This window comes from Loxodonta africana, chromosome 16, assembly GCF_030014295.1.
Source record: "Loxodonta africana isolate mLoxAfr1 chromosome 16, mLoxAfr1.hap2, whole genome shotgun sequence".
NCBI lineage: Eukaryota > Metazoa > Chordata > Mammalia > Proboscidea > Elephantidae > Loxodonta > Loxodonta africana.
Genome location: NC_087357.1, coordinates 76,684,755 through 76,827,984, shown reverse-complemented (window position 1 = coordinate 76,827,984; position 143,230 = coordinate 76,684,755). Strand labels below are relative to the sequence as shown.

The 143,230-nt window shown below is 47.1% G+C and overlaps 2 protein-coding genes across 7 annotated transcripts; one reads left to right on the top strand and one right to left on the bottom strand.

Moving 5' to 3' along the window:
• Positions 1-52,650: 52,650 nt before the first annotated feature.
• Positions 52,651-60,864, bottom strand: RPS24 (ribosomal protein S24). Of its 3 annotated transcripts, XM_010589266.3 has the most exons (6): positions 60,800-60,864; positions 57,632-57,697; positions 57,334-57,543; positions 55,532-55,642; positions 53,125-53,146; positions 52,651-52,729 (listed from the first exon to the last, which is right to left on the bottom strand). In XM_010589266.3, the coding sequence occupies exons 1-5, from the start codon at positions 60,800-60,802 to the stop codon at positions 53,144-53,146; spliced, it is 393 nt and encodes a 130-aa protein (XP_010587568.1). In that variant the 5' UTR covers positions 60,803-60,864; the 3' UTR covers positions 52,651-52,729; positions 53,125-53,143. The 3 variants fall into 3 exon arrangements, with proteins under 3 accessions (XP_010587568.1, XP_010587566.1, XP_064125840.1); XM_010589264.3 differs by lacking the exon at positions 53,125-53,146; XM_064269770.1 differs by lacking the exon at positions 52,651-52,729 and having other exon boundaries at positions 53,125-54,957.
• A 4,891-nt stretch (positions 60,865-65,755) lies between these two features.
• On the top strand, positions 65,756-138,227 carry POLR3A (RNA polymerase III subunit A). 4 transcript variants are annotated; one of them, XM_064269767.1, is made up of 32 exons: positions 65,756-65,936; positions 71,599-71,734; positions 71,994-72,131; positions 72,604-72,775; positions 73,042-73,196; positions 80,658-80,897; positions 81,541-81,703; positions 82,063-82,199; positions 84,611-84,714; positions 85,533-85,674; positions 92,892-93,032; positions 97,449-97,518; positions 98,610-98,737; positions 98,924-99,062; positions 100,925-101,089; positions 104,276-104,448; positions 105,720-105,831; positions 106,655-106,773; positions 108,361-108,498; positions 110,685-110,855; positions 111,713-111,826; positions 115,697-115,783; positions 115,863-115,945; positions 116,522-116,692; positions 124,279-124,372; positions 124,563-124,655; positions 128,161-128,325; positions 128,820-128,984; positions 129,220-129,351; positions 130,695-130,827; positions 133,630-133,784; positions 133,881-138,200. In XM_064269767.1, the coding sequence occupies exons 1-31, from the start codon at positions 65,893-65,895 to the stop codon at positions 133,776-133,778; spliced, it is 4,173 nt and encodes a 1,390-aa protein (XP_064125837.1). In that variant the 5' UTR covers positions 65,756-65,892; the 3' UTR covers positions 133,779-133,784; positions 133,881-138,200. The 4 variants fall into 4 exon arrangements, with proteins under 4 accessions (XP_064125837.1, XP_023402903.2, XP_064125838.1 ...); XM_023547135.2 differs by having other exon boundaries at positions 133,630-138,201; XM_064269768.1 differs by lacking the exons at positions 130,695-130,827; positions 133,630-133,784; positions 133,881-138,200 and having other exon boundaries at positions 128,161-128,339; positions 129,220-129,330.
• Positions 138,228-143,230: the final 5,003 nt, after the last annotated feature.

Here is a 143,230-nt window from a genome sequence, read left to right as displayed (position 1 = left end):
AAAATTAATGGACTCAGTCTCTGTGTCTCAATTCAAATTCCCCAAAGAACAGCTGGTCCAGCTTGAGTCATATGCCCACCCCCACTCTTGCCTGGCTATGAACGGCTTCCTACTTATTGAAACTGTCTCCTTCTTAGCTTCTGGGACTCAAACAATACTTTCTCATCCCTCTCTGACTGCACCTTCTCTGGCTACTCTCCTGGTTCTAACTTTCTGTTGGAGCACTTTAAGTCGGGTAGCAACTCTACTTACACACTGTCCTGAATTTGGGTAATTAGTCTTTTAGACGGCTCCAGTCTGATCCAGTGGCATAGTGGTTAAGCGCTACAGCTGCTAACCAAAAGGTCAGCAGGTCGAATCCACCGGATGCTCTGTGGAAACTCCATGGGGCAGTTTTACTCTGTCTTATAGGGTCTCTATCAGTCGGAATTGACTCGACGGCAACTGGTTTATTCTAATCCTCCTCTGGCCACTCCCGTCTCTCCCTGAAGCGAGGAGTCCGTGGGCCCAAGGAGACATACCCGCTCAGACTCCGTGGTCCTCATCTAGAGCTGTACAGTCCAACAGAACTTTCTGCAATGATAGAATGTTCTGTATTTCCACTAATGGTAGGCATTAGCTACATGTGGCAACTGAACCCTTGAAATAAGACTAGTACCACTGAGGAACTGAATTTTTGACTCCCATTTGGTCTCCCTGCCCTGCCTGGATTCTTCTCTAATGCCACCCTGACCCAACAGCCGTTCTTGACTCTCTGCCCCCTCCCCCACTATGAAATATCAAATGATCCTCTATCACCCTGATGTAGGAAATAATACCGGAATCATTATTCCCTGTTCTTGAGCATGGACAGTGTGACACAGCTGGAGTTGGGCTCACAAGAGCTCACAAGGACTCACAAGGACACATCAACTGGGCTCTGAGATAAAGACAGTAGACAGAATAATCTTGGAAAGTGTCTTTTAGGGAACCTTTCACATAAGCCAGAACACAAAAGAATTTCCACTCTTATTTTCTATCTTTGGAAACCTTGGTGGCGTAGTGGTTAAGTGCTACGGCTGCTAACCAAAGTGTCGGCAGTTCAAATCCGCCAGGCGCTCCTTGGAAACTCTATGGGGCAGTTCTACTCTGTCCTATAGGGTCGCTATGAGTTGGAATCGACTCGACGGCACTGGGTTTGGTTTGGTTTTTTGATTTTCTATCAATATTTAGTGAATAGAAATTTGTTAGACCAGTGGAGACCCTCCTGCCTATCATTACTGAAACCTGTACCAATGATCATTAAGAAAGACAATTCAAAATGTCAAGTCACAGTTTCTAGCCAATCTGTGAAAAGGTAAAGCTTTCAATGGTTTTGCCCATTTGTAATGTTAATACATACTGATGACTCTGTAACCTTCCTTGGACCGGGGCAGACATGGCTGTGGCAGCATGCTTGTCCGTTTTCCCATTCTTGTTTATTCTGTAATGTTCCTTGGACTCGGGCTTTCGGGGGAGAGTCCCAGCATGGAAAGACCCTCACTGTGCGTCCTTGCAGATAATCCAAAGAACTGACACGTAGCCCTTTCCAGATTCATGAGTTTATTCAGGGAAACTTACTGACACAGGCAAGCAGCTGCTCTCCAGTGGCAGTTGGCTGGAGTATTTTCCACAACCACCTAGCAAGGAACCCAAGCTTATATACCATTCCAGCTGGGACCAAGGCTCATTGATTTCTCCCATGTCCTTGGGCAGCCAGTGTTCCCAGGGACTTCACATCCAGGCCCAGATGTTTTCCTTCTTGCTGCTAAGGCATTCCTCAGTTTTGGCCTCTGGCCCAGTCATGCCACTCCCGGCCTTGTACCTTAGCCTGAGTCCATCCTGAGTTCACCCCCAGCATGCTTCAGGGAAGAGCAAAGCTGATTCAATTAGGGAGGGGATGCATACAGCTGAATAGCATTACCGTGCACGGGCCGACGTGGCCGTGAAATGTGCTTGTCCATTTTCCCATTCTTGCTTACTCTAATATTTCCTCAGACTTGGGCAGACGTTAGCTTTGGCAACATGCTTGTCCACTTCTCAACTTTTGTCTTTTTGAATATATGCCAAATAAAACGTTCTTTTCGCTTTACTAAACTCTGTGATGTTTCTTCCCCTACAACACTTAATGACGTAGTCATCAAGGATTTCTGAAGCTACGAATCCAGTCGAACTCGAGGAGACCTGGACTGTGGAGCAGAAGCTAACAAAAAGAAAAGTCCTATTTTCTGGACCCCTGCCTTCCCATTCCCATGTCCCTTCAACTCCGACAGGGTGAGTGCTGTCGGAAAACAAGCCTTCGCTTATTCTTTTTTGTTTTCTTTCTCATGTTTTCTTAAGCTTCATTCCGCATATTTGTTTGAAAAGCTGGTTGGTTGATTAAGGAGACTCTTAGATTTTTGCTTGATCGTTTGGCTAAGAGTTCTTCTGGTCTCAGGATGATGTAGGTCTCTGGTTCATGTGGCCCTTTCTGTCTCTTGGGTTCTTAGTTGTCGTGTGACCTTGGTGTTCTTCATTTTCCCTTGCTCCAGGTGGGTTGAGACCAATTGATGCATCTTAGATGGCCGCTTGTTAGCATTTAGGACCCCAGACGCCACATTTCAAGGTGGGGTGCAGAATGTTTTCATAATAGAATTATTTTGCCAATTGACTTAGAAGTCCCCTCAAACCATGTTCCCCAGACCCCCGCCCCTGCTCCGCTGACCTTTGAAGCATTCATTTTATCCCGGAAACCTCTTTGCTTTTAGTCCAGTCCAATTGGGCTGACCCTTGGTGTACTTTTTAAGTAGACCAATTTATGTCAAAGTTTCTCGAAGTAGCTACTAAAAGCCTGAATCATAAGATGGACACAAGACGCAGGTTTTCTGAACGGGGAAAGAACTGAGGTTTTAAGACAACCTTAAAAAAACCAACAATTCTTAGCCATTGCCTTTAATGTGATACAAGAGAGAAACTTAGACAAAATGCTGCAGACCAGAAGCAAGCTCTTAGAACAGAAGCAGGCAGAAAGATCACAGAAACGCACTAAACGATACCGCACAAAACAAGGATAGGGAAATCCTATTTTCTTAAAGTGTATATAGCAATTTTTGGTAAGATCGACTCAATTCAACAGAAAAAACAGCTTCTAGATAATACTTATTAACTTGCCAGAGCTTCAGAGGGAGGAATATTAGACTTTTTGACAAAACCTGAGCATCAAGCTTAAGTTCTCCAAAGAGAAAGAAAGGTCAACACAAATGGAAGGTCATTTTCCCAAAATGGTCACTGAAATGCCAACTTACTTCCGGTAATGAACCCCTAAACAGCGTCTCAGGAGCTGGGGGGGAATCCAAGCTCATTTATCAAAGATATTAAGCTTTAAGGTTCAAGCTTTTGGTTTCCTTTTTTTGATCTTAGCTCATCCTGCTGGCTAGAGACCCATTCTCTTATTTTAGACCTTAAATATAGTAGTTCTTTCAATTGGAAATGACTTTAAAGCTACTGATGGTTTTAATTTTAACTTTGTGATTCTTCATTGAGAAACTATCTCATAAAAAAGGTACAGAACTACCACTTCTCCCTTCAAATTTCATAACACAGGTCAGGAGCTGCTACCTCCCCCTGAGAATTTGGCAAAACAGGTCAGGACCTGCCAGCTCCCCCTGCAAACCTGGCAAAACAGAGCACTGTTTTCCCGATTTTCTCTGAGTTCCCAAAAAGGTCCAAATTTGTGGCTTATGGTGATCCAGAACTCTTTGAAAATAGAATTACCTCTTTAATGTTTCAAATGCCCGAATCTGGACCTAAACTGCAGTTTACCTGAAGAGTTACCTGTATTAGTATTTTTGTTTATGTTTTTGCCTAATATTAGACAGTAAATGCACAATATTATGTCATAATTTTATTATTATTTCTTTATTGTTAACTTGGTTCAGACTTTATATTTTTAAATCTAGCATCACCAAGGCCAGCAATTTGACTGGATAATTCAAATTACCTATGAAGTTATTTCTATTACTATTCAGGTATTTAGAGACTTAATAATTTTGGTGTATTCTTAGTATATCCTGACTACAGTATTATGTCTCAAGATTATGTGTTACATCTGAATTTCTTTTAAAATATGGTTGCATTTAAAAATATTTTTATGTAAAGTTTTTTTTAACTGATTTTATTTCACCTTTACGTTATGCTTATAATTAATTTCTATCAGTTCGTTCGCTATTTAAGCGTATTGTTTAAAATCATGGCCATATTAAGTTTTGTCATCTGCAGATAAGTTTTTACTGTGCTTATTTTCTGAAAACATTTGACCAGAATATCTCAACAAAAAAGATGGACTATATCGAACTTGCAAAAAAGACTGTGACTAGACTCAATCAAGATTTCCAGAACTCTATGCAGAACCTGGAAACCCTGGTGACGTAGTGGGTAAGTGCTACGGCTGCTAACCAAGAGGTCGGCAGTTCAAATCCGCCAGGTGCTCCTTGGAAACTCTATGGGGCAGTTCTGCTCTGTCCTATAGGGTCGCTATGAGTCGGAATGGACTTGACGGCAGTGGGTTTGTTTGGTTCTGGTGTGCAGAAGCTGATGGTGTGGCCGACCGCAGCCAATCCAGAAGTTAACTACATGAGACTGAGTAAAGTAAAGGACACTGTGGGTTTTATGTGAGAATCCCGCTGATGTTTTAAGGTCTTTCTTTCTGGAAACAAGAAATGCTTTAAGGTCCTACTTTCTGGATATAAGAAACCATTTTCCTCTTTTCTCCTAAATTATCTAACTAATGGGTTTAGTTATTTTAACTCTTGAATTAGAATTTCCTGTTGGTAAACTTAGCAAAGTTGTAAACATCATAACGAGAGAAGTATCTGAATTTTGAGCTATGATTTTACAAATTAGAATAGCATTAGATTTCCTATTAATTCTCACAAGGAATTGTTTGTGCCTTAATACATAAATGTTGCTATGTTTAAATTAGTATGCAGTCTGAGGTTTTGCAGAACGTAGGTGTTGCTGAGGTACGTGAAAAGCAGTTACTGATGCTCCTTAAACATAAACACCTCACAAGATTTGTTCCCTTGGTTCAAAGACCTCAGAGTCAGGGTTTGATTGGTTACTTCAGACAATCAGCCTAGTACTATTGTTAGTGTTTCCATTCTACCACCTGATTTGCTGTATGGTGCCTGAGATCTTAAAAACCAGATGATGCCCAATTACCAATTGTTGAACATTTTTGATTAAAGATTCTATAACCAGATCCAAAGAAGGGAACCATGAGAGAGTGTATAATTCTCCTGGAATCCAGATTTCTGGCCTTCATAGAGGTTGGAGCAACCTACACAGGCCATCATCTTTGAGTGTCCTTTTAAACCTTGAGGTTTGAGGGAAAAAAACTGATCTTCTGAAACCACTTTGAGTCAAACAATTGTTCAGATAAACTTGCAAGACCATTTTGCTCTGGGCATTGTGCTTTTTTTTTTTTTTTTTTTTGAAGAATTCAGTCTGTTTTGAGAAACTGACTCCAAAGATTAGACTGAGCTGTTATGTTTAGGGTAAATCAGTAAATAGAGTTATGTTTACGGTACATCAGTAATCGGTTTAATCAGTCTTCAAGACAATGTTGTATGAAATACCTGTCTAATGTTTATAATCAAACTCTCACCCTCTTGCTATACAGAAAATTATGCATCTCAAAGAAATCAGGTTCTCAGAGGAGATTGACCTCATGGCTCATACTCCATTTTGTCTTAGATTCTACTGCTTTTGAGAAAGTGACTCTTGACTGTTAAGAGGTAAACCAAAGAGGAGCAGCTTGCCCTTGGGAAGAACACTTCGTACGTTTTAAGCAAATTAACTGGAAACCTCCAACAAGAGAAGTCCATCTGGTATTACTTTGCTAATCATGTATTCTTTAATAGAAACTTGTTTGTCACATGTAAATTTTTCTATGCCTGTTTTCTCTAGACAAACTTGGTGTGCTCTATGGATATATGTTTTTGTGTGGTAGAGCCAACTATACTAGTTTAGATGATCCCTTTCCAACTGATAGTGAATTTATGTGGACAATCTCTTATTTAGATTCCTGGCGAATGCAAGGGCAATGTACATTGGGAACTTTAGCGTTATCTTTAGATACTCATAGTAAATATTAGAAAGATAACGTTAATTTGTTACCCTTTGTAAAATGAGAGTCAGAAGAAAGCCCATTGCTCCAACACTCAGGGTATGGTTGGTAACTTTAATTCCTACTTACGGTATATTTAAATTAGAGAAATCTTTAAGAAATTTATCAATCACTATGGGGCAAATAAGAAAGTTGCTAGTGGGATGGAAACACAACAGTGATCTCTGACCTCACTAAGCCAAGGTGACATGAGATAACAAAAAGCCTTGGATTTTATTGGTCAAAGAAAAGTGTAGTCTGCTGTAACAAATACCTCTTGTTACATTTAGATGAAAAACACAGGAGAAGCAGAACAGGATATACATAACATTGGATAGCAGGCTACTGGGTTACATACTGTAACACCCTTACAAACACCACATTTATTAGCATTACTACAAGTAATATTCTTAGTCTACATCCTGATAGTAGTAAACAAAAAAAAAAAAGTAGACATAATAAAATTTTTCCTCTATTGTCTTACACGCTTAAAAGGCAAAAGAAGGCCTCGAGCTAAAATGTTGATGTACATCGAAAGTCTGCTCACTTTGGCAATGCGGTTGATGAGAACATCACTCTTAAGATCCTGGTGTAGAACCAGATGGTATCCGGTGGAAAACTAGCACCGTGGGCTTAAAGAACTTGCCATGGTCACCATCTAGGAGCTCGACTAAGTCCAGGTATTGATCATCGATGTGTTATCTCCAATCTCCGATCAAAAGGAGGGAATGATGTAGGAAATAATATTGGAATCATTATTCCCTGTCCTTGAGCAAGGAGAGTGTGACCCAGCTGGAGGTGGCCTCACAAGGCTCCCAAGGACACATCAACCAGGCCTTGAGATAAAGACAATAGATAGAATATGGCAAATATCTTTAGGGAACCTTTCACGTAAGCCAGAACACAAAAGAATCTCCACTCTTATCATTTTCTATTAGCATTTAGTGAATAGAAATTTGTTGAACCAATGAAGACCCTCCCAGCTGTCGTTACTGAAACCTGTACCAGTGATCATTAAGACAATTTAAAACGTAGGATCACAGTTTTAGCCAATCTGTGAAAAGGCGAATCTTTCAGTGGTTTTGCCCATGTGTAATGTTAACACACACCGATGACTCTGTAACCTTCCTCGGACTCGGGCAGACATGGCTGTGACACCTGCTTATCCATTTTCCCATTCTTGCTTACTCTGTAATATTTCCTTGGACTTGGGCAGACATTAGCTCTGGCAGCATGCTTGTCCGCGTCTCAACTTTTGTCTTTTTGGATATATGCAGAATAAAACTTTCCTTTTGCTTTACTAAACTTTGTGATTTTTTTTCCCTACAACAACCCATATTTCATAGAGTCTAACTCTTAAGCCTAACAGTCAAGGTTTTGCCATCCTGCTTCACATCCCACTATCCTCTCTCCCTCTCCCCCTACACACAGATATGTAGCCTACATCCCTCCATGCCCTTTGAACAAGCCTTGTATTTTCTCACCTCTGTGCCTTGCAAAGACTGTCTCTCTGTCCAAAATGTTCTCCACACCACCTCCACTCCACTCCTAGAAAACTCCTACCCATCCTTAAAGCGCCAAGGAAACTATCACCTTACCTCCTTCACTGGGACATTCGCTGATCCCCTTCCCTTCTCTCCAAGTTGGTTCCTCCTTCTTCAGTGTTATGGATTGAATTGTGTCCCCAAAAATGTGTGTCAACTTGGCTAGGCCATCATTCCCAGTATCGAGTGATTGTCCACCACTTTGTCATCGGATGTGTTTTCCTATGTGTTTTAAATAAATCTTACCTCTATGATGTTAATGAGGCAGGATTAGAGGCAGCTACGTTAATGAGGCAGGACTCAAATCTACAAGGCTAGGTTGTGTCTTAAGCCAATCTCTTTTGAGATATAAAAGAAGCAAGCAGAGAGACAGGGGGACCTCATACTACCAAGAAAGTAATGCCAGGAGCAGAGTGTGTTGTTCGGACCAGGGGTCCTTGTGCTGAGAAACTCCTAGGCCAGGGGAAGGTTGATGACAAGGACCTTCCTCCAGAGCCGACAGAGAGAGAGCCTTTGCCTGGACTTGGCACCCTGAATTTGGACTTCTAGCATCCCAGACTGTTCGAGCATAAACTTCCGTTTGTTAAAGTCATCCACTTGTGGTATTTCTGTTATAGCAGTACTAGATAACTAAGACACTCAGCGAGTGCCCAGGTCAAGCACAGGGCTATATACACTCGGGCAGGCCTGGGCATCTGCAGATTTCACACTGAGATGACATTCACATTACTTCTTTTTTAAATATTAATTTCACCCAAGGTCCTACATATATGCCAGCATCCCTGGAGGCCTCTGAAGAGGAGTAATTTGTCATTTTGCAGAAGTTTGGGAGTGAATCTCATTCTGCAAGTCAGATGTCCAGGTGTAGTCATTAGGCTGCTTGGTGAACCTAGCAAGCCACTCAATATTCACATCTCAACACATATTGGTTATTCTCTATTCATTATTTATGAGATAAAGTGGGTTTTAATGGGAAAAAAAAATTTATGGGAAAAAAGTGCCTCCCCCATATCCATCCGCCAAAACAAATTTAAATATAAATCCAGTGTCAGGATGTAACCTTCTGAATCCCATGAGGCTATGGCAGTAGTTCTCAAAGTGTGATTCCTGAACGAGAGCTTCAGTATCAGCTGGGGACCTGTCAGACACACAGACGTCGGCCCTCTCCAGACCTGGTGCATCAGAAATTGCAGGAGCTCAGCCCTGTGTTTCAACAAGCTCTCCAGGTTCTGATGCGCTGGGCTGCTTACACATTACGAGCACTCCTTGAGTAGGGGGCTCTGCCATCCTCAACTCTCCACGCCCAGCCCCTGGCCCCAGTGGTCATGTGAAACGAGCCTTCCAAAGCTCAATAACTTTGTGCTGAATGAGTGAATGTGTGCATGTGTGAGTGAAAGAGCAGAAAGTTTAAAAAAGAAGGGTAACCACATTGCCCATAGTAGGTATTCCACGAGATTATACAATATTTGTCATCTCATGGCTGACTTCCTTCACTCAGAGTAACATTTTCAAGTTCATCCATGCTGTAGCATTACCAGGACTCCGTTTCTCTTTGTGATCGAGTGATATCGCATTGAGTCAATGTTGAGGAAGCACTGAGTTTCCGTTTATGGTGATGGAAAATTTGGCAATGGATACTGGTGGTGGTTATGTAACCTGACCCTACATAATGCTAGTAAATTTCCATTAGTCTTTAGCCCAAGCCAGAGTTGGCCCACCCCGCATGTGCAGAAGGGCCACCTGTGACCACTAATTGACCTCAACAGTGGATGCAACAACAGGTGGGATGAACTAGAAGGAAAATCATCACCCGGACCCTATTCCGAAGGGAGAGGTTCAACAAGAAGGACTTCACCTCCTGTTTCCTGGTCTTCTTCTAGAATTCCCAGTACACCTGCATGGCTGCCATCTTGCTGCCCAAATCCCATAAAAGCCATGCTTCCCCAAAGCTCAGGGATCAAACCTGAGGAATTTCCTCCCGGATCCTTGCTCTGCATGTTGCAATTAAGTTATTTTCTATTTCTCAAAGACCAGTCAGTGTCCAGATTATCGGCAAGTCTGAGCACACTGAACAAGGCCCAGCTTCCCGGGTGCTGTAACAGTTGCACAACATAATGTAATTGGTATAACTGAATTGTACACGTGAAAAAAGTTGAATTGGCAAATATGTGTGATATATATTTTTTACAACAAGGAAAATAAAAGGAAAAAAAACAAATAGAAGGAAAATTGAACAACAAATCCAAAAGAAACTCAAAGAGAATTTCTAGTTAGGTGTTCATTCAGAGCTCCTGATTCAATGGGGAGGAAGAGAAACATATGAAAGGACAACGTATGTGTCATAGGCCCCCCCAAACCTTCTCCTTTCTGTTCCGCCCACTCCTCACCACCCTCAGCCCAGCTCTGAGAACTGAGTGGTAGCCCCGGGCCACTCAATTCCTCCAACCTAAGACCCAGATGCAAACTCCTGTCCAAATGACTTCCTCGGAGAAGAACCCCAGAAGCAAGGGAGCGTTTCATCCTGAATGGCCTGTGTGGGACCTATAAATTAATTACTTAATATCATTTACAGAAGGCCAGTTGGTCTCGAGATGAATGGAACTAATGCTGTTCTTGGCATCCAACTTAAAGATTCAAGGCGCCAGAAATACAAAGGAAGGCTTCTTTCAACTTCCAGACTAGGCGGCTGAATAAACTAGAAGGATGGGATGGGGTGTCCTATTCAAAGGAGGAATAAAGGTTTCTTTGGTGAAGAAATATTAATCTCAGTATTCACATGGCATTAAAATATATGTTTGAGATCTCCAGAATGAGATGTTCATAAATAGATAAGCTCTAAGTGGATGATTTTTTAGCCTTGATTTTCCTTTACTGAAATATAATTAACACTTCCTGAAACCAGCTAGCTTGGAATAATTTAGTTCAATTGTAAGTATGCAAAACACTTAACAATTAGCTCCATGAAATGAGACCAGCAAGCACCGAGCTGACTTCATTAATGCCCTAAGTGCATATGCCCTATTATAAGAGCTTTCAAAAATACTGTATAAATCTGAAATGCCCCCATGGAATGGAACAGGGAGGGAGTTTCTGATTATTTCCATTCATTTGAAAGCTACATCTCAGAAACGCAGCAGTCTAAAAGATGACGGCAATTGGTTTTAATATTTTTACAGCAGCTTCCAAGGTGGTAAAAAGAAAAGAAACCCAGGCATTGTAATCAGATCTTTAAAGCCAGCATGATTTAACCTGCTGTTTTAATGAGGGGCAAAGAAAAAAAAAATCTTTTTTTTTTTTCTTTAATGAGGGGCAGGTTGGGCGGAGGAAGCAGCTCAGGGGTTGTCAGAGTCAGGGGCGCTGGGTGTAACCGTGTGTCCTCAGGCACGTCCTCTCAGCTGTCTAAGTCTTCTCATGTGTAAAATGGGGATGACCGGGAGTGCTTAACCAGGTAAGGATCAGAACTGAGTCCTTCCCTGGGTGGTGTAAGTGGTTGATGCAATCGACTGCTAAACAAAAGGTTAGGGGTTCAGGTTCACCCAGAGGTGCCTCGGAAGAAAGGCCTGGCAATCTACGTCTGAAAAATCAGCCACTGAAAACCCTGTGGATCACAGGTCCGCTCTGACACACATGAGGTTTTGCCATGAGTCAGAATTGACTTGACAGCAACTGGTTTTTTTTTTGTTTGTTTGTTTGTTTTTAAGGATTAAAACAGCACGGGCCCTGACCAATCAGAATGGACAATGGTGGTAAAGGACCAGTCCCGCGGGTACCTGCAACCTGTGCAACCTGATTGCACATCCCAGTGACAGAATAACAATAACAGAATAACTCGGAGCTGTTGAGAGCATTGCATGAGTAATGAATGAGAAAGGGCTTCGAACATGGAAAGCCTCTAAATCCGGGGATTTGGATATTTTTGCCTTCTTTTTTAGATACTGGCTGGGTCCAAAGCCTCATGAGATGAAGATAATCTCAGGATACTTTTGTTTCTTGAAGTTCTGAGAAGAGTGAAAAATGAAGAATTACCAAAGCCAGAACGCCAAAAAAAAAAAAAAAAAAGAATAGTGACTTTTAAATGTCTAAACAAAAAACAAACACAACTGTTTTTTTTAATGTCTACATTTACCAAAATATTGTTTTAGTCCACCTACCCAAAACAAAGGCGGGGGGGGTGGGCAGTGGTGGTTCAGTGGTAAAATTCTCACCTTCCACGCCGGAGACTCCATTTCGATTCCTTGCCAGCTCACTTCATGCGCAGCCACCACCCCTCTGTCCGTGGAGGCTTGTGTGTTGCTATGATGCCAAACAGGTTCCAGCAGACCTTCCAGACGAAGACAGACTAGGAAGAAAGGTCTGGCAGCCTACTTCCAAAAATCAGCCAATGAAAACCATATGCATCAAGGATCCCCGGTGGTACAATGGTTAAGCACTTGGCAGTCCGAACCCACCAGCCCCTCCGCAGGAGAAAAGGCCTGGCAATCTGCTCCTGGAATCCCTATGGGGTAGTTCTACTGGTCATATAGGGTCACTACGAGTTAGAATCAACCTGACGGCACCTAACAACTATAACAACCATTAAAAAAAAAATACCCTATGGATCATAACAGACCGATCCACAACCGATCATGGGGATGGTGCAGGACCAGGTGGTGTTTTGGTCAGCTGTGCATGTGGACATCATGAGCTGGGCGCTGACTTGACCTCAGTTAACAACAATAAAACAAAGCACAATGCAATGTGATTTTGCTAATTATAAAATAAATCCTGTGCTCCTGGAAAGTATGGAGTCATAAAGCACCACAGGGAATGAGGGCCAGAACTGAGACCCAAGTTCAAAACCGCAAGGTGTTATAAAATAGTGGGGATAGCAGCAGCGTCAGTATTGTCAATACCTGTCTAACTTCAGTGGGATAATGCAAATTAAGGTCAGCCCAAGGCTGATCCCTAGGAGGCAGCAATCAGACAGACCTCCTCCACTCCCCAACTTTTGTACCAGCTCTGCAACCTGCCATCCCTCCCACGGCACCCTCTACTTCTCTGCTGGGTTCAAGAATTTGTTGCAATGGCCACACAGAACTCACAGACCATACTGACAGTTAAGTGGTTTATTAAGGAAGTAATGGACAAGTCGGGGTTAGGATCAGGGAGCATGCAGGCCAAGTCTCCCTTCAGTGCAGGACAACTCTCTCAGCTCCTCTCCACCGTCCAGGCCTCCTCCAACCCCCTGAAGACAGCCTCCTCTCAATCCCCTCAGAACAGGCTCTGGTCCTGCAGCCTGTCACCACCAGCTCTGCCACGGGGCCCCTTCTGGGCCTCTTGCTGTCTTCAGTGTTATAGCGCTTGGCTAGTGTTACAGCTCTTTTAGGAGGTTCCTTGCCTCCTCCTCTCTCTGCTTCTTCCTCCTGCTACTTTCACTGCTCTATTCCTGCTTCTTTCTGTCTCTGAAAAACCTCTGTGGAGCTGGCTGCATATATATACACACAACTCCTCGTCAATTTCAAGGCACAGCCCTTCCCAGTGGGGAAGGGGACCACAAACTGAGCAATCCCTCTCAGTAGGCCATGCATAGTAGGCAAGGCTGGGCTACAAGTCACCTCATTTGCATAGTCTCTTGACCAATCCCTGCAAGGTGCATATCAATTATAGGGCAGGCTGCAGCCCAGAACCAGGTAAAAAGTATCAAAACCAAGTTTTTTACAGCTGGCCCAGAAAACATCATTCAATGTAGACAAAAGTAACAAACCCTCTGGGGTAGAAAACTAGAACAAAGTTAACTCCTCAGGGCTTAGGGGGATAATCTCTCAAACTGCTTTTCCAAAGAACCAAAGCCAAAAAGCCACATGAAGGGAGTCATTTCACCACAGTTGCACGCCTTCTTCTTTCAGCCCCATCTGTAGGCTCTGTTATAACCTCGTGGCATAATAATATCAAAAGTCCACATCTGGGGCCCTTCACAATGCCAGACCTGTACCAAACGTCCCTCCCAGGCCCCTGCAGGACAGGCCCTGGGTGGGGAAAGTCAAAACACCTGAGTCCTCTGCAAATGAGGAAGGTACCAGGGAGCTGGTTCCAGCTCTGGAAAGTTCTGGAAAGCCCACTCCTAATTCTGCCCCCAGGCAGAAGGCACTGATCATGACCCCCAGAGTCTGGTTAACCCAGGAGGAGGGCTTCCCTGGGTAAGAGGGGTGTTGCACATCTAAGTCTGGAAGAAGGAGGTAGGAACATGAATTGGGTTAGAACCTACTGAATGCCAAGCCATATCGAGTACTTCTCCTGTATTAAACTCTCTACAGATAAAGAAACTGAGGCTCAGAGAGATCAGGTGACTGGCCCAAGATGACACAGCTTATGAGCAGTAGAAGTGGGAATCCTGCTCGAGTTAACCTCACTCTCTCTGCATACACCTGTCACACTGTTCATAGAAACACACATAGGTGGGAAGTACCTAGCACAGCGCCTGGCCTGGAGGAGATACTTATTACATGCCTGTGGAAGCTGAATAAAAACCCCAAACCAAACCCGTTGCCATCAAGTCAATTCCGACTTATAGTGACCCTATAGGACTGAGTAGAACTGCCCCATAGAGTCTCCAGGGAGTGCCTGGTAGATTCAAACTGCCGACCTTTTGGTTAGCCGTTGTAGCATTTAACCACTATACCACCAGGGTTTCTGGAAGCTGAACAGACAACATTAAATAAGGACCTGGTATTAGTTTCCGGCTGCTGCTAGAACAAATTACCACACATTTGGTGACTTAAAACAACACAAATTTATTATCTTACAGTTCTGGAGGTCAGAAGTCTAAAATGGGTGGGCAGGGCTGGTTGCGTCTGGAGACTCTAAAAGAAAATGGGTTTCCTTGGTGTTTCCAGCTGCCAGAGGCTGCCTGCATTCCTTGGCTCGCCCCACCTCCAAAGCTGGCCGCAAAGCATTCAGGTCTCTCCCTGACCTCTGCTTCCATCATGACAACCTCTCTCCGACCCTCCTGCCTCCTCCTTATAAGGACCCTTGTGATTACACTGGGCCCATGCGAATAATCCAGGATAATCTCCCATCTCCGGATGGTTAATTTAACCACATCTGCAAGGTCCCTTTTGCCATGTAAGGTTAACATATTCACAGGTTCTGGAAAAGGGACCATTACTCAGCCTACTATAAAATAGGCCACATTAAATGAAATCATAATAGCCAAAATCTACAGCACATAGTTACAACAAACTGAGTCTCAGATTTTCAGGATAAGACTTGGTATCCAATATTGTCACTCCTGATCAATAGTAATCTTAGTTCGGTGGCTACCACTTACATTCTAGGTATCACGTAAAGTGCCTGCCAAGGATCACCTCATTTGATGCTAAAATTGCCTGTGATTTAGACATCATTATCACCAATTTACAAAGTAGAAACTGGGGCTTCAAGAGTTATTTGACTTGCTCAAGGCCACAGTTAATAAAAAAGGGTGGAGCTGGGATTTGAACCTGGGCTGCCTGAGATTAGACACTCTGATTGTTGGCTCAGGAAATATTGCCACCAGGCAAACAGCCTACACACAGAAAAGAAAGTGTTCTAGAAAATATAAAGAAAATCTTAATATTGAAAGAAAGCACAAGGAATAATAGGGAGGCGTTTGGGTCAGATCCTGGTTCTGCTACTCAGGCCTCTATTTCCTCGTCTGTAGAATGGGCTTAGTAACCCCCATCGGCTTGGGGTATTGTGGAGATGAAATGAAGATAACTCATGCAATGAGCTTTAAGAGTGTTCCATATATATTAGCTGGGCAGTGAGGAAGGCCAGGGCTGGCCTTACGTACCAGCACAGGGCTCATGCTGCTTGACCTTGAGCTAAATCATCCTCCTGTCTGGACCCAAACCTCCCCTCAAGTACACTGAAAAAGATGGACAAAGTGCTCTCGACAGCCTTCCCTCACTCTGACTTCCTGGGAGAAAATCTTGTAGGCTTCCTCTGACTCCAGACTAAAGACGTTTGGAGCTCAGCTTCTCGACACTGCAAGCATTCTGGCTCCTCTGGTCCCAGGGTAGCTTCTGAATGGATGGGAATGTGTAAAAAGGTCTCAGAGACTCTTGCTCAGAACAGCTTTCCTCAGATGCCCTTAAGCCTCTTCCAGCAGACTCGTTTATCAGGCATGCAAAAACATGGCAGCAACTACAGGATCTGGAGCCTGACCCCAAACTGTGTCTCCCATGTGGATTAATGGCTTGTGTGATCCACCCAGAAAGGCTGGCCTAGCGTGGCTTGGTGCTTGCATCATCTGGGAAGAGGCGCTCCACCCCTCCCCTTCTCACACTCTGGGGAGGCTCCTAGAGCCTGACTAGAGAACCAAAACGCCTCAGAACAGGCAGGGCTCTAGGAGACCTGCTACTCCGTGGCCCAGAGGCCTGCCCCAGCTTACTCAGCAGGTTCAGGACAGGGCAGTTAAGTGCAGACTAAGGGGGGCATGACTGTTCTGCTCTGCCACAATTGGCTGTGTGGCCTTGGGCAAGTTACTTACCCTCTCTGAGCCTCAGTTTCATCAACTATAATGTGGGGAAATAATAGTTGTTGAGAACACTAAATGAATTAAAATATGTAAGTTACTTAGGTGAGTGCCTGGTCCATATGAAGCACTATATATTATTTTTAGCTATTATCTTATTAGAGCTTGGCTCCAAGTCACCTGACTCCTATATCAGCCTTCTTTCCATGACTTCAAAGCCACCTTCTTCTCCAGGTTAGAGCTCGGGCATCGCCACGTCTTCTCTCCTCAGCGAAAATGGGAGCCCCGGGCCAACGGCGACCCCGGGGTTGTCTTGTGTGCTCCCAACTCATCCAAAATGGGACCGAATCCTTCACCTAATGCTCTCACTGGTGGTTTCAGGAGTGGTTAGTTAGAATGCAAGAACGTTGTTATAACAACTTAGGAGTTCAAACCTAACAGCCAAAAGTGTCTTCTCTATGCAATGGTGAAGGCGATCAGGCAGGGGGAAAGGCCATCTTTCCGGTTAAGGAAAGCTGGCCAAACGAGTTGGTACTTGTTGGGTTTAAGCCTTCTGGGATAGACAGCCAGAAGAAAGGTGGTCTCTTGCTCTCCGGCCCCTCCTGATTGTGGCTGAGCTCTGAGACTGCAGTGCCCACACATGGCCCCCAGCCAGCTGTCTTCTAAGAGAGCAGGCCCTAGTTGGCTGGCTGTTGTGACAGCCAGTCAAGGACAGTCACCTTGCCACTCTGTCATTCAAAGCCCTGATGCTAAGGCCTCCTTTCATGCTGACCCTCTCTCTCCCCCCTACACACACTGCTTGTTTTCTCGGTAAAGACATGACCCTGACATCAGAGGGCCCACAGAAGCACAGGGGGAAATGGTTGATGGAGACAGCAGCAGACAAACATGGCCCTGCTCAGCCAGCTGGGCCAGCAGAGCTCCCAGACACAAACATGATATAGGAACGTGGCCCACGAGGAGCCCACAAGTCTCTGTCTGTGACCCCCGGAAGGGCAGCACCATGTAGGGAGGAGCAAAAGTGAGGCCAGGAAGAAGACAGCCAGCCTGGAATGAAGGAAGAAGGTGGGAGGGGCACACCCAATCACCTCATTCCCTACCACCCTTCCAGCTGAGGCAAAAGCCATGAGAACATTATTTCCCAGACCCCCCCTTGGCTGGCAAAGATTCAGAATTCTTGGATCACATGATAAGAAGCAGTCCAGCCTGGGTTCAAATTAAGATCGGGCCGCTTACAAACGGTATGATTTTCTGCAAGGGACTTCAGTTTCCTTACCTGTAGTTATTAGTCACCATCGAGTCAGAATGAAACATATGCCTGGTCCTGCAACATCTCCATGATCGACAGATGTGTTCATAGGAGTTTGCCCTGGCCACAACCCCAGCCGAAGGGGCAGCCCTAAGTGGCCATGTTTGTACCACATGCTCTCCCCCAATTGGATCAGAGGACACCTCACCTAAGGACACCAAATTCATTGGCTAACCAGTGACCAATCAGATTTTTTTCACTCAAGAATTTGAACCAAGGGACTGACTCTATAGTTAGATGATGATAGGCTTCTTGGGTTGTGTAGCCTCACGACCAGAATTGGCCCTACAGCAAACCAAGCCACCTGCAAGGTGGATTTGGAAAGAGGGGGGCCAGCTACAAAGCAGAGAAGCCATAATTAAGCTAAGGAATCCTTCCCGCAGAGAGGAAAATGGAGCAGAGGTTCAGAGAGAGGCAAAGGCCACATAGCCCAAGAGAGATGGGGAGATCACAGGCAGAGAGAGATGCTGCCCCACACCTGATGTCCTCCCAGAACTGGTTCCCACGATATCGCTGGCAGCACTTTCTATCTGGAGATTCATGTTCTGTTCTACTAATCATGCCCTGCCCAGCCTCCAGTGCCTGAAATGACCCAAATGGATTGTGTTCCATGTAAGCCAATGATTCTTTCCTACAACAATGGGTATGGTGCTTCCCACGGGTCCCCCACCAAGGAGCAGGGGTGCATCCTTCAGGAATCTCTAGGCCCTGGTGTGTGGGAACTGGCTCCAAGCTGTCTGACTGTCCTTTGCTCTGTCCTTCCTGGAGAACTAGGCCCCACATGCCTGCCAAGACTTCCTGGAGTTCCTGGGGCAAGTATATGGATTAGGCTTCCACGGTTCAGTTGTCTTTTGAGATGAGAGATCTGGAAATCTTGAAGTTACTACCCTTCACTGAGGAGGTGTCAGTCTAGTCACCCCATGATGGATGTTTGTGTCTAGTCTCCTGGAACTGAAACAGTCTCGACCAAATAAAAATATGACCCTACAAGGCTATTGCATCATTAGCCAAGCTGGCAGTTTGGAGTCAAAGACTTGGATTCAAAATCTGGCTCTGCTACATACTAGCTCTGTGACCTTGAGTGAATGACTTATTATCTCTGTGTCCAGTGGAGGTAGTATCTGACAGATATGGTGGTGGGTGGGTGGGTGGGTCGGTGGGTCGGTGGGTGGGTCAGGGTTGGTCGGTCGATCGGTGGGTGGGTCGGTGGGTCGGTGGGTGGGTCAGTGGGTGGGCGGGTCGGTCGGTGGGTGGGTGGGTGGGTCGGTCGGTCAGTCGCCTTTAAGAAACCCATTAATGATGGGGGAAAAAATTCAAAGCACAAAAATGAGAGAAATTGAGGTCCCTGTGTGAGTGTTGTTTTGAGTTTTTGTAGGAATTGATCTTTTCTCAACACTTTCACAAATAATGTCTCACATGCTTATTACAACCACACCAGGATTTGGGGACAGGCAGAACTACTATCCCCGACTTTCAGATAAAGCCTCTGACCCTGGTCACTTTTCCCTCCCACTCCCCAGAATGATCCAATTCTCCTTTGCAGAAGCCTCCAGGAGGGCGCCCTGAGCAGACTCATGTAGGCCAGTTGTTCCTGTCCTGAGCACTGTCTTCCAGTTTCAGGGATTCAGGGAGGTTCCAAGCTTTGGTGCCACTTCCTTTTGCTCCTGGATCATAAGGACTCTCAGAACAGTTCTGGGCCCAGGGGGACCTGGCTCTGTGGATCTCAAAAGGCCAGAAGCCTCCACCCAATGGAACAACCAATATCTTCTGCCAACCCCAGAACTATTCTCGAGTTAACACAATTCAGAGCCTTCCCTTCCTCGGGGCTCCCACCACCCTGTTTATGTCATGCAATATGGCCTAGAATCATACCCCACCGTCACATGTGCTCTAGTTGTACCAGTAGGTCAGCCTTTCCCCACAAGTAGACTGGAAGCTTCCAGAAGTTAAGAGCATGAACTCTAGAGTTTGGCTGTCCGAGTTCAAAGCCTGTCCCTGCCACTTCTGTGCTGGGTGATCTTGGATACTCTGCCTACCCTTCTGAATGTGTTTCCTCTGCTGCAATAGTGCCGACTTTATGAGGAAGTGGTGAGGAGGAAGTGAAATCCACTCAGGAGGAGAGCTCAGCTCTGAGCTGAGTGCGTGTAACACCCGATAAGCTTTAGCTTTCCTCATCCCTGTGGAGACGGCTGGCTGTTATGCCGATACCATTATACACACACATCATAGAACTAGCTCTCAGGTTCCACTAGACCATGAATCCCTTGAGGATGGTAGCTGTATCTTATTCATCCTGCTATCCCCCAATTCCCAGCTCAAGCTCTGGCACAGATTGGAAGAATGAAGACACAAACAAATGGTTTCCTTATAGCATGTTTAGCTCCAGAATTGTTTGGCTCTGGCTATCACGAAAATGCACTCTCTGAGTCCTCACCAGTTGTTTGGGAGAATCAGGGGCCCACCATGGGCCTGGGACCAGGACTTCTATCAAACTGGGAACAGACACTCTCTCTGTGGATAATGCATCTGTAGATGTGGGAGTGGGGCCACAGTCAGGGATGCCCCAGCTTCCTCTGAGCCCCCAGAGTCTCAGCTGGGACCCCGGCTCACTGTCAATCTCGTTCTCACTCTTTCTGTCTACACATGCATACACAAAAACACATAACCAGACCAGTGACAGAAGTCACCAAGCTGGGCTCACCTAGAAGATCCCAGTCCTCCTGGACAGTTAGGTGAAGGCTAGGAGGTATGGGGTACATTGGAGTCCCCAGCTGGGTCCTTTTTCCTGAGGGTGTCTCTTAACCTGTGCAAAATGCCAATGTCAGCAGTGATAAATCCAACTAGGCTGCCTGTGCTAGGGACTAGATGGGAACTGGGATCCAGATTCTGGAGCAAACTCAGGTACCAACAAAGCAAAAAGAAACCAAAGGACAAGAACTTTCAGAATTCAGACCAAGAGCTGAGCTCAGAGGAAGGACAAGAGTCAGGACACAGGGGTTGACCATGGGGTAGCTGCCTTACCCTAAACAGACCCCCATTCTCAAGTGGTTCCAACAGGCCAGATTCCCTCAGAGAGAAGCCTTCCCCATACATCACTGTAGTCACTTGCTGGTGACATGATGTCACAGAAGATACCATGTGACCAGCCACCCCACCCTGTCATTCACACAGTCATAGAGGGGATGGTAGTGGTGACAGGTTGCTGATGAGGAGTCAGCTACAACCCCGAGGCTTCTTGCACATGGAGGACTGGGAGGAGGGAGTTCCCAGGAACAGAGACAGAAAGCCAGCCTATCCCCTACCACTCCCTAACCTATACTTTAGACCCCATGAACGCACACTGCTCAAAGTTCTCAGCACACCTCATGCTTTCTATGCCTTCATGCTTTTGTTCTTGCTGTTCCCTTTGCCCAGAATGCCCTTCCTACATTTCTTGTGTTACAAGACTCAGCTCAGAGGTCATCCCTCAGGGAAGTCTTCCCCGAGGCCCTAGGAAAGACTGTGTTTGTTCCCTGTGCTTCTCTTAGCTCTTACCATTCAATATTGAGAGTCCACTTGGTTTACGGCTCCCACTGGGTGAAAAGATGTTATGGATTGAGTTGTGTTCCCAAAAAATATGTACTGGAGTCCTAACCCTTGAACCTGTAAATATGACCCTGTTTGGAAAGTTGGGTTTTCTTCTGTTAAGTTAATGAGGTCACATCAGAATACAGTGGGTCTGGAAACCAAATCACTTCTGAGAGGGACCTTATAAAAAGAGCAGAATAAATGAAATGTGTAGATAATTGCCTCCATGAACAACTGTCTCCTTTGCCATGAGACCAGAAGAACTGGGTGGTACCCAACTACCATTACCAAACATTTTAATCAAAGATTCTATAGAAGAATCCTGATCAAAAGAGGGAAAATGCAGCACAGAATTTCAAATTCTCATGGACTCCAATTTTCTGGAGCCATGAAAGCTAGATGAACCCCTAAAACTATTGCCCTGAGATAACCTTTAAACCTTAAACCAAAAATATCCCCTGAAATCTTCTCAAAACCAAACAATAGTTTAGCTTAACTAGTAAAGAATGCCTGCCTTGAGCACTGTGATCCTTTAAGATCTATCTATATGGGATCAAATTGACAACAGCAACTTGAAAGATTAGATAGGAAATTTACAGGGCAGTGAGATTAAGTCAATGGCGGAGGAACAACTCAGAAGAGGAGGGTAAGAATGGTTGCACTCGGAGAAGGTAATCAATGTCACTGAATTTTACATGTAGAAACTGTTGAATTTGTGTATGTTCTGCTGTATATATTCTCAACAACAAAAAATAAATTATTTTTAAAAGAGCAGAATAAACACAGAGACACACAAGGGGAAGATAGACACCATGTAAGGACCTGTCTATAAGCAAAGGAATGTCAAGGATTACTGGCAGGCATCAGAGACTAGGACAGAGGCTCAGAGAAGGAACCGACATGGCCAAGACCCTGATTTGGATTTGTAAGCTCCAGAACTGGGAGAAAATCAATTCCTGTTCTGTAAAACCATTCACTTGTGGTATTTGTGTTACGACATCACTAGGAATCTAAGACAAATGCTCCCTTAGGTCAGCGACCATTCTTGGTCATCCTTGGACCCCCAGCACCTAGCACAGGACTTGGCTATAATAGCTGCTCCCTTGAGTGCTGTTGAACAAGTCCTCATTACAGAGAAAACGCTGGTTGGGATTATGGGGCAAGGCAGGAAGGAGAGAGGATGTGGCTGCCAGCAAGCACGTTGATGGTAGAGACAGAGCCGCAGAGGGAGTTCAGGGCTGGTGACAGACACTGGGGTCTCCAGCCTGGAGGTGATACCTGGAGACATGGGACCAATCTGAGCTCTTTGGGCTGAAATGTGACTTGAGGCTAGGAGAGGAGGAAAGGAGAATGAGGACCCTCCCAATGCTCCTAACATCATCGCAACCATACGCCAAGTCTTCCCTCTAAATACGTGCAAAAGGCTATCAACTGGAATATTTACTGTTGTCCCCGGGGCACATAGGTGAGGGCAAAGAGATGCTGACTGTCACACAGCTAAAGAGAGGCACCAGCAACAGACCCCTACCCAGGATTTCACCAAGAGGAAACGGAAGCAGCCCATCTTATACCAGGCCCCAGCCCATACTGTCACCCCTCACCCACACCCACACCCACACCCACACCCACACGCACACACTCACAGTCTGTATAAAGACAGGGAGAAAAGGGCCACTGGGGGAATCAGTCTTACAGAGCGTGTTGTCTGTGATGAGAGGGGCTCCAAGAGAATTGCTCAGAGAATAGGGACGGCCACCAGATGGGAGGCTTGCTGAGCTGCAGGATTTGTGGCCATACCCTGGCAGAGAGGAGGGAGCAGCGCTCAGGCTAGATGGGCCCAGGGGGCCCCAGAGCTTGGGAACGTGCACGAGCATGGACTGAGGTGCCCGCTTGCCTCGGGATCTCAGAAGGCGGGAGGCTTGCCGGAAAAGCCCATGACACCAGCAGGGAATAAAGGCCTGGGGCCGGGGGGAGACCTATGCCCCTGGTCCCATGGCCTCCAGAAGGCACAGAGGGGCCTCAGCTGCTCCTGTGGAGCCACAGGAAAGCACAGAGGTTAGCGGGTGGACTGAGAGCCACAGGGCAGCCCAGGAGAAACACGCTCCTAAAAAGGAGACTGGGCTGCACATGCTCCTGGGGCTGCCCCCTCCATTGGCAATGGGTATTGCTGGAGTGAGCTGGGCACGGCCCTAAGGGAACCAGGCCACCATCTCCACGGAGACCCAACAGCAGCCGAGGCAGCAAGCTGTAATGAAATCAGACCAAAGGAGCGACGCCCCACCTCCAACAGTTGACCATGTCTCTAAGAAGACCTGCCTCCAAAGCCTACTGTCTCTGCCCCTACCCCAGAGGAGCTGAGCCCAGGCTGGGGCTGCGGGGAGTGAGAGCAGGAACCAGCGCCCTCCCCACTTCAGTTCCCTGAGGATGGGTCTGGCCTACAACAATAGGCCAAGGGAAGAGTTTCAATTCAGAGATGAGATAGCAGTTTTGAACCAGAGTAGACCTTAAATGACCTTAAAGCTATACAGACTCTGCTCTGGCCGATGGAAAGGGTAATTTGACAGAGGTCAGCAGAAAGCAGTGACTGGAGACAAATAAAGCCACTGCACATCTATGCCCACCAAGTTAGTGCTCGTGAGTAAGCCAATTACATGGAGAACGGTGCAGAAGACCCCCTCTGGCCTGACTGACAAAAAAAGGGGGGAAGACGTGGTCAGCTCTCGGCCCCCCACCTCTGTTTCTCAATAGGACAGAACTTAAGTAACAACCTCCCAGTCTTAATTAGCAAACAAAAAATAGCCAGACACGCCTCTCACTGTATGTCCTTATTTATACTGTCATCTGCTCCAGTATTTGAATATCTAACTTTCCGTTGGAAGACAGATGCCTGGATGTTCACACCCCGTTCTAATGGCTTAATACCCTGGGTACTGCAGCAGGGAGGGGGCCGCGGGGAAAGAGAGGGGATGAAAGCTGCAGCCACACTGAGCACAACTTTGGAGCAAATGGGCTTGAATATTCATTAAACAACATTTAATTTAAACACCCAAACTCTGAAGGCAGCAGCATATGGCCTGTTTTCTTTTACATAAACTGAATAGGAGGTTGGGCCATTCATTTCTGTAGAGATAATGTTCTTTACCAACGAAGATCGCTCCCTTTGAGGGCAGCCCAGCACTGGCCTGGGCCCACTGCCCCGCTGCTCCCATGGGCTCCAACACAGCCCATGTTAAGAGCTCCCCGGCTGGCCCGCTTGAGGGGGCTGAGTGATGCAAACCAAATCCCCATCACCCATCAGGGGCAGATAAGGGCTTTATAAAGAGAAAGACGCTGGAAGCCTCCTGGCTCCTGGTTTTCGGCTTGGGAGAGTGGATTGAATGGAATTCTCATTCTCCTGGAATGGGTCTCCCTGGTGCCTGGGGACAGTGCAGCATGTCCAGACAGCACAAGCCTGCTGGGACATGTCAGTGTGCAGCCACCAAGCAGAACTGGGGCTCTCTCTAAGCCCTGCCCAGGACTTGGTGTACAAGCCAGGTGTGTGTGTCCACACAGCTCCACAGGCAGATGTACATGTGAACACGCGTGTGTACTTCTAGGGGGGCGATATATGCTCGGGGCCCGTGTGCTGGAGGCAAGTGCATGCAGGAGCACATACAATGCCTCTCTGGGCATGCCAGTAGCTGTGTGTGTGTGTGCGCGCACACATGTACTAGCAGGTTTGCCTGGGGAGGTGGGCAGCGTCCTCTGTGACTGTGTACATATGAGTGCTTGGTAGGTGTGTAGCTGCACACATCCACAAAATTTCAAGTCTATCTACATATATACACGGGTAAGGGGCCTTGCCTTTTTTTTTTTTTTTTTTAACAACTACCTGTCACTCAGGAAGAGTCCCTAGGTGGCACAAATGGTTAGCATGCTTAGCTGCTAAGCAAAAGTTTGGAGGTTCAAGTCCACCCAGAGGTGCCTTGGAAGAAAACTCTGGTGACCTACTTCCAAAAAATCAGCCCTTGAAAACCCGCTGCAGCACAGTTCTACTGACACACGCTGGGTCACCGTGAGTCAGAATTCCCTCGATGGTAACAACGTGCTTAGTACTTCTACTCCACCTCCTAGTTCACTACCTACCGCTGGGGTCTTAAAAGCTTGCAAGCGCCATCAAGGCACAACAATCCGTCTCTATTCACCTAGAGAGATAAAGCAAAAAGAAGCACCAGGAGCAGGGGGAGGATACGGAATGTGTGGCTAGTTGCCTCCGTCAACAGCTGCCTCCTTTGCCAGGAGAGCAGAAGAACTGGATGGTGCCTGTCTTAGTTAGCTATTGCTGCTATAACAGAAATACCACAAGCGGTTGGATTTAACAAAGAGAAGTTTATTTTCTCACAGTCTAGTAGGTTACAACTCCAAATTTAGGGTGTGGCTCCAGGGGAAGGCTTTCTCTCTCTGTCAGCTCTGGAGGAAGATTCCTTGTCATCTATCTTCCCCTGGCTGAGGAGCTTCTCAGGAGCAGGGACCCCAGGCCCAGAGGACGGCTGTGCTCCTTGTGCTGCTTTCTTGGTGGTATGAGGTCCCCACCTCTCTGCTTGCTTCCCTTTTCTTTTTATCTCTTGAGAGATAAAAGGTGGTGCAGGCCACACCCCGGGGCAATTCCCTTTATATTGGCTCAAGAACATGATCTGGGTAAGGGTGTTACAATCCCACCCTAATCGTCTGTAACATAAAATTACAATCACAAAATGGAGGACAACCACACAATACTGGGAATCATGGCCCAGTCAAATTGATACACACATTTTGGAGGGGACATAATTCAGTCCATGACAGTGCCCAGCTATCATCACTGAACATTTTGATCAAAGATTCCAAAGAAGAATCCTGATCAAAAGGGGGAAAATGTAGAATACAATTTCAAATTCTCATGGACTCTAGACTTTCTGGAGCCATGAACAGTGGATGAATCCCTGAAACTATTGTCCTGAGATAATCTTTAAACCTTACACCAAAAATATCCCCTGAAGTCTTCTTAAAACCAAGGAATGTTGTTGTTAGGTGCCGTCGAGTCAGTTCCGACTCACAGCAACCCTTTGCACAACAGAACCAAACACTGCCCAGTCCTGCGCCATCCTCACAATAGTTGTTATGTTTGAGCTCATTGTTGCAGCCACTGTCAATCCACCTTGTTGAGGGTCTTCCTCTTTTCTGCTGACCCTGTACTTTGCCAAGCATGATGTCCTTCTCCAGGGTCTGATCTCTCCCAACAACATGTCCAAAGCATGTAAGACCCAGTCTCACCAGCCTTGCTTTTAAGGAGCATTCTGGTTGTACTTCTTCTAAGACAGATCTGTTCGTTCTTTTGGCAGTCCATAGTATGTTCAATATTCTAAGCCAGCACCACAATTCAAAGGCGTCAATTCTTCTTCGGTCTTCCTTATTCATGGTCCAGTTTTCACATGCATATGATGCTACTGAAGATACCACGGCTTGGGTCAGGTGCACCTTAGTCTTCAAGGTGACGTCTTTGCTCTTCAACACTTTAAAGAGGTCCCTTGCAGCAGATTCACCCAATCCAATGTGTCGTTTGATTTCTTGACGGCTGCTTCCGTGGCTCTTGATTGTGGATCCAAGTAAAATGAAATCCTTGACAACTTCCATCTTTTCTCCGTTTATCATGACGTTGCTCATTCATCCAGTTGTGAGGATTTTTGTTTTCTTTATGTTGAGGTGCAATCAATACTGAAGGCTATGGTCTTTGATCTTCATTAGGAAGTGCTTCAAGTCCTCTTCACTTTCAGCAAGCAAGGTTGTGTCATCTGCATAACGCAGGTTGTTAATGAGTCTTCCTCCAATCCTAATGCCCCGTTCTTCTTCATATAGTCCAGCTTCTCGGATTATTTGCTCAGCATACAGATTGAATACGTATGGTGAAAGGATACAACCCTGACGCACACCTTTTCTGACTCTAAGCTAATCAGTATCTCCTTGTTCTGTCTGAATAGCCGCCTCTTGATCTATGTAGATTCCTCATGAGCACAATTAAGTGTTCTGGAATTCCCATTTTTTGCAATATCCATAATTTGTTATGGTCCACAGAGTCGAATGTCTTTGCATAATCAATAAAACCAGGTAAACATCCTTCTGGTATTCTCTGCTTTCAGCCAGGATCCATCTGACATCAGCAATGATATCCCTGGTTCCACGTCCTCTTCTGAAACCAGCCTGAATTTCTGGCAGTTCCCTGTCAACATACTGCTGCAGCCGTTTTTGAATGATCTTCAGCAAAATTTTGCTTGTGTGTGATATTAACGATATTGTCCTATAATTTCCACATTTGGTTGGATCACCTTTCTTGGGAATAGGCATAAATATGGTTCTCTTCCAGTCACTTGGCCAGGAAGCTGTCTTCCATATTACTTGGCATAGATGGGTGAGCACCTCCAGCACTGCATCTGTTTGTTGAAAAATCTCAATTGATATTCCATCAATTCCTGGAGCCTTGTTGTTCACCAAAGCCTTCAGAGCAGCTTGGACTTCTTCCTTCAGTACCATTGGTTCCGGATCACATGCTACCTCTTGAAATGGTCAAACATCGACTAATTCTTTTTGGTATAATGACTCTGTGTATTCCTTCCATCTTCTTTTGATGCTTCCTGTGTCATTTAATATTTTCCCCATAGAATCCTTCCCTATTGTAACTCAAGGCTTGAATTTTTTTCTTTAGTTCTTTCAGCTTAAGAAACACCAAGCGTGTTCTTCCGTTTTGGTTTTCTGTCTCCAGCTCTTTGCACGTCATTATAATACTTTACTTTGTCTTCTCGAGCCGCCCTTTGAAATCTTCTGTTCAGTTCTTTTACTCCATCATTTTTTCCTTTTGCTTATCTGCTCGACATTCATAAGCAAGTTTCAGAGTCTCCCCTGACATCCATCTTGGTCTTTTCTTTCCTGTCTTTTCAATGACCTCTTGCTTTTGTCATGTATGATGTCCTTGATATCATTCCACAACTCCAAACAATAGTTTATCTTAATTAGTAAAAAACCTCTGCCTTAAGCATTATGCTTTTTTTTTAAATTGTACTTTAGATGAAGATTTAGAGAGCAAACTAGTTTCTCATTAAACAATTAATACACATATTGTTTTGTGACATTGGTTGCCAACCCCACGACGTTGTCAACCCTCTCCCCTTCTCAACGTTGGGTTCACCGTTACCAGCTTTCCTGTCCCCTCCTGCCTTCTTGTCCTTGCCCCTGGGCTGGTGTGTCCATTTAGTCTCATTTTGTTTTATAGGCCTGTCTAATCTTTGGCTGAAGGGTGAACCTCAAGAGTGACTTCAGTACTGAGTTAAAACGGTGTCTGGGAGCCATACTCTTGGAGTTTCTCCAGTCTCTGTCAGGTCAGTAAGTCTATTATCTTTTTACGAGTTAGAATTTTGTTCTACATTTTTCTCCAGCTCTGTTGGGGACTCTCTACTGTGATCCCTGTCAGAGCAGTCAGTAGGGGTAGCTGGGCACCACTGAGTTGTGCTAGACCCAGTCTGGTGGAGATAGTGGTAGTTCATTAGTCCGTTGGACTGTTTCCCTTGTGTCTTTGGTTTTCTTCATTCTACCAGCAGTGTGCACTTTTAAGAACTATCTATATGGGACCAAACCAACAACAGCAACTCGAAAGATTAGATAGGAACCTTGAGGGGGAAGCAGTGAGTTTAATGAGGGAGGAACAACTCAGAAAGGGAGTGTGAGAATGGTTGCACACCTAGGAGAATGGAATTAATGTCGCCGAATTGTACATGTAGAAACTGTTGAATTGGGATGTGTTTTGCTGTGTATATTCTCAACAACAACAAAATCAATAAAATTTAGGGAAAAAAAAGAGCTGACTCAGTGGCAACTGGCTTGGTTTTTTGGATTTGTCACTCGGGGGCTCTTAACTTAGGACCCACAGACACCTTCCATGGAATCCATAGATAGAATTCAGGGAGTCCACGAACTTGGATGAAAAAAAACTACATCTTTATTTTCACTAACGTCTAACACTTCTCATTTACAGATGTAGGCAACAAACGACAGTAGTCTGAGCCATTCTAGTGACTGTCACCAACAGACATCACAGATATGTTCATACAACATCACAGCTGTTGCAGATATCGAAAGTGTCATTTATACTCTCCACTGCGACTTTGAATTATACTAGTTATTAGGCCTGCCGCAAGATGCTGTTATTATTTCATTAATAAAGGAGCATGTATGTCACTTTATCACTCATTTTAAACTATTTTGCTAATTGCGCTTTAACAGAATTGGTTTACGTTGTACGTTAATGTTTTCTACGCCTTTGTAAATATTCCAAAAGGGGGCCTATTGGCCACCAGCCTACCAAAGGGGTCCAGGCAGAGGAAATGTAAGGCACCCTGCATTGGTGTGGGGGGCGGCGGATGCAGACACCTGAGGCTCTCAGCCAGTGATCACAGGTGCCCATGGGGACATGGACGCTCACCTCCCACTGCCCTTGCCCTCCATGGCAGAGGTGTAAGGTCCTCGGAGTAAGACCTTCCCTAGAGGGTGCATGCATACTGGTGGTTTAAAAAGTCATGAGTCTGTAGACAGGTTCCTTTCCATGGTCTCAAAGGCAACAGAAACCATGCTGACAGCTCCAGCTGGCCCACGCTCTGGAAGATAGAGCTCTGAGCATTTCCCTGGCACTTAACCCTCCAAGCCTGGTCAGAGAGAGGCTCAAAGGAGGAGCAGGGGCTCGGGCAGGGCTTTGGAGGGTGCTTCCAGCAAACGCCACATCTGGCTGTCACCATCCCCACCCACTCCTCTTCTTCATTGCCTATCCATCCAAGGATCAGCTGAAAAAACAAACCCAACCAGTTGCCATCAAGTCAGCTCCAACCCATGGTGACCCCGTATGTATCACAGTAGAACTGTGCTCCGTAGGGTTTCAATGGTTGATTTTTTAGAAGATCACCAGACCTTTCTTCCGAGGCACCTCTGGGTGAGCTCAAACCTCCGGCCCTTCAGTTAGCAGCCAAGCATGTTAACTCTGCATCACCCAGGGACTCCAAGTATCAGTTCCAAAACCAAAATCAAACCCATTGCAATCCAGTCTATTCTGGCTCATGGCAACCCCACGCGTTACAGAGTAGAGCTGCCCTATAGGGGTTTCTTGGTTGTAACCTTTACGCAAGCAGATGACTAGGTCTTTCATCAGCGATGCCACTGGATGGGTTCAAACTGCCAACTTTTAGGTTGTTAGTAGAGTGCATACCTTTTGCATCACCCAGGGACCTAATTATCAGTTAAGATTTAATAACAAGTGGCAGGAAAACCAACTCCAACTAGTTGAAACAATAGACAGCATTTATTAGCTCCATAACTAGAGTCCAGGGCCATGGGTGATCAGGTATCTAGCTGTTTCTCTCCACTCTCCCCTGCTCTGAATGTCAACATTATCCTCAGGATGGCTTCTCTCAGGGTAGCAAAAGTCTCCAGGGAAAGCTCTGCAGATCTGCATGTCACACCATCTGGAGCAAGAAAGAGCTTCTATACTTAACCATCAAATGGATGCCACTGAGCCACTCTAACTGGACGAACCTCAATCAATCACATCAGCCGGGGTAATTCCACGCACTGATTGGCTGAGGTCTGGGTCACTACTCATCCCCAAGCTGTCACTACTGCAGGAGTGGATTCCATAGTTTAATTGGCTTAGAGCAATCAAGACCCACCCCCAAAGAAAAAAAATGAGGGGGGCATAGAATGGATGTCTGGAGAGACAACTCAAAGCTCCCCCAAGATCTCTCTTTCTGTGAAATGGTAAGCAGTCATCTTAGTTCCCAAGCAAACTGGCAGTGCCACACTGCAGAGGCCACTTTATGGCTCCCTATTCACCAACCCCAAAGTGACCACTGAGAAAGGCACCTAGCACTTATCCTTGGTCACCACAACAGGCCCTCGATCTGCCCACTGCCACACAACCCTGCTGCATCCCCCACCACAAGGCAAGAGTTCTTTAACAAGAAGACCCCCAGCATGGGAGATGGGAGGGCTCGGTTCTGCCCCTAACTTAATGGAGAATTCCATTTCTGGGACTGGATAAACTACGACTGAAGACTCTTCTCAATCAACAGGTCATGTTCCACAGCAAGGGAAGAGCTTCCTAGCCCTGGCATTTTGTAGACCCAAGAACGGCCGTCATCTCTCGACTGAGAGCTGCAACAGCCTCCAGCTGGTCTCCCTGTCTCCACCCTAGTCCTGCTCTTCTCTCCAGTCCGTTGCACACATGGTAACCATTCAGTCATCATTCATGCAACAAGTACATATTGAGCAACTACTGGGTACCAGGCTCTGTTCTACATGCTGAGGACACAGCAATGAACAAAATAGATGCACACACACAAATCCCTGCCTTCTAGAAGCTTCCTTTCTTTTGGGAAGCCAGTCAATAAACAACGAGAAAAGCATATAACATGTTTAATAGAAGTAAATGTTATGGAAAAAAAAAAAATAATAAAGCAGGCAAGGAAGTTCCAGGGAGGTTGCCGTCTTTGGTGAGGTGGTCAGGGAAGGTGTTCCTGAGACTCGAGTAAAGCCCAGAAGGAAGGAAGGGCATGCTCCCTGAGGTTAGCTGGGGGAAGAGCAAGCCAAGCAGAGGGAAAAAAAACCATGCAAATGCCCAGTGTGGTGCAGCGAGTTACTTAACATGGTCCTTCCAACCATGCATGTAGGAGAAAGATGTGGCAGTCTGCTTCCACGAAGATTACAGCCTTGGAAACTAATTTGGAAGTTCTACTCTGTCCTACAGGGTCACTGTGAGTCGGAATTGACTTGAGGGCAGTGGATTTGATTTTTGGCTTCCCATGCATGGCCTTGCAACTCCCACAAGATGATTGAGTGGGACTATGCAAATAAAGTGTTTGTGGCCCACCAAGGGGATTGGACAGCCTGTTAATAATGCAAATAAGGTGAATGGCACCTTTGTGGGGTGGGACCATGCAAACAAGGTGTATGGAACCCTAACAAGGGGATTGGTCAGTTTTGTCATCCCAATAGGCTTAAAATGAGCCAATCTCAGAGCCTGGGGGAGATCTCACTATTACCAAGAAAAGCTGGGAGTAGAGCTTGTCTTTTGGACCCAGGGTTCCTGCACTGAGAACCTCCTAGACCCAGAAGACAGAGAAGTATACCGTGGGAGAAGGCATGAAACAGCAAGAAGTGGTGGCAGGGAAACAATGGCAGCAGAACTAGGAGACCGGCACAAGACAGCGTGGTGGCCTTCCCAGCCCACAAGCGAGACCGGCTACAGTGGGTGTGGTGACCCAAGGAGCTGAGCAAGAGAGCTGAGCACCTAGGGCAGGACACTTGCTGGCAGAGTGGGGTGCCTCTGGACAATTATTGGTGGAGATAAAGAGCTTTGTTTAACACTTGCCCCAACAGGGCAGAAGCCAGGCTGAGGGCTGAGGGCTGAGGGTCAAGGGCCAAGAAAGAGGCCTGCCTGCAGGCACAGATGAGAAGAGGCTGTCCTCATCAAAGAACTGTATCCTAAGTCATTCCTGATCCTAAATTGTAACCTATTATTTCCCTAATAAATCCCATAACTATGAGTATGATCTGTGAGCTCTGTGTGGCCACTGGAAAGAATTACTGAATCCAGCAGAGAAGTAGACAGTGCCATGGGAGGGACAGCTAGTGTCAGAATTTGTAAAAAAAAAAAAAAAAAAAAAGTTGGAGGGTGGAGGTATGTTTGACCTCCAACTCAGAGGGATCAGCTCTGGGCTGGTGTTGATCTTGTTTCTCTCTCCTCCACCTTGTGAAATTAGACAAGATATGACACCCCTTTCATGCCATTTTTGCAGGCAGGAGCCTGGCTGACAGACCAGAGGTCCAGCGAGTGAGCAAGAAGCAGGAGGTGATGGGAGGCTAGGTCAGAGAAGCCCCCAGCAACCAGACCATGCTGGGCCTTGGGGATGGTGACGAGGCTTCTATTCTCAATGAGCTGTGAAGCTGCTGGAGACTTCGGAGCAGAGCAGTGGCCTGAATTGACTTAACACCGTCACAGAGCCACCCTGGCTGCTGCGTGCAGGACCAACTGAAAGGGTGAAGGTGTAGTCAGGAGCCAGGGAGGAGAGCCCAGTAGTAACATGGTGAGAGGTGCTGAGAAGCAGTCAGATTCTGGACGTATTTGGAAGGAAGGGCCAAAAGACTTGCTGATGGGCTGGACATGGGGTATGAGAGAAAAACCAAGGCCGATAACAAAGTTTTTAAGCTGAGCAGCTAGGAGGAGGAAGGGATGTACTTGCCCTCCACCAAGGTGGGGAGGACCAGCGGGGAGGCAGGTGAAGCAGGCAACGTCAGGAGCTCTGATTCTGGCCAGTGCCCTTTGCAAAAGGCAAACCTGAATGCGTCATTCCCCTGGGTTTCCACTGCTTCCCTCTGACCTGCAGGTACAATCCAGCCTGTTATCTCCATAACTCCTGGACCTTGCCCTCTACATCCCACAAGCTCACCAGTTTTCTCTTTCTTCCGGCTCTTGACACCTGCTCTTCTGCCTGGAAAATTCTTCCCCACGCTTGCATTTCCAAGCCCCATTTCCCACATCTGCAAAAGCAGGAAGGAGTGTAGGACCAGATGATACCTTCGAGCTGCAGCTTCCTGCAGCCTCCAGCCCTCCAAGCTTGTCCTGGGTTTCTGCACCCTCCCTCGCCTGGTGCCAGGAAAGGTTAGCAGCAGTCAGAACTCAGCTAAGAGGTCCCTGAGTGGCACAAATGGTTCGCAGTCGACTGCTAACCTAAAGGTTGGTGGTTCAAACCCACCCAGCAGTGCTACAGAAGAAAGACCCGGCGATTTGCTTCCATAAAGATTACAACCAAGCAAATCCTATGGAATAAATTCTACGACGTAACACATGAGGTCGCCAGGAGTTGGAACTGACTTGACAGCATTTAACAAGGAAACAGCAGTGAAAAACAAAAAAGAACCAGCTAAGAGTGTCTCCACGCGGGCTGAAAGAGGCAAAGTATATGATCTCCAAGGACCAGTCTGAAATGCAAGTGACAAGGCTTGAAGGGAAAGGGATTAGGAGGGATGTCAAAGCCGAGTGCCCGTGCGAGTCTGAGTAGAGGTAGGAGTGACGAGCCACGTGGGCTGGAGTAGACGAGAACCCAAAGCCAAGCACGGCCTCAGCCTGGAAAACCTTCCTCTCCTTTCTTTTTTTATTTTTATTTTTATTGTGCTTTAAGTCAAAGTTTACAAATCAAGTCAGTCTCTCATACAAAAATTTATATACAAACCTTGCTGTATACTCCTAGTTGCTCTCCCCCTAACGAGACAGCACCCTCTATTTCCGTGTCCATTCAGCCAGCTCCTGCCTCTCCGTCTTCTCGTTTTCCCTCCAGACAGGAGCTGCCCACGTAGTCTCATGTGTCTACTTGAGCCAAGAAGCTCACTCCTCACCAGTATCATGTTCTCTCATTAAAAAAAAAAGAAAAAAACCCAGTCCAATTCCTGTCTGAAGAGTTAGCTATGGGGATGGTTCCAGTCTTGGGCTGACAAAAGGTCTGGGGACCATGACCTCTGGGGTCCTTCTAGTCTCAGTCAGACCATTAAGTCTGGTGGTTTTACAAGAATTTGAGGTCTGCATCCCACTGCTCTCCTGCTCCATCAGGGATTCTCTATTGTGTTCGTCAGAGCAGTCATTGGTTGTAGCCGGGCACCATTTAGTTCCTCTGGTTTCAGGCTGATGTAGTCTCTGATTCATGTGGCCATTTCTGACTCTGGGTTCCTCTCCCTTCTTATTCATCTTTCACAGCCAGGCCCAGCAGCTCCTCTTCCTAAGCTATTCTACAGTCCCTTTTCCACATGCCCAGGCTCTCCACCCATCTGTCCAACAGAGCACACAGGTAGCTTGCAACCTGAAAGAGCCTCCTACCAACCCCTCCCCTGGGCAAAGTGAGTCAGGGAGGGCAAGAACTTTACCCACATTACATGCTTGTTGTTAGCCGCCATCAAGTCAACTCCAACTCATGGTGACATTATGTACAAAAGAATAAAACATTGTCTAGCCCTGCATCATCCTCTCAATTGCCAGCACATTCAAGTCCATTGTTGTGACTGTTATGCCAATCCATCTCACCAAGGATCTCCCACATCCTCATTGGCCCTCTACATCACCAAACATGATGTTCTCCTCCAGCGGTTGATCCCTCCTGATGACATGTCCCAAACAACTGAGTTGGACAATACTGTTGCGATGCATAGGTTTTCACTGGCTAATTTTCAGAAGTAGATCGCCAAGCCTTTCTCCCTAGTCTGCCATAGTCTGCAAGGTCCACTGAAACCTGTCCATCTTCTGGTATTTGAACTACCCGTGGCTTAGCTTCCAGCATTATAGCAACATGCAACCCAGCACAGTACGACAAACTGACACATAGATGGTGGCATTACATGCTAGTCGGTAGTAGAAACTGGACTGTAACCCTGAGCACCAGATTGCAAATCCAGGGTCCTCTCCAGGACACTTTCCAAACTCAGCTCAAGCCCCCCTCCCCCCAGGAAGCCAGCCCACTATCTCCAGACACTCTGCTCTGTAAGCAGGTTAGCTGGGGAGAGGGGGGAGCACGTTGGTCTTCCTCCTGCACCATGGGGTTCAGACTGTACCTTGCCCACCTTCATATCAACTCACTTCCACTCCTGACAATGTACCTACAGCCTCACACACAGCAGGTATGTCTTAAACCTTTTGTGGAATCAAACCAATATACTGTGCCCCAGACACGAGCTTCCTGCTGAAAGGCGCGCCAGTCATCCAGTGGGCCTCTTGACCGGCACACTCTTCCAGACCCTGGCTCCCTCCTCATCCGTCACCTCCTCTCACCTTCAGGATGTGGAAAAGCCAAAGAGAGATTCTTTCCCCTCTCACCCTCCCTCACCTTCCGCCCAGGGATGTTATGAGAATTAACGGGATAACAGATGAAGTGCCTCCAAGGAAACAGGCTACATAAATCCAAAGTGTTGTTATTAAATTCCAAATTTAGCCCTCAGGATCAGCGAGACATGACGGATCCGGTCTGCAAGCAATCCCAGCTGCACGGACACAAGGCCCCTAGAAAATCAGAAGCCATTATGTAGGGGCTTTGGGAATTAAAGGAAATACTAAAAATCCTCCAGGCCTACACCTTGCCCAAGGCCCAAGGAACCTCTAGCACAATCCCACAAAGAAAACAGTCAGACTCTGCTTGGATGCCACCAATAACAGGAAGCTTACTCTTCCCAAGGTAGCCCTTTCCTTCTTTCATGCTCTGAGTTTTGAAAACTTCCTCCTGTCTGGCCAAATCCATTTCTCCATACCTTCCACACTCCAGGACAAATCTCATCCTTTTCCCACATAATAGCCCTGCACCAACAGCAACCCTCTCTTCTCGTTTCCAGCTAAACACCTCCAAGCCCTTCAAAAAAGTCTCACACGCCATAGTCTCGAGGTAAGTCACTATCTTGATATTCTTTTCTGAATGGGCTCCACTTTATGGTTTCCAGGAATAACATAACCCCCAGGAGGGATCAGATGAGACAGGGTAGAGCAGACCAGGCAACTTCTCACTCTAGGCGTCCTCCTCCTAGGGAGGCAGCTAGGGTATCATGTGCTTTATTTTTAGCAGCTACACCAAACTATGAAATCATACCACCTACATTTAGCATTTAACCCATGACCTTGCCCCCAGGAGTATCTGGTTGGCCATGGCCTCTAAAGAACCTCAGGAAAGAAACCCCAGCTGGGTGGGACCCTGTTGGAGCAGAGAACCACAGCACAGGAAGAGTCCAGCCACTGGAGTCACACTGATCCAATCAACCCTCAGCAAAGGGCTTAAGTCCTTCCTGAGTTTCAGTTTTCTTATTTCTGACAGGGACAGCAATCCTCGCTTAGCAGAACCATCATGCAAGATGCCTAGCACAGTAAATAGTAGGTGCTTAATAAAAGGAAGGTATTGCTGCAGTTTCCAGGACAGAAAACTCAAGAGGCGGCAAGATGGTCACTGATTTTCAATAAGGGAGCCAAGACAATTCTTGAGGAAAGAATAGTCTCTTCATCAAACGGTGCTGGGACAACTGGATCTCCACAAGCAAAAGAATGAATTTGGACCCCTACCTCACACCATATCTAAAAATTACCTCAAAATGGGTTAAAAACTTAAATGTAAGAGCTAAAACTATAAAACTCGTAGAAGAAAACAGAATTAAATCTTTGCAATCTTGGGTTAGGCAATGGTTTCTTAGACACAACATCAAAAGCACAATAAAAGAAAAAATAGATAATGTGAACATAAACAAAATTAAAAACTTTTACACTTTGGAAGATACTATCAAAAAAGTAAAAATACAACCAATAGAGTGGGAGAAAATATTTACAGATCATATATCTGTTAAGAGACTTATATCCAGAATATACAAAAACACTATCACAACTTGGAAACCCTGGTGGCTTAGTGGTTAAGTACTACGGCTGCTAACCAAAAGGTCAGCAGTTCGAATCCACCAGGCACTCCTTGGAAACTCTATGGGACAGTACTACTCTGTCCAATAGGGTCGCTATGAGTCGGAACTGGCTCAATGGCAATGGATGGGCTATTACAACTTAATAAAAAGACAACCCAACTTAAAAATGGGCAAGAACATACTTTCACCTTAAACATAATATTTAAATAAATAAAAATAGGCAAGGATTTGAATAAATGTTTCTCCAAAGAAGATACACAAATTGATCAATAAGCGTAAAGAAAAGATGCTCAACATCATTAGTCATTAAGAAAAGCAAATCAAAACCATAGTGATTCCACAGGATCAGCTAGATAAACGAGATCTTCTAAAAATTAACACTTATGTTCATCAAAGGACTTCACTGGAAGAGTAAAAAGAGAACCAACAGACTGGGAAAAAAAAAATTGGCTATTATAAATCAGACAAAGGTCTCATCTCTAAAACCTACAAAAAAAATCCAAAACACTTCTACAACAAAAAGAAAATACTCCAATTTAAAAAATAGGCCAAGGAAATGAACATCGACACTTCACCAAAGAAGACATTCAAGCGGCCAACAGACACATGAGGAAGTGGTCATGATCCCTAGCCATTCAAAACAACCCAAACCAAACCCAATGCTGTCGAGTCAATTCCGACTCATAGTGACCCTATAGGACAGAGTGGAACTGCCCCATGGAGTTTCCAAGGAGAGCCTGGTGGATTCAAACTGCCAACCTCTTGGTTAGCAGCTGTAGCACTGAACCATTACACCACCAGGGTTTCGCCCTAGCCATTAGAGAAATGCAAATCAAAACCACAATGAGATACCATCTCACCCCGACATGACTGGCATGAATCAATAAAGCAAGAAATAAACGTTGGAGATCAAAACCCTTATGCGCTTCTGGTGGGAATGCAAAATGATACAACCATTTTGGAAAATGATACAGTACTTCCTTAGAAAGCTAGAAATAGAAATACCATATGATCCAGCAATCCTGCTCCTAGGAACATATTCCAGAGAAATAAGAGTCGTCACATGTATAGACATATGCACACCCATGTTCACTGCAGCATTGTTCACAATAGCAGAAAGATGCAAACAACCTAGATGCCCAGCAGATGAATGGATAAACTGTGCTACATACACACAATGGAGTATTGAGCAATGATAAAGAACAGTGATGAATCTGTGAAGCATCTCACAATGTGGAGAAATCTGGCAAGCATTATGCTGAAATAAGTCAATCACAAAAGGACAAATATTGTATGAGACCCCACCTGTAAAAATTCATGAAAAGTTTTATGTACAAAAAGAAACAATCTTTGATGGTTATGAGAGAGGGGAGGGGTGTTGTTGTAAGGTGCCATCAAGTTGGTTCCAGCTCATAGCGACCCTATGCACAACAGAACGAAACACTGCCTGGTCCTGCACCATCCTCACAATCGTTGTTATGCTTGAGCTCATTGTTGCAGCCACTGTGTCAATCCACCTCGTTGAGGGTCTTCCTCTTTTCCACTGACCCCGTACTCTGCCAAGCATGATGTCCTTCTCCAGGGACTGATCCCTCCTGACAACATGTCCAAAGTATGTAAGACCCAGTCTCACCAGCCTTGCTTCTAAGGAGCATTCTGGCCACACTTCGTCCAAGACAGATTTGTTTGTTCTTTTGGCAGTCCATGGTATATTCAATATTCTTCACCAACATCACAATTCAAAGGCGTCAACTCTTCTTCGGTCTTCCTTATTCATTGCCCAGCTTTCACATGCATATGATGCAATTGAAAATACCATGGCTTGGGTCAGGTGCACCCTCGTCTTCAGGGTGACATCTTTGCTCTTCAACACTTTGAAGAGGTCCTTTACAGCAGATTTGCCCAATGCAATGCGTCTTTTCATTTCTTGACTGCTGCTTCCGTGGCTGTTGATTGTGGATCCAAGTAAAATGAAATCCTTGACAACGCCAATCTTTTCTCCGTTTATCATGATGTTGCTCATTGGTCCAGTTGTGAGGACTTTTGTTTTCTTTATGTTGAGGTGCAATCAATACTGAAGGCTGTGGTCTTTGATCTTCATTCGTAAGTGCTTCAAGTCCTCTTCACTTTCAGCAAGCAAGGTTGTGTCATCTGCCTAACACAGGTTATTAATGAGTCTTCCTCCAATCCTGATGCCCCGTTCTTCTTCATATAGTCCAGCTTCTCAGATTATTTGCTCAGCATACAGATTAAATAGGTATGGTGAAAGAATACAACCCTGACGCACACCTTTCCTGACTTTAAACCAATCAGTAACCCCTTGTTCTGTCTGAACAACTGTCTCTTGATCTATGTAAAGGTTCCTCATGAGCACAATTAAGTGTTCTGGAATTCCCATTCTTCGCAATGTTATCCATGATTTGTTATGATCCACACAGTTGAATGCCTTTGCACAGTCAATAAAACACAAGTAAACATCCTTCTGGTATTCTCTGCTTTCAGCCAGGATCCATCTGACATCAGCAATGATAGCCCTGGTTCCATGTCCTCTTCTGAAACCAGCCTGAATTTCTGGCAGTTCCCTGTCGATATACTGCTGCAGCCACTTTTGAATGATCTTCAGCAAAATTTTGCTTGTGTGTGATATTAATGATATCGTTCTCTAATTTCTACATTCAGTTGGATCACTTTTCTTGGGAACAGGCATAAATATGGATCTCTTCCAGTCACTTGGCCAGGAAGCTGTCTTCCATATCTCTTGGCATAGCCGAGTGAGCACCTCCAGCACTGCATCTGTTTGTTGAAACATCTCAATTGATATTCCATCAATTCCTGGAGCCTTGTTTTTCGCCAATGCCTTCAGAGCAGCTTGGACTTCTTCCTTCAGTACCATCGGTTCCTGATCATATGCCACCTCTTGAAATGGTTGAATATCGACTAATTCTTTTTGGTATAATGATCTGTGCATTCCTTCCATCTTCTTTTGACGCGTCCTGCATGTCTGTCAGTTTGTCGTACTGTGGGGGCTTGTGTGTTGCTGTGATGCTAGAAGCTGTGCCACCGGTATTCAGATACCAGCAGGGTCACCCATGGAGGACAGGTTCCAGCTGAGCTTCCAGACTAAGACAGACTAGGAAGAAGAACCCAGCAGTCTACTTCTGAAAAGCATTAGCCAGTGAAAACCTTATGAATAGCAGCAGAACATTGTCTGATATAGTGCTGGAAGATGAGCCCCTCAGGTTGGAAGGCACTCAAAAGATGACTGGGAAAGAGCTGCCTCCTCAAATTAGAGTCGACCTTAATGACGTGGATGAAGGTTTCAGGACCTTCATTTGCTGATGTGGCACGACTCAAAATGAGATGAAACAGCTGCAAACATCCATTAATAATCGGAACCTGGAATGTACGAAGTATGAATCTAGGAAAATTGGAAATCGTCAAAAATGAGATGGAATGCATAAACATCGATATCTTAGGCATTAGTGAGCTGAAAGGGACTGGTATTGGCCATTTTGAATTGGACAATCATATAGTCTACTATGCTGGGAATGACAACTCGAAGAGGAATGGTGTTGCATTCATTGTCAAAAAGAAAGTTTCAAGATCTATTCTGAAGTACAATGTTATCAGTGATAGGGTAATATCCACACACCTACAAGGAAGACCAGGGGAGGGATGGGGATGGAAGAACACTTAATAGACAATAGATAAGTGGTAACTTTGGTGAAGGGTAAAACAGTACACAATACTGGGGAAGCCAGCACAACCTGTACCAGGCAAGCACGTGGTTGCTCCATAGACACATCCAAACTCCCTGAGGGACGGAATTGCTGGGCTTAGGGCTGTGGGAACCATGGTCTCAGGGAACAACTGGCTCAACTGGCATAACATAGTTTATAAAGAAAATGTTCTACATTCTACTTTGGTGAGTAGCGTCTGGGGTCTTAAAAGACTGTCAGTGGCCACCTAGGACACTCCACTGGTCTTACCTCTTTGGGAGCAAGGGAGGATGAAGAAAACTAAAGATACAAGTCAAAGATTAGTCTAAAGGACTAATGGAGCACAACTACCACAGCTTCCACCAGACTGAATCCAGAACAACTAGATGGTGCCTGGTTACCACCCCTGACTGCTCTTGACTGGGATCACAATAGAGGGTCCCGGACAAAGCTGGAGAAAAACGTAGAGCAAAATCTAACTCAAAAAGAAAGACCAGATTTGCTGGCCTGACAGAGACTGGAGAAACCCTGAGAGTATGGCCCCCGGACACCCTTTCAGCTCAGTAATGAGGTCACTCCTAAGGTTCACCCTTCAGCCAAAGTTTGAACAGGCTCATGGAACAAAACACACAAATGGAAGGAATACACAGAGTCATTATACCAAAAAGAATTAGTCGATATTCAACCATTTCAAGAGGTGGCATATGATCAGGAACCGATGGTACTGAAGGAAGAAGTCCAAGCTGCTCTGAAGGCATTGGGGCAGGGACTGGAAGGCAGGAGGGAACAGGAAAGCTGGTAATAGGGAACCCAGGATTGAGAAGGGAGTGTTGACATGTTGTGGGGTTGTTAACCAATGTCATAGAACAACGTGTGTACTAACTTTGATTAGAAACTAGTTTGTTCTGTAAACCTTCATCTAAAGTACTATATATAATTCATTTAAAAATAGCAACAGTAAACCTGTTATCCCAATATTTTTATGAAAAATAACTATATTCTCTAAAACAAAAATAAATTTATTGAAAAGAGAAAAAACCACAATGAGATGCCACTTCACACTCGCTAGGATGTCTAAAATAAAAAAGACAATTAACAAGTGTTGGTGAGGATATGAAGAAATTGAAACCCTCATTCATTGTTGGTGGGAATGTAAAATGGTACAGCTACTTTGGAAATGACTTTGGCAGTTCCTCAAAAAGTTAAACATAGAGTTATCACATGACCCAGCAATTCCGTTCTTAGGTATACACTCGAGAAATAAAAACATACATCCACACAAAAACATGTGTACAAACGTTCATAGCAACAGAATTGTTCATCGGCAGAATATCCAAAAAGTGAAAACAACCCCGATTGCTTGATGGACACATAACCAAAATGTAGTATATCTACTCCATGGAACACTGTTCAAGCATAAACAATATTCATAAAGCAATGATTTTCTGACACGTGCTACAATATGACGAACCTTAAAAATAGTGATAAGTGAAAAAAGCCAGTCACAAAATACCACATATTATATAATTTATATTATATGTCCAGAACACACAAACCCACAGAGACAAAGATGAGTGGCTGCCAGGGCCTTGCGGGGCGAGTGACTGCTAATGGGTAAGGGACTTCCTTTTGATGTGATGAAAATGTTCTAAAATTAGATAGTGATGACGGTTGCAGAACTCTGTAAATATATTTGTTTAAAAAAAGGAAAGAAAGAAAAAGAACAGCAGAATTATACAATTTAATAGGGTGAATTTTATGGTACGTGAGTTATGTCTCAATAAAGTTTTATTTAACGAAAGGAATGAAGTCCTGGTACGTACTACAACATGGAAGAACCTTGAAAACATGATGCTAAGTGAAAGCATCCAGTCACAAAAGACCACATATTATCTGATTCCATTTATATGAAATGTCCAAAATAGGCTAATCTATAGAGACGGGAAGTAGATTAGTGGTTGCCTGGGGCCGAGGGTCGGGGGAATGGGGAGAACTGCTGGTGAGTACAGGGTTTCTTTTGGGGGATGATGAAAATGTGCTAAAATTAGTGATAATGTTTGTACAAATCTGCGAATATACTAAAACCACTGGACTTTATGCTTTTAAGGGGTGAATATTACAGTATGGGAATTAAATCTCAATAAAGCTACTATTTTTCAAAGTGACAACATGATATGGTCCAAGGAGAGAAAGCAGAAGTATCAGCAATGTGAGTAGTGGCTCCAGGGGACACGTTAGCAACCCCACCTTCACCCTTTCTCAGCAAGTGCCCCCCAACCCCAGTGAGGAGTGGGCGCCGAGACCCACCACCCTGGCCATAACTGGCAGGACCAGGAATGGACCCTTCTCCTGGGCTAGTCCCAGAATTGACAAGTGGGATGTAAGATCCAATCAACATTTGCTAGGTGCCAGGAACAGGATGCAAAGGGAAGCCAGGTTGGGGTAGTCAAGGGAAAGAAAGAGAGAGAAGAAAGCCAATCAGCAAAGTAGACTCAAAGAGGAGGAAGGAAGAGCAATAGGAGAGGGAAGAGCTGGTTTGTTCTGGAATGATTTTCTGGTCCCAATCCCAGGGAGGCTGCCAACACTTCCTACTCTCCGGTTCTCTTAGACACTCCCAGCTTACCGTAAATTCCTCTTTGAATTGAGTGGCTTCTATCCAAAGGGCCTCTACTAAGCATCCATTTTCTTCTTTCTGCTGTGGCAAAACCTGGTAGTTGGCCCTAAGTCCATTCTCCCTGCCCATGCCTGGGCTAGAGCTCACCGACAGTCCCCGCCTCCCCTGCAGCCAGGCGTGTCCAGGAGACTAGGTCCCAGCCAATGGGATCAGAGTAGAAATGATGTGGGTGACCTGAGGCCAGGACCCAGTGGGAATGGGCTGCCTTTCCTCCATCTATTTCCCTTTCTGCCAGGTGGATGCAGGTGATGATAGGCCCTAAAGAGGGCAGAGACACAGGATGGAAGGAGCCTGCGTTCCCGAATCACATTAGCGAAGGAAAGCTTCCCACTGACCAGCAACACCCAGCCTCGGACTATTAACGGAGATAGAAATAAATTTATATTGTGTTTGTGCCAATCACATTTTTGGGTCTATCTGTTACAGCGTTTAGCCTACCCTATCTGAAACAAGAGTGAGGGCCAGTCTCTCTCTTCCACCAGACATGAAGGAGGGCACATTTAGCCCCCAAGGTCAGGACTAGGGTGCGGCAGGTGAGCCATTTAGGGTGCAAAATCTAAGGCAGCATTGCTCTCTGAGCCCTGGAAGTGCCGACCCCACACCTGCCCTAGTCTGAGCGAATACGTCTTTAGGTTTTGCATCTTAGCACCTCGCCTGCCTCACCCTGGTCCCACCCTGTTATCCCCAGCTGTAATTGGCAATCGTCCAACAGAATGGAGCCAACCCTGTGGATAGCAAAGCAAAGACAGAATTCTAGGTCCTTGCTGAGTGTTGAAGTGCCGCATCAACCCTGAAGTCCCCTCTGCATGGAGACAGCCTGTTACATATGCCAGTACGTGTCCTTGTGGTCTAATACGTGTCCCTGTGGTCTAACACATGTCCTCGTGGTCTAACACGTGTCCTCGTGGTCTAATACGTGTCCCTGTGGTTTAGTACATGTCCCCATGGTCTAATACGTGTCCCCGTGGTCTAACACCTGTCCTCGTGGTCTAACACGTCCCCGTGGTCTAGTACATGTCCTCGTGGTCTAGTATTGTCCCCGTGGTCTAATACATGTCCCCATGGTCTAACACATGTCCTCGTGCTCTAACACATGTCCCCGTGGTCTAGTACATGTCGTCGTGGTCTAGTATGTATCCCCATGGTCTAATACATGTCCCCGTGGTCTAATACGTGTCCTCGTGGCTCGTGATCTAATATGCGTCCTCGTGGTCTAAGGCAGCTTATACTGAGCTTCCAGTGTCTTGCAACCGAAGGCCTCCCACTTAGCCCACCATCTTAATCAATGACAAAGCCGGTTCAGGAGCACCAGGAATAGACATTTCAACTCTCAGCCTTCTGCAGGATACTTCTGTACCAGTGACAGACCGCAATACAGCAAGGGTACCAAACTGAATAGCAGGAAAAGGTACACAGACCACATTTCAAATATAAGGAGGGGGGAATGGGGAATAAACGAAAATTAATGTCGCGCTCCTAAAGATCTAGTCAATTCCAACTGAGAAGGAACTCTGATCGCTGTTTTTATTTCTCCTTCCTCTAACCTCTGGTTGTAGTAAAGTGCTCTGTGGTTTAGAAGGTAGGAGGTTGGATTGTGCTAAGTGCAAAAAAATAATAATGATAGAGAGATAGCTATCGTTCAGTCGATTCTGACTCAAGGCTACCTTGATTCTGACTCAGGGCAACCTTACGTACAGCAGAACAAAACACTGCCCGGTCCTACATCATCGTCAATGGTTGCAAGCATGTTGGAGTCCATCATCACAGCTATTGTGCCCATTTCTCTCACCGAGTCTCCCTCACCCTTGCTGCCCTCCACTTGACCAAACGTGAGGTCCTCCTCTATAGATTGATCCCTCCTGAAAATCTTCTGCTGTGATCACTAGGTTTTCACTGGCTAATTTTTGAAAGTAGATCACCAACCTTTCTTCCTACTTCGTCTTAGTCCGGAAACTCCACTGAAACCTGTCCACCATGGGTGACCCTGCCAGTATGTGAAATACTGGCGGCATAGCTCCCAGCATCACAGCAAGTCAAGCCACCACAGTACGATAAGGGGTGGTCAGGTGCATAGTAAATGGCTCACCTGACATTAGCAGGGGAGTAAGCCCTGTGTGAAGTGGCCAGAAGCTCAGACCTCTGCCTACCATCAACAAGCTGAGGGACTTGGGGCAAGTCACCTAACCTCTCTGTGCCTTGGCAACCTCATCCGTAAACAGAAGGAACCGCAGCACAACCTGCAGGCATCAGCGGAAAAGCCCTCCCTTTCTCCTTGGAGCCAGACAGAAAAAGGCATCTCGTTTGATATGTTCCATCCAGCAAGGAGAGCTGAAGCTTGATGGTGTTTGCCGAGGGGCTGGGCAATTTCTGACCAGACTTCCTGTTGCCTGTCACCAGGGACAGTGGGAGCCAGCTGAGGGTTAGACCCAGACACTCGGGAATCCCCTTGGGGCTCCGAATGTGCTCACCTCCAGCTTTTTGCAAACACAATTCCAGAGACTTGTTGCCCAGACAGCACGGCTCAGCTAAGCTGGGGGTGAGCGACCGCCAGGAAGCGTAGGGTGCTGATCCCTGGATTAATGAGCTGAATGGTGCAGCCCCCTACACTGTGACGGCCCCTCCCTCTGAGGCAGTTTATTTTCAGAAGAAATACACCGCAGCTGGGAGGAGGAGAACGGGGTGTAAATCCTTCCTCCTTTCAAGCAACGCAGAATAGAAATCTATAGAGGCAAATCCTTGATGTCTAAAGATCTGGGCCTTTTTAGAAATCCAATCTGATAGGTTCCACCTTACTGCCTTGCACAAGTCCCTGGAAACTTTCACTTAAATGGATACAAGAGATGGTTGTCAAGTAGCAAGGCTCACAGCTCCCTGCAACCCGGGCTCCCTGGAAAGCACCAGTCTGTCTTTTCCCCAACCCTCCAGGGGAGGATTTTATATGTGGGGAAAAAAGGATGCTGAACACCTTCTCAGCACCACTCCCTCACCTTACAGGGCAGGAAACTGGGACACAGCCAAGGCTTGGAGACTGGTCTCCTGACCCCAGCACTCTGTCCCCTACCTGAGCTGTCAGAGAACTGAACCAGAAGGGGGAGCTGGGGTTCTAGCCCAGCTTTCCCCAAAGAAACCGCACCCCGAATGCTGGGCAGCTATAGACGTGGGATGCTCCGGGCACAGAATCTGCAGAGATTGCAGCACGGATGGGCAGGCATGGCTACGCTGGTGCCAACGGCAGAGACCCCTCCAGGTTCAGCTTCCCTCTGAGGGCCGAAGCCTATAAACAAGATTACCACCCCCATCAGACCCGTTCTGAGAAGAAAGAGTGACCTCTCCAGTTGATCTAGCATCAGGCTTTTTTCTGGCTTCCACAAGGGTAGCGGACACAACAAAGCGGGCAGCCTCCATGTGTGTGCCCACAGCGCCCCCTCGTGGGAGGCCGTGTGGCTCACAGAAAACCAAGCCAGTTGCTGTGAAGTTGATTCCTACCCATGGTGACCCCAAGCGTGTCAAAGAACAACGCTCCATGGGGTTTTCAATGGCCGATTTTTTGCAAGTAGATTGCCAAGCCTTTCTTCTGGAGGTGCCTCTGGGTGGACTCAAACTTCCAACCTATCAGTGAGCAGCTGAGCACTTAAATGTTTGTGCCACCCAGGGACTCCAGACGGCTCATAGACTTTCTTCCGCCAAAGTGAAGACCAATGATGAAGGTAGTAGGTAGCACTTCCCTGTCTCCACAGCTGTATCCTTCCAAAGCGTCCTCCCTTCCTCTTAGCTCAGTGGTTCCCAGACTTCAGCCTGCATCAGAATCACCTAGAGGGCTTGTCTGCACACAGGCTGCCAAGCCCAGCCTAGTTCCTGGTTCAGAAGGTCAGGGATGGAGCCAAGAATCTACATTTGTAACAAACTCCCAGGTGGTGCTAATGCTGCCTGTGTGGGACCCCACTTCGAGAACCAGTGCCTTAGCTAACACCTACGTACCTACCCTTCAAGACTCAGCACAAATTCTAGCTCCATAGTGATCTTCCACAAATGCTACAGACTTATCCAGAATGTCAGAGCTGTGAAACCTTGGACAAGTCCCCTAACCTCTCTGAGCCTCAATTTCCTCATCTGTAAAATAGGGATAATAGTACCTCCCCCATACAGTGATTGTAAAACTTAAACAACTTAGTTCCTTTAACAGGGCTTACTTAGCACAGTGTCTGGCACACAGTAAAAAAAAAAAAAAAAAAAACACACAGTAAGCACTCAGTAAATGTTAGTTGCACCAGGTGTCAAGTTTGGGAAGCACTAGTTTAGCCCTTGCACTTCGTATCCAAAACCAGTTGCCATCGACATCAGCTCATGAGGACCCCACGTGTGTCAGAGTAGAACTGTGCTCAATAGGGTTTTCAATGGCTCATTTTTGAAAGCAGATCACCAGGCTTCTCTTCTGAGGCAACTTTAGGTAGATTTGAACCTCCAACCTTCCAGTTAGCAGCAGAGCATGTTAATCATTTGTACTACTCAGGGACTCCTTATCTCACAGAGATCCAGAAATGAAGGTCAGAAAAGAGGCAGCTTTTGCCCATCCATGGCCCCATACGGTTGGTGGCTGGGTCAGGATCCCTGGTCTTGTCTTCTAGACAGCGTAAGTGCCGTTTCATCCAACCCACCATCTACGCACAGATCCCCTCTCCGACACGCACAATGGGCAGTGAATAGTTGAAGCACCTCCCGTGCAGAGGAGCTCAGCACAAGGACACTTACACACTGCTGAACATCTCATCCTCCAGTTTTTAATTCAGCCAAAATACCTAACGAGAGAAACCCTTCTAAAATGGACTTGCTGTGCCGTTTCCCTACTTAAAATCGATGACACGCTAGTGCCTTCGAGATGAAAATACAAGCCTGGCACTCAAGTTCCTTCCTGACCACTGACCCATCCCCTGCTGACCGCTCCAGTCTCATCTTCCACCAGGACCTCACTCGCACCCTAGCACCCCTCCAGGCCGCTGAAATTGTTGGCTCGTCTTTCTCCCACACTGGGCTCTCTGAGAAAACAGATGAGGTCTCGTTTCTGTCCCTCAAAACTGAACACAATACCTGGCATACAAGTTAAAGGATGAGTGGATGGAGGAAGGTCAGACGAATGGCTCTGTGGAGTCTGCTCCCTGCACACCTGACAGAGCTCTGAGAGCTCAGGAAACCACTGTGCTTTGGCAGCACAGATGAATCAAGTGTCGTACCCCTGTACTCGTGCAGCCAACCTGAAAACTGTTTTTGAGATGGGACTTCTCCTCCCAGAAATGCATTGTGCAAAACTCTGCTGGAAACCACCAGCCACACAGAGCCTCCCTGACTCAGGAAGAGAACAGAACGCCTGCCTGCAACACCCCACCCCCACCCTCCCAGTCTCGTCCCAACTCCTCCCCTGGCAGGACTGGTCTCACCTTGCCCCACAGCTGCCCACCTGTTTCTACCTTCCTGTCCTTTTCCATCTTCCAGAACCTCAAGTGAGACCACTGCTCCTCTGTGTCCAAGTCAGATCACATCTCTTGTCCCAGTTGGTATTACTTCCCCCAGAAGCCTTCCAAGACCCAGGCTCCCTGCACCGGACTCACCTCTGGCTTCTGCCGTGCCATTTCACGTGCTGCTTCTTCACGGGAAGGAGCACCAGCCAGGCTGTGAGACCACTGAACTGCTTAAACTCCTGAGATTTACGGGCAAGGACAGCTTCTTCACCCCTCTCCCCAGCACCCAAAACAAAAGCTGAATAGATGGGGAACTTGGTTGACTAAGGCTTGTTCAGTAACCACCCCTTGGCAGCTAGCATCCTGCTGAGCATATAGTAGGTTCACAAATCAAGTCTTGTACATTACAGCCCAGCAGAGAAGAGCTGCTCAATTAACACTTCAATGACTGAGTGCATACATAAAGGAGGCTTTGGAGTCAAATTTGTGTCCCACTCCCAAGCCCACCACTTAGCGGCTGAGACTCTGGGTAAGCAGCTTAACTGCTCTAAACCCTCTCCAACGTGGGTCCGGTGGGAGCTGCCTCTGTAGGGTAATTCTGCAGATTAAAGATACACACAATTCACAACAGCGCCTGCCTCGCTCCACGAGTAGTTTCTGGAAGATACTGCCTTTCAAGGGAGCCCAAGATAATTAACGTGCCAAAGAAGAAGCTACATTGTTAACAGCTGCCAAACTACAAATGGGACTTGGATGTGGCACTAAGGCAAGCTAGAAAGCGACACCATGTTCCCTGAAGAACTTTACACTGCCCCTTTCCAGAACCACCTCGAGCATCTCCCCTTCTTACTAGACCCGCCACAAATCCCCGCCAACTGTGGTTAAGCCCGGGCTTTCCAGCCCTGTAAACGCTGAGGGAAGGGCCGTGCTGTTTACTCTGCTTAGTGAAGTCAACTCTGCGTCCTTATGAAGGTGCTCTCAAAGCCTGGTGACAGGGTAGCTTGGTCTGGTTACGGTCATGAACAGTGCTCAATCTCCAGAAATCCTGAGGTCCAACTGCACAACCGCCCATAACTTAACGCTAATTCCTGCAAGTCCTTGCCTCCTGTCACAGCTGCTTAGCTCTTCAGTTTCCAAACTGTTTGCACAAATGCTACTTCATCTGCGCCTCAAATTAGCCTTGTGAGTCAGGTAGACAGAGCAGGCACCTTCGGGAGCCCCAGACTAAAGAAAAGTTTACCCGAGAAAGGGACCAAATGACCTGCCAAGGACACCTAGCTGGACCATATGGAAGGAAAGGAGGGAGCAGACAGAGGAACAAGTCGAGGCCGGGCACCTGACGGCCAGAGACTGTGTGGACCGGAGAGCACGCACCCAACCCTCAGGGACGCAGCCGCCCCCCAGCCCTGCCAGCTGCACCAGGCAGGCAGGTGGCCTCACTGTCGCCCCTCTGGTGTCCCGGGGGGCTGGAAATCTGGATCTTTATGTAAAATCTGCCAAGTCTCAAAATGCTGTGCCTGCCCAACAAAAGCTTGCCAGTTTGTGACTTCTACACGCTAGCCCAGGCAGTTTCCCCAGAAAACAAGCCCACCCAGAGTTAATCACAACCCCCTTCCTGAGGCTACTAGCTGAATGAATGCCAAGAACTCTGCCCTCCCCAAGCGTATCCCAATAGAAACGCTCCATTTTTACTTCGATGCCACCCTTCACCAGATTGAGCCAACACCAGCCTGATACTCCACTAGTCCATTCTGAAAACCCCCAACCCTCCACTCCCGCTCCAGGGCTTCCACCGTCCCCGTCTAACCTCGTGACTGCCAGCTCCCTGCCCCACACCCTTCTCACCCCTCCCACATGGCCCTCACCTGCTGCTCCTGGGCCGGCCCCAACGGAATCTCTCCAGGCAGCATCGCCAAGGTCCTTGCCCTGCCCACGCACGGAGCACCCACGGCTTCTCTGCTCCAGCAAGGGAAACGGCCATCCCTACCGCACAGCTTGCTGTCCCCCAACACACTATTTTATAATCCCTGACTCTACGCCATGTTAGGCACAAATGAACACAATGACACCATTCACACCCCTCCCCTCCAGTCTGCATCAGCCCCTTCTTAGGTCTAAGGCCCTCACCATGGCCTCTCCAAAATGTTCAACCACTGTCCTGCAGCCCTTCTGTCCTCTTCTGTGGTTGTGCCTTTCCTGGGTCCCCTTCCTCTTGTCAGGTCTGTTCAGCCTGCTTTGGGACCGCTTTGCCACTCTGCATCCACTGACATGGTTCCTAATAGCATTTATAAGCCTAGCTCCTAGATGGACCCAATCCAAGATGCCAAACCAGTCAACAGATACCACCTTCAGGAGAAAATGAGGAGACCCTGGGTGCTGCAAACGGTTAACATACTCAGCAGCTAACTAAAAGGCTGGAGGTTCAAGGCCACCCAGAAGCCCCTCAGAAGAAAGGGCTGGTGATATACAACTGAAGTCGGCCACTGAAAACCCTACGGAGCACAGTTCACTGACACACACAGGGTCACCCGTGTGCTGGAATCCACTCCACGGCAAGTCTCTTCCCACCCCAAGCACTTAAGCGCTTCAACTCATATTTCCCTATCCCACCAACCCAGTAACCAGCCCTCCTCTAATCCCCCTATCTCATACGCTGACCCATAACCCCCTAGTTCACTGATGCCTGAAAAGGCCAGGAAGAATCAGCCTGACAAAAAAAGCAGCAGTAACAGCCACTGTTTCATAAAAACCACCCTTCCCATCACGTAACTAAGCAATTACACACCACACCCATACGTTCGTTAGACTAGAGCCTCCCCCAGATTCCCCACTCATTCATTTACCCCATAAGCAAACCCGCAATGCACTCATCGTGATCTTCACAGGTTGTATTTCAGGAAAAATGACAAAAACATTACCTAGTAATTTCACTTTCTATTGAGATCAACAAGTAATTTATTAAGAAAGCCAAGAAAGGATTCAGATTTCAAATGTCTCTTTCAGAGACCAAACAACTGCACCCCGAGTATTACCATGAGCAGCCAGGCTGGCCCTACACGCTCCTGTGAATCTGACACTACACCTGTCGTCTTCAAGCTACCAGAGGGAACGACAACCACCGCCCATCACACCCAGTTTTCTCTGAACGCTTGACAAGACAGACGTCACACAAGCCTGGATATCAGTGTAAACCTGCAATAGGACACTAATTATAGAACATTAAATATGTTTCAAAAACCAGACACACGGAAGTTTTTATAGTTTATTAATCCTCTGGTGAAAAATCCAATCACCGCCGACCAAGTCACTGTAGGACCTTTATTCCTTCTGTGAATCAAAGAAAAACAAGTTGATTGTTAGCAATGGCCTTTCAAAACCTTTAAAAATTCAAGTTCAAAGTCTTCTACAAATTTCAAAATTAATGACACTCATGCAGAACAACTATTAGTGAACTAGAATCAAGTTATGTTTGTGTGATCATAACACACTTCAAACTTCAAAACATAAAACTTAGAAACATTCAAGGTAGGAATGAAACTCAAAACAAATTAAAAACATTTAACTACTACTGAATTTTCAAAACAAAAACCATGTCGTTAGTAGTAGTTTTAAGACGTCACAACTCTTGAGAACACGTGTAAATCTATTCCACATGCTCCGCTTTACCAACTCATCAGTAAACCAACAAGTCTAGTCATCTAAGCAAATAGCTTGAATTATACCTGTTATCCAATCTCCAGCTCACTGAACCACCAGTGGCAGGGACGGGACGAGGGAAGAGGAGAAAGAAACATGGCATTAATAGTCTCCTTTCAAATCCCAAACAGTCTGCGTTAAGTGCACACAATCAGACCTCTACAGATGGCCGTTTTCTCCCCCGCAATTGTATAGAGCATTCCACTGACAGGTAAACACATTTCTCCTCAGTGCTTTTATTCCTCCCAATTCTGAGAACATCTTGCCCGATTATTGTGGCTCTTATGCAAACAGGGTGGCGTGATGATTTCACAATGAAGAGATCCTTATGCCAATGGCTGTGCCTATCTCAGCTGCGCTGCCTCGGTGCAGATAAAGTGGGGGGACCCGAGCCTCCTCCAGGTCCTCTGCTCCGGCCAGCAACATGGTGCTGGGTGCTAACACCACCCACAGACTTGGGAATCATCACAGGCCAAGGCCTAACTGACTCTAAATGGGAGAGCTCTACATGACCAGGAGAAGTCTTTTAAAGGCTGTCTCAGTTCAGTACTTTGAAAGTCACCACTCGCAGCAAATTAGGATTCAAGGAGACAAAAATCGGCTGAAGTAAAAACTGCTCTTCCAGTATAAGGCTTATTCCTTAGTTTAAAAAAACTCTACTGCACCCAAAAGATATGAGTAAATACCAACTCTAAGGTCTGATCAAGGCTGAATTTAAAAAACACAAAACAAGTCACTCCTGCCACCTGGCTTTGTGAGGCCGAGTGCCTGCGCTCATTGTGCGCTCATTCCCAGCGGCCTCTAAGAGCAGCGCGGGAAGTGCACGGGTGCAAACCTGAAGCGGGACACAATGGCTCCGGTCCTACCGACACACTGGACTTGAAGGCTGAATGGGGAGAACCAATGTGTTACATGTCCTTCAGAACAGGTGAAAGGACACATTCTGAATGAACCTTTTCTCAAGCTCTAGAACCTGCATCAACAAAAAGGAAGCAGATATAAGCAGTGAGGAGTTCCATTACTAACTCCGTGTCCCTGGGAAGTCGCTTGGTTACAGTCCCAGGCAGGCAACACCAGGTTTAACGGTCTTGTCTGGAAGGAAGTCACTGTAAAAGAAGCACAGGGGCAGTGACCCCACCGCTGTCACACTGCTCTGCCCACTTACGTCTGGCTGTTCAAACGAGCAAAATGTGTTTGCAACGGGGCAGTGCACCATTCTGACCAAACGCTCGTGGACAGAAGTGCATCCAAAGGCTTTGATGGGAATTTACAGTGTCTCCAAAATATTCCAATTAAAAAAAGACAGCAGATGGAATGTCGGAGACTCGGTAAGTAATAAATGGTAAAAGGCTTTGAGTGGATACTACCAAAACAGAGAGGCACTTTACCAGATTTCAGGGACCAGTACGTTACCAACGGTGCCGGAACTGATGAGGCAAAGAGACACGGCTCCCCGAGGGGAAGGGCCTGCTCAGTACTACGTGAGCAGCGCTTTGCCCAAGGCCAGCAGTAACTAAAGCTGCTTTGCCAACAAGTCGTCCGGGTTCTGTAGTTCTGCTGGACACAGCATTTCCCAAGGGTAAGCTGAAAAGTGCCCATGTGGTAGGGCTCCCAATCACTTTCCTCTACCAGGTCATTTCACAACATAGCATGCATTATTGTATTTCTGAAGTAAGTGATTAAAGACTTTTCTAATTTGGTCATAATACATGACTTTAACACACAGCATTGGCATTGTAACAGACCACACTAGAAAACTCTATCATCCAAAGCCAACATGCAAAGCATCAAAGCAAACTGAGTGCAGACGCTGCACCACACCGTGCTCACAATCTCAGTACCTGCTAGGCACTTCATTTCTGATGAACAAGAAATCCAAGAAGGTAGAGGGAAAAGCAAAAACAAAGTTACAACTGAAGCTCACAGAACACTTGATTACTGGTCAATTTAGCAATCCAACACCTTAATTCAACTGTTTACAATTAGCTAGCCAAGCCGGTAGAAAGCTGCTTATCATTGGCCAACTGGAGAGGAGGGCAGTTCTAAGAGATCTCGGCTGCCTCTAGTGAGCAAGGAAAACGTGAGCCACGTTGATTCAACTGCTTACTAAAAAGTTGTGTATTTTAAGAAAATAAGGCAAATGCCAGGGAGCTAGATCTGCTCCCGTTCAATGGTCAATGCCAATTAGCAGAAGAACGAAAGGAAAACTGTGATAGGGCTTGAGGGGAGCCCACCAGGGTAAGTGAACCAATGTGGCCCAAGCTATTCTAAGACACACTATGCTACATAGCTTCTCAAAACACATTACCTTCTGCAATCCAGAAGAGGTAGGAAAAAAAGAAACATTAAGAAAGGTTATTACAAAAACAAAACTTTCTAGAAACTAAGACCTATACTTGTTGACATTTCTGTGTTCTCCCTGATGAGCCATACCTTCTTGCCTGCACCAACGTTGGCCTTTGCAGTCCCCCTGACTTTCTTCATTCTGTTCTTGCGCTCCTTGCGCTGTTTCCTTGAGGTCTTTTTCTTCTCATACAGGCCGTGCTGAAGAAGAATGGGTTACACAGAAGTGACTTGCAAACACAAACTCCTCAGTACTGGCTACTCTGGCACGAAGCTGACCAGGTCAGAGCTCCAGAAACACTCTTTCTAAACCAAAGCTTTTCAAGTACATTTGACAATACTGTGCCAGACAGAAAGGGTTGTCAAAGCAAGAGTCGGTCCGCTCAGAAAAATCTCAGACTTGCCCACTCAGTGCTCCTGGCACAGGAAGTTAAGGAGCCCGCAGTTCACTAGGTTCCCACAGATTTTCTTCTTTTGCACCACCAAAGCAAAACACCTCCCAACTGGCTTCCCCCTTTAGGATCTCTTCCTGATTCAATCCCTATTACTCCCAGGTGACAGAAGGCTTTTATCAAGAGCTCTAGTCTCGCAAGAGACGGGGCTGATCTGCTCATCTACTATCTTCTCATCTTCGCTCTGCCCACCTCTGAGTCTGGGTTCCTGCTGCCTAGAAGACACTGCTTCCTAATTTTTGCAAGGATCTCAGCTTCCCTGTCATCTCCTCGCAGCAGGCCCTCCCCAGACCGCTTAATTAAAAATAATGCAACATCCATCCACCGTATGGTAGGCACCAAGCTTACAGTAAGCGAACTATACAGGGGCTTATGTTTACTTACTTATCTGTAGTGAACAATTTCACATAGGTTTCACCCAGGGGCCTATCTATGGCAATTAGTTTTAAATTGTTGAATGATCTCTCAGATCTCTCACAGCTTGGCGATGGAAGCTGCAGTGGGCCAGCAGCACCTGCTCATTGGCACCCCTCCCCTCAAGCAGCGCCCAGGGCACACACCCTACTTGCCATACCTTACATATGACTCTGGTTCACCACATTAAAGATGAAAAACAGGTGAAACTGTGTTATAAGTAACACCATTAAACCTGTGTGTACCTTGCTTATTGGGTAACCCATCCCTGTCCACATCACCATGGGTGTCATCACAGCAGGGAGTAAAACAGTTCAAGGGTAAAAGGGGATGCAGAAGCATTTCAAGGTGATGACACGCTTGCATATTCACCACCTGCCTAGAACATAAGCTAAGGAGCTTGCCTAGCTCACTCTTTAGTGCTTGACACTCCCCGAAAATGACCAAAAATCTTTTATATTTCCTGGCTTCCGTGAAATTAAATCTGAACTCCAACCAAAAACCAAACCACTGTCCATGGAGTTGATTCCAACTCATGGCAACCCCACAGGACAGAGAACTCCCCATATGGTTTCCAGTGAGTGGCTGGTGGATTCAAATCGCCGACCTCTGGGTTAGCAGCCAAACTCTTAGCCACTGCGCCACCAGGGCTCCAAAAAGCTAAACTCAGGGACTTGGTGTATTATTTAAGGATATCACTGAATTTGGTCCCAAGCTACCTTTTCAAACCCAGCCCTCCGCTTCCCCTCTATGAAATGAGCCTTAGCCCCACTCACCCCAGTCTCCACGAGCACTTTTTCCAAATCCAGCTCAAACACCACCTCCTCAAAATGCTGCCGAAACCTCTCCCCCGACCCCATCTGTGTATTTACCTTTGCTCTTAAGCCCTCAGGAGTTCTTTACATGCTTACCTGTTGTCCCCCCACAGACCAGTTACTCCCCTGGAGCACTCTACTGCACCCAGGACACAATGTTACCGAAAAATCAAAGCCTTCAGTAACTGCGGAAGAAAGGAAGGTCACCTACTCTTGCAAGTCTGTGTTTAGGTTCATTTTTCTTTGCATAATCCAAGGAATCATAAATCATGCCGAAGCCAGTAGTCTTTCCACCACCAAAATGGGTTCTGAATCCAAACACAAAGATGACATCTGGTGTGGTCTTGTACATCTTGGCTAGTTTTTCTCGAATTTCTGTCTTAGGTACTGTTGCCTTCCCAGGGTGAAGGACATCAATGACCTAAGGGGAGACATCAAGTTCTGTACTTATCATAACGGAAAATGTCTTTAAAGAACAGTTGACCCAACTTTGACGTGCCCTTCCTTACCATCTGTTTCCGCTGGAGTAGTCGGTTGGTCATGAACTTCCTGGTCCGGATAGTTACCGTGTCATTCTGAAAACAACACACTGGTTAATAAAGTTACTCAACATTTTTTTGACCTTGCTACAATTTTCCAAGATCTAAAACTGCACTGTCCAATTCGGTAGCCACTAGTATACGTGACGAATTATCAAAAAAATAAATAAAATTTAAAATGCAGTTCCCCAGTTGCAGTAGCTGCATTTCAAATTGGACAGCAGAGAGAAAGAACATTTCCGTCATCGCGGAAAGTTTCGTTGGGCACTGGTGCTCTAAAACGCTTGCCACGAGAAGTCAAAGATCCGTCTAGAAAATAGACTATGACCACAGGCATACACGGAACAATAACAAGATATACTGAAGTACACAGTCCCCCAAAAGGCACTGCTTCGCACCCTATTTTAGCGTAGCATGAAACGGTCTTTGACAGGCTCCCATCACACGAAGGCAGGCCGTGGCAGTCCAGCACCGATCAACCCAGCACTTGCTGTATTACTCATTTAAAGGGAGGGGCAGACATTCAAATGGCGACCAGACACTGGCCCTCAGTTGCAAATCAAAACCAGGATGAGGGACCATGTCACTCACATTGGGATGAATTAAAAAACAAAACAGTAAATAACAAATGTTGGCAAGGATGTGGGGTAACTGGAACCCTTATCCATTCCTGGTGGGAATGCAAAATGGTACAGCCGTGGTGAGGATGGTGCAGGACAGGGCAGTGTTTCGTGCTGTTGTACGCAGGATTGCCATGAGTCAGAACCGACTTGATGGTACCTAACTACAATTGTGGAAAACAGTGTCCCCTCCTCAAAAAACTAAATACAGAACTACCCTATGACCCAGCAATTCCACTCCTAGGTATATACTCAAAAGACATGAAAGCAGGAACTCAGAGACCTGTACACCAATGTTCACTGCAGCACTGTTCGCAATCAAAAGGTGGAAACAACCGAAATATCCATTAACGGACGAATGAATAAACAAAATACATACGTGATAGAACACTACTGAGAGAGTAGGAGAATGAAACTTAGATACACACTACAGTATGGATAGAGCTTCAAAACATGCTGAGCAAAATAAGTCAATCACAAAAGGACAAATACCGCCCAACATCACTTACACAAAAAGATAGGGATGAATACAAAGCTTATTAGTAGTTACCAACGGTGGAGGTAAGGGGGAAACGTGGGGTTAACAGTGACAGAAATACCACATTTGTTAAAGATAAGGTTGCAGAGCCAATTATAATTGCCATCAAAAAGTTGTATACCTGTAAAAAGCTGAATTGGCAAAATGTGTTTGATAGATACAGCTGCTAAGGCTGCTTGCACACAACCAAACACCTCATGGGGTTTGGTTTGGAGGTTTAGGGTCATGGTTTAAAGGGACACCCCAGATTATTGGGCTAATAACTGTTTAGTGCTTCTGGTCTACCTCCTGGAGTCCTGGTCACACAGTGGTTAAAAGCTCAACTGCTAACTAAAAGGCTGCAGTTCAAATCCATCAACCACTCACTGGAAATCCTACAGGGCAGCTCTACTCTGTCCTACTGGGTCACTGTGAGTCAGAACAGTAGGGGATTTGGTTTGTTTTTCGCTCTACCTCCTAGTACACTGCATAGTGCCTGGGGTCTTAAAAGCTTGCAAGCAGCCATCCAAGGCACCAGAGAAAAGTAGGAAGATATGGAACGTGTGGCTGACTGCCTCCATGAACAACTGTTCTTTCGCCGTGACACCAGAATTGGACGGTGGCAGCCTACCACTGCTGAATATTTTGATGAAAGATTCCATAGAAAAATCCTGATCAAAAACGTGAAAACGCAGAACAGAATTTCAAATTCTCATGGACTCCAGGCTTTCTGGAGCCATGGAGGGTGGATGAACCCCTGGAAACTACTGCCCTGAAATAATCTTTAAACCTTAAACCAAAAATACCCCTAATGTCAACAAAAAACTGAACAGTAGTTTAGATTAACTACTTAAAAAAAAAAAAGTCTCCTTTGTTCATGCTCCTTAGAAACTACCTATACGGATCAAACTGACAACAGCAACTCAAAAGATCACCTAGGAACCTTCGGGGGCAGCGAGTTTATGTTAATAAGGGACAGGTAACTCTGAAAAGGAAGGTGACCATGTTCACACAACTGGAATTGACTGGTCAGCCCACAACAAAGGCAACTTTGGCTTCTGCCCACTGGATGCCCTTACTATTCCCCAGCTGCGAGGATCAAAAAACGTCTCCAGACTTTGCCAAGTGTCTCACTAGGGGCAAACCACCACCACCTGACAACTACTTCTCCCCCCAGTAAAACCACCGTGGCTTACACAAACGTTGTAATCACAAAGCCGTTGTTTATAACGAACAACGTAAATTTGCACTACCTACATACAACCTACCTTCCTAAATGGTCAACTCTATAATCAAGGCCACGGAACTGATATTCACTTCGGAATGGTCTTTTACCCAAGAAATAACTACTAAGAAGGCAGGCACGCAGCAACCCCCTTCCAGGTTTTCAAGAGTTCAAAACCCAGACCAAACCAGGTTCACTTCAACAATACTCAATTCTCGAAACCGAAAGGTCAAAGGAGGAAAACGGCTTGCTAGAGTGCAGGGAAAAACGGGTGCCTCACTTTTACCGGTGGAGCTACCTAGCCAGGACTTCGGGCGACTCTCGCCGGCGACCCTCCCCAGGGCTTCTGCTTCCCCGACGAGGAGCCGGAGAAGCCACCCAGCTGACAGTCTTCTAGCTCCCACGCGGGGACGGTTCCGCCCGCCGCAGCCCGCCAGGCTCCGCCGGCACCCTCCGCACCTCCCGGGCTCCCGTCGCCTGCCTCTCCCAGCCTGGGACTGCAGGCGGGAAGGCTCCCCTACTGACAGGTCCCTCCCCATCCACTGTGCTCCAGGCAGCCACCAGCGCAGCAGCCCCAGCGTCCCGCTCCGCAGCCCGGCCCCGCCAACTGCCACTCCCCCGCCGGCGGCTCCGGGGCTCTCGGCCACCGGCCCCCGTCAAACACGGGCATAGAAGGGCAACCGGGCTTTGGGCGGCTGTCGTGCCGACGGCAGGGTCGGGGAACCAAGGATGGCTGCGATATTCGGCAGATGACTGCAAAGCCCGGGGAGACTCACCATGATGGCGGCAGACGCTCAGGCAGGCAGCGAGGAAAAGAGAGCCGCTCCTCGCCGACCAATCATATCAACGCGCACGGAAGGACCCCAGAAGGCGCCGGGAGGGGGCGTGGCCCGGGCTACGGGGCGGTCCGCGCCAATGCCGGACTGAAAGTGCCGCAGGGCCGCCTCGGAACCTTCGGCCACACCCCTGGGATTGGGACTAGCCAATCCGGAGCCGGGACAGCCCTGACGGGCTGGACTCAGGAAAGCGCGTTCAATTCCTTAGATTGAACGGTCCGCACGTGTTTGATTAGGCGCCTTCCAGTCAGTTGGACTCCAACGACCCTTTGTACAAGAGAATGAAACACCACGGGGACCCACGCCATCCTCGCAATCTTTACTATGTTTGAGCCCATCTTTGCAGCCACTGTGTTAATCTAGCTCCTTTAGGGGCTTCCTCTTTTCTCGCTTGCCCTCCACCAAGCTTGATGTCCTTTTCCAGGGACTGGTCCCTCCCAATAACACGTCCAGTAAAAAAAAATTAAGAAGTCTCGCCATCCTTGCTTCCAAGGAGCATTCTGGCTGTACTTTTCTGTCCCTACATAGAATTTTCGTAAACACAATTATACTTTACATTGCATCCCTCTATAGCGTCGCTGTGAGTCGGAAAGGACGCCAGGGCAATGAGTTTGGTTTTTTTCTTTTTTTTTTAAGGAGCCCCAGTTGTGCAGGGGTTGAGTGCTGGGCTTAACTGATAGGTGGAAGGTTTGAACTTTGTAGGAGAAAGCTGTCGCAGTCTACTTCCCTAAAGATTTACAGCTTTGGGAACCCTATGGGGCAGTTCTACTCTGTCCCACAGGGTTGCTCCTGGACACTGGGTTTGGCTTTCGGTTTTTGAGTAGGAGTCAAGCTGAAAGAACTGAAGAAAAAATTCAAGCTTGAGTTGCAATACTGAAGGATTCTATGGGGAAAATATTTAACGATGCAGGAAGCATCAAAAGACGATGGAAGGAATACACAGAGTTACTATACCAAAAAGAATTGGTTGACGTTCAACCATTCAGGAGGTAACACATGATCAGGAATTGATGGTACTGAAGGAAGAAGTCCAAGCTGCACTGAAGGCACTGGCAAAAAATAAGGCTCCAGGAACTGAGGGAATACCAGCTGAGATGTTTCAACAAACAGATGCAGCACTCATCTATGCCAAGAAATTTGGAAGACAGCTACCTGGCCAACTGACTGGAAGAGATCCATATTTATGCCTATTCCCAAGAAAGATGACTCAACCGAATGCAGAAATTATCAAACAATACCATTAATATCACACACAAGCAAAATTTTGATGAAGATCATTCAAAAGTGGCTGCAGCAGTACATCGACAGGGAACTGCCAGAAAATCAAGCCGGATTCAGAAGAGGACATGGAACCAGGAATATCATTGCTGATGTCAGATGGATCCTGGCTGAAAGCAGAGAATACCAGAAGGATCTTTACCTGTGTTTTATTGACTGTGCAAAGGCATTTGACTGTGTGGATCATAACAAATTATGGATAACATTGTAAAGAATGGGAATTCCAGAACACTTAATTGTGCTCATAAGGAATCTATCTGTACATGGGTCAAGAGGCAGTCGTTCGAACAGAACAAGGGGATACTGCATGGTTTAAAGTCAGGAAAGGTGTGCCTCAGGGTTGTATCCTCTCGCTACACCTATTCGATCTGTATGCTGAGCAGATAATCTGAGAAGCTGGGCTATACGAAGAAGAACAGGGCATCAGGATTGGAGGAAGACTCATTAACAACCTGCATTATGCAGATGGCGCACCTTGCTTGCTGAAAGTGAAGAGGACTTGAAGCACTTACTAATGAAGATCAAAGACCAGAGCCTTCAGTATGGATGACACCTCAACATAAAACAAAAATCCTTACAACTGGACCAATAAGCCACATCATGATAAATGGTGAAAAGATTGAAGTTGTCAAGGATTTCATTTTATTTGGATCCACAGTCAACACCCATGGAAGCAGCAGTTAAGAAATCAAAAGACCCATTGCACTGGTCAAATCTGCTGCCAAGAGCTTCTTTAAAGTGTTGAAAAGCAAAGATGTCGCCCTGAGGACTAAGGTGCGCCTGACCCAAGCCACAGTGTTTTCAGTCGCCTCATATGCACGCAAAAGCTGGCAGATGAATAAGGAAGAACAAAGAATTGACACTTTTGAATTGTGGCATTGGTGAAGAATGTTGACTATACCATGGACTACCAAAAAAAGGAACAAATCTGTCTTGGAAGAAGTACAACCAGAATGCTCCTTGGAAGCACGGATGGTGACACTGCATCTCCCATACTTTGGATGTGTTGTCAGGAGGGATCAGTCCCTAGAGAAGGACATCACGCTTTGTAAAGTAGAGAGTCAGTGAAAAAAAGGAAGCCCCTCAACGAGATGGATTGACAGGGTGGCTGCAGCAATGGGCTCAAACATAGCAAGGATTGTGAGGATGGTGCAGGACCGGGCAGTGTTTCATTCCGTCGTGCGTAGAGTCACTGTGAGTCGGAACCTAATGACAACAACAACAAAGCTGGAGGATACCTTACATGACCCACCTGGCTAGCCTCCTCATTTTACTGCTGGGGAAACTTCAGAAATGCTGACTCCAAATCCTAATTCAAATACAAAACTTTGCCTGTTTTAGTTTATTATTGCTAAGCTTTTTTTTTTTTTCCTGAGATTTCTCTGGTGCATCTGATTAAACAGAAAAAAATATATATTTGTTTTTTTTTCCCTGCAATTTGCTTTGCTTAAAAGTGAAACAGACATGTAACGATAAAGAACCTAAGTGTGCATGTTCAAAGAAAGTGGAAACAACTTACCAAAGTGCGTGGACCAGAAGCTCAGGGAGCCGGCTTTGAGGGTGGCTCTTCTATTATATCCTACAGTCCTCAGAATAATAAGAATAGTTAATACTCATTGAACGATTGCTATGTATCTGTTACATTCTAATTATTTTTGCCTTCACTTTGTCATTTAAGTCTCCCAATAACTTCAAGAAATAGAGTACTTATTACTCTTTTTATAGGTGGAGAAACTGGGACACAAGAGGTTGAGTAACTCACCCAAGGCCACACGACTTTTAAACGCTGGCACCTTGACTCCATGGCTGCACTGTGATTTCAGAGTGTTCACTCTTAACCTCTAAAACCCAGCCATAAAAAGCCATTCATTATAAAATCTTGTCGGTCCTCTATAGTAATGTCCACTTTACTCCAAGGATACATTAAGTGATTAATTGCTGAAATGGGTTAGCAAAATCTGATTTGCTTTGCTGTCTGTAACATTCGTCTTTTACTAGTGGGGATCTGTGGAGCCTAAAACGAAATACCTTCCTTCTTAAAATTCAAAAGGATTGGAATGTTTTACTGGGTTTTATTTAGTTTCTCACGAATATTAAGGAATTGGCTCCAGGTTGTGCAGCATTGAGCCCTGTGGTGGTGTGGTTTCCTTGCTAGTCCAAACCCAAAAAGCAAACCTGTTGCCTTAAGTGGATTCCAACTCAGAGTGATCCTGGAGGACCAAGAGAGCTGCCCCCATCCGGTTTCCAAAGCTGTAAATCTTTATGAAAGCAGACTCCCGTATCTTCCTCCATGGAGCAACTGTTAAGTTTGAACTGCCAACCTTTCAGTTAGCAGCCAAGCACTTAACCACTGCGCCACCAGGGATCCTCCTTGCTAGTCACATACACTAAAATGTCATGACATGATCACCTCCCACAGATCGTTGAGGCTGCTAGCAAGCAATTTATTTCTTCAGTAGATGCATGATCGTCATTTCCCGTCGTCTCGTTTCCCAAGCTCACCGAGGCTCAATTTTCAGATTCCTTTTTTGCAGTCAAGAATGAATATAAGCTTAGTTCTTTTATTTCCAAATAATTCTTTTATTTTTTAATTGTTTATTTACCGAGAGAAACTATTCCTTAGCCGGTATATTCACGTGTCATAGTTCCAGTACATTGGTCAGTGACGACTTCCATGGAACTCAATCCAAAGAAATTCTTTATATTCCAAAATCGCTTTGCACTCTGAAAGATACCAGCCTTCTTCATCTCCTCACAATCTTCCATGGAATCATAATTTCTGTGGAAATCTGCATAAGCCTTCTTTTTGGTTGAGCTACTGCAAACTCGTAGAGAGCTGCCATCCTCAGGGACATAATGAGAGCTCCGAACGACATGAAATCACAGACGCCAGGCCAGAAGGTCTCGCATCTGAGGTTTCATCAAAACACTGGAAAGCATGGTAATTATTGTCCCTCCACACCAACGTGCTTCTTGAGTGACTGCGCTTTTTTTCAGAATAATTTTATGAACTGGACGTGCGGGCGCGGCTGTTTTGGGCTTTGTCGCTTTTCCTTGGCGTCCTCCAGATGGTGCCCTCTGCTCGTGGGGCTGGTTCATTTTGGCCTCCACCTTCCCTTAAAGTAGAAGCTCTTGATTTAGATGGTATTGATGTTGATAGTGACGATTTCGCATTTTATGCAATTTTGGGCTCTATGGCTGCCTAACTGGAAACCCCGGTGGCGTAGTGGTTAAGTGCTACGGCTGCTAACCAAAAGGATGGCAGATTGAATCCGCCAGGCGCTCCTTGGAAACTCTATGGGGCAGCTTCTACTCTGTCCTATAGGGTCGCTATGAGTCGGAATCGACTCGACGGCACTGGCTTTGGTTTTGGCTGCCCAAAAAGCCCTGAAGCAAGAGGTTCTCGGTTTTTCTGGCTCTGCAGGTGTCTGAAAACCTAGAAATAGGCACCGGAAATGTATTCTTAAAAAAAAAAAAAAAAAATTCAGGACTCGGTGCAATTCCAAGGAGGCGCCGCGAGGTGGCAGTATAGGGAGAGGCCAAAAAGCGGCCCGGCCAAAGCCTCTCTTGACAGACAGGCGCGCAGGCGAGTCGCGGAAGAGGAAGCGGACACGTGGGCGCCGTACGGTGGCCCGGAGGAGGCCGCCGGTGTTTCCGCGGCGAGCGCGTCTAGAAGCGCTGCGGGAGCTGCGCGGAGCGTCGTTTCCCTCATCCGGCTCCCCGAGTCCCGAAGAGGGACCCTCGCAGCGGTCACCATGGTGAAGGAGCAGTTCCGGGAGACGGATGTGGCCAAGAAAATGTAAGCCGGAGCCAGACCAGGCGGAGGGAGGAGAAACGCGGGGCTGAGGGGGCCGAGGGGGCCGAGAAGGTCAGGCGGAGGTCCCGCGTGTCGGAGGTCAGAGGTCAGGGGTCGTGGGGGGAGGAGGGTCAGCGGTCGGAGGAGGTAACGGAGTCCTCGCAGGCGCTGGCTGGGTCCGGCCGAGAGGGGCGGCGAGGGCTTAGCGCCGGAGGCCTGGCGGTCAGGGGGCCCGCGCCCGGGCGGAGAGGTCGCGCGTGGCCTGGGTCCTGGCGCTGCGGGGTCCCCCAGGGCCGGCCGGTGGGCCCGCGTCAGCGACTCGGGCGGCTGCTGCGCGGAGAGCGCTCCGGCCCCCGGCTGCCTGACCGGGCGTTGCCGTGGGCGCCTTCGCAGGGCCGTGTGTGCCGAGCAGTACGGCGGGGTCCCAGCCGGGAGGCTGCACCGCGCGCGGGCAGGCGGCCTCGGAGGAGGGGCTGCGGTCCTGGCCTCTGCTCTAGAGCTCGTGGGTCAGGCCACAGCCCCTCGGAGCTCCAGTGCAGAAACGCGGTCTCAGAGCGTCAGCCGTCCCTGCAGCAGGCGCTGAGGAGGGTCCTGTGCAGGGTGTGTTAGGCTGCGACCGTGGGCTCAACAGCGGCTGTGAGAGTGCTGCAGGACCAGGCGGCGTCTCATTCTGTCGCACACGGGGCGGCTGTGTAGTCAGCTCCTCGCAGTAAGCCCTGCCCTTTCTCAGAACGTAAAAGGACGAGGGCATTTCCTTAACCAAGGGTTTGGGTGGAATTCAGCTTTTATCAGAAAGAAGCAGGAGGCTTGGAGCTATATTAAGGAGTCCTATTGCAGGCAGTGAGCAACCTTTGAAGGATTTTAAGCAGGCCAGTGTCTGAGTTCTCCTTCTGGAAAATCTTTTTTTATTCAAGGAGAACAAGATTGGAGGGAGGGAGACTTCAGAACCCACTGCAGGGATCCAGATAGGGAATGATGGTGGCCTGCACAAGGGAGGTGGAGTCTTTGGGAAGAAGTGGATTTCAGAGGGTGGAGGGTGTAAAATTGGCAGGATTGGTAGGGACGAAGGTAAGGGAGACATGAGGTTGATATGCACAATTTCTTGCTTGAGCAGCTGTGTAGATGTTGCCACTCAGTGGAGTGGGGAACCTGCAGTTTACCTGGATGAATGCAGTGGCCTCCCAGGTGGTCTCTCCGAATCGCGAATCGCGCTGGCTCCCTGTGCTAGCTAGCCCCAGCCCCATTCCCATTCATGTATAGTCAGCTTCCACAAAACAGCTACAGTGAGTCTGTTAAAATGCAAATTAGATCCATTTCACTCCACCTGAAAATCCTCCAGCAGCTTCCCCTTGCACTGCCATTTAAATTCCTCACCAGGGTTCCCAAGCCCTACAGGTGAGGCCCATGCATCCCTCAATGACTTTATCTCACACCGCTAGCCTTCTGTGCTCCAGCCTGATTGGTTTCCTTTGGTTCCTTGAAAACACCAAGCTTGTGCCAGCCCTAGGACCCTTGTCCTAGCCATTCTGCCTACTTGAAATGTTCTTCCTTCTTGTGACTGGCTCCGTCATCTTCAGAATTCCACCTTAAATGTCAGTTTTGCAGAGAAGCTTTCTGACCACAAAATATTAAGTAGCCTTAGATTCTCTTTACAACCTTAAGTTATGTAAACCCAGTACCCAACCCACTATGAGTCGGAATCGGTAAATATTGAAAACCAAAACCAAACCCACTGCCGTCAAGTTGATTCCAGCTCATAGCAACCCTATAGGACAGAGTAGAACTGTGCTATAGGGTTCCCAAGGCTGTAACGTTTATGAAAGCACACTGCCACACCTTTCTTCCCCGGATCGGCTGGTGGGTTTGAACTACTGACCTTTTGGTTAGGAGCAAAGCACTTTCACCACTGTGCCACCGAGGCTCCTTCCATAAAGATTACAGCCTTGGAAACACCATGGGGCAGTTCTCTGCCCTGTAGGGCCGCTATGAATCAGAATTAGCCCAACAGCAGTGGGTTTGGTATAGGGGTTAGGATTTAAAACACATGTTTTGTGGGGGACACAATTTAGTGCATAACATGCCTTATCTCATTTTAATTCTCTGAATGACACTGGTCACTCACTTTCAGGTATCTGTTTGTTTACTGTCTATTGTCCCCACCCTGAACTGTGTGCTTTGTGATGATAGGGACCTTATCTGTCTTATCTGTTATACTTAGGATGGTGCCTGGCACATAGTGAACACCCAGTATTTGTTGGAAGAATGAATAAAGGTACAGATTTGGGTTGTTTTTGATATGTCTGTGGGATTTGCAGGAACCTAGGTGGTGTAAGCAGTTGCAATCAGCTGTTAACCTAAAGGCTGGCTGTTCGAATCCACCCAGCAGCTGCACATAAGAAAAACTTGGCAATTGGCTTCCGAAAACCATTACAGCCAAGAAACCCCTATGGAGCAGTTCTACTCTGTAACACATAGGGTTGCCATGAGTCATAATTGACTCAATGGCCCACAGGTTTATTTCTTGGTTTTTGGTGGGATACCCAAGTGAGCTGTCCAGAAGAAATTGTGCGAACAGGTCTCCAGTGGGAGGGAAGTAGCTGGCCTCCAGAAAGAGATTTGAGAGTCATCAACATAGAAGCAAGTGATGTGATCACTTGGGAAGAACGTGTAGAATGAAGAGGTCACGGGCTGCAGTTCTCCTCCTTTCCCTGTTAATCCAGATGAATAGAGACCAGTTGTTGTGCCTTGGGTGGCTGCTTGTAAGCTTTTACAACCCCAGGCACTACGCAGTGGAGTAGGAGGGAGAACAGGAGCACTAAACACGGTATCAGGCCAGTTAACTGGGATGTCCCATGAAACCGTGACCCTAAACCTCCAAACCAAAAAACCGAACCCCAAGAGGTTTTTGGTTGTTTATAAGCAGCCTCAGCAGCTACTCTTTTTGTTGTTGTTGTGGTAAATATATCACACAACTTTTGCCAGTTCGGTTTTTTGCAGGTGACAACTTGACTGACAGCGATTAAAATAATGGGCTGTGCAACTCTACCCTTAGTCAGCGTGATATTCCCATCACCATTACCGCCCCCCCCCCCCGCCTCCCGCCTCTGGTAACCACGCATAACCTGTCCTCTATACGTTTGCCTTTTCTTGTCTTTTTATATGAGTGAGGTTGTGTATTGATTGATGTGACTGACTTATTTCACTCAGCAAAATATCTCCAAGCTCCGTCCATATCGTAGCGTGTATTAGGACTTCATTTCTTCTCTTGGCTGGGTAGTGTTCCGTCATATGTATGTAGCACATTTTGTTGATCCAGTCATCTGTTGATGGGCATTGAGATTGTTTCCACCTTTTGGTGTTGTGAAGAGTGCTGCAGTGAGCGCTGGTGCACAGCTCTCTGTTTGAGTCTCTGCTTTCAAGTCTTTGGAGAAATATCTGTTGAAGTCCCCTGTTCGTTTTTTAACTGTGTTGGCTTTTTGTTGTTGAGTTGTGGGAGTTCTTGATACGTTCTGGGTATTAAGCCCTTATCAGATGTACAGATACACACAAATATACAGTCCCCGAGTTTTGGACATCTGACTTACAGGCAACTTGTACTTCAGAACAGACTACCATAAAGCCTATTATATTAAAAATTGGAGTTAAGTACGTGCAGTGGTTCATAATAATGAACACATGCACTATTTTGTGACGTTCAGGAAAACATTGTATGGTTCGGAAGCGTGTAAGTGTTTTGCATGTGTACGTATAGAAGGGTAGAATACGTACTGTATACCAAGACAAGCGTCTGGCTAACTGACGTGAAGTGAGAACCGCACGTGCCTCTTCTGACTTGCCTACAAATTCTGCTTAAAGACACTCAGAAGCGGGTTTTGTTTGTAACCTGGAGGCTGCCTGGATGGGTGGGGGCACTGGTGGTTCAATGGTAGAATTGTGCACTTCATGCAGGAGGTCGGGGTTCGCTTACCAGCCGGTGCACCTCGTGGATGCCACCACCTGTCTGTCACTGGTGGCTTGAGTGTTGCTATGACACTGAGCAGGTTTTAGCAGAGCTTCCAGACTAAGATGCTGTAAAATGGTGGTGGTAGATCAGAACTCGTCGGACATCGGAGGATAATAACCTGGCTCAGCCCGAAGCTGATTCCCATGAGGTGGAGGTCAGACATGCTTCCGCTCTCCAACCTCCTTACCGTTTCTGGTATCAGCCATCCCTCACCACAACACTCTGCTTTTCTGCTGGGTTTGATAACTCGCTGCATTGGCCTCACAGAACTCGCCAACCATACTTAGAGTTAAGTGTTTGTTAAGGAAGTAACAGGGTACGACACAGGATCGGGAAGCACGCAGGCAAGGCCTGAAAGGCTCCCTCGTAGAGGAGGACACATCCCTCCCTTCTGCAGTGCAGAGCAGCCCCGTCAGCTCCTCTCGGCTGGGCAAGCAGGCAGGCCCCTCTCTCTGCCATGTACGCCCCCTCTCGGCCGTGCTGGCCTCCTCTCAGCCTCCTCAGGACCGGCTTCCCTGCCTTCAGCCTCTCCACTACCTGACCCAGCTCATACCAGCGTGGCAGTTTGTTCAGCTCTCTCAGCTGCAGTCCTAACAGCAGGTTTCTGCCATCACCACTGATCCGGCCTCAGGGCCCCTCCTGGGCCTGTAGCCCTGGCTCTGCCGCAGGGTCCCTTCCATGCCTCTTGATGTCCTTAGTGTTACAGCCCTTGATCTCTGTTACAGCTCTTTTAAGACGTTCCTTGCCTCCTCTCTGTCTCTCTGCTTCTCTCTTCTTGCCTCTTCTGCTCCCTTTTTCCTTCTTCTGTTTGTCTGTCGACCTCTGTGGGGTTGGCTGCATGTATAAGCAAACTCTTTGTTGATATCATGGCCGTCCTACCGGGGGCCGTGAATTGACCAATCCCCTCTCCACAGGCCAGTGTCCTTTCAGTTGCATAATAGGCTATAAGTGTACTGACCAATCCCTGCAGGGTATGTAAAATAGACAAATCTCAGAGCCTGGCAAAAACTATCAAACCACAAGTTGTTTACAGCTGACCCAGGAAACATCAGTCAACCTGGACAAAAGTAAGGAACCCTCTGGGGTAGAATACTAGCGCAAAGGTTGGGGGAAAAATCTCTCAAGCTGTTTTTCTAAGGAACCAAGGCAAAAGGCCACATAAAGGAACTCATATCACCGTAGACGTACTAGGAAGGAGGGCCTGATGATCTGCTTCTGAAAATCAGTGGATGAAAACCCTATCCATCACAAGGGTCCAGTCTGCAACCAGTCGTGGGGATGGTGCGGGACTGGGTGTGTTTCCTTAAGTTGTGCATTGGGTCACCATGAGTTGCTTGCCAACTCAGTAGCAGCTGACAACATCAGATATATAATGTGTAAATATTTTCTTCCGTTTTATAGATTGTTTTTTCACTTTCTTGGAAATGTTCTTTGATGCACAAAAGTTTTTAATTTCGATGAAGCCCAGTTTATCTATTTTTTTGTTGTTGTCCATGCTTTTGGCATCATATCGAAGAATCCATTGCCAAATCCAAGGTCCTGATGGTTGGCCACTACGTTTCCTTACAGAAGTCATACGGTTTTAGTGCCGTGGATCCTGTGTGTGGTGCGAGGTTGGTGGTGATTTTGATGTCATTGCTCCTCTGTTTCTTTCTGTTCTAGAAGCCATATCTGCTTTGGCATGAAGTCCCCTGAGGAGATGCGCCAGCAGGCGCACATCCAGGTCGTGAGCAAGAACTTGTACAGCCAGGACAACAACCACGCCCCCTTGCTGTATGGGGTGCTGGACCACAGGATGGTGAGATCCCTCTGCCCCGCCCCCCTCCCAGGCCCTGTGTTTGACTTGCTAATAAAACGGCGGGGAGGGGGGGGTGCTGCCTTCCCTCTGCTTTACCTCCCACATCTTTCTCAGACCAGTCAGACACTCCAGCCATCAGTCTGTTGGATGTGAATACGTGGCAGCTTCCCAGCTGATCCTGGACCCCCTTGACAGATGTGAACACTGGTCCCACTTTGCTCTCCAGTGAATTGATTATTGGATATGCTTTTATCCAAAGGGCACAAGTGAGAAGGATCGTCCTTGTGAAACCTGTGGGAAAAACTTGGCCGACTGTCTGGGCCACTACGGATACGTTGACTTGGAATTGCCTTGTTTTCATGTGGGATACTTCCGAGCAGTTATAGGCATCTTACAGGTAAGCAATCGAATGTCGATTTCTAAGTCCTAAATTCTGGAGCTGGGTTGGGGAAATTAGAGTGAGTTTAGAAATTGTGAGTAGAGGAGATTTTTTACTAAATACTTAAGAGTTTTTTATCTTGCACTGCACTAAAGTGCTGAAGGATCATTTATTCCTTTATTTTCCTACAGAAGGTGATACACGTGTGCATGTGTGTGTATGTATGTCTGTGTGTATATGTATACATAAGTATATAATAAAAAATATTTCAACAGTATGGAACAGCACAAATTAAAAAATGAAAGTTAAGAAAACTCCTTGCACCCAGGGTAACTACTGCCAGTGTTGTGGTGAACGTTGGCCACCTCTCAGCGTGTTTGTGTGTACGTCTGTCTGCCGCCGTTTGGTGTCCTGGATGAGGGGGTGGCGTTTTACAAAGAATAGTTCTTTGTCCCTCATCCTCTTCTCTGTTCTGTTTCATTTTGAAAAGATGATTTGCAAAACCTGCTGCCACATCATGCTGTCCCAGGAGGAGAAGAAGCAGTTTCTGGACTATCTAAAGAGGCCCGGCCTGACCTACCTTCAAAAGCGAGGCCTAAAGAAGAAGATCTCTGATAAGTGCAGGAAAAAAACCATTTGCCATCAGTGTGGTGCTTTTAATGGTGAGTGGAGTTGGTGAAAGGCTTCGTGATGGCCTTTACACCCACTCTGTTATGTTTGCTCTCGTAGTTTTATCTGCTTTCCCGGGGCGACTTTTCTCCTTGTATGTTAGGCTGCAGAGCCTGGCAGCTGGCACACTGTTAGTGACCATACCGTTCATCTTTCATGGCTGTAACGTTTTCAGATGTTTTGTTAACTAGATAACAACCTCCGGCCAGCCTAAGAACCTCATTTCCTTTATTCTCTCTAAATAAATGCACTCTTATAGGTACTGTAAAGAAATGTGGATTACTGAAGATAATTCATGAGAAATACAAGACCAACAAAAAAATAGTGGATCCAATTGTATCAAATTTCCTTCAGTCTTTTGAAACAGCCATCGAACATAACAAAGAAGTAGAGCCCCTACTGGGAAGAGCCCAGGTGAGAGCCTGAAGTGTACACCCACCCTCTGCCTGCCCCCACGTTGTCGTAGTTACCTAGTGCTGCTGTAACAGAAGTAGCACAAGGGGGTGGTTTACAGAACAGAAATTTATTTTCTCGCAGTTCAGGAGGCTGAGAGTCCACATTGAGGGTACCAGCTCTGAGGGAAGATCCCTGTCTCTGCTCCTGTAGCCCCAGTGTTCCTCGGTTCCTAGTGGTCTTCATCTGGCATCTTTCTTTTCTCATTTATGCTGGCTTGTCTCTGTCTGATCTGCCCTTTTTATAACTCAGAAGTGATTAGGTTTAGGGCACACCCGACACTGATGTGGCCTCATTAATGTAACAGAAAACCTTATCCCCAAATGGGATTACCTCCACAAGTATAGGGGTTAGGATTCCAGCCCATATTTTGGGGAGACACAGTTCAGTCCCTAACACCCATGCATCACACACTCTCTTTCACGCCTGTCTCCCTCACCTTTTTCCAGAATGAAAAGTCCAATTAAGTTAGCAGAAAAGTTCAATTACTAAGTTAGCAGTTAAGCTAAGAATAACTCCCCTTACAGCCATTAATTTATTTTAACTGGTTTAAGCTTAACTAATACAATTTTATGAAGTGTTTTGTTTTTTCTTGCTCTGGATTTGATTAGTGCTTAATCTTTTTTTGGGGGGGCTAATCCTCATAAAAAAAATAGTACTGTCTAATTGTTGTTGTTAGGTGCCGTCAAGTCAGTTCCCACTCATACCAACCCCTGTATATAACAGAACAAAACACTGCCCAGTCCTGTGCCATCCTCACAATACTTTTTGTGTTTGAGCCCATTGTTGCAACCAGTGTGTCAGTCCATCTCGTCGAGGGTCCTCCTCTTGTTTGCTGACCCTCTACCTTACCAAGCATGATGTCCTTCTCCAGGGACTGGTCCCTCCTGGTAGCATATCCAAAGTACATGAGATGAAGTCTCAACGTCCTAGCTTCCAAGGAGCATTCTGGCTGTAATTCTTCCAATAGAGGCTTATTTGTTCTTCTGGCAGTCCACGGTATATTCAGTGTTCTTCAACAACACCATAATTCAACAGCTTCAATTCTTCGATCTTCCTTATTCATTGTCCACCTTTCACATGCATAGGAGGCAATTGAAAATACCATGGCTTGGGTGAGGTGCATCTTAGTCCTTAAAGTGACATCTCTGCTTTTTAATGCTTTAAAGAGATCTTTTGCAGCAGATTTGCTCAATGCAATACTGACTGCTGCTTCCATGGACATTGATTGTGGATCCAAGTAAAATGAAATCCTTGGCAACTTCAGCCTTTTCTCCATTTGTCCTGTTGTGAGCATTTTGTTTTCTTAATGTTCAGGTCTTTGATCTTCATCAGTAAGTGCTTCAAGCCCTTTTCACATTCAGCAAGCAAGGTTGTGTTGTCTGCAAACCATAGGTTGTTAATAAGTCTTTCTCCAGTCAGGATGCTACATTCTTCTTCGTATACTCTAGCTTCTCAAATTAATTTGTTCAGCATATAGATTGAGTAAGTATGGTGAAAGGATACAACCCTGACACACACCTTTCCTGATTTTAAACCATGCAGTATCCCCTTGTATGTACAGGTTCCGCATGAGCACAGTTAAGTGTTCTGGAATTGCCATTCTTCACAGTGTTAATCTGTAATTTGTTAAATGATCCACACAGCCGGATGCCTTTGCATAGTCAGTAAAACACAGGTGAATGTCTTTCCTCCATGGGTGACCCTGCTGGTATCTGAATACCAGTGGCACAGCCTCCAGCATCACAGCAACACCCAAGTCCCCACAGTACGACAAACTGACAGTGGCTGAGCTTCCAGACTAAGACAGACTAGGAAGAAGGGCCCGGCAGTCTATTTCTGAAAAGCATTAGCCAGTGAAAACCTTATGAATAGCAGCGGAACATTGGCTGATATAGTGCTGGAAGATGAGCCCCCCAGGTTGGAAGGCATTCAAAAGATGACTGGGGAAGAGCTGCCTCCTCAAAGTAGAGTCGACCTAAATGGCATGGATGGAGTCAAGCTTTCGGGACCTTCATCTGCTGATGTGGCACAACTCAAAATGAGAAGAAACAGCTGTAAACATAGATTAATAATCGGAACCTTGAATGTACAAAGTATGAATCTAGGAAAATTGGAAATCGTCAAAACTGAAATGAAACGCGTAAACATTGATATCCTAGGAATTAGTGAACTGAAATGAACTGGTATTGGTCGTTTTGAATTGGACAATCATATAGCATACTATGTTGGGAATAACAACTTGAAGAGGAATGGTGTTGCATTTATTGTCAAAAAGAACATTTCAAGATCTATCCTGAAGCACAAATGCTGTCGGTGATAGGATAATATCCATACGCCTACAAGGAAGACCAGTTAATATGACTATTATTCAAATTTACGCACCATCCACTAGAGCCAAAGATGAAGAAATAAAAGATTTTTATCAGCTGCTGCAGTCTGAAATTGATCGAACATGCAATCAAGATGCATTGATAATTACTGGTGATTGGAATGCAAAAGTTGGAAACAAAGAAGAAGGATCGGTAGTTGGAAAACATGGCCTTGGTGATAGAAACAATGCCAGAGATCAAATGATAGAATTTTCAAAGATCAACGACTTCTTCATTGCAAATACCTTCTTTCACCAACGTAAACGGCGACTATACACATGGACCTCGCCAGATGGAACACACAGAAATCAAATTGACTACATCTGTGGAAAGAGACGATGGAAAAGCTCAATATCATCAGTCAGAACAAGGCCAGGGGCCGACTGTGGAACAGACCATGAATTGCTCCTACGCAAGTTCAAACTGCAACTGAAGAAAATCAGAGCAAGTCCACGAGAGCCAAAATGTGACCTTGAGAACATCTCACCTGAATTTAGAGACCATCAGAAGAATAGATTTGACACATCGAGCACTAGTGACTAAAGACCAGACGAGTTGTGGAATGACATCAAGGACATCATCCATGAAGAAAGCAAGAGGTCACTGAAAAGACAGGAAAGAAAGAAAAGACCAAAATGGATGTCAAAGGAGACTCTGAAACTTGCTCTCCAACGTCGAGCAGCTAAAGCAAAAGGAAGAATTGATGAAGTAAAAGAACTGAACAGAAGATTTCAGAGGGCGTCTCGAGAAGACAGAGTGAAGTATTATAATGACATGTGCAAAGAGCTGGAGATGGAAAACCAAAAGGGAATAACACGGTCGGCATTTCTCAAGCTGAAAGAACTGAAGAAAAAATTCAAGCCTCAAGTTGCAATAGTGAAGGGTTCTATGGGGAAAATATCAAACGACACAGGAAGCATCAACAGAAGATGGAAGAAATACACAGAGTCGTTATACCAAAAAGAATTAGTCGATGTTCGGCCATTTCAAGAGGTTGCATGTGATCAGGAACCGATGGTACTGAAGGAAGAAGTCCAAGCTTCTCTGAAGGCATTGGCGAAAAACAAGGCTCCAGGAATTGATGGGATATCAATTGAGATGTTTCAACAAACAGATGCAGCGCTGGAGGTGTTCACTCATCTATGCCAAGAAATATGGAAGACAGCTTCCTGGCCAACTGACTGGAAGAGATCCATATTTATGCCTATTCCCAAGAAAGGTGATCCAACCAGATGTGGAAATTATAGAACAATATCATTAATATCACACGCAAGCAAAATTTTGCTGAAGATCATTCAAAAACGGCTGCAGCAGTATATGGACAGGGAACTGCCTGAAATTCAGGCCGGTTTCAGAAGAGGACGTGGAACTAGGGATATCATTGCTGATGTCAGAGGGATCCTGGCTGAAAGCAGAGAATACCAGAAGGATGTTTACCTGTGTTTTATTGATTATGCAAAGGCATTCGACTCTGTAGACCATAACAAATTATGGATATTGTGAAGAATGGGAATTCCAGAACACTTAATTGTGCTCATGAGGAATCTACATAGATCAAGAGGCAGTTGTTCGGACAGAACAAGGAGATACTGACTGGTTTAAAGTCAGGAAAGATGTGTGCCAGGGTTGTATTCTTTCACCATACTTCTTCAATCTGTATGCTGAGCAAATAATCCCAGAAGCTGGACTATATGAAGAAGAACGGGGCATCAGGATTGGAGGAAGATTCATCAACAACCTGCATTATGCAGACGACACAACCTTGCTTGCTGAAAGTGAAGAGGACTTGAAGCACTGACTAATGAAGATCAAAGACCACAGCCTTCAGTATGCATTGCCCTTCAACATAAAGAAAACAAAAATCCTCACAACTGGACTACTGAGCAACATCATGATAAACGGAGAAAAGATTGAAGTTGTCAAGGATTTCGTTTTACTTGGATCCACAATCAACAGCCATGGAGGCAGCAGCGAAGAAATCAAAAGACGCATTGCATTGGGCAAATCTGCTGCAAAGGACCTCTTTAAAGTGTTGAAGTGGAAAGGTGCCACCTTGAAGACTAAGATCTGCCAGACCCAAGCCATGGTATTTTCAATCACATCATATGCATGTGAAAGCTGGACAATGAATAAGAAAGACCGAAGAAGAGTTGACGCCTTTGAATTGTGTTGGCGAAGAATATTGAATATACCACGGACGGCCAAAAGAACGAACAAATCAGTCTTAGAAGAAGAACAGCCAGAATGCTCCTTAGAGGCAAGGATGGTGAGACTGTATCTTACATACCTTATACATGTGAGGAGGGATTGGTACCTGGAGAAGGACATCATGCTTGGCAGAGTACAGGGTCAGCGGAAAAAAGGAAGACCCTCGACAAGGTGGATTGACACAGTGGCTGCAACAGTGAGCTCAAGCATAACAACGATTATGAGGATGGCTCAGGACTGGGCAGTGTTTCGTTCTGTTGTGCATAGATAGGGTCGCTATGAGTCGGAACCGACTCGACGGCACCTAACAGCAACAACCAATGTTTTCCTGTTATTGTCTGCTTTCAAAGCTGATAGTACAAGAAGCTAACAAGCTACGTCAGTGGCTACTGAGTACCTGTCCTCCACTGGACCTGTGAGGGATCATCCGGAACTGCGGGCAGTCGGTCTCCTCTCGGGTCATGCAGCCTAGATGTGAAAAGGCAGCTAATGTTACAGAGCAGAGTGCTGCCAGACACACAGGTGGCAGGGACAGTAAGCTCAGTGGGAAACCAGAAGGTGGGACACGGCACTTTTGACTTGGTGGTTAGGGAAGACTGAGGAAAGGGATGGCCTTTAAACTTTAAAGATCTGGTCTTTAAACTTGAGTAGAGTTTGAAGAGTCAAGGGCAGTGAGCTAGGCATGTCCAGGGTTAAGTAGCACATAGGGTCATTCTGAAATGGAGGATGTGTCTGCAAGGCCGAGAGAGCACTAATGATCACAGCCTACGTTAAGTGCTTGCTGCTCACATGCGGCCACTGTTCTAAGTGTTGCCCCTGGACTATGGTTGTTACTGTAGAGAAAGCCGAAGCTCAGGCTGAGAAGGGGGATCTGTCCCTCCACAGCCCTGGAGGCGAGGAGCTCTCTGAGGCGAGGCTTGTACGGGAGTGGGCCTGGAAGCCAGGAGGCATCCTGGCTAGGGAACTTGCAGTGATCCTGGTGTCCTGTCCTTATTAGCATCTTTGACTTCCCACCACTGTCACTTCAGAGGACTGCTTCACTGTCTCAGCATACCTAGCAGTAACAGGGCCTGGGAGGCCTTTTTCTTTGAAAAGTCTGTTAAAAGATTCAGCCCAGGAGATAACCACTTCCCATTTAAGGGTCTCTTGTCTGGTACATGGAGCTTGGCTCTCAGAGCATTCCTGAACTGCCACCACGTTCCTGTCAACCCCACCCTACTTTTCCCAAGTAGACATTTTAGAGGTTAAGCTCCAACATTCATGAAAACGGCATGGAACCAAGCAGTGTTTCATTCTGTTATACATAAGGGTGCCGTGAGTTGGAGACGACTCAGCAACAGCTGACAACTGTAACAACAGGGTAGTGGTTAAGAGCCTCGGCTTTGGGGTCAGACAAACCTGAGATTAGAGCCCAGCTCTGGCACTCACTAGCTCTATGACTCTGGGCACGTGACCTATCCTGGGCTTCAGTCTCCTCACCTGTAAAAGAGACTACAAGCGTGTCTGTCTTAGGACTCTTGCGAGGGTAGAGAGATGGATTCCAGATCAAGTGCTTAGTGCAGTCCCTGGTTCGGAACGAGTGCTCGGTGCATGTCATCCAGTTACAGTAGGTGTTTGCCACTGATACTGCCACCCCGATAACAATAACAGGATCATAGATGAGGCATCAGCCCAGCTCTCTGCTTTTGTGCTCCGCTCATAGTGTTCTGCCAACGTCCTTCTCACCAAAATTCCACCCATCCCTTAACTTCTTCCATGCAGCTGCCTCTGATATCTGGACACGCCCCCTTTGATCTTACCCTCCCCTGAACCACATGTAACACTTGATCACATCGCTTGTGTTCTGTGCTGTGTTTTTCCTTGTTTCTTAAGATTAGTCTAACAAGATCCATTTTTTTGAGATCATTTTCGATGCCTGTCGTGGTGGTTGGAGCAGTGGCAGATGCTCTGTAATCATCAGCTCGCCCTGGTCCGTCCTGCACCACCCGGGGAGACGGGAGAGGGCCAAAATGGGAATTCGCCATTTATCCCCTCCCAGGCCCCTCACTCACATCAGTGAATAAAACATGAGGGAGTGTGTTTGCATTTCATGGAGAGGGGCAGCATGCAATCAAGTGGTTATATTACCTCAGTGCTTATTAAAATATCTCAGGATAGCCCAAGGTCCTGACATTTTCGCCTGCCCGCTACTTTTCAGGCACTTGGAACCCCATGTCTTTACAAAGGCTATATAAGCTTGTTACAGAAAAAAAATAAAAAGAGAAGCAAAACAATTATAATTCTATTCACCTAAAGAGAGTCCCGTTAACACCTTGGTGATCCCTTCCATTTCCTTTTTTCTGCATAGATGTACATTTGCCCCCAACGTGAGGTGATGTACGCATGCTTATGTCATGTGCCAATGTTTGTGAACACTTTTCCATGTTAATAGCTACATTTCTGTGGTGCCCTTTTTCAGTAGCTTTGTAGTTTTCCATGTATAGATCTGTCACGATTTATTTAGCCTGTAACCTATCCAATGGTTTCCACCTTTTCACAATTTCACAATTAAAAACAACTTTAGTGAATATTCTTGTAACTGAATCTTTGTGTTCGTTTCTAAAAGTATATCATTTGGAATAATTAACGAGGAGTGGGATAATTGGCTTAAATAAATTGAAATAGGGGACATGCACATTTTTAAGGCTCTTGCAACGTAGCATGTTATCAACAAAAATTCCTGCTGTGGTTTATACTTTTCTTAAGGTAAATGACAAGTTAGAAAACATGAAGAAGTAAACCTTTGCCCAAACTATGAAAAATTAATATAACATCTCCATTCTTCCTTTCCTTCTTTCTGTAGGAAAACTTAAATCCCTTAGTAGTTCTGAATTTATTTAAACGAATCCCTGCTGAAGATGTCCCTCTGCTTCTCATGAACCCGGAAGCTGGAAAGCCCTCCGACTTGATTCTCACGCGACTTTTGGTGCCCCCTCTGTGTATCAGGCCCTCTGTTGTGAGTGATCTGAAGTCCGGCACCAATGAAGATGATCTGACAATGAAATTGACAGAAATCATTTTCCTAAATGATGTCATTAAAAAGGTCAGTGCTTTCTATTAGCATTTCTAAGGCTATAAGTTCCGGAGTATGTGTATACAAAAATGTCCAGTCAAGAAAATCAGGCTGAGGCTACCATTACTGAACATTTCCATCAAAGATTCTATAGAAGAATCCTGATCAGAAGGGGAAAAATGCAGAACAGAATTTCAAATGCTCAGAGACTTCAGACTTCCATGAAGTCTGAAGAGCCGTGAAGGTTGGATAAACCCCTTAAACTGTTGCCCTGAGATAATCTTTAAACTTTAAACCTAAAAAACCCTCTGAAGTCTTCTTAAAGCCAAACAGTAGTTTAGCTTAACTAGTAAAAAATGTCTGCCTTGAGCATCGTGCTCTTTAGGAACTACCTGTGTGGGATCAAATTGACAATGGCAACTCAAAAGTTGAGATAGGAACCTTAGGAGCAGAGTGCTTATGTTAATGAAGGAGGAATAACTCAGAAAAGGGGGGTGAGAATGGTTGCACAATTTGAACGTAGTCACTGTCACTGAATTGTAGGTGTAGAAGCTATTGAATTAGTGTATGTTTTCTGTGTATATTTTCCACAACAAAATAAAATTTAAAGGAATAGAAAATCAAGTCTACCTAGAAACAATGTTGTTTCTGTTCAATCTCTGCTCATTTTTAGCATCGGATATCTGGCGCTAAGACGCAGATGATCATGGAGGACTGGGACTTCCTGCAGCTGCAGTGTGCCCTCTACATTAACAGCGAGCTCTCAGGCATTCCCCTCAACATGGCGCCCAAGAAATGGACCAGAGGTTTTGTCCAGCGCCTGAAGGGAAAACAGGGTACGTTTCAGTCAGAATGTGCAGGAAACACCCTGCTGTCTTTGGTGAAAGTCTTTTGGTCTGTCTGTCAAGCTTCAGACCCCTGGTGGGTCAGTGGCTAAATGTTTGGCTGCTGACCAAAAGGTCGGCAGTTGGAACCCACCACCTACTCCTTGGAAACCATAAGGGGCAAGTTCTACTCTGTCGTATAGGGCTGCTACGCGTCAGAATCGACTTGACGGCAGCGGGTTTGGGTTTTCGTACGTGTCAAGCTTGTCTAGTCGAAAATCGGAGGCTTTCCTCAATTTCTCTGTTTATATAATCCCCTAAACAGCATACCCTGTGCCTTTAGGTTCTCTGACATATTCATATTTGTGTAGGTCGATTTAGAGGCAACCTTTCAGGAAAGAGAGTGGATTTTTCTGGCAGAACAGTCATCTCACCCGACCCCAACCTCCGGATCGATGAGGTAGCGGTGCCAGTTCATGTGGCCAAAATTCTGACTTTTCCTGAAAAGGTAACTACCATTCGGCTACTCAGTTCCTCACTTTAAATCTAACCTTCTGCAATATATTTTGATGTTCCAGACAACAGAGTGGGAAGTCCCCAGTAACCCAGCTAGCCCACAGTTTGGTGTGTGTGAGGGTGTGTGTACCTTTCCAGTTTGTTTTGTACATAACAGTTGATTCTTGTTACTTGCTGCAGCTGTGTTCTATGACGTCTCCACAAACACTGAATTAGAGAATCCTGACCAGCTTTGTTCAGTAAGACAGCTGGGAACGTACATGTTGGGCAACTAAAATTTTCTGTCACTCTGCCCATGCCCATGTTGGCAAATGACTGCAAGACACCCGGGGTATCAATGATTTTGGGGGTTATACATAAATTTTATAAAAGAAAAAAAAAAAATTTTTTTTTTTTTTTTTGAGTAGACAAATTTGCTAATATAGAATCTGCAAATAATGAGGATTGACGATATTACAGTACCTATAACATAACCACAGGCATGTCTAGCTTAATGTGTATATATCCATAGATGTATATACTGTTCCGAAAGTTTTTTTTTCGATTAATGACATCTTAGATATCTTTCTATGCTGGTCTGTACCTCACATTTTAAAATGACTAAATGCCATTTTAATAAGAAAAGGTTTACACATGGGGGGAAAAAAGCATTCTTTGATGGTTACCAGGGATGAGAGAGGAATAGAAGGAAAGTTACTAACTAGAAAGAAAACACATGTTAATATTGGTGGAGGGAAAGGCAATACACAATATGGAGGAAGTCAGCACAACATGACCAAGGCAAAGGAAGACGCTAAGAGCAATGCAAGAATAAAGGGCAACTACGGTGATTACTGTAACCAAAAGAAAAAAATTACGGATATCCATAATATCGAAAGAATTTACAAGAGTATTTTATAAAAAGCGATATTCTAGAAGTTGCTTTATTTTTAGTCATTAGAACCTTAGAGATGTTCTACTATGAAAAGAATGTATATGGTAAAAAAATATGTATATATATATGTATATAAATAGCTTTGGAAGGAAAAAAATGACTTAGTGATAAACAGCACAGCCGTTTAATTTTCTTGGGATGAATTATTTTAAAATTTTAGAATCACTGAGCCAAAGAGTGAGAACATTTTAGAAAATGTGTATATGTATATATATATTTTTTTTTTGACAAGAACATACATCAATTCAACAATTTCTACATGTACAATTCTGTTCCCTTGATTATATTTTTCAAATTGTGCAGCCATTCTCGCTATCCTTTTCCAGATTATCCCACGACCCTTAAGATAAACTTGCAGCCCCCTAAGCTTTTCATCTAACCTTTGGGGATGCTGTTGTCAGTTTGATCCTATATAGATAATTCTTTAAAAGAGCAAAATGCTCAAAGTTAACACTCTTTACTAATGACACTAAACTGTTGTTTGGTTTGAAGATGACTTTTAAGAAGTTTTTCTTAAGGTTTAAAGATTATCTCAGGGCAGCAGTCTCATGGGGGTCATCCAGCCTCAGTGACTCCAGAAAGTCTGGATTTCATGAGAATTTTAAGTTCAGTTCCACATTTTCCCCCTTTTGATCAAGACTCTTCTATAGTGTCTTTGATCAAAATGTTCTATAACCGTAGCCAGGCACCATTCAGTTCTTCTGACCTTATGGCAAAGATTTCATGGAGGCAATTGAATTTGAATATTTATGGCTGTTTCTGGATACCCAGAAAGGCTGTACCAGTTTACACTCAATTCACACTCATCATGAGTGTAAAAGGGTATTTACAGTGCTTTTTTTTTCTCAATAGTTCTCTAGGTAGCCGCAGGATATGATAGGACAATATTGATTGGCTTTGTCCTTGAGTTTCATTATGGGGCCAGATCATAGACGCTTCTGGTAAAGCTTCTGTGGCATGTCCTGTGTTGAATTACTAATGACCCAAGAGCTTCCTTCTCTGAAGTCGTGTTCCATGAGACTGTTGTTCAGGTTATGGAACACCCTACAACCTGTGCAAACTGGAGCCTGTGATGTTGATTTCGTGGCTTTGGAACATTAAAAGCCTGTGGTAAAGAATTGCAGTTGAAGTTGCCACCTGTTTCTGGGATCACAGAATGAGTGCTGGGAAGTCCCTATAGATTAGTCCCACCCACTCATTTTACTGATGGGGAAGCCAAAGGCCAGCAAGTGAGTGACCAAGTTGAGGCTGAAACTGGGTTCCTGTTTGACAATCATGGTCCTCCTTGCACACAAGAGCCTAGACAGCAGGGTGCCCAGGGTTGTCTCTCGTACTTGAGTCAACACAAGGAACAGAAAAATTGATATACTATGTTTTATAGTGTATGTGTGCGTATGTATGTGTATGCATGCCATATACTAGCTTATAAAAACTTAACAGTATCTCATGTTTTTATTGTGGTTTTTCAGGTGAACAAAGCAAACATCCATTTTTTGCGGAAACTGGTTCAAAATGGCCCTGAAGTTCACCCAGGAGCCAATTTCATTCAGCAGAGACATACGCAGATGAAAAGGTAATGCTTTCCAATCTAACTGCATTTAACTGCCCTCTCGTGAAAAAGTTCACTATGCCATGCTCAGCCACAGAAGGCAGTCTGAGAAACATTTTTTGTGACACAATTTGGCGTGTATAAAATATCTGCTTAAATTGCAGTAAGCCCCTTGGTATGTCATTGGCTCTATTGGATTATTTGGAATAGGTGTTGATTACTCTATCATTTAACATTATTGAGTCTAGGTGGGCAGAGTACATTGGAAAGTCAGTCACTATATGGATCTCCTGGGCTTTCAGGGATGATTTCAGTCTACTTATAATCCAGGGACATTTATCTTCTCAACTCTGGCTTTTCACGGAGAATTTTATCAGCAGAGTCATGTGGGAAAAGTTGATTTATTGCTGTATTTCATTGATTCTAACACATTCTGTTTGTATTTTAACATTTAAAAAATCAAGATATATTCACAATTGGTGACATACCATAGTTTAATTCACAACTTTTTTCTTTTTGTTGGTGGTATGTAAAGTAATGATACAAAAAACCAAACCAGTTGCCATCGAGTCGATTCCGACTCATAGTGACCCTACAGGACAGAGTAGAACTGCCCTATAGAGTTTCCAAGGAACATGTGGTGGATTCAAACCGCCGACCTTTTGGTTAGCAGCTGTACCACTTAACCACTACTCCACCAGGGTAATGATAGGTTTTATAAATGGAGAAATTTTAGATTTCAATAAGACATGTTCAAATTAAAGACTGAATCCTGATGCTTAGAGGGACCACTTGGTGAAGGAACTTTCTTCTCAGAGACCATGTTTATTGTGGCACATTAGGTTTTTGAAGTACGGAAATCGGGAAAAGATGGCTCAGGAGCTCAAGTATGGCGACATCGTCGAGAGACATCTCATAGATGGAGATGTGGTGCTGTTCAACCGGCAGCCCTCGCTGCACAAACTGAGCATCATGGCTCATCTGGTAAGTCTGGGCTGCCGATTTTATTTTCTGTCGAGTGAAGTTTGCTGTGAGTATTCACTGCTCAATTTTGGACTCCTAAAATGAAATTTTTCTTTTTTTTTAAATGAAAATTGCCGGTAAGCTCTTAATTTTCATAACTTTTGATCTCTGTCTTTTAGTTTGAGTGAAACATGTTTAATTTCAAGCTTCCCTTCAGTGTTTTTAATATTTTTATGCAATATTCATACACAGCAGTAAAACAGGAGCTAATGGGAAATCGGTGTGAAAGTGACTAGCAAACATTTAAAACAAAAATATATAAAGTAGAAGATGACTTAGTCAGATGCATTACACCATCCCTCCACAGCAAAGACCTGAGAAACAAAGTGAAACAGATTCAGATGACGACCCTGGAAGTCTGAGCATCAAATGAAGAGATACAGAATTAGATCGAACATCGACTGGAAAAAGGAACTGAATGACAGCAGTGAACAGGGAGCGATATGGACAGAAGGGCAGCCAAACAGCTTGGCACAATGGGGCCATTTTGCGACAAAGCTGGTAGCGACCTTGGGTGGGGAGTAGAGGAAGACAACTTCACGGAACTCCCAACAGGAGACAGAGATACCATGTCGACCAGACTGAAGCAAGGTGAGCAGGACATGAGCTGGAACTAAGGAGGGAAAGTATAGAAAAGAGGATGAGAGCTTCAAGCATCCCAGCATACACAGAACAGGTATAAAATCTGAACAGGCCCATAACAAAAGAGAAGTTGAAGAGGTTATAAACTACCAACAACAACAACAACAAAACCCTGGCCTGGATGTTTTCACAAGAGGATTCTACAAATATTCAGAGAAGAGTTGACACCAGTACTACTCACATTACTCCAAAACATAGAAAAGGAAGGAATACTCCTGAATTCATTCCAGGAAGCCAGCAAAACGCTAATACCAAAGCCAGGCAAAGATACCACTAAAAAAGAAAATTATAGACCAGTATTCCTCATGAACATTGATATAAAAATTCTCAACAAAGAATCCAACAGCATATCGATAAAAAGATAACATGACCAAGGGGGTTTATACTAGGTATTGCAAGGATCATTCAACATTAGAAAATCAATCAGTGTGCTCTATCACATAAATAAAACAGAAATTGCATGTTCATCTCAATATAGAAAAGGCAATTGCTAAAATTCAACACCCATTCCTGATAAAAACTCTCACCAAAATAGGAATAGAATGGAAATTTATTAACATAATAAAGGACATATACACAAAACCAACAGCCAGTATTATTCTCAATGGAGAGAGACGGAAAGCATTCCCGCAGAGAACAGGAACCAGACAAGGATGTACTTTATCACCACTCGTGTTCAGCATTGCACTGGGAGTCCTAGCTAGAGCAATAAGACAAGAGATGGAAATAAAGGGCATTTTCAAATTGATAAGAAAAAAGTAAAACTACCCGTGTTCGCAGATGATGTCCTATACATAGAAAATCCCAGAGAATGCACAAGAAACCTACTTAACTAGTAGAAGGATTCAGCGAAGTGGCAGGATCCAAGATCACCATAGAAAAATCAGCTGGATTCCTCTACAGTAACAGAGAACTTTGAAAAGGGCATCAGGAAAACAATACTATTTACAACAGGCCCCCAAAATATAAAATAGTTAGGAATAAGTCTAAAAACAGGGATGTAAAAGATTTATACAAAGAAACACTACTGCAAAAAACCAAGAGACCTTCATAAATGGAAAAACATACTATGCTTATAGATGGGAAGACTTAACATCGTGAAAATGTCAGTACTACTGAAAGCAATCTATAGATGCAGTGCAGTCCTGATCCAGATCCCATCAGCATTCTTAAATGAGATGGAAAAACTAATCAACTTTATGTGGAAAGGAAAGAGGCCCCAGATTAGCAAAGCATTATTGAAGAAAAAGAACAAAGGAGGCCCTGCACTACCTGATCTCAGAACCTACCGTACAGCCACATTCGTCAAAACATCCTGGTACTGGTACGACCACAGACACGTAGACCATTGGAACAGAATTGAAAACTCAGAAGTAAATCCATCCACCTGTGGATACCTGATCTTTGACAAAGGGTTGTTAAATGGGAAAGAGATAGTCTAACAAAATTTGGTATCCATTTACAAAAAAATGAAAGATCATCCATACCTCATGCCGTACACAAAAACAAAATGGATCAAAGACCTAAATGTAAAACCTAAAACTGTAAAGCTTACGAAAGAAACATAGGGACAATGCTAGGGGCCCTAATTTATGGCATATATAGAATATCAAGCATAACTAAAAATGCAGACTCCAGAAGATACACTAGATAACTGGGACCTCCTAAAAATTAAATATTCAGGCTCATCAAAAAACTTTTCCAAGAGTATAAAAAGAGAACCTATAGACTGGGGAAACACCTCTGGCAACAGCATATCTGATAAAGGTTTAATGTCTAAAATATATAGAAAACTTCAACAACTCAACAGTGAAAAGACAAACAACTCAGTCACAAAATGGGCAAAGGATATGAACAGACGCTTCACCGAAGAGGACCTTGAGGCAGCCAACAAATGTATGAAGAGATGTAATCGTTAGCCACCCCAAAACCAAAACCAACCCCCCTGCCGTATTGAGTCCATTCCAACTTACAGCAACCCCATGAAGACCTTAAACCCCATAGGGTTTCCAAAGCTGCAAATCTTTACTGAAGCAGACTGCCACACCTTTCTCCTGTTGAGCCGATGGTGGTTTCAAACCGCGGACATTTCAGTTAGTAGTTGATCACTTTATCCTCTGCACCTCCAGGGCTCCTTCATTAGCCATTGTTGTTAGGTGCCGTTGAGTGGATTCCAACTCATAGCGACCCCTATGTACAACAGGACAAGACACTGCCGGTGCTGTACCATCCTCACTGTCATTGCTATGTTTGAGCCCATTGTTGCAGCCACTGTGTCAATCCATCTCACTAAGTGTCTTCCTCTTTTCATTGATCCTCTATCTTACCAAGCATGATGTCCTTCCCCAGGGACTGGCGCCTCCTAATAACATGTCCAAAGTACGTAAGATGAAGTCTCGCCATCCTCACTTCTAAGGAACACTCTGGCTGTACTTCTTCCAAGACAGATTTCTTCGTTCTTCTGGAGCCCGTGGTATATTCAGTTTTTTTCCCAACACCGTAATTCAAAAGCGTCAATTCTTCTCTGATCTTCCTTATTCATGGACCAGCTTTCACATGTACCACCAACCTTTCAGTGTAAATAGTGCCTGGATTAGAATGTTAACACTTGTTCATTTTATTTTACTTAACTCTTAAAACTTAGATCTTTCTGTTTAACTAGTTGCAGATGATTAAGTATCTAAAAGAAAGTAAAAGGATGATTTGTTTAAAAAGATACGTATGTATATACATCCTACCCAAACCCAGTGCCGTCGAGTCGACTCCGACTCATAGTGACCCTGTAGGACAGAGTAGAGCTGCCCCATAGAGTTTCCAAGGAGCGCCTGGTGGATTCGAACTGCTAACCCTTTGGCTAGCAGCTGTAGCACTAACCACTACGCCACCAGGGTTTCCATATATATATATATATATATGTATATACATATATACACACATACTCACATGTATATGTGTGCATAAACTGAATTAAAATGGGGCAAAAAATAGACCTTTGATTTAATTTAGCATCTTAGCTAAGGAACTAAAATGCTTAAAAGATTTTTTTTTTTTGCAGTGACCCGTCCAGTGAAGACCTTAAACCATATTTTTGTGTGTGATTAATTTTACAACACCAGCAGTTCCTTTTTCTGGAGACTTAAAGTGGAAACGAGATGCAACTTTAATTTGCTGAATAGTCCTAAATTCTCCTATCTGCAAAGCAGTTAAATCCAGAAACCTTTGCAAACAGTATTTAAGCAGACCCTTAAGGTTTTTCTAAATTCAGTTTTTGAGTAGTTTATGAACACATTACATCAGTCTTTTTATTTAAAGGTGGAAGTAACGAAGTAGTTTATGCTTAAAGTGTCCCGGTGACTCAGCGGCAAAGCACTCAGCTGCTAACCGAAAGGCTAGAACCCACCAGCCGCTGCATGTGAGGAAGATACAGCCGTCTACTTCCATAAAGACGACAGCCTTGGAAACCCTGTGGCCACTTCTCTATCCCAAAGACTTGCTGTGAGTCAGGATCGACACAGCAGCAACTGAGGAGATTTTAGGGGGTTGGCTAATGGCCTTCCTTTTGCGTGGTTTTGGAGCATTTTAAAATAGAAATTCGTTTTTATTTTTTTTTTGAATGTTTAAGTATATACAAGAGCAGCAGAAACAGTATACTGGACTCTTATGTAACGAATAGTTACAGCGAACTCCTCCCATGTTCCTCTCCTCCGTATCCAACAGTTTTCAACATTTTGCCACGTTTGTTTTATTTTTGATCTTTACCTTTTTTCTTTTAGGAACCCAGAGGCCATGTCTTCACCCGTGTGTATTGAGTTAACATCTATAAGAAAAACACAGATGTTTCCTTACATAACCACAGTGCCAGTATCACACTAAACAAAATTAGCGGTCATTCCTTGGTATCGTCTAGTACTAGGTCCATATTCAGACGTCCCCGATTGTCTCAGAAATCTCTTTCGGCAGCTAGTTTATTCAAATGAACAGCAAAGACTACGTATTACTTTTAGTTGACACGTCTTAAGTCCGTTGATCTAAAACTGTTACCCCTCTCTTTTTAAGTTTCAGCATATTCGCTGGAGGACACAGAGGCCATTAGTCATGGAGAATACTGCACGTTCTCAGTTTGTTATTTACGTGTGGAATTGTTTCTCCCTCTTCCTTCTATATCTGTAATCTGGAAAGCAGCTCTGAAGGTGTGATCAGATCCAGGTTCAGCTTTTAGGCACAAATAACTCATACGTGTTACTGGCTCCTTGCTTTGTTTCAAGAGGCACATGCTGCCTGCGTGTGCCACTTTTAGTTATGCTGAGATGATGAGGGGCTCAGATGCTTTGGCCTGATGCTTTCCTTTTTTTCTAATGGTTTCATATACTTATGATGATTGCCTATATTATTTTTTGGTAACGGCAAAATGGTGATTTTTTAAGTTACCGTTCCTTTCATGTTTACAACCTGGACTTCTGTACTGGAGAATTTCCATTGTTAACTAGGGCTCTTGGCTTACACAGAGTTCTTTAAGGAAACCAACCAAAATCCAAACCCACTGTCGTCGAGTCGATTCTGACTCGTAGCAACCCTATAGGACAGGGTAGAGCTGCCCCATAGAATTTCTAAGGAGCGCCTGGGAGATTCGAACTGCTGACCCCTTGGTTAGCAGCCATAGCACTTAACCACTACACCACCGGGGTTTCCTCTTTAAGGAGAAGCAGCATAAATGCCCAATTCTTTCCCTTAATCGTCAATTTGGGGAGTAAGATGTTGGTGTAAGTAACTTCCAACTAGTTTGGTTTGATACTTATTTTGTTTTGCCTTTTGCTTTTTCAGTTTTATTACTTTTGTTCAGTGTGGGTTTTTTCTCCCCCTTCTAAATTTCATTTATTTTGTTGTTGAGAATATACACAGCAAAACATCACCAGTTCATTCAGGGGACATCTAAGTCAATTGGCATAATAAAACCTATTAAGAAAACATTCTGCATCCCACTTTGAAGAGTGGTGTCTAGGATCTTAAATGCTAGCAAGCAGCCATCTGAGACGCATCAATTGGTCTCAACCCACCTGGATCAAAGGAGAATGAAGAACACCAAGGACACAAGGTGATTACCAGCCCAAGATACAGAAGGGGCCGCATGAAGCAGTGACTACATCATCCTGAGACCAGAAGAACTAGATGGTGCCCAGCCACAACCAATGACTGCCCTGACAGGGAACACAACAGGGAACCCCTGAGGGAGCAGGAGAGCAGTGGGATGCAGACCCCAAATTTCATAAGACCAGGCTTAATGGTCTGACTGAGACTAGAAGGACCCCGGTGGTCATGGCCCCCAGACCATCTGTTGGCCCAGGACAGGAACCATTCCCGAAGCCAACTCTTCAGACATGGACTGGACTGGACGATGGGTTGGAGAGGGATGCTGGTGAGGAGTGAGCTTCTTGGATCAGGTGGACACTTGAGACTATGTTGGCATCTCCTGCCTGGAGGGGAGATGAGAGGATGGAGGGGGTTAGAAGCTAGCGAAAAGGACATGAAAAGAGTGGAGGGAGAGAGTGGGCTGTCTTATTAGGGGGAGAGTAACTGGGAGTGTGTAGCAAGGTGTATATGGGTTTTTGTGTGAGAGACTGACTTGATTTGTAAACTTTCACTTAAAGCACAATAAAAATTATTAAAAAAAAAAAAATCACCGGTTCACCAGTTTCTGTGTGTACAATTTAATGACATTGATTACATTTTCTGAGTTGTGCAAACATTCTCACCCTCCTTTCCTGTGTTTTTCCTCCCTCATTAACATAAACTCACCGCCTGGAAGGTTCCTATTTAATCTTTTGAGTTGCTGTTGTCAATTTGATCCTCTGTAGATAGTTCTTAAGAGAGCATAATGCTCAAGGCAAACGTTCTTGACTAGCTAAGCTGAACTCTTGTTTGGTTTTAAGAAGGCTACAGGGAACATTTTTGGTTTAAGGTTTAAAAATTATCTCAGGGCAGTAGTTTCAGGGATTCATCTAACCTCCATGCCTACAGAGAGTCTAGAGTCCATGAGAATTTGAAATTTTGGTCTGCGTTTCCCGCCTTTTGACAGGCTTCTTCTATGGAATCTTTGATCAAAACGTTCAGTAATAGTAGCCAGGCACCGTTCAGTTCTAGTCTCCTGGCAAAGGAGGCAGGTTGTTCGTGAAGGCAAGGAGCTACACGTATTCCATTTCCTCCTCATATTCTATTCAGTGTGTTTTGATCAACTTCTGCCGTTTATTTTTTAGATGTTCAAACTCTGACGTCCTCAGCCCATGGGAGCCCCTTCACGTTGACTCCCATGTAGAATTGGTATTTGCCTCATGGTATTAAAACAAATTTATTTTTTTGGTTTGAGCTAGTAAAGCTACCTGCATGAGTCCACAAGTGACAAATATCACTTGACAACTAAAAATTTATTTCCTTAATCTAAAATGTCTCTTTTTCTAGAAAGCCATGTTTTAGTATTTCAAAACTGAGAAGTTTTGGATAAATGACTAACTCCTTTTCCCGTGTGGTGTTGTATCTAACAGGCCAGGGTCAAGCCCCACCGGACCTTCAGATTCAACGAGTGTGTCTGTACGCCCTACAACGCAGACTTCGATGGTGATGAAATGAATCTTCATCTTCCTCAAACAGAAGAAGCTAAAGCAGAGGCTCTTGTTCTGATGGGGGTACGTAGGGCAGTGTAGCCCCGTGTCTGTGTTACAGGTCCTTGACGAGAGGGCGGGGAGGAGCGCGTCCTATTGGAAACTCCACTACAACATGCAGCTCTAGCACAGCCCTGCTCTTCTGTTCTCAGCCCTACTACTAACCAGCTGTACTGGTTTCTTCCGAGCCTTTGAAGCTTCTCTTTGGAAATTATGGTACATAACTGAGTTAGTGTCTATAAAAGGTCTTATTGGGGGGACTGGGTATTATTTTTCGATCTATAAATATGAATTCCTGAGAAAATATGTACAGTTCTGAAAAGATAAGACAACATTATGTCAAGACCCTGGTATTGGGTATCATCGGGGAAGGAATTGTTCCCGTAAATAGATTTTCTAGTAGCTGGAGGTTCTTTGAGCACCAGTACATTTTATTTGAACAATCTCAGTGGAAACCTTCCTACCATGTATTTCATGCTTCTTTGTTTTCTCAAAGGACACACTAAACATACTGACTTTGTAATGACTCTTAGCACCGATTTATTTAACAGATGGTTAGGGAGTGCCCATTGTATGCTGCAGGGGTTTAGTGGTGACTGAGGCAGGAGCCTGCTCTAAGGAGCTTACAGTTGAACTCTGAAAGGTTGTACTACACGTGGATGTTGTAATACACGTACGTCCTACATGTACTGTTCTTTTCCGACCGCAGCCATAACACCTGCTGTGTAGGGCTCTTTCCTCCTAAGCTTAATGGCCCTGAACCTTTGAGCTTTTAGAGCTTCAGTTTTTTTTCTTTTCCCGTATTCCAGTTTTATCAACCAATATGTCTTATGGTTCTAAGTTTTCCTACCTCCAAAAACAGTTTTTATTCCCTTTCTGGTGTGATGCTTATAATCTATTGTGGGTTAGGGTGTTAGAATTGATTCTAAAATAAGCAGTATTAAGTTCTGCCAGAGAAGGTTCTCTATGTAAAGTTGACGTGGGTTTGGTGGGGGACTGGGAGAGGGGCTGCTTTCGTGGCCCTTGCCTGGGTCCCTCCTGCCTGGAGCTGACAGATATTTTCTGATAAATGAAATGTTTATTGTATCATGTATTTTGTATACATGTTTAAATTTTCTTTTGGGGAGTTTAATACTTCTAAGCAATTCATGTGGCTAGAATAGACTGTGATCCCCAACTTTTAGAACAGTTGATTTGTATTTATTCAGACATTATAGTATAATAACGGGAAATATTTAAATAAGGTAAAGTTCCTACACATCGCAACTTTTCCTTTTTCTTTATCTCCACATCTTTTTATCTGTTTGTTCCTTATCCATGGATTTAGATGGTTGTCAAACCCAAAAACTAAACGCGTTGCCATCGATTCCAACTCGTAGCGACCCTACAGGGCAGAGTAGAACTGCCCTATAGGGCTCCCAAGGAGCAGCTGATGGATTCAGACCTTTTGGTTAGCAGCCAGGCTCTGAACCACTGCGCCACCAGGGCTGCAAAAACAAGGGCTCCTCTGGAATCTGAACCCAGATGGTTGTGGTCATGGTTTATATATCTGCTTTTGTTTTCCATTTTTCTGCTTAACATATTGTAGGCATCCCATGTTCTAGAGTCTTCGTAATCACTGATTGTGATGGCCTTAACACTTTTTCAACCAGTTAACACGCCATAATTCATCTACCCTCTGTTACTGAAAATGTAGGTAGCTCTCTTTGTTTTGCTGTGACACAAGGGCCATCTTTATGCATTTGGAGTCTTTTTCTGAATCATTTCATCAGACTCTTCAGCCTTTTAAAATGATTTTGTGAACACTCACTGTGCCTGTTGTGTGCCAAGCACTCTTCTACCACACAGCAATGAATAGGAAAGTCAAAATTCTTGCTTTCATCCCCAATCTAATGTGGAAAGACTGAGAAATAAATATCAAATCTGTCAGGTGGTGATAAGTGCTAGAAGATCAGAATAAAGCAGGGTAAGGAGGAAAGAGAAGGGCAGGATCTTGTTTTATGTGGGACTGTCGTGGGGGGCCACTAGAAAGGTGACATTTGAGCAGCGAGAATGCCAAGGGGAAGAACAATCCAGGCAGAGGAGCAGCAGGCGAAAAGGCTCTGTGGTCTGACCGTACCTGGGATAGCAGAGACCGGGCCTTTTTGCCCCTGAGCCTCTCTATCTGCAGCAGCTGTGATGAGTGCTATGTTGGGTGTTAACTGGGTGCTGAGAGTACAGAGAGTGGATGATGGGTGGCAGGGGCGACCCATCATAAGGGAGAGTGGGTGCATCCCCACTACCAGAGGGAAATATATCAGTACAGTCACACTTTCTGATGTAATGCTCTCGTTTCTGTTAAGCTCTCCTAAAGCAATGATCAGAGATACAAAACTATTTATAATAATAAAACTTTAACCAGAAACCAAACCAGCTATCACCGAGTCAATTCCAAGTCATGGAGACCCCATTTGTGTAAGAGTAGAACTGTGCTTCATAGGGTTTCCGGAAATAACCAGCGTCCATCAGTAAAAAATGGGTTAGGTTCAGTTATGATGCATTTGTAAAATGGATTCCTGTGTAGCCCTTAAAAATGATATAATTGTATGCTTATTGGCATGGAATTCTGTTTATGATTTATTTAAAAAGCAGGCTATATGTGTATGATGTGATCCTATTTTGTTTGATAAATAGAGGCTTATATGTTTGTGAAAATAGTTATTACAGAAAGCTGGGAGGGTTATATATGTACTAAAGTCCTAAACAGCAGTTCTTTCTGTTTGATAGTTCCACGCGTAATTTTGTTTTGTGCACTGTTTTTTCCTTTTATGTCTATACTTTTGGATTTCTTTCTATAATGAACTTATTATTTTTAGTATAAAAAGAAGTATGTAAAGTGTTGCTAGTGATAATTGCTCCCAGCCTGCAGCCAGCCAGTTAGACTTCGCCATTGAGGATCCATACTGTAGACATTTTGTGATAACGTTTCATTGGTTAAAAGTGACCGCGATAGTACTTAAAACCACTGCATTGTACACTTAAAAATGGTTAAAATAGTAAATTTTATGTTATATACTTTACCACAATAAAAAAAAATTTTTTTTAATGGCCAGGATAAAACGCTCCAAGGGTGTCGGAGCAGAAGACTCCTTAGTCCCCACGTGAACCGTGGCCTCAGTCCCCTGTGAGAACGTTGCTATCTGCTGTAGCGACTCGGCAGTCCTGTCCTTGGTGGAGTAGGGAGGGCTCTAGCCTGGCTGTGTGTCCACATTACCCAGGAGGCTTTTCCAAAATACACCTATCTCAGTCCCAAGCACTCTGCTTCCCCCGCAGCCCACTCACTCCCTCCTCACAGTCCCTAAACCAGGAGTGAGGGGAGCAGCCAGGAAGTGTGTAAAAAAGAGTCCTGGCAGAACAACACTTCCAACCCCTGGTGAAAGATGACTGCTCTGTGTAGTGGCTCAGAAGAAGGCAGTGACAGGTCTCTGCTTTGAGCACCTGTGTCTCTGGTTGATGAGTCCCAGATACCCCACCAATGCTCACGAGCGACCCCCTCACCATGAGTAGCGCAGGTGCACCCCTAGGCTGAGAATTTTATAACGTTATCTGGCACCCTTTTTCGCCCAGTGTAGACACTCATTAAATGTTTAATTAAGGAGAGCAACTAGGAGTACATAGCAAGGTGTATATAAATTTTTGTATGAGACACTGACTTGACTTGTAAAATTTTACTTAAAGCGCAAAAAAAAAAAAAAGTAGTGAGGAACTGGAGACAGATGGTTTGGATAGCTTCTTTTCCAAGCCTTTCTCTTCCGCCTTGTAAGGGCATGATGTCCTTTGTCAGGCCACGTACTCTGATTTGTTGTTTGAAAATATGGCCACCATACTTCAGGACAGTGTCTGAATCCAAAGAATTGAACTGAATTCAAAGATGATTTATGGAGAGGGAGTGGATAGTAGAGATTCCAAGTGCTGTCTGCATTTAAAATTGTAAGCGATAAGGTCTGAAAAAAAATGTTTAATTCTGTTGTTGAATTTATTGCTGTGAGAGTTCAGTGTCTTAACCGAGATAGTTCTGTCATCGTTGGGAAGAGTGGGGTTGGTTGACATCAAAGGGATCACACTGCTGCCCACCACTCACAGAAGTGAATTGTCTTTGGAAAAGTGAATCTATCGGTAACAGTAATGCCTTACGCCTCCAGGGTTCTTTGTATTTCGTTTTAGTTTTAGTAGGAACCTCTGAGGTGATCTTGCTGTTACTGTTTCTCTCATTGACAGTTGAAGGAACTGGGAGCTAGTGACAAAGCTGGGAATAAGACCGTGGCTTCCTTCTCTCAGCTTCATCTTCTTTCTGCTGCCCTTTATTTGTTCCTAACAATTAGAAGTCCCTGTGGTACAGATCTCAGGGACTGCGTGGCACGTCCAGGAATGACTGACCTAGCCTGCCTATTTTTCCCTCAGACTAAAGCAAACCTTGTTACCCCAAGGAATGGGGAACCACTGATTGCTGCTATTCAGGATTTTCTAACAGGTGAGTTTGTGATGCTCAAAAGGAGACTTCTAACTGTGGAACGCGGTGATTATCGTAATGTTTCGCACGACGCCTTGACCAACTAATTGCTGTGTTTAATTTTATTATTTGTTTACTAAGTTTGGTTGTGAACCTACTTGAGATATTTTTGTTGGTTGGTTATTCATATCTTGAACAAACATTTGTTGAGCATCTGCCATAGACCAGGTATTTTTCTGGGCACTGGAGGTACCTGGCAGAGCAGGAGAGAGGGGGAAGCTTGGGGAGGAAAGAAAAGGGGTCCCTAGTCTCTGGGCATAGTGGTTAAGAGCTGCAGCTACTAACCAAAAGGTTGACTGTTCAGATCCACCAGGCGCTCCTTGGAAACTCTATGGAGCAGTTCTACTCTGTCCTATAGGGTTGCTGTGAGTCAGAATTAACTCAACGGCAACGAGTTTGGTTTGGTTAGTCTCTGTGTAAGGAGCCTTGGTAGTGCAGTGGTTAAGAATTTGGCTGCTAACCGAAAGGTTGGCGGTTCGAGCCCACTAGCCTCTCCACAGGAAAAAGATGTGGTAGTCTGCTTCTGTAAAGATTACAGCCTAGGAAACCCTACGGGGCAGTTCTACTCTGTCCTACAGGGTCAATATGAGTTAGAATTGAATTGACGGCAGTAGGTTCAGTTTGGGGTTTTTTTTGAGATACTAAACCAAAAAACCAGTTGCCGTCATGTTGACTAGGTCTTAAGGTGCTCTCATGTGTATCAGAGTAAAAATATGCCCCTTAGGGTTTTCAGTAGCTGATTTTTCAGAAGTAGATTGCCAGGCCTTTCTTCCGAGATGCCTCCGGGTGGACTCAAACTGCCAACCTTTTGGTTACTAGCTGACCGTGTTAACTGTTTGCACCACCTAGAGACTCCACTGGTGATAACCGCAGTGAGTAAACAAGGTCCCTGTACACGTGGAGCTTAGAGGCTAGTTGGAGGAGAGAGCCAGTAAAACAGCTGCATGTTTAACACACTGCTCTAGTAATATTCCCGGTTTATCTTAAAATGTGTATTGTGGGATTTTCTCAATTTCTTTCCTCTTCTTTGTTTTGTTCTTTAAAATTCTTAGGAGCCTATCTCCTCACTCTTAAAGACACTTTCTTTGACCGAGCCAAGGCTTGCCAAATTATTGCTTCAATATTGGTCGGCAAGGATGAGAAAATCAAAGTCCGCCTTCCACCCCCTACAATATTGAAGGTTGGTGCACTAGCTGTGCGCGTACACGCGGATGTGTGAGTGTGTATCCGTGTGGATGTCCAGTGGAGCTAGTATGAACCCTACCAGTTTTGAGTGTGATCGCGGTACAGTCTGGCCTTGCTTGCGTGTGGAGTGTGTGCGACCAGGCCCTCCAGCTGATGCCCTGGCTTCCTTTCACTCCTTTAGCCTGTCACCCTGTGGACTGGAAAGCAGATCTTCAGTGTCATCCTCAGACCTAGCGATGACAATCCAGTGAGGGCCAACCTGCGAACCAAGGGCAAGCAGTACTGTGGCAAAGGGGAAGACCTCTGCGTCAATGATTCCTGTGAGTTGAAGCACCTGAGCTGGGGAGGGGGCGGGGCATGGATGAAGAGCAAATGGCCCGTGATCAGCTTTGAGGATACCTTCACTGGGCAAGCAAAAACTCCCATGTTTCTCCAAGGCCTTCGGCCGGAAGTTTATTCTTCAAGAAACTAGCTGGTGTTTCTCCCCTCAGATGTCATTCATAGTTTCTCTAAAAGGAAGGCTTGTGGACGCGTGACCCAGTGGTTAGAATTGTCTTCTCTAAATGTGTTTAAGTGACTAGTTTTTGTCAGTTCATGCAATTTTTTATTTTGCGTTTTTTGTTTTGCTGTGAACAAAAGTCTGATTATTGAAAGCATATAGTTTATTTTGTGTCAAAACAGTTTTCTTTGTCTAAAAGTACAACTGACAAATATAACTTAAAAGATCACTGTTTTATGTATTTACTGTGCTTCAGGTGAAAGTTTACAGAGACTACACAAATTGTTCCATGGCATTGGTTGCAATCCCCACAATGTGTTAACAGTCTCCCCCTTTCCACCCTGGGTTCCCCATTTCCATTCATCCAGTTTTCCTGTCCCTTCCTGCCTTCCCATCTTTGCTTTTGGGCAGGTGTTGCCCGTTTGGTCTTATACACTTGATTGAACTAAGAAGCACGTTCCTCAAGTGTGTTACTGTTTGTTTTACAGGGCCGTATAATCTTTGGCTGAAAGGTGAACTTCGGGAGTAGCTTCAGTTCTGAGTTAGCAGGGTGTCCAGGGGCCATAGTTTTCAGGGGTTTCTCCAGCCTTTGTCAGACCAGTAAGTCTGGTCTTTTTTGTGAATTTGAATTTTGTTCTACGTTTTTCACCCGCTCTGTATAGAACTCTCTATTGTGATTCTTGTCAGAGCGGTTGACGGTGGTAGCCAGGCATAAAGACCAGTGTTTTTAACCTGTCTTACCAGGTCAGTGGTTTTTGATAACAGGATTAGGTGTAACAGTGACAGATTTAAATCCAGGTTATCTGGGTCATCTAGAATGTGTGATGCCATTTAGCCAGCTGTTTATTATGGGTCCACCCCAAGGTAGGGAGCTTGCACCAGAATGTAAATCTACTAAGTCACTAACATGCTGTTTACTTCAGGTGACTTTTTCTTCTAGCACTCTTTTAAGGCGACTCCACTGATTGACTTCCTGGCATGAGCTACTTATCTCATCCCACACCCCAAGCAGTTCTCAACAGGGTGCTCGGAGGAGCTCTGATTTGGAATGGGCTTTGCTAGCAAGGCCTTAGGAGTAGAAATGGATCTCCAGGGCTCTGAAGAACTGAATTTCAGAGTCTCTCAGAAGGCTAGGAATCCTGCTGTTTCCTAATGAAGAGTAAATATTTTAAAGGACACTGACTTTCCTCACGTTTATAAACAATCCTTTGAAAATTTACTCCTTGGTCTTGAAGATATTTTGGTTTCTTATTTTGGATTGTATTTTATTTCTTTCTAGATGTTAATTTCATTTTGTTATTATTACAGGCTATTCATGATGATGCAGCTGTTAGTTTTCAGAACCTTAGGTAAATAACAGATTGCTTTAAAGAGCGCTTTGCTGTATGTGATCTCATCTGATGCTCAAAATATCCCCACGACAAGTTCACAGAAGAGATGAGGGCCAGCTAGCTACAGTGCAGAGTTAGGACCACAAGTTAATAGCTAGACCTTTCATGCTTTGCAGAAGTTCCTAGGTTTCCCTTTATTCCCTCAAAAAAAAAAAATCATTAAAGAGGATTTCTGTCTGCCCTGCTTTCAATATGGGAATGTATTTTCTCCACTGCCCTAAATTCTTTTTGGAATGCGGCAAAGTAATAAATAATTCATTGTTTAAATGCATAACCATTTTTATCCTTCCAGATGTTACTATCCAGAACAGCGAGTTGATGAGTGGCAGCATGGACAAGGGAACATTGGGATCGGGATCCAAGAACAATATTTTCTACATTTTGCTGCGAGACTGGGGGCAGAATGAAGCTGCTGATGCGATGTCGCGGCTTGCCAGGCTGGCTCCCGTCTACCTCTGTAAGTTCCTCGCCATCCTCATTTCATTGCTGTAGTTGTTGGGGTTTTAGGCTGCAGTGTCATTTTGTTTCTATTAGTATTTCATTACCCTCCATACCCAACCCCTCTGTACATATACACAGAAGAGGATACGCCAGGCTAAGTTATTTCTGCTTTTCTTAATGAAGTGAACTCTGTACTCACTAGTTGGGTTGCAGATATGAATCTACTTTTCAGTTCTCAGAAATCTGCTAGTAGCTCCTTACTCCCCATTCAGATATGGTTACGGTGCAGAGAAAGGCCCGTTATGCACCCACTATAGCCCCCTGGACCTTCTGTGATCTGGCTCCACCAGGTCACTCAGTGTTCCCTACTATCCCTACACTAGTCCATTTCCTTTGTTTGCCCATGCTTTGAGAACTGCCATGTGTGAAGCACATTTTGTGTGCCTGAAATTGTCTTTTTTTTTTTTTGACTACCCTTATACTTGGTTGACACTTTGGCTGGGTGTAGAATTATAGACTGAAAATTACTTTCCCTCAGAATTTTGATGTTATGCTCTGTTCTATTCTAGCTTTCAGAGTTGCTGTTAAAAATCATACTGCCATTCTTATTCCCAAAATTTTCTATTTTAGTTGTTTTTCTTATTCTGGAGGCTTTGAGAATCCTCTTTTTTCTTAGTGTTCTGAAATATCACAATGATACTTTTTTTTTTCCATTCATTGTTCAGGATACTCAGTAAGTTTTTTAAATCTGTAACTATGTATCCTTTGGTTCTGGAAACTTCCTTGTATTATTTCTTTAATGAGTTTCATTTATTGTGTTCCTTCTTTTTAGAATTTCTGTTTCCTTCATATTAGACCTTCTGCATTGATTCTCTAAATTTAACTCTTTTTGGTTTTTTTTCCATTTCTTCCTAACTTCAGAAAGAATTCTTTCACTTTATCTTTCAACTTTTTTTTTTTTTCACTGTTACATATTTAAGGAGCCCTGGTGGGACAACAGTTAAGCACTCATCTGCCAAACCAATCCTAGCCAGCAGCTCCACAGGGGAAAGACCTGACCATGCGCTTCCATAAAGGTCACAGCTGAGAAAACCCTGTGGGGCAGTTCTGCTGTGTCACATGGGGTCGCGATGAGTCAGAATCAACTTGAAGGCACCCAACAACAACATCGTGTATTTAATTTCCAATTGTGTTTTTCATTGTATTCACAGATAGTTGTTCATCTTTTTTTTTTTTCCCACTGTTTTCCTGTTCTTGACCCCTGGATATATATCTTCAGTGATTATTCATGATTTTATTTTATTTGCTCCATGAATTTTCTGTTTCCTTTTACTCTCTTTTCTCCTGTGTATTTTTTTGTCTTATGTCTTTTATGTTAAAGACTTTCCTCAAATATCCAGTGGTTTCTAGCTAAGAGTTAGGCACTAAAGTTTAGCTTAACTAGTAAAAATGGCCTGCTTTGAGCATTGTGATCCTTTAGGAACTATCTATGTGGGATCAAATTAACAACAACTTGAAAGATTGGATGGGAACCTCAGTGAGTTTATGTTAATGAAGGAGGAACAACTCAGAAAAGGAAGGTGAGAACGGTTGTACAACTTGAATATAATCAACGTCACTATGTTGTACTTGTAAAAACTTGAATTGCTGTATGTTTTACTGTGCATGTTCTCAGCAACAACAAAATAAGACAGTTTAACAAAAGAAAGTAAACTACGCTAGAATTCACAAAAATGATCCAGAAGTCATTTGTTGATTTCAGGCATGTCTTGACAGTGCAGTCCAGAACGGTACATCCTTTTGTGGTATTGTTACTATTACTTTTCCCAGATGCAAAATTAAACCTAGGAAACCATGGCTAGATGAAGGCTCCTTTCATTTAGTCTAAGTACATGTAATCCCAGAGAGTTATTACCCATAAAAATTAGGTAACTTACCATAGTGAAGCCAAATTGCTGTGATCAGAACTTATTTTCGATAGTAAAATTTTTCTTATTGGTACAGAGTATAACTTATTAAAAACTGATCTGTTTTTAGCCTGAATTCATTTGAGTCACATTGTATCCTAGATAGAACTGGGCAGTCAAACCGTATGTTAACTGTGTGATTAACTAAGGAATTATAATAAGTTTTGTCTGACGTTCACTAGATTTGCAACCATTTTTTGGCATGAAGATTAAAAGACACACACACAAAACACTGATTAGAAATGGAGTCTATTGATAGGTGAACCTCAGTTTTGATTACGCTGGAAGCCAGCTTTTTTATTGAGGGACTACCAAGTATCCCTACTGGTAATGCTTTTCTCTAGGGGTGTGTGGTTTCTCCAGAGACGTCTCTAAAAGAGGGGTAGAGACCTGGCTGCCAGGGTTTTGGGAGCTGGACAGGGGCAGGGACAGGGGCTAAGGATCCCAGCCATGGAATGTACACACTTACGCTCAGTGTCCTGGTTTTCATTCACCCCATCTGGCTGGGCCTGGTATCTCCAAATCTAGAGCCTCTCTGATTCCATTTCTTAGGGAATAAACCCCCACCTCCCACAGGAGGAAGGACTTGGGGCCTGTTTCTTAGATGGACTTTCTTTCCACTGGTTTGCCTTGTTGCCAGCATGTGCATCATCTCCAGCATCTGCAGAACCTAGGAATTTAGACTCTGAACCTCCAGGTTTCAGCTAGGCAGGCTCAGTGGTCCACAGACATCCCCTTCCCCGGCCTCCTAGGCCATCACCGCTTATCCATCCACTTCTCTATGTGTATCATGGTTCGGATGATTGGTGGCACTTGGTTTCATCAGAAGTGGAGTTTGTTTCTTGTTCTCTGGCTTTTAGAGTGGAGTCTGAGAAGGGAAGGGGCAGAGAGGCCTCCACTGTGCCGCCTGAGAACCAGAACTCAGATGGCTCCCTCTGTGTAGGTGCCAGCTGAGAACCAGAAGTCAGATGGTAGGCTCCCTCTCCATGGAGGCTCCCTCGGGCTACGCTGTTTCACATTATAGTTAGTGGGGAAAATCATTGTGTCACCTAGTCTGGGGAAAGTCAGTGAGTTTTAGTGGTTGTATAGAACTTCCTAGGGGATGATGTGCTAAGTTTCTAATTAATTGAATTGTAGAAAATTCTGTGACGGTATAAACTTGCTTCCTACACAATGGGTTTACTGAGTAGCACCCATGGCTCGCTCTCCCGCTCTACCTGCCAATTCTTCTACAGCTAACCGGGGATTTTCCATTGGGATTGGTGACGTCACACCTGGTCAAGGACTGCTGACGGCCAAATACGAGCTGCTGAATGCCGGCTACAAAAAATGTGACGAGTACATCGAGGCCTTAAACACGGGCAAGCTGCAGCAGCAGCCCGGCTGCACAGCTGAGGAGACTCTGGAGGTGAGTGTCTCCTGGTTCCGTTTGGCCACTTCAGGCACCTTGGCTGAAAGGACATCCACCAGCCATGGAGAGAAGGTAGCAGAGGAGAGCGGGGATCAAAGACAGCCACCGTCATCCCATCTGCCTGGGTGGTGGGTGTTCTTGTTGGTTTGTGAAGGGAGGGGCTTCAACCAGACCTTTTCCCTCTTTCCAGCTTTCCCGTTCAAGGTGACAAACCACGGCCAGCTGGTGCTGCTCTTGTCCTGACATCACCTGCTGGCCCCCTCTGTAGCTGGTGCTTAAGTGCTTCTGTTCTTTCTACTTTCTGCATCCTTCCGGTAGAAACTGGCACCACAGCTCTTTGGATGGCCTTTGAAAGAGACTCGAATACCTAAGAGGAGGAATTCATGTTTAATAGTCACATAACCAATCTGCTGCTGGATTAACTGAGAACTCAGCCAGCTTTTGTTAGAGTCAGAGTCATCACTAGGCTCTGAGAGCCCTACTTTCTCTAAAGCCCCCAGTGTCTTCCTGGCTTTCTTCTGCCTTACCCATAGCCTGTGGCTCCGAGCTTTAACTCACCCAGGTATGAAAGAAGGGCTCTTTAAGCAGCAACAACTTTTCTGATTAAATGAGTATTTGGAAGCATGGGAAAAGGTATTCTCCCTGAGATATTCACTATTCCCCGTAATTTCACTGAGTCTTTATTTTAAAAGCTAAGATAAGTGGGTGCTTCTGACTGGCACCTACCTGGGAATTGCTGGAGGCCCCAGCAGCTGTGGTGTCCCAGGCAGCAGTGACTCCTGGCTGATCCAGCCCCTAAGTTGTGAGTCGAGCATGTAGGCCAGAGTCACCTCATCAGGCACTTAACGTGGGGAGATTCAAGTGTGTGTGCTTGGCCAGAAAAAAATAGACAAAATGTTATGAAGAAGATGCAAGCAGTTCTCTCGTACAGCCTACGTGTTGTCACTTCTCCACTTTCGCATGTGCACTGTGGTAGAGGGCACTGTACACAAAGCCCTAGACCTTGCTACTTTAGGGGCCATTTAAAGGATTTTTCATGTTCTATGCTGCTGATCAATTTTGCCTTCACAGTGACTTTAGAGCCCTTGTGTAAGATGCAGGGCTTTATGGAGTGGGAATTTTGATCCCCTAAGACTCTGAAACCTGTGTGCATTAGAAATCTAAGATCTTAAATTTTTTCAAAGTTCTTTCAATGACAGATAGAAAATTTGTAACCAGCAGTGCCAGTGAGGGCGAGCTGGCATGTGTGTCTTCCTGTCTCTGAGCAGGCCTTGATCCTGAAGGAGCTGTCTGTGATCCGGGACCACGCGGGCAGCGCCTGCCTCCGAGAGCTCGACAAGAGCAACAGCCCCCTCATCATGGCCCTTTGTGGCTCCAAAGGTGAGCTCGCTCCTCGCGGGGCTCCTTCCATCTTACTCTCCCTATGGGCTGGCTGTTTTCATTCGGGAAAATGTAATCATTATTTTATTTATAAGAGCATGTATTTTAAAATAATAGAGAAAGAGACTTAATTATTTGTACTTTAGGAATTTTAACTCGTTTGAAAGAATGTCTGGCAATGTGTATACTGGGTTTCTGAATTTGGAGTGCTTTCAGCAGACTTGGTCTTTAAGCAAAATAAATAAGCTAGGGACTTTTTAAGCACATATTTAGTGATGTGGCAAAACTTGCAGTCCCCTGGGAACTGAAAGCACCAGGCTTCATGATACCGCCCTCAGATCCCACACCTTCAGTGCCTCTCCTGTTTCTGTAAATGCTTTTACAGAATGAAGCCCAGCCTCTCTAGCTTTGCCGCCTTTCACCCCATTACCCTCCTACTTCCTGCTTGTGGGACATAGCCTACCCTTTCCTGTCCTGTCCTCTGTCTTTGCTTCCCGCTCTTCCACCTGCTTTGGAATTCCTTCCCCACCTCTCTTTATGTCCAACTCATAATGTTCTCCCGAAGCCCGACCTGATTGCTGCTGCCTTCTAGGAGACTTCCCTGACTTCCCGCTCTCCGTATGCTCCTGAGGGCCTGTAGCCTTTGCTCAGCCTTCACTGTGTTACTGACAGCTCTCTGCATGTCATTCTGGCTCTTTTGTTTCCTACTCCTAGACCACGCACTTGGTGCTGTGCTGTGTCCCTCTTTTGTCCCAGAGCACTGCGTCCCCTCTGTTAATGTCACCTCGGTAAATAAGTGTTCGTTCCTGACCTGTTGCCCCAGGTTCCTTCATCAACATATCACAGATGATTGCCTGTGTGGGCCAGCAGGCCATCAGCGGCTCTCGAGTGCCAGACGGCTTTGAAAACAGGTCCTTGCCTCACTTTGAAAAACACTCCAAGGTAAGCAGTAGTGGATTAGGCAGAACTTTGAAGGCCGAGCAGCAGCAGTTCAAAACAGGGTAATTGAAACGTCTCCTGAAGGGGTGGTGGAAGGGGTGGGGACAGCTTAGGGTTGTTCCCTCTTCAACCCAGACTGTGAGGACCTCGTTGTTCTCGAAGCTGGAAAATTTGAACTGGTGCTCTCTGACATATTTTCACTGAGAAGCAGAATTTCAGATTGCCATCCAGCCTGCCTAAGTAGTCATGTATAGTGCTTGTCTAAACACATGTAATGTGTGTGCTTGTTTTTTGGGCACTTACAATAGAAGTATGAAGATTTTAAAACAGTGATAGTATGAAGCCCACTGAAGTGACCAGAAAATTCCAGGTTCTCTCTAGAACTCTCAAGCTCAATTTTTCATTAACTTCTCGGTTCCATTGGCCCTGGTGGTTTGGGCTCCAGTGTGAGCAGGGTGAGAGAGAGGAAGACGTGCTCCTGTTTTCCCAGATATCAGGGACAGACAGGCCTTAAATCTGTGGTTAGGAGCTCGGGGTAGATTTGGCCACTCAGTAAATTTTGGGTCTGGAGTCAGCTGTTGCCTTTAGAGCATAGAGGCCCCAGCTGCTCCTGGCCCTGGAACTACAGCCTTTCTTGTCTAGTGCCGTGTGGGAGACGGGACCGCCCAAGGTCAAGTTCCCCAGGGGCCAGCAGCCAGGTGGTCAGTGGAGGGGGACCTAGCAGGGCTTGTGATGAGGCCTCTCTCAGGCTAAGACCCCTAAGACAGCCTGGCCAGCTTAGAGGGGTGGCAAGGACCTCCATACTCCCAGTCCCTGATCCAGTGCTAGACTCTGGGACAGCCGTGCCGACCTGGAAATGGCTCTGTGGACACCAGCAGTCCCTTAGTGAGAGAGGGAAGTCAAGGGCTGGCCTGGTCATCTAGGTCATCCCCTACGGAGCACAGACCAGGTCAAAGGCCACTTCGCATGGTTAGATTGACAAATACACAGACATACAGTTTTACTGAGATACATGTCACATACGCTGAAATCCTCCTGTCTGGAGCGTCCGGAGAGGGCTGCACAATCTGGACATGCTGAGTCAGTCCAGTGACTCCTAGTGTATCTAGAGGTGTGCGGTCATGACCACAGTTGCCTTTGAGAACATTTTCAGTACCCCAAATGAAATCCCACACACGCGAGCCAGGCGTGGTTAAATTGTGGAAGTAGGCAGGTCACCGATCCACAGGAAGCAGCTTATTTCCCAGGAGCCAGCTGCCTCAGCACTGTCCGCTCTGAAGTGCTTGACTGCCTCCACTTGCTGCCCTAGGGGAGCAGCCGGGCTCAGCTTCCCCGTCCCAGGCCCTCGCTTGACCAGGTATGAGCTCCAGCCCTGGCTGGGCCCTCACCCTTCTTTGTCTCTGGTGAGGATGGTTTGTGCCAAATGATTTCGCCTTTAGGAGAGGGCGTATAAAGCCTGCCATTTCACAAGTGTGTGTAAGCCAGGTATTTATAACCTGAAGATGGGGCGTTTTCCGATTGGAATGGATTTTGGAATTGTGGCCCTCGAACTGTTTTTGCTTGATTTTCTTTTTTCCTACCTCTCTTTAGCTCCCAGCTGCCAAAGGCTTTGTGGCCAATAGCTTCTATTCCGGTTTGACACCAACCGAGTTTTTCTTCCACACCATGGCTGGCCGGGAAGGCCTGGTCGACACAGCCGTGAAGACAGCTGAGACAGGGTACATGCAGGTAACTTGAGAAATGCAGGCCACCAGCAGTGGAGCAGCCCCAGGGTCTGTGGGTTTTCACTGTTGAATGTTTACCTATTTTGTGCGTGAAATACAATTTATCTGATCTTGATATTCAGGAGAAAATTCGGAAGTGTAGGTGCCCTGGGAATAGTTAATAGATTCCAAATCCCCCTGTACACCTCAAGTGCTCAAGACAAGGCAGGCATCACCAGAGCTCCAGTAGGGAGAACGTGGACTCGAAGTAGGTCCTGAGACATGTCATTTACCCCCACTGAGCCTCTGTCTCCTAATACCTGCAAATGGGTGTGATAACTCACACCTCCTGGTATTGAGAGCACTCAGGGAAAGCATTCTGCAGCTAGCTTGTGTAATTCATTAAAAATCTTTCCTGTTCTCATAAAAAGACCAGATTTAATGGTCTGACTGAGACTAAAGGGACCCCAGAGGTCATGGTCCCCAGACTCTGTGTTAGCCCGAGACAGGAACCATTCCCAAAGCCAACTCTTCAGACAGGGATTGGACTGGACTGTAAGACAGAAAATGATACTGGTGAGGAGTGAGCTTCTTGGCTCAGGTGGACACAGGAGACTGTGGGCAGCTCCTGTCTGGAGGGGAGATGGAAAGGCAGAGGGGACAGGAGCTGGTTGAATGGACACAGGAAATACAGGTTGGAGAGAAGGGGTGTGCTGTCTCATTGGGGGGGAGAGCAGCTAGGAGTATAAAAAAAAAAATAGCAAGGCGTATATAAGAAAAAGTTTCCGTTGACTCCACTCAACCTGTTCCAGGGCCTGCAGGGTGGCTTGGACAGTGAGACGGAAGACTTTTTATCCACTATGTGTATTGTTGCAGACATAGGTATGGGGTACAGGGTTAACCTAGAGGGTTCCTTGGCTGTGCTCCTCAAACTTTGCCACAAAAGTAGCTCTAGTGGCAGAAAAACCAAAAAAAAAAAAAAGGAATGTAAAAATACAGCCTACTGTGTTCTGCCATCAGACCATGAGCAAAAGACTTCTTTTTAGTCTCCGATTATATTTTCTACTCTCTACTCCATCATTTGACTGTGTTTGTTTTTGTTTTGTTTTTTTTTAGTGTTTTAATGTTTGTAGCTACTTACACCACCAGATAAAGTCAGTACTCCAGGGGCCTGGGCCGTGCACATGCTGCGGCTTTGTGTCCCCTCTGCTCCCACTATGTATCCCAGTTTGAGAGGGAAGCTGGAACCAGGACAGATAAACCAGAGAGGAGCGAAGGAGTGGGCTGGAACCAACAAGGGTGATGAGGGCAAAAGTGGACTCCATTCCGTAGAAGCCGATATCCGTAACCCTTCTGCCTTCATGAATCGTTATCTGAGACTCCTTTTAATCATCTTGTGATGAGAAATTACCCTTCCGTTTTAGAGTCTGCTGCTTTTGTCAGAAACCCAACAGCCTGCGAAATGTTTTTTGCACTTTTGCCGTAATACGTTTTGGCTCTGTTCTTTGTCCTCACCTTTTTGAAGCAGAGAGTCTGACTCTCCCAGCAGTGTGATCTAGAACAGATGAGTTCTGGCATGAGGCGTTTTTATTTTGAGGTTTGCCTGAAGGAAGACCTCTTTGTCTTCAAATCTCCGAACCACCATCACATCGCCGGCTGGCGCCACGTCGCTGGCTGGCGTGTCCTGCTCGTAGAAGGTTTTCCCTGGGCAAGTTTCAGAGGCGGCTGCCTGCTGGGTCGTAACAGTGCTGCCCTGTTCTCTCTTCTGTCCCCTGTCCCAGAAGAGGGTCTGCTCCTGATCCTCTGTAATCTGTATTGAAGTCCCCAAGAGTCCTGGCTTAAGATACATTTAAAAATGCAAAGCTGTTGCATTAATTTATACTTCAGGGAAGAGGAGAAGGAGGGCAAAACAGCTCAGGAGAAGTTAGTGTTTTGGGGTGATGGGGTTTAAATTCCATGTATTCTAGGCTACAGCGCACTGCGGTGCTGGGGCGGGAGCATAACTCAGCCCACCACATGGACTAGTGGGACAGTCGTGGCTGTGGTGGCCATGTGGCAGGGGCCTATTTTACGGGCGTTCTAATACAGCGTTTTTACGTGATCAAAGTGTTTGTGACCTTGAAACTTTGAATTACGAGTCTCGTCTTCTGCATGTGCAGCTAGTCTTTAAAAGCAGCTGAGCTGTTGTTTCCTCGCCTTCTTTTCCCTTAGAGGCGGCTTGTAAAATCCCTCGAAGATCTCTGCTCACAGTACGATCTGACTGTCCGCAGCTCTACTGGAGATATTATCCAGTTCATTTATGGGGGAGACGGCTTAGACCCTGCAGCTATGGAGGGAAAAGATGAACCCTTAGAGTTTAAAAGGGTTCTGGACAACATCAAAGTAAGACTGAGCATTATATCTGGGAGTAAGTGTTTTCCAGAAGGGTTCTCTAGAATGAGGTACCATTGGGGATACCACACACACTGCTTCAGCCGTGTCTACCCCTCCCCGGGGTTAGTGTTTTCCTCTTTTTTTACCCTCCATAATTTTCCCAAATGTTAAGGGGTAAAAAATGTTTTGGATTAAAAGCCTGGTATTGGTAGTAAGAGGGCTGGGCCTCTCTGTGTGCAGTCAGGGTATGTAGGAGAGGCCAGTTGTCGAAGTCACGGGTGTCGAAAAGCTAGCACATTTCGTGTATGATAACTGGGAACGTGACTCGCAACAACCTGTTTGGAGGGTAGTTTGACGGTATTCACCTGCATTTTAGGTGTGTGTGCCTTCTGACCCTGCAGTTCCCCTTAGAGACTTACGCCCGACAGAAATAACCTAAATGTGCTCCGAACGTTTCTCGCAGCAGTTAGAGTGGAGGTAACCTGTCGGTAGACTAGGCTAGAGCCGTTAACCGGGGGAGTGATCCCATGAGCCTGGGGGAGAGGATGTTTTCATTCTTGAAATATTCAGGTCATTTTTTTAAACAACAAATTGTATTTTTAATGCACATCTGGGGATGGAGTGGGGGTGGGAGTAAGGGAGCAATATTCCCTGAACAGTCCAAAGTCTCAGCTGATTCTGTTTGCACGTTCGTGTTAAAGGTAGAGTCTAAACTTTGTTTTGAAAGGAAAAAAAAAAATCACCTCATGCTGAAAGTTTTCTCTGGGTAGTTTTGTAAGGTCACTTTGTCTCTTGTAAATTCTTTTCTTGAGTACCACCCCCTGCCCTGTAGCCCCCGCACATTAACTTTCTGTTTGATACTCGAGGCGGTCTTCCCGTGTCCCAGTGAGCCTGCCCTCAGTAGGAACGAGCTGACCCTGACCATGGAGTCCATCATGCAGAAGAGCGAGTTCCGCTGCTGCCAGGACAGCTTCCTCCAGGTGAGCACTGCTGGGGCCGGGCCCGCCTGGCTTCACTGTCCTCGTAAGCTGGGGTTTTCATGTCATAGTCTTCCTTTGCTAAAAGAAATTCACTGGCCTCAGCAAAGTCTCACCAGCCAACGTGAAAAATTTATCTCCTGTCCGTCTTAGTTTATATCTTTCATGCAAGTGTTTCTCTATTGAAAAAACAAGCTTTAGAGAACTGATTTTGTTTTTTAAATCTAATCCCTATCACCAACCGTCCACCCACTTTCTTTCTTATCCTGTAGGTCAGCTCGTCCCTCGGTCATTCTGTATCCAGTTCTGTTCTAAGTAGTGTGGATTTAATACCACTTTTCTCTGAACATGTTATGGATCAGAAATCCACTTAGCCAGCCCCTTACTCCTCCAGAGGCTGTTCCCTTGAGGTATCGCCCTCAGGTTTTTTGGGTTGTTTGTTTAATGGTATTGACCTGCCCCAACAGCTCCTTCATGTTTATTATCACGGTTCTGATCAAAGGAAAGGGATACAGAGATCAGTAAATGGTTTCTTTGAGTACCGACTGCTGATTCAGGTGCCGCCCAAGATCTGCAGGCAAAGTGCAAATGTATCCCTTCCAGGACTTCAAAACTGAAAACAGTAAAATGAAGCTTAACTAAGAGTGTTTTCGTTAGGAAGCTCTTCACTGCTTCTATCCGTGTGTTGAAGTGTGAAAGTTGAAAAAGAACTTCTTCCATCAGGAACATGGCTAGGTTGTGAGTGAGTGCTTTGTTTCCATTTTTTCCCCAGAGGCTTTAGTCTTCTCTTTTTTTAATTAACAGATTAGAATTGTAATTTGGTTTTCCTACATGATTATATTTATTTATTTTCTGTTTATCCTCCAAGAACTTAACTGAGGCAGGTTGTGAGAAGTATGGCGAGGTAGCGGGATCCGCGTGCCCGTGAGCTCTGAGCGCGAAGGGTGCGCCTCTAGCGATTTGCCAGCGTTGGAGGAGGCGACAGATTGCTGTCCTCGTTCTGGCAAACACGGCTTGTCTGCTCACGCTTTGGACTGCTGCTTTTTGCCTTTGGTGAGGTTTAAGGGTGATCTCTTGGCCTGCAGTGTCCATTTATTCAGTGAGCTCATCTGGCACTCACCGAATGTCCCACTCGGTCAGATCCTGGGACACAGGGAACTAAACGTGGCCTCACCCTGCAGTCGCTCACAATCTGCTGAACGCTGCTTTGCCCAGAAGCTCCAGAACCCCCGCCCAGACCAGATTTGTCCGAGGCGGTAAAATGTTCTCCTACCAGAGCGGAAGTGACATAGGCAGCTCCTAAGTGGCGTCGTGCCCTGGGCCTGCCAGAACCCGATGCCCGTGCTCAGAGGCAGGCTGGGGAGCCAATGTGGGACTTTAACCCTGGCTGCTCGTGTGATAACGGCCAGCCAGTCACCACACGTGAGTCCCTTGAGTTTGCATGGGCTGGTGCAGCCGAATTCCTAGCAGTGTGTTTGAGTTTTCATTTCTGCAAAGTGAGCTTTTTGTTTTTTAAACCTAACTTCCAGAATACCTGACCTAACTTTTTTGAAAGGAAAGTCATTCTTTTCTGCAGAGCAGCTGGAAGTGTGTCTGTTTGGGTGGCCACTGAAAGATCTCATCATTTCCGAGGCCTGACTGGGGCATGTTATTACATGTGTGCTTTCTTTTTACCCCTTACGTGTGCATAGTTTGTCCCTGAGGAAAACCCCCTGGGTTTGCCTGGCGTAGGCTTGCACTCCTGGTTCCCTGTGCGCACACATGAGCCTTCAACCCCCATGATCAAACAGCTACATCTGGGCCAAGTGGGCCTGTCAGGAACTTACACTAAAGGACATGTCCACAGCCAGCCGAGTAGGCAGGGCGAATAAGTCACGAATGTGAGTGAGATTGTTTACCTGGAATGCTCCAGGGGAAGAATCAGTGGCCTCTGAACAGCCCCACCCATCAAGGCCGAGCCTGCAGGAGAGATCGTGTCACTGCCCTCTCCCACTTTATCTGAGAACTTACACCTCTGGTTTGCAGTTCCTGACTGCAGCTGAAGAGGTGGCATCAGACTTGTGACTGACAAGTGAGCCTGGAGAGCTTCTCTTCAGAAAGAGCCTCTGGGGAATGTTGAAGTTCTTGCAAATTAACGAAAGTCCTTTTCTGCTATAGATGTGTGTGGAGGGATGACTGAGTGGGACGACAGCCCGCCATGTGTCTCCACCCTTTCGCAGTGGGTGAAAGGAGAATTGGCCAATAAGGGTAGGCATGAGAAAGCCTTGCCCATGAACAAGGGACAGCCAGGACACTTTGACAGTCCCTTGGACACTTTGGCTCCTAGGAAACAGTGGGCCAGGACAACATCACAGAAACCCCTGCCCCAGAGCAGAGCTGGAGAAAGCACGTGATGTCACAGAGACTCGTAGCCTTGGGCAAGATCCAGTGCCCTCCTCTCTAGAGCGGTGGCCTAGCTCCATGCCGCCTCCCCAGGAGGGTTTGCTGGGCCGGGCAGCAGCAAGGATGGATGTGGCGTGTAAGCCATAGATTGTGTGGACGCAGGATGCTAAAGCTGTTTAAACATAAGAGCCTGAAGGTTTTGTGTTTTGCTTTCTGAAAAGGTAGTAACTAGAAATTGTTACGTAGTCTGCAGGAGGCTAAAGAGATTTCATTTTACAAGATTGGGGTGGAACTAGGCAAGTATCCTAGTAAATGCTGTACTCTCTGTGGGTATCTTTTAGGATTTTGTTTTTGCAAAAGTGGGTTTCTGGTGAGGCCTGCTTTAGTATACCTGTCTCAGGCTTAGACATCTCAGCCGTGTGATAGACCAAGTGGATTTTGGGCAGGGTGTGCTGAGCCCACCTCAGGAACAAGGAGTTGAGAAGCACGACCTCGGGCTGCTTCTCGGCTACCACAATACACAGTCCACCCTCCCACCGGGCTCACTGTCCGTCTCCATCCATGTGTGCGGGTCTGTCCTCAGGCAGCCACACTGAGCATCTGCACTCCTGGGGTTGGCCAGAGTGCCATTCAAGCTCACTGTGACCATTCTTCATCCAAAATTATTGAGGGACGTGATGTTTCAGGGAGAGCTGCTGAAGACAAGTGGTCTGGCCACTCTTGCCAGTATTCTCTGTGGATAGCCAGTGGCCGGCTCCTCAGGACCATGCTGTATCAGCCTCCCAGGGTTCCTGTTACCGCTCAGTGTGGCTCTGTAGGCTTGCCCTGGGACATGCTGTAAGAAACACCCATCACCCTTAGCGTTTGACCCACCGCGAGCGTGGTGTTGGTAAATATAGCTCGTTAAGTCACACCCCACCCCCTCTGTGAGTGCTCCCCAAGGAAGTTACTGTCTCATCCTGGTACTAGGAAGGGTCGGGAGGCTCCTGGAGTGTTGGTCTGTGTTTATTTCACAGACACTGTAAACTGTGAGTGCTGGAAAACCTGGAGTTGGAGCTGTAGTCTCTAGCCTGTGCTGCGTAGACGTTTCACCTTCCTCTCATTCCGTTTTGTCATCCTTCCTGGTGTGTGGATGCGTGTGGTGTATTCCTCGGAAAAACACTTCGTGGTAGAACCAGTATCTAGATCGCATCCTTTTAAGACTACAGCTGAGTATGATGGATTCATCAGATATCACTAAAGTTTGTGAATGCGGAGCCTTGGCGGCACAGTGGTTAGGAGCTCGGCTGCTGACCGAAAGATCGGCAGTTTGAATCTACCAGCCGCTCCTTGGAAACCCCGTGGGGCAGCTCCACCCTGTCCTGTAGGGTCACTATAAGTCGAAATCGATTTGATGGCAGTGGGTTTGATTTTTGGTTTTTTATGAACTGAATCATGTCATCCCTATTACTGAGAAATGTAAAACTGGTATTTGCCGTGTGTTTTTTTCAGGAAATAAAAAAATTCGTAAAGGGGGTTTCTGAGAAGATCAAGAAAACCAGAGATAAATATGGCATCAATGATAACGGCACGACAGAGGTAACACCTTGCCAGATGCGGTAGGTGTGGGGGTGTCTGAAGAGGCCACCATCCCTAACCTGCACTTCTGTTCCTTCAGCCCCGCGTGTTGTACCAGTTGGACCGGATCACCCCCACCCAGATAGAAAAGTTTCTGGAGACCTGTAGAGACAAGTACATGAGGTAGAGGTGCTAATTATCTTAGTGGGGGGCATTCACCTAGGTCTCTCATGTCCTCCGACACGTGTCCCCGCACCAGCGTTGCTTGGTGACTGCCAGCAGAGAGACCTGTGCTTGACCAGGGTCTGTCAGCCAGTCTAGGACCCCCAACAGGTCTCTAGACAGGGTGTTCCTAGCTGTGGAAATAATTACAAAGAGATTTCTGAGTGTCGTCCTCCCTCAGAGAAACTGCCACAGTGCCTGTCAGGTGGCAGCTGCTTTGTCCACCTTTAGTGCCATTTGTTAGCTGAGCTCAAAGATCTTCACCAGCCATAGATGCTGTGGGTCCTGTCACCACATGCCGACTGCAGATTGCCACACATGAGTTGCCAGACCCCGCTCTGAACAGTCACGTTCCCCTTTCTTCACATGTTCCTCATCGGTGCCCAGGCTCTTCCTCCGTCACAAGCAGCCTGGCTTGTTGCCAACTCCTTGATCCTAACACGTTTTCTGTGGAAAAGCCATCATCAGAAGCCTCGCCCAGCAGTTTGTGGACTTGCTTGGTCACGTTGTGTTTCCATCCCTACCTTTCCTCCCTAGGGCCCAGATGGAGCCCGGCTCTGCGGTGGGCGCCCTCTGCGCCCAGAGCATTGGCGAGCCAGGCACCCAGATGACCCTGAAGACTTTCCACTTCGCAGGTGTGGCCTCCATGAACATCACCCTGGGCGTGCCCCGCATCAAAGAGATCATCAATGCCTCCAAGGCCATCAGGTGCCCAGCTCTACCGCTCTGTTGCTTGAGAAAGTGATCCTGTGGTCACGTGCAGACGTGTAATACTCTAATGGGACAATGTCTCGAGCTCCGGGTGGTGTGTTCGTTGCGTTAATCATATTTTGATTATATTTGGTTAGTCATATTTGGTTAGCCACTCACAAAGCAATGGTTTTGTGATGACAAGTCGTAAGAGAGAAAACAAAACAGAAAAACAACCATGACTCGGAAAATGAGAGCAATGTGTCAGTACCCCTTTGATATCATTACTCCCAGCTTAAATGGGCCTCACTGATGTGTCTGTCACTTGGCCGTATCCTGTGAGCCCCTGGTGATTCCATGATTGGGTTTGTGAGTGACCTGAGACTAGAAGAAATAGAAATAAAGTGCAGTGCACTGGATGACAAGGTCAGGATGCACCTGTGATCTGAATCTGACAGCAAACAGCATTAACTGACAGCTGCGTTTGGTCCTGCCCAGCAACTGCAGGTGCCCAGGATGGTAGGGCTCTGCCCGCCACCTCTGGGAGTTCAGACGGCGGGTGTCCAGGATGGTAGGGCTCTGCCCGCCACCTCTGGGAGTTCAGACGGCGGGTGTCCAGGATGGTAGGGCTCTGCCCGCCACCTCTGGGAGTTCAGACGGCGGGTGCCCAGGATGGTAGGGCTCTGCCCGCCACCTCTGGGAGTTCAGACGGCGGGTGTCCAGGATGGTAGGGCTCTGCCCGCCACCTCTGGGAGTTCAGACGGCGGGTGCCCAGGATGGTAGGGCTCTGCCCGCCACCTCTGGGAGTTCAGACGGCGGGTGCCCAGGATGGTAGGGCTCTGCCCGCCACCTCTGGGAGTTCAGACGGCGGGTGCCCAGGATGGTAGGGCTCTGCCCGCCACCTCTGGGAGTTCAGACGGCGGGTGCCCAGGATGGTAGGGCTCTGCCCGCCACCTCTGGGAGCTCAGACGGCGGGTGCCCAGGATGGTAGGGCTCTGCCCGCCACCTCTGGGAGTTCAGACGGCGGGTGCCCAGGATGGTAGGGCTCTGCCCGCCACCTCTGGGAGTTCAGACGGCGGGTGCCCAGGATGGTAGGGCTCTGCCCGCCACCTCTGGGAGTTCAGACGGCGGGTGCCCAGGATGGTAGGGCTCTGCCCGCCACCTCTGGGAGTTCAGACGGCGGGTGCCCAGGATGGTAGGGCTCTGCCCGCCACCTCTGGGAGTTCAGACGGCGGGTGCCCAGGATGGTAGGGCTCTGCCCGCCACCTCTGGGAGTTCAGACGGCGGGTGCCCAGGATGGTAGGGCTCTGCCCGCCACCTCTGGGAGTTCAGACGGCGGGTGCCCAGGATGGTAGGGCTCTGCCCGCCACCTCTGGGAGTTCAGACGGCGGGTGCCCAGGATGGTAGGGCTCTGCCCGCCACCTCTGGGAGTTCAGACGGCGGGTGCCCAGGATGGTAGGGCTCTGCCCGCCACCTCTGGGAGTTCAGACGGCGGGTGCCCAGGATGGTAGGGCTCTGCCCGCCACCTCTGGGAGTTCAGACGGCAGGTGTCCAGGATGGTAGGGCTCTGCCCGCCACCTCTGGGAGTTCAGACGGCGGGTGCCCAGGATGGTAGGGCTCTGCCCGCCACCTCTGGGAGTTCAGACGGCGGGTGTCCAGGATGGTAGGGCTCTGCCCGCCACCTCTGGGAGTTCAGACGGCAGGTGCCCAGGATGGTAGGGCTCTGCCCGCCACCTCTGGGAGTTCAGACGGCGGGTGCCCAGGATGGTAGGGCTCTGCCCGCCACCTCTGGGAGTTCAGACGGCAGGTGCCCAGGATGGTAGGGCTCTGCCCGCCACCTCTGGGAGTTCAGACGGCGGGTGTCCAGGATGGTAGGGCTCTGCCCGCCACCTCTGGGAGTTCAGACGGCGGGTGCCCAGGATGGTAGGGCTCTGCCCGCCACCTCTGGGAGTTCAGACGGCGGGTGTCCAGGATGGTAGGGCTCTGCCCGCCACCTCTGGGAGTTCAGACGGCGGGTGTCCAGGATGGTAGGGCTCTGCCCGCCACCTCTGGGAGTTCAGACGGCGGGTGCCCAGGATGGTAGGGCTCTGCCCGCCACCTCTGGGAGTTCAGACGGCGGGTGCCCAGGATGGTAGGGCTCTGCCCGCCACCTCTGGGAGTTCAGACGGCGGGTGCCCAGGATGGTAGGGCTCTGCCCGCCACCTCTGGGAGTTCAGACGGCGGGTGTCCAGGATGGTAGGGCTCTGCCCGCCACCTCTGGGAGTTCAGACGGCGGGTGCCCAGGATGGTAGGGCTCTGCCCGCCACCTCTGGGAGTTCAGACGGCGGGTGTCCAGGATGGTAGGGCTCTGCCCGCCACCTCTGGGAGTTCAGACGGCAGGTGCCCAGGATGGTAGGGCTCTGCCCGCCACCTCTGGGAGTTCAGACGGCGGGTGCCCAGGATGGTAGGGCTCTGCCCGCCACCTCTGGGAGTTCAGACGGCGGGTGCCCAGGATGGTAGGGCTCTGCCCGCCACGTCTGGGAGTTCAGACGGCGGGTGCCCAGGATGGTAGGGCTCTGCCCGCCACCTCTGGGAGTTCAGACGGCGGGTGCCCAGGATGGTAGGGCTCTGCCCGCCACCTCTGGGAGTTCAGACGGCGGGTGCCCAGGATGGTAGGGCTCTGCCCGCCACCTCTGGGAGTTCAGACGGCGGGTGTCCAGGATGGTAGGGCTCTGCCCGCCACCTCTGGGAGTTCAGACGGCGGGTGTCCAGGATGGTAGGGCTCTGCCCGCCACCTCTGGGAGTTCAGACGGCGGGTGTCCAGGATGGTAGGGCTCTGCCCGCCACCTCTGGGAGTTCAGACGGCGGGTGTCCAGGATGGTAGGGCTCTGCCCGCCACCTCTGGGAGTTCAGACGGCGGGTGTCCAGGATGGTAGGGCTCTGCCCGCCACCTCTGGGAGTTCAGACGGCGGGTGCCCAGGATGGTAGGGCTCTGCCCGCCACCTCTGGGAGTTCAGACGGCGGGTGCCCAGGATGGTAGGGCTCTGCCCGCCACCTCTGGGAGTTCAGACGGCGGGTGCCCAGGATGGTAGGGCTCTGCCCGCCACCTCTGGGAGTTCAGACGGCGGGTGCCCAGGATGGTAGGGCTCTGCCCGCCACCTCTGGGAGTTCAGACGGCGGGTGTCCAGGATGGTAGGGCTCTGCCCGCCACCTCTGGGAGTTCAGACGGCGGGTGCCCAGGATGGTAGGGCTCTGCCCGCCACCTCTGGGAGTTCAGACGGCGGGTGCCCAGGATGGTAGGGCTCTGCCCGCCACCTCTGGGAGTTCAGACGGCGGGTGCCCAGGATGGTAGGGCTCTGCCCGCCACCTCTGGGAGTTCAGACGGCGGGTGCCCAGGATGGTAGGGCTCTGCCCGCCACCTCTGGGAGTTCAGACGGCGGGTGTCCAGGATGGTAGGGCTCTGCCCGCCACCTCTGGGAGTTCAGACGGCGGGTGCCCAGGATGGTAGGGCTCTGCCCGCCACCTCTGGGAGTTCAGACGGCGGGTGTCCAGGATGGTAGGGCTCTGCCCGCCACCTCTGGGAGTTCAGACGGCGGGTGCCCAGGATGGTAGGGCTCTGCCCGCCACCTCTGGGAGTTCAGACGGCGGGTGCCCAGGATGGTAGGGCTCTGCCCGCCACCTCTGGGAGTTCAGACGGCGGGTGCCCAGGATGGTAGGGCTCTGCCCGCCACCTCTGGGAGTTCAGACGGCGGGTGCCCAGGATGGTAGGGCTCTGCCCGCCACCTCTGGGAGTTCAGACGGCGGGTGCCCAGGATGGTAGGGCTCTGCCCGCCACCTCTGGGAGTTCAGACGGCGGGTGCCCAGGATGGTAGGGCTCTGCCCGCCACCTCTGGGAGTTCAGGCGGCGGGTGCCCAGGATGGTAGGGCTCTGCCCGCCACCTCTGGGAGTTCAGACGGCGGGTGCCCAGGATGGTAGGGCTCTGCCCGCCACCTCTGGGAGTTCAGACGGCGGGTGCCCAGGATGGTAGGGCTCTGCCCGCCACCTCTGGGAGTTCAGACGGCGGGTGCCCAGGATGGTAGGGCTCTGCCCGCCACCTCTGGGAGTTCAGACGGCGGGTGCCCAGGATGGTAGGGCTCTGCCCGCCACCTCTGGGAGTTCAGACGGCGGGTGTCCAGGATGGTAGGGCTCTGCCCGCCACCTCTGGGAGTTCAGACGGCGGGTGCCCAGGATGGTAGGGCTCTGCCCGCCACCTCTGGGAGTTCAGACGGCGGGTGCCCAGGATGGTAGGGCTCTGCCCGCCACCTCTGGGAGTTCAGACGGCGGGTGCCCAGGATGGTAGGGCTCTGCCCGCCACCTCTGGGAGTTCAGACGGCGGGTGCCCAGGATGGTAGGGCTCTGCCCGCCACCTCTGGGAGTTCAGACGGCGGGTGCCCAGGATGGTAGGGCTCTGCCCGCCACCTCTGGGAGTTCAGACGGCGGGTGCCCAGGATGGTAGGGCTCTGCCCGCCACCTCTGGGAGTTCAGACGGCGGGTGCCCAGGATGGTAGGGCTCTGCCCGCCACCTCTGGGAGTTCAGACGGCGGGTGCCCAGGATGGTAGGGCTCTGCCCGCCACCTCTGGGAGTTCAGACGGCGGGTGCCCAGGATGGTAGGGCTCTGCCCGCCACCTCTGGGAGTTCAGACGGCGGGTGCCCAGGATGGTAGGGCTCTGCCCGCCACCTCTGGGAGTTCAGACGGCGGGTGCCCAGGATGGTAGGGCTCTGCCCGCCACCTCTGGGAGTTCAGACGGCGGGTGCCCAGGATGGTAGGGCTCTGCCCGCCACCTCTGGGAGTTCAGACGGCGGGTGTCCAGGATGGTAGGGCTCTGCCCGCCACCTCTGGGAGTTCAGACGGCGGGTGCCCAGGATGGTAGGGCTCTGCCCGCCACCTCTGGGAGTTCAGACGGCGGGTGCCCAGGATGGTAGGGCTCTGCCCGCCACCTCTGGGAGTTCAGACGGCGGGTGCCCAGGATGGTAGGGCTCTGCCCGCCACCTCTGGGAGTTCAGACGGCGGGTGCCCAGGATGGTAGGGCTCTGCCCGCCACCTCTGGGAGTTCAGACGGCGGGTGTCCAGGATGGTAGGGCTCTGCCCGCCACCTCTGGGAGTTCAGACGGCGGGTGCCCAGGATGGTAGGGCTCTGCCCGCCACCTCTGGGAGTTCAGACGGCGGGTGCCCAGGATGGTAGGGCTCTGCCCGCCACCTCTGGGAGTTCAGACGGCGGGTGCCCAGGATGGTAGGGCTCTGCCCGCCACCTCTGGGAGTTCAGACGGCGGGTGTCCAGGATGGTAGGGCTCTGCCCGCCACCTCTGGGAGTTCAGACGGCGGGTGTCCAGGATGGTAGGGCTCTGCCCGCCACCTCTGGGAGTTCAGACGGCGGGTGCCCAGGATGGTAGGGCTCTGCCCGCCACCTCTGGGAGTTCAGACGGCGGGTGCCCAGGATGGTAGGGCTCTGCCCGCCACCTCTGGGAGTTCAGACGGCGGGTGTCCAGGATGGTAGGGCTCTGCCCGCCACCTCTGGGAGTTCAGACGGCGGGTGCCCAGGATGGTAGGGCTCTGCCCGCCACCTCTGGGAGTTCAGACGGCGGGTGTCCAGGATGGTAGGGCTCTGCCCGCCACCTCTGGGAGTTCAGACGGCGGGTGTCCAGGATGGTAGGGCTCTGCCCGCCACCTCTGGGAGTTCAGACGGCGGGTGTCCAGGATGGTAGGGCTCTGCCCGCCACCTCTGGGAGTTCAGACGGCGGGTGCCCAGGATGGTAGGGCTCTGCCCGCCACCTCTGGGAGTTCAGACGGCGGGTGCCCAGGATGGTAGGGCTCTGCCCGCCACCTCTGGGAGTTCAGACGGCGGGTGCCCAGGATGGTAGGGCTCTGCCCGCCACCTCTGGGAGTTCAGACGGCGGGTGTCCAGGATGGTAGGGCTCTGCCCGCCACCTCTGGGAGTTCAGACGGCGGGTGTCCAGGATGGTAGGGCTCTGCCCGCCACCTCTGGGAGTTCAGACGGCGGGTGCCCAGGATGGTAGGGCTCTGCCCGCCACCTCTGGGAGTTTAGACGGCGGGTGCCCAGGATGGTAGGGCTCTGCCCGCCACCTCTGGGAGTTCAGACGGCGGGTGCCCAGGATGGTAGGGCTCTGCCCGCCACCTCTGGGAGTTCAGACGGCGGGTGCCCAGGATGGTAGGGCTCTGCCCGCCACCTCTGGGAGTTCAGACGGCGGGTGCCCAGGATGGTAGGGCTCTGCCCGCCACCTCTGGGAGTTCAGACGGCGGGTGCCCAGGATGGTAGGGCTCTGCCCGCCACCTCTGGGAGTTCAGACGGCGGGTGCCCAGGATGGTAGGGCTCTGCCCGCCACCTCTGGGAGTTCAGACGGCGGGTGCCCAGGATGGTAGGGCTCTGCCCGCCACCTCTGGGAGTTCAGACGGCGGGTGTCCAGGATGGTAGGGCTCTGCCCGCCACCTCTGGGAGTTCAGACGGCGGGTGCCCAGGATGGTAGGGCTCTGCCCGCCACCTCTGGGAGTTCAGACGGCGGGTGCCCAGGATGGTAGGGCTCTGCCCGCCACCTCTGGGAGTTCAGACGGCGGGTGCCCAGGATGGTAGGGCTCTGCCCGCCACCTCTGGGAGTTCAGACGGCGGGTGCCCAGGATGGTAGGGCTCTGCCCGCCACCTCTGGGAGTTCAGACGGCGGGTGTCCAGGATGGTAGGGCTCTGCCCGCCACCTCTGGGAGTTCAGACGGCGGGTGCCCAGGATGGTAGGGCTCTGCCCGCCACCTCTGGGAGTTTAGACGGCGGGTGCCCAGGATGGTAGGGCTCTGCCCGCCACCTCTGGGAGTTCAGACGGCGGGTGCCCAGGATGGTAGGGCTCTGCCCGCCACCTCTGGGAGTTCAGACGGCGGGTGCCCAGGATGGTAGGGCTCTGCCCGCCACCTCTGGGAGTTCAGACGGCGGGTGCCCAGGATGGTAGGGCTCTGCCCACCACCTCTGGGAGTTCAGACAGCAGGCTGGTGAGGACAGAAGCTGGTCGCTAGTGGTTGGAGGAACTGGAGGTGTCCCTGGAGAGGAGATAATGGGGGACAGGGAGAGAGGTGGAGGAAGTTGTAACATACAGCGAGTCAGCTGACTCAAGAAATAGAACTAAAATAACGGCTTATGAGGACAAAAAAAACAAACCCGCTGCCATCAAGCCAGCTCTGACTCATAGCAGCCCTACAGGACAGAGTAGAACTGCTCCTCAGAGTCTCCAAGGAGCAGCTGGTGGATTCGAACTGCCGACCTTTAGTTAGCAGCTGGGCACGTAACCACCATGATACCCGGGCCCCATTAGGGTGAAAGAAGAGATATGTTCACTTTGTGAGGAAGGATTTTCTGAAAGCCATCTCATTCAGTGTTGGAGTGAGCCACCTCAGAGCGCCAAAAATAGCAGGTCTGAATGAGAGTGTGAAGTGCAGCCCCTAGTAGCATGCCTGCCACACAGCAAATCCTCAAAAAATTGCAGTCGATACTATCATTATGGTTCTGGACAGTGTTCGGTTTGGGCCAGGCGGTGGGCTTCAGGCTGGCTCCCTCCCGGGCTGTAACCCTTTTCCTGTCCTTCTAGCACTCCGATCATCACGGCTCAGCTGGACAAAGATGACGATGCTGATTACGCTCGCCTTGTGAAAGGGAGAATTGAGAAAACCCTCCTGGGAGAGGTAAACAAGAATCCCTTTGATAACAAGAAACCAGAACAAGAGTTTTGCGAGGAAGTCAGCCAGCCAGTTGCAGCTGATTTACCCATCAGTCCTGTCCACTCTCTTCTGTGCCCTTAAAAGAGAGCAAGCAGAGACCACTCTTAGCCAAGGGGGACTGGCCGATTAACCTTCTGATCTTTCAACACTGCAGATCTCAGAGTACATTGAAGAAGTGTTTCTCCCTGATGATTGTTTTATTCTCGTCAAGCTCTCCCTGGAACGGATTAGACTTCTGAGACTGGAAGTGAGTTACATTAAATTAAATGGGTGCAGGAAGTCATTCTCGCTTCATCCCAAGATAGGTGCTGACAAACTAGGGCCAGAGCTGAGCTAGATGCAGGGTGTACTGCAGAGGCTTCTGTTGGGTGATTCTGTTGTACCTTTACATTCTCTCTTTCTAAACCTGACCCTGACACGGGTGTTGCCGTCTAAAGACACCCAGGAACTTAGTAGAAATTTTATGCAGGCCACAGTATCAGTGCACTGTGACACGGTGCCATAATCATCGGTCTCCTCGTGCATCCTCTCAGGGCCTGGACGGCCCATAGGGCAGGGCTGTGTCAGACTCATCTGTGGGTCCCCAGCACCTAGCACAGCGTCTTGCTGGCTCGGAAAGTGTATTTGGATGGGTGGGTTAGCTTGGCTTGTTACATTGGTTTCTGCAGGAAGGAAATAGTTAAAAGATTATCAGCTGTTCTCAGACAGGTACCTGTCTCCTTCTCCTCCTTCTCTCAGGCAGTTGTTCTGAGCTGATGTCACTCAGCCCCAACTAATGACCCTTTGCAAAACGAGTGAAACACTGTCCAGTCCTGCGCCATCCCCGTGATCGGTTGTAGATCAGATCCCTGTGCTCCACAGGGTTTTCATTGGCTGGTTTTGGCTAGTTAGATTGCTAGGCCTTTTTCCTACTCTCAGTCTCGATTCTCTGCGGAAACATTCTCAGCATCATAGCAACATGCAGACCACCACTGACAGACAGGTGGTGGCCACACACGAGGAGCCTTGGCATGAATAAAACCCGGGTCTCCTGCGTGGACGGCGAGCGGTCTGCCACTGAACCACTGCTGTACTGCCTGTGAAACACATTGCCAGCCCATTCTCTCAAGTACCACATTCATTGGTTGTCGGTATGACAGCTGATGGTGAAATTTAGCAGCCAGTTACCCATCTTGGAGGCCTTTCTTGCCGCTGGCCTTGTGGCTTTTTAAACAGAAAAGGTGGGTTTTATGCAAGAAGGTAGCACATGAACCGCAGCGGTAAGGTCGGATGAAGGGGTCTTAGCTAGCCAGTGCTGCTATGACAAATACTGCAAGTGGATGGCCTTAACAAACAGAAATTTGTTTTCTCACAGTTTAGGAGGCTGTAAGTCCAAACTTTCTCTCTCTGTCAGCTCTGGGGGAAGGTCCTTGTCTTTTTTCAGCTTCTGTTTCTTGGTTCCTTGGAGGTCTCGTGATGTGGCATCCATCTTCCCCCAACTCTGCTTGCTTGCTTGCACAATTTGCTTTTTTTGTATCTCAAAAGAGGTTGAGTTAAAACATGTCTTACACAAATACTGCCTCATTAACACAACAAAGAACTTACTTTCAAATGGGATTATAACCGCAGGTAATAGGAGTAAGGATTTACAACATATATATAAATTTTTTTTAATTGTGCTTTAGGTGAAAGTTTACAGTTCAAGTTAGTTTCTCATACAAAAATTTATATACACATTGTTATGTGACCCTAGTTGCTCTCTCTGTAATGTAGCAGCATACTCCTGCTTTCTACCCTGGATTTCCCGTGTCCATTAAGCCAGCTCCTGTCCCTTTCTGCCTTCTCATCTTGCCTCCAGACAGGAGCTGCCCATTTAGTCTCATGCATCTACTTAAACTAAGAAGCACACTCTTCAGGAGTATCATTTTATGTCCTATAGCCCAGTCTAATCTTTGACGAGTTGGCTTCGGGAATGGTTTTAGTTCTGGGTTAACAGAGAGGCCAGGAACCTTGTCTTCTGGGGTCCCTCTAGTCTCAGTCAGACCATAAAATCTGGTCTTTTTATGTGAATTTGAGTTCTGTACCCCACTTTTCTCCTGCTCTGTCAGGGACTCTGTTGTGTTCCCTGTCAGGGCAGTCATTGGTGGTCGTTGGGCACCATCTAGTTCTTCTGGTCTCAGGCTGATGGAGCCTCTGGTTTATGTGGCCCTTTCTGTCTCTTGGACTCATATTTTCCTTGTGTCTTTGGTGTTCTTCATTCTCCTTTGCTCCAGGTGGGTTGGGACCAATTGATGCATCTTAGATGGCCGCTTGCTAGTGTTTAAGACCCCGGACACCACTCAAGTGGGATGCAGAATGTTTTCTTAATACACTTCCTTATGCCATTTGACCTAAATGTCCCCTGAAACCATGGTCCCTAGACCCCCGCCCTGCTACTCTGTCCCTCAAAGTGTTTGGTTGTATTCAGGAAACTTCTCAGCTTTTGCAGTAGTCCAGTTATGCTGACTTCTCCTATATTGCGTGTTGTCCTTCCCTTCACCGAAGATAATTCTTGTCTACTATCTAGTTAATGAATTTACCTCTCCTCACCTCCCCAGTCTCGTAACCATCAAAGAAGATTTTCTTCTGTGTTTAAACCTTTTCTTGAGTTCTTATAATATTGGTCTCGTACAATATTTGTCCTCTTGCGACTGACAAATTTCACTCAGCATAACGCAGACCATATTCACTCGTGTTGTGAGATGTTTCTTGGAATCATCATTGTTATCATTGCGTAGTATTCCATTATGTGAATATACCATAATTTGTTTATCCACTCATTCATTGATGGACACATAGGTTGATTCCATCTTTTTGCTATTGTGAACAGTGCTGCAATGAACATGGGTGTGTGTATATCTGTTCGTGTAAAAGCTCTTATTTCTCTAGGATATATTCTAAGGAGGGGAATTGCTGGATCATATGATAGTACTATTTCTAGCTTTTTAAGGAAGTGCTGAATCGATTTCCAAAGTGGTTGTACCATTTTACATTCCCATCAGCAGTGTAGAAGTGTTCCAGTCTCTCTACAACCTCTCCAACATTTGTTGTTTTGGTTTTTTTTGGATTAGTGGTAGCCTCATTTGGGTGAGATGGTATCTCATTGTAGTTTTGATTTGCGTTTCTGTAATGGCAAATGATAGTGAGCATTTCCTCATGTATCTTGTAGCTGCCTGAAGGTCTTCTTTGGTAAAGTGTCTGTTTATATCTTTTGCCCAACAACATGTATTTTCTGGGACCACAATTCAATCTATAACAGAGGGGAAGTTCTGTTGAAGCTTTTAAAATTGTTCTGGCCTCCCACCTATAGCTCTTTGGAAAAAAATTGGTTCTGGGAGGGGTGGTTGATAAATCTGCTTTTTATGAATAAAGCACAGATGATAGACAGGTCCACCCAGAGGCAGACTTGGAAGAAAGGTCTGGCAGCCCACTTCAGAAAAAGCAGAATTGAAAACCCTGTGGAGTACAGCTCTACTCGGACACACACGAGATCCCCATGAGTTGGACTTGACGGCAACCGATTTTTTGGTTGCTGTACGTCCCAAAATTTGTTTATATAAACAGATGTGCAACGTATGTATCATATTAAAATTCACGGGGAGGCAGTTAGGGAACAATGACTGAAAAGGCTTCTAAGGAGGGCAGTAATGAAACAAAGTTGAGGAACCCTGGCACCGAAGCATCCGAGCCTGTCACTGATGTCCTGGTATGTGGCCCACACGCGTCCCTTGCAGGTGAACGCTGAGACGGTGCGGTACTCCATCTGCACGTCCAAGCTGCGTGTGAAGCCCGGGGACGTGGCTGTGCACGGCGAGGCTGTGGTGTGCGTCACCCCCAGGGAGAACAGCAAGAGCTCTATGTACTACGTGCTCCAGTTCCTGAAGGAGGACCTCCCCAAGGTGAGACGCCCAAGGTGAGACGCGGTGTCATCAGGCCCACCCGGCCTGGTGCCCTGGGCCTCGTGAAGGGTGAAACAGCATTTGCCTGCAGTGTGAACACAGTGTCAGGGAGTCCTGAGGACCCTGTCACTCTGACACCACCTCTTTGGCTACTAAGCCTGAGGGTGGCAACCCATTTTCTTGACCACATCCTAAGGGGTCAGTCTTTTTTTTTCCCTTTTTACTACTGTCACCCCAACTCTGCCTGTTGGATTTCTCTGCCCCTTCTCCCAAAACTGTAGATTATGGCACAGTCCCCTGGCCTTCTGCTTTCCTTCCTAACCCCTCAACAGTACGCAGGCACTTTGAGGTGTAGCACACTGCAGATGATCACCGTTGACAGTGACACTCCCAGGTGTGACTCAGCAGGCTGTCCCACCACCCTGGTTTCCGAGGCTGTCGGGAGCGGAACATGTGCACTGCCAGGACCCCAGCCCCCTTGTCTCTGAACGCAGGTGGTGGTGCAGGGCATCCCAGAGGTGTCCAGGGCTGTCATCCACATCGACGAGCAGAGCGGGAAGGAGAAGTACAAGCTTCTGGTGGAAGGCGATAACCTGCGGGCCGTCATGGCCACACATGGGGTGAAGGGCACCCGGACCACCTCCAATAACACCTATGAGGTACCATGCAGAGGCCGGGGCACATTATAGTCCTCTTGTCTCCCTGTGGTGCCTTCTGCAGGCCCTCAGCTGGTTTCAACACATCTCTGTCCCTGCCGTTTGGGTCTACCACTAAAAATGGCTCAGCAGTCCACTTCTGGCAAATGGCAAACTGGCAGGGCAGAGGACAAAGGAGAGAGAAGTCGAGGTGGCATCCCAGCAGTGGCTGTGCCCACTCACCCCTGGCTCCCTGCAGGTGGAGAAAACCCTGGGCATCGAAGCTGCCCGGACGACAATCATCAACGAGATCCAGTACACGATGGTCAACCACGGCATGAGCATCGACCGCAGGCACGTGATGCTGCTCTCCGACCTGATGACCTACAAGGTGCGGCCATGTCCTGGCAGCCTAGCCCCAGGCTCCAGAGGACAGGGCGTTCACGACCTGCGGAGAGGGCGCCGCTGGCACTGATCACCACTGGGAAAACTAGATGTCACAGGCACCCAAGATTAAGCGCAGTGGTCAGGCTGGGTGTTCTGGCACAATCTCTGATATAAAAATTGCAACTTCATGGCAAACTGTCACATCCACTTGGTTGAGTGAGGAGGAGAAGGAGACTTATGTTTGTTTGTTTATTTGTTTTTATGGTAATAAATATCCTAAAGCAAAACTTGTTCTTGTAGGGGGACTTCCCTGTAGTCGATTTGGACTCCTAGCAACCCCGTGTGACAGTAGAACTGTCCCATAGGGTTTTCTTGGCTGTAATCTTTACAGAAGTAGATTGCCAGGTCTACAGAGAGCCTGTAGAGCCACTGGGTGGGTTTGAACTGCCAACCTTTTGATCAGCAGCCAAGTGCTTAACAGTTGTACTACCAGGGCTCCTTAAAGCAAAACTAGCCATTGCCAAAAGTGCAGGGATTTCTGTGGTGGTTATTCTGGGCGAGGCGCATCCATCTATACTGCTGCTGTAGCCTTTCCCAGGTAGAGAATGAGTACCTGTGCCCTGAAGTGGGGAGCTGGGCATGGCTGCAGTTGGCTAGCTGGCACTTTTTCTTCTTTTTTTCCCAAAAAATAGTGTTCCCCAGGAGTGCCACAGGGCAGCAGCTTTTTCATATGTATTCCATATGAAGCCTGTGTTATATTATAGAACATTTAGGAACTAGGTGGGGGGAGATGACCTACCACCCTGAAGTGAGGACTGTTACTTGGAGGTCATCCCTTCCAATCTTATCCTGGATCCAGAATAATAACTATGGTGCATGCGGTTTTTATCCTGGTATTTTATTTAACATTATAAGTATTTTCTATAATATATAGTTTACATAAATATACTTTTTTAATGACGGCACAATATTCCTTTAAATGCAAGTGCCCAAATTTACTGAACCCTTTCCCTACCTTGAGGCATTTAAATTCATTCAGTTTCTAGTTCTTTGAGCCCCAAAGAGCATCTTCAAAAGTGCCCCCTTTTTTTAGGTTAGATTCTTAATTCTTGGCTCCAACAATATCTAGTTGTGAGCATAGGTTTACGTTGTCAGTGACTAATGGCCTCTGGGGCACGTGCAGTTTGGACAGATGACTGTTCAGATGCTTTTCCCACCTGAGGTTGTGACGTGAACAGTCATCTGGCTGGGTTTTGCTTATTCTGTTGAGGGGATGCAGTGGACATGATTGGGTTTTCGCCTTTAATAAGTGGTCTGAGCTCACTGCCTCCTTCTCCCTTGGTGCAGGGTGAGGTCCTGGGCATTACAAGGTTTGGCCTGGCGAAGATGAAGGAGAGCGTGCTGATGCTGGCGTCCTTCGAGAAGACAGCGGACCACCTCTTTGACGCTGCCTACTTTGGGCAGAAGGATTCTGTGTGTGGTAGGTTCAGCATGGAACCTAGGAGCATCATCAAGGGCTTCTGTCCTTTCCAGTGTAGACGGGAGCCAGGGCTTCTGTCCTTAACAGTATAGACGAGGGCTAGGGCTTCTGTCCATTACAATGTAGACGGGGTCCAGGGCTTCTGCCCTTTGCAGTGTAGATGGGGGACTAGGGCTTCTGTCCTTTCCAGTGTAGATGGGGGCTAGGGCTTCTGTCCTTTATAGTGTAGATGGGGGCAGGGTTTCTGTCCTTTACAGTGTAGATGGGGCCCGGGGTTTCTGTCCTTTACAGTGTAGATGGGGGCCAGGGCTTCTGTCCTTTACAGTGTAGATGGGGCCCAGGATTTCTGTCCTTTACAGTGTAGATGGGGGCCAGGGTTTCTGTCCTTTACAGCGCCAACGGGGGCCAGGGCTTCTGTCTTTTACAGTGTAGATGGGGGCTAGGACTTAAGTCCTTTACAATGTAGATGGGGGCCAGGGCTTCTATCCTTTACAGTGTAGGCGGGGGCCGGGACTTCTGTCCTTTCCAGTGTAGATGGGGGCCGGGGCTTCTGTCCTTTACAGTGTAGGTGGGGGCCGGGGCTTCTGTCCTTTACAGTGTAGATGGGGCTGGGGCTTCTGTCCTTTACAGTGTAGATGGGGGCTGGGGCTTCTGTCCTTTACAGTGTAGATGGGGGCTGGGGCTTCTATCCTTTACAGTGTAGGTGGGGGCCGGGACTTCTGTCCTTTACAGTGTAGGTGGGGGCCAGGCCTTCTGTCCTTTCCAGCACCGATGGGGCCGGGCCTTCCCGGAGGGGAGGGTGAATGAACAAACCGAGGCATAGACAGTGCAATTGGAGCTGAGTGCACTTTTGTCCCTGAAGCCTGCCGAGAGGAGCGTTTACCTGCCGCACCTGTCAGAGGCTTCTCTCTGTCAGTACGGTTGACAGAGCAGACCATCGTGGGTCCTAGAAGAAAAGGTCCACCCTGGACATGTAGGAATTTTCCTCACCCTTAAAATTGCAGCCCACCCTACTGATCCTGCACCCTCGGTGTGGTGTCAAGGTTGCCTGAGACAGACCAACCTGAGGGACAGCAGAGTGGCCCTGCTGTCCGGGCTCCCAAGGGATGGTAGTAGCCATGCTGTCTCCATTCCCCCATCCTACCCCCCGTGAGGCCTGTGTGCTAAACAAGCATCCTAGCAAACCTGCGAGACATCAGTACTGCACCTTCTCACAAATGAGGAGACCAAGGTCAGTCAGACGGCAAGGCCTGGCTTTGCAGTGTACCGCATCTCCTTGCCCCCCGCCACACACACACCCACACACAGCGGCTCCGCCAGGCTGTGCTGGCCTCTCCAGGGCTTTCCTCTGGGCTGGGAGAAAGAGGAGCAGGAGGGAGCTCTCACAACAGAAGTGTCTGCTGCCTCCCAGCTTTACTGGCAGTGCAAGGCTTTTATTCAGACTCTTCTGACTCTGCAGCGAGACCCTGCAGGCCCAAGCTAGGAGTGAGGGAGGGGCTGGAGGGGTTGAATAACCTGCCCAGGCTCGCACACCAGTTAACGGCCAAAGCCAGGATTCAGAGCCTGGCTGCCATTCTCCCCTCTAAGGCTCTGTTTCCTAGTGGCCATTTCCTGTCTCACCTTCCACTCTGTATGGATTTGCCAAACAGGTGATGGTCAGTAGGGGCCCCAGTCAGAACGTATGCCAGTTTTTGTTCTTAAGATTAATTTCAACTCGGTTTCCTCCTTTCAAAGGGGATTTGGGTCTGAGGTGGAAGGAAAGAGAAAGACGTATTTCTTTAGGATAAAAATGGGTGAAAAGAAAGAACAGGGAGAGAGAGGTTTAGTGGAGAAGGCGAAGGCCAGGGCGAAAGGAAGAACAGGTATAAAGCCCAGGATGCTGGACCATGTGCCTTTGCTACAGCCCTGTGCCCTCCTACAGCCCACCTACCACCAGCTCCCCCTCCTTGGGGAGCCTGGTACCACCACCCACCCCACCTTGAAATCTCCCTTCTCTGGTCACCGAGCACATTGTGAGTCAGGGCCAGCCTGCGCTGCGCTCCGATTTATAGTTTGGTTGTTGGCCTTTGTGTTCCCTGATAGCACCGAACCGAGAACATCGTGGGCACTTAATTGCTTATTGTGGAATCAAAAGCCTGATACAGAGCCCAGCATTTGCGTCTTATAAAAGCTGAAATATAGCCTAGAGAAGGAATCTGCCCCCCACCCCTCGTGTCTTCAGCTCCACAGGAACCCTGCCTCTGGAGTGTTTCTGATTAGGCCTGTGGGTCTCCAGGGCTCACTGTGCTGGGATGCCTGGTGCAGCCCCAGCCGTGAGCACAGCTAACAGCTTCCCACTGCTGTTTCCAGTGGGCTGGTGTTCTCCACACCACTTGGGCTTCTTCTAGGCCCTACGTTAAGGAAGCCCTGGGTGGCAAATTCAAGGTTCCCAGGAAGCGTCATCCAGTATCCTTGCTGTCTGAATTTAGCGTTCTCAAAGGTGGGTCCTGCCAAGTGCCTTTGCCTCAGATGAGGGAGGAGAGCTCGTTGAGCTCCCCAGCCACCTGGCTGTGAGCAGGCACCGTCCCTTCCCTCAGGTTGGATAAGCTCCCTCTAGACCTCTAGGAGCCCTGTAGCAGTGCCGTGCTGAACGCTGCCACACAACCACCCTCGTTGGAGAGATGGGTGGTAAAGCGGCTTGCCCAAATGGAACCAGTTGATGTGAGTGGAGCTGGGACTCAAACCTAATTTCCCAACTCCTGAGTCCGTAGCCTCTCCCTTGTGTGTGAGGCACTCTCTGACGGCCACTGTGGTTGATTTCAGGAGTGTCTGAGTGCATCATCATGGGAATTCCAATGAACATCGGAACCGGGCTCTTCAAGCTGCTCCACAAGGCCGACAGGGACCCAAACCCTCCCAAGAGGCCCCTGATCTTCGACACAAACGAATTCCATATTCCCCTTGTCACCTAGTCTGGGGTAAGAGTGACTGCCTGATTTTGGGGCCCTTGTCCTGTCTGGAAGGGGGCTCGAGACCAGCAGCTGACTTGGAAAACTTTGTGCTTTCTGGGACAGAGGCACTGGTGTCCCCAGCCTGTGCCAGCAGTCAGAGAGTGCGCCTGGAACCCCCAGAAGCAGCGCCTCACCTGATGTGGAGCAGCTCACAAGAGGGACCCTGACTACACCACATCGTTGGGAGAGCGGGGACGTGCGTTTGTTGACACCTAGTCAGCACCTCTTGCCCACCTCACCTTCCTGGACTTGAGAGGGGGCCCCAGCCAGGCGTCACTGCAAGTCCCCACCTCACTCTGCTCCTTTTGTCAGCTCCCAGGGTCTCCGCCCCGCTGTAATGCTGGAGTCCCAATGTGGGAGACCCATGTCAATGTTGTTACTATTATTTATTTGCTCAGTTTGAGGGACTTGGGATTTTTGTTGTTATTTTGGTTTTATTTTTGAAACCAAGAAACTATAAAACCAGCATTGAAGCATCTCTGCAAAAACTGATTGTGAAAATAGGATTTGTAGCTGGGCTGACCTGTCCTGAGGCCAGGCTGCTCTGAAGTGTCCTCCATGTGCACCCCTGGCTCCCGGTTGTTCTCTCGTACACCTGTGTCCAGGGATGGCTCCACCTGTGACAAGAGTCAGCCCTATCTTTGTGGCACAGAGAAGCCTGGCTGGAGTCTGGGGCCTGCTGAAGTGAGAGCCGGCTCACCTGAGTCTCTCAGGTGTACATGTGGGTGATGAGTGGCGCTGCTGGCGTCCATGCCAAGAGTGGGTCAAGAGTGCAAGGGCAGATGCAGAACTGGGGCCCAGAACCTGCCCCAGAGGCAGTGGCGGGAGAGGGGCCCTCCTGGTGCAGGCAGGCACCAGCTTTGAAGGGTAACAGGGTCACCCAGACAGAGGAAGGGTGGAGGCCGGGGTGCCAGCTGGAGCAGGGGGGTGTGCCCCAGTGGCAGTAGCAGCTCCCTGAAGAGCACAAGCCTCCTGACAGTAGAAAGGACCCATCCAGGCTGTGAGGAAGAACAGCAGGACAGCCCGGGAAGCCACTGCTCCATTGCTTGTTCGGCTTCTGACAATCACTGCACCGTTGCTGGCGGGATTCTTGAGGGGGGTTTGTGCAGCAAAGAAATGTCAGTTGCTTGTCTTTTGAAGAGAAGAAGGGTTTTGCTCTAGAGACAATGTGTTCTTTGTTCTGAGTTTGCTCATTAGGGTTGGCCCAGGGCCAGGGAGAAGTAGTGGTGATGGCTGCAGCTCCGCTCCCTCTGGAAAAGGCTCTGTGGGCCCGTCCTTCAGCCCTTCCCAACCCAGAGCCGAGTGTCAGTTGTTCTGACACTTCCTTCCTACCTCCTGGGGCCTTGGAAAACCAAGGTGGCTTAGTTAGGAGTGAGATGATAATTAAAAATGTGGATTCGACCCAACTTTCTTGCCCCACACACCCTATTTGTTGTTCCACACGCTTGTCTACTTCTGAAATGACACAGCCAACATTTCTGACTGTGTCAACCTCTTGGAAGAAACAGCCAGAAAGAACCAAAGAGCAAAAAGATGGCTTAGATGATTGAAGAGATGGACGTGATAAGAGGTAGAGGAGGCCCCCAGAACTCAAGCAGCCTTTATGGGGTTAAATGTACATCCTTGGAGCTTTCACCAAGTCGCGGGCTAATGCTGCTGGGATGCCAAGTATAACCACTGGTTCTTGGATCTGCATTAGAGCGAATACTTCCTCTCCCATACTGATGGGATCCTGAGTTACAAATTCTTGACATGACTTACGACCAATGCTCAGGTTAGAGATTCTATTAAAGATTGCGTTCGGCTCTGCAGTCTTCCTGCACCCGTGGGTTGGTCCATGAACTTCTCTCGGGGCATCAGTGACATGAAAAAAAGCCATTTATCTTAGTGTTCACCCCACCACCCCACCCCCATGTCTTTGAACTGAGCAAGCCTGGATCAAGCTGAAGAGTTGAATCTTTCAACAAATATCGATTCAGGGTGTTCACTTGAGACCTCACCCAGGTCATTATTTCTCACGCCCCTGTGAGAGCCCCACATAGCTGCCTGGAAAGCTTGGAGCACAAGGGGCAGGGGAGGGCTGAACGCAACGGCAGGAGGGAACAGCAGCGCCCAGTCTCCCGTGTGACACACACTTGCAATGAGGAGAGCCCGGCAGCAGTGTGCTGCTGGGAGTGTGAGCGTGGCAGGAGCCGCAGCCGGTTTGCGTGTGTGAGTGCGTGCGAGGCGTCTGACCGTCACGTGTGCAGAGGCACAGTGGGGTTTAGGTCACCCGAGGTGCAACATCACCAGGCAAAGCGGGGTCCTTCTGCCTGGCACTGCCAGTCCTGTGGGACCCTGACACGGACAAGGCCGGCCGCTCAACCCTACTCTGTTCCCCACTCTGTGTTCTGTGGCTGGGTGTTCAGTGTCCTGTCCCCGATGTGGCCACCTGCTCTGGCCCCAGCATTTGGTTTTAGGCAAGTGCAAAGCTCGAGCCAGATAGAAATCCATCCTCAAGAGGCAGTGCCACAGAAGGTTAGCCTGGGCCTATTTGGAAGAAACAAGGAAAACACATTCGAATTCCACCTCCCCCACCAGCAGGTACGTATTTCTGCACCGTGGTCTACGCCGTCCTTTGGCCTTTTTACATGTCCTGTACAGAATGACAGAGAGCTGTTTGACTCCGTTACAGCCCCTGCTTTCTGGGCTCCTGGGAGTGAAGAGAACCTGGAGCCTTTGAGCATCTGTGGAGTTAAATTATGGCGCTGGATTTCTATTTTGGGTTAATCCATGTGTACTCACATCGATCCATGTCTGATTGAGCCTGACACTATACAATGATTATTTTTCTGGCATTTTGTCTGTCTCTTGGCAGAGCTGTTATTTTTCTGCCAAAACTCCAAAGAGGGTAAACTTGCTGTATGTAAAACTCTAGCAGAGTCGTCCTTGTGGGTTGTGAAGTGGCAATTGAGATACGCGTAGGGCCTCCCATGCCACAGCCCGTGTCTGGGTGCTGGAGGTCAACAGTGAGTGCCCGCCCCATCCTGGTGACTTAGAAATGAAGGGAACGTGATTGCCCCTGGTGGTGTAGCGGATTCAAACCCAGTGGGAGGCAATCAGATGTCTCCTAAACTCAGGCACTGGAAGTACCCCTGGCCAGGATGGGGTGCCTGGCTCAGCGGTTCGTTCATTCATTCAACAAATACTGGTCAGAGGCACCATAGTACACACGAGGAGTATAGCAGCAAACAAAAGAGGCAAATCAGAGAGATATTAAACCATCTAAAAGGAATTCTTCAGCAAAAGAAGGTAGAACGGGGACCAGGACCCTACTTGGCACGGATACGTCTGTCACAGTCTGGGGTGGAAGCTGCAGAACTGAGGGCTTGCCTCTGTGGGGAGACCTGACATGTCAGACCTCATCCTGATCCCTCTGAGCCTGCCCAGCCCCCTGCTTCCGATCCCTCCCTACAGGGGCCTTCATGCCCCTAATTGGGCTCCCTCTTGGCTGAGGTTTCTAGAGGGTGCCCTAAACAAGAGGCACGAGCCTGCAGTCACAAAGGATGCAACCATCCTCTGCCCACCCCACATGTGTCAGCACTTTGAATAAGTGAACATTAAATCCATGAATATTTGCTGAGTTGGTCTGTGCCAGGTGGCGTACCAGGCTCTCGGGGAGTGCGTGGTGCAGACTCACCCAGTCCCTGCCTGGGTCATGGCTGTCTCGTGTCTGAGAGCCTGGGTTCTCTGATCAGACTGCGGGATTCAAAGCCCTGCTCCCTCACTGAAGCCAATAACCTCAGACTAACAGCTTAATCTTTTCTTGCCTCACTTTACTTATTCATGAAACGGGCATAACAGTAGTACCTAACGCACGGGGTCACTGAGACTTAAACCGTTAACATGCACACGAAGGCCTTAGTACGCGGTACACAGCCATTAAACGCTTTCCGTTATGGTGACTGTTATTGTTTTTATGGAAAAACGTAGCTTCACAGCTAAAAACCAGTCCCCTGATCCTTCTTAGTTCTCCCGGATGGAGCTGCCCTTGTCGGCCTTGGGGATCAGGCCTCCGTGGACCTAACTCCTGCCCCCCCGTCTGCTTCGTCAGTGCTTCTTGGGCAGTATGTTACACTGGGAGAAAAAGGCTGCGAGGGGGCTGACGTCGGCCTCGTGTGGTTGGGGGCTTCAACGTTTGGATTTGGTAGATCTCATTTTCGAGTCATGGGTGTACGACAGGAATAACTGAGATAGGTTAGACGTGGATTTTTATATACAGATATGAATATTTATGTATTTATTTAGATTTATTATGTAACAGTGTCCATGAGGTATAACTTAAGCTTTTTTTTTTTCTTTTAACAGAGAAGTTCCATTTAAAGTCACTAGCAAAGAATATATAAAGAAAACGGTGACAGTGGTTGCGTCTGGGGAGAACTGAGTGACTTGGAGGAGAGGGGAGAGGTGGGAGGGAGATGCCGTTTTCACTCAGGTCTGTCGTACCTTTCTAAGTTAGTACCTGCTGAAGGTATTGTTGTTTTTGTTTAATCAATATCTCATGTTACAGAAATCAGGTCATCTGGGAGCAGACTTTGCCCTGGAAAGTACTTGAGCCTCTGCTCTGGAAGTGGTTGAGTGGCCCCTTCCAGTTATAAAAACGTGAAGCCGGTAGGCACCGGCTATTCAGGAGAAAGGGTATTGTTATCAGCTATGGCAAAAAAACAGCAACCAAACCTGCTGCCTTCAAGTTGATTCCGACTCACAGCGACCCTGTAGGACAGAGTAGAACTGCCCCATTAGGGTTTCCAAAGTTGTAAATATTTGCAGAAGCAGACTGTCATGTTTTTCTCCCACAGAGCAGCTGGTGGTTTCAAACTGCTGGCCTTTCAGTTAGCAGCCAAGTGCTTAACCACTGTGCCGCCAGAATTCCTAGTTATGGCAAAGTGACAAAAAAATCCAATTGAACACAGTCTTGAAAGCATAAGATTTTGTTTTCTGACACACAGAGGCTAGAGGTGGGCACCCCTGGGCTGACATGGCAGCTCTGCAAAGGTGTCAGGGACCCAGGCTGCTTCCAGCCTCTGTTCCACCATCCCTAGTAGATGCCCTGTCCCATCCCTCATGGTACAAGATGTGCCCAAGGCCAGGCTGTCCAGCCAGGAGAAAGGGGAGAAGAAAGGCGTAGCACTTCCCTCCCTTTAAGGAAAGTCTCCAAAGTCACTTGGCACTTCTGTTTACATCCTTCTGCCAGAACTTACATCCCCAAGCCCAGCTTCCAGGGAAGCTGGAAGGTAGAGTTTGGATTCTATCTGACCATGCGCCCAGCTGAAAATAGAGGTAGAGAATAAAGAGAGAATAGGAACTGGGGAACCATTAGGTCTCTGCCTCTGTATATGAGGACTTATCTTTGTTCCATTTTACTATTTTGCTAGACAAAGGTCAGAATCCCCTAAGCCCCTTAGAACTGGAGTGTTGCTAAAGTGGGGTGGGGAGAACCACCCAGGGGACCAAGACACCTCTTAAGAAAGGGACTAAGACCCTGACCCCCTCACTCTCCCTTTTCCTTTCCCTTCCTTGTAGGTGTTACAACTGAATTGTGTTTTTTATAAACTGACATTTAAATTAAATCTCATGCCCTTAGCAGGCTGTTCAGAATGCCTCTGGGCCGGTGGAAATGTGGCCGTCAAACATTCATTCCACAAATAATACAGCTTATTGTTCACCTACTGTGTCCTGGCCCCATAGCAAGTGCTGGGCGTAGAGTAGTGAGCAAAGCTGCCCTGGCCCCTTTCCCTGTGGGGTTACAGTTGGGCCAGCACCATCCGATGGAGATACAATACAAGTCACACACGTAATTTTTAAATTTCTAGTAGCCGCATTGAAGAAAACCAATAGAAACTGGTGAAATTATTTTTAACAATATACTTAACCTAGCATATCCAAAGTATCATTTCTACATGTAATCAATATAAAAATTATTGAGATATTTTATATCCTCTTCAGGCCAAGTTTTCAAAAGTCAGTGTGTTTTACACCTAACAGCATATCTCAAGGTTCAAGTGCTCAGTAGCCATGTGTGGCTAAAACCAGTTCGAGTCATGAAGTCAGTTCTAACCCATGGTAACTCCGTGAGTGTCAAGAGTAGAACGTGTTCCCTAGGGTTTGCAATGGCTGATTTTTTGGAAGTAGATCACCAGGCCTTTCTTTGAAGGTACCTCTTGGTGGGCACGAACCTCCAACCTTTTGGTTATAATCTGAGTTAACCGTTTCTACCACCCGGGGACTCCCATATGTGGCGAGTGGCTACAATGGTCATATCGCAAAAGAGACAGTAAACAAATGTGTAATTATAGACCATGTTTGTTGGGATCAATCACACCCTTTCCCAAAACTCAGCAAATGCCTCCAGAGCTCAGATCCCAGCGAGTGCCAGCAGCTTACCCTTCCCACACTTGACCTCTCAGCTCCTCCACTCACCATCCCAGGAACTTTCCAGTAAACACGTCTTGAGGCATAAACAGGCCAGAAACTTTTATGTTGCCTGTTAACCTCTCCCAAAACCCAAGGCCTATTTGAAGGTGAATAATCCACAAAGAATCAGGAGCCCTGGTGGTGCAGTGGTTACACGCGCGACTGCTAACCGAAAGGTCAGTGGTTCGAACCCACCCAGCTGCTCCGCAGGAAAAAGACTTGGCGATCTGTTCCGGTAAAGATCACAGCCTGGGAGACACTGTGGGACAGCTCCGCTCTGCCACACTGGGTCGCTGTGCATTAAAATCGACTCTACAGTGTACAGCAGCGACGGTCCACAGGCAGGAGTCCCTGCGTGGCACGAATCGTTAACGCTGCCAAGGTTGGAGGTTCAGGCCCCCCAGGGACGCCTCCAAAGACCTGACTACCTAATTCTGAAAAATCAGCCACTGAAGACACTGTGTAAAACTTGGACAACTTAACAACAAAAAGACAACCTGATCATAAAATGGGCAAAGGACTTGAATAGACATTCACCAAAGAGGACATTCAAATGGCCCCCAGACACATGAGAAGATGCTTAGCGTCATTAGTCATAGAAAGCAAACAAACCCATTGCTGTCGAGTCAATTCTGACTCATAGCGACTCTACGGGACAGAGTAGAACTGCCCCCAAAGAATTTTCAAGGAGCGCCTGGTGGATTTCGATTGCTGACCTTTTGGTTGGCAGCCATGGCTCTTAACCGCTAGGCCACCAGGGTTTCCCATTAGGCTTCAGAGGGATGCAAATCAAAACTACAGTGAGAACCATTTCACTCCCACTAGATTTGATTTTTTTTTTTTTAGAATGGCTAAGATAAAAAAAGAGAAATGTTGGTGAGGATGTGGAGAAATTGGAGCCCTTAACCATCACGGATGAGAATGCAAAATGGTAACACCGTGGGAAACAGCATGGCGGTTTCTCAAAAAACTAAAAATAGAACTATCATATGACCTAGCAATTCCACTCCTAGGTATATACCCAGAAGCCTTGAAAGCAGAGTCTCAAAGAGACTTGTACACCAATAGTCATTGCAGCACTATTCACAACAGTCAAAAGGTGGAAACAGCCTAAACGCCCACCAACAGATGAAAGGATAAACAAAATGTGGTACATACATGCGGTGGAATACTCCTCCGCTAGTAGGAGAAATGAGGCCTTGGTGCGTGCTACGGTATGGGTGGGGCGGGAAGAGCTTATGCCGAGTGAAATATGTCAGTCAACACCAAAAGGACAAATAGTGTATGACCTCATTTTTAGAAAAAGACAAGAAAAGGCAAATGTATAGAGAAAAAAGGTTATTAGTGCTTACCAGGGAAGGGAGGGAAGGGAAAAGGAGGGTTAATGGTGATGGGAATATCACGTTGATTAAGGGGAGTTTTGCACAGCCGATTATTGTGATTTCTGTCAATAAGTTGTTACTTGTAAAAAGTTGAATTGGCAAAAGTTGTGTGATATATTTACAACAATGGCAAAAAAAAAGCTGCTGAAGCTGCTTGTGTACAACAAACACCTCATGGGACTTGGCTCCTAGATTTGGAGTTTTAGGGTTATGGTTTCATGGTACATCCCAGTTAATTGGCCTGATAACATGTTGATTGTTTCTGTTCTACCTCCGAGTTCTTTGCGGAGTTCCCAGGGTCCTAAAAGATTGCAAGCGCCCATCTAAGGCACAACAATTGGTCTCTATTTGCCTGGAGCAACAGAGGAATAAGGAGAGTCAGGAATAGGAGGATATGGAATGTGTGGCTAATTGTCTCCATGAATAGCTGCCTCCTTTGCCATGAGACCAGAACTGGACGGTGCCCGGCTACCATGACTGAACATTTGGATCAAAGATTCTATAAAAGAATCCTGATCAAAAGGGGGAAGTGCAGAACAGAATTTCACGTTCTCATGGACTCCAGACTTCTTGGAGCCATGAAAATTGTATGAACCCCTAAAGCTGTTGCCCTGAGATAATATTTTAAACTTAAAAAGTATCCCCTGAAGTCTTCTTGAAACCGAACAATAGCTTAACTAGTTTAAAAGGTCTGCCTTGAGCATTATGCTTTTTTAAGAACTATCTATATGGGATCAAACTGACAACAGCAACTCAAAAGATTAGATAGGAACCTTAGGGGGCAGTGAGTTTGTTAACGGGAGAAACAACTCAGAAAAGGAGGGCGAGAATGGTTGTACAACTCAAAGAATGTAATCAATGTCACTAAATGGTACTTGTGGAAGCTGTTGAATTGGTGTATGTTTTGCTTTGTATATTCTCAACAACAATAAGAAAATAAAAATTAAAAAAGAAAACCCTGTAGAGTACAGGTCTACTCTGACACACATGGGGTCGCCAAGAGTTAGAACTGACTGCGACTGGTTTGCTTTTTTAGTTAATGCAGAAAAGGCAGAGAGCAAGCCCAGTGTACAAAGACTCAAGTCTCATGGCCTCCTTTGGAAGCTTCTGGGGTTGCCCAGGCCTTAGGCCTGTGCTTCCACGGGTCTGCATTTTCTGGAGGGGTATCTGGGGACTAGGGGCACCAGGGTTAGAAGAATCATGTCCCTGCACCTTTAACTGTGCGCACCACCGAGGAGGGAACTGACCAGTTCATTCATCAGACGCATCAGGCATTCATGGCTTTGTGATAAGGTTCCAAATGAGGGGAGAGTGTCATAGTTACTTGAGGTTCAGGTTAGAATTAAAATCAGCCAGACTCTCCTCAGATAGACTCCAAGTCTCCCAGGTGTAGAAGACAAGCATCTTATTCAACCTTCAGTAAGACGGCGCTGGACTAAGGACAGATCCACAGACTTGTAAATCCACTGGCCCAGCAGAAATAGCCCTGGACTAAGGTACTGAAGACTGGAGTCCTGGTCACAGCTCTGCGCTCCATTGGCAGCCTGGCCTTAGGCATGCTGCCTTACTCTGGTCTCA

Excerpts from the sequence above, each read along its gene's own strand:
- POLR3A (XM_023547135.2), top strand. The coding sequence starts at position 65,893 with ATGGTGAAGGAGCAGTTCCGGGAGACGGATGTGGCCAAGAAAAT. Across the intron at positions 85,675-92,891 it reads TGAGCATCATGGCTCATCTG|GCCAGGGTCAAGCCCCACCG; the intron begins GTAAGTCTGGGC and ends TGTATCTAACAG. Across the intron at positions 93,033-97,448 it reads AGGCTCTTGTTCTGATGGGG|ACTAAAGCAAACCTTGTTAC; the intron begins GTACGTAGGGCA and ends TTTTTCCCTCAG.
- RPS24 (XM_010589264.3), bottom strand. Across the intron at positions 57,544-57,631 it reads TACTCCAGCGGAAACAGATG|GTCATTGATGTCCTTCACCC; the intron begins GTAAGGAAGGGC and ends GTCTCCCCTTAG. Across the intron at positions 55,643-57,333 it reads CTAAACACAGACTTGCAAGA|CACGGCCTGTATGAGAAGAA; the intron begins GTAGGTGACCTT and ends ATTCTTCTTCAG.